This window comes from Botryllus schlosseri, chromosome 1, assembly GCF_051294905.1.
Source record: "Botryllus schlosseri isolate E-star chromosome 1, Bs_hap1, whole genome shotgun sequence".
NCBI classification, from domain to species: Eukaryota; Metazoa; Chordata; class Ascidiacea; order Stolidobranchia; family Styelidae; genus Botryllus; species Botryllus schlosseri.
Genome location: NC_137236.1, coordinates 36,606,803 through 36,710,223, shown reverse-complemented (window position 1 = coordinate 36,710,223; position 103,421 = coordinate 36,606,803). Strand labels below are relative to the sequence as shown.

At 40.1% G+C, this 103,421-nt stretch overlaps 5 protein-coding genes and 2 long non-coding RNA genes across 8 annotated transcripts; 5 read left to right on the top strand and 2 right to left on the bottom strand.

Moving 5' to 3' along the window:
* Positions 1-5,161: 5,161 nt before the first annotated feature.
* LOC145448689 (uncharacterized) lies at positions 5,162-24,041 on the top strand. Its single transcript, XM_080327158.1, has 2 exons — positions 5,162-5,310; positions 5,401-24,041. Exon 2 carries the CDS (start codon positions 7,540-7,542, stop codon positions 10,054-10,056), a length of 2,517 nt encoding a protein of 838 aa, XP_080183284.1. The 5' UTR covers positions 5,162-5,310; positions 5,401-7,539; the 3' UTR covers positions 10,057-24,041.
* LOC145448700 (uncharacterized) lies at positions 19,139-31,243 on the top strand. The gene has a single exon (XM_080327169.1). The coding sequence runs from the start codon at positions 29,469-29,471 to the stop codon at positions 30,507-30,509; it is 1,041 nt and encodes a 346-aa protein (XP_080183295.1). The 5' UTR covers positions 19,139-29,468; the 3' UTR covers positions 30,510-31,243.
* Positions 31,244-31,280: 37 nt separating this feature from the next.
* On the top strand, positions 31,281-39,339 carry LOC145448680 (putative inhibitor of apoptosis). Its single transcript, XM_080327153.1, has one exon. The coding sequence runs from the start codon at positions 33,278-33,280 to the stop codon at positions 34,970-34,972; it is 1,695 nt and encodes a 564-aa protein (XP_080183279.1). The 5' UTR covers positions 31,281-33,277; the 3' UTR covers positions 34,973-39,339.
* Positions 39,340-56,268: 16,929 nt separating this feature from the next.
* Positions 56,269-61,367, top strand: LOC145448666 (uncharacterized). Of its 2 annotated transcripts, none has more exons than XM_080327142.1 (4): positions 56,269-56,646; positions 56,836-56,913; positions 57,989-58,122; positions 58,347-61,367. In XM_080327142.1, the coding sequence occupies exons 1-4, from the start codon at positions 56,440-56,442 to the stop codon at positions 58,555-58,557; spliced, it is 630 nt and encodes a 209-aa protein (XP_080183268.1). In that variant the 5' UTR covers positions 56,269-56,439; the 3' UTR covers positions 58,558-61,367. The 2 variants fall into 2 exon arrangements, with proteins under 2 accessions (XP_080183268.1, XP_080183261.1); XM_080327135.1 differs by having other exon boundaries at positions 56,272-56,646; positions 56,836-56,988.
* Positions 61,368-65,922: 4,555 nt separating this feature from the next.
* LOC145448665 (uncharacterized) lies at positions 65,923-78,229 on the top strand. The gene is made up of 3 exons (XM_080327121.1): positions 65,923-66,429; positions 72,364-72,497; positions 73,501-78,229. Exons 1-3 carry the CDS (start codon positions 66,346-66,348, stop codon positions 73,709-73,711), a joined length of 429 nt encoding a protein of 142 aa, XP_080183247.1. The 5' UTR covers positions 65,923-66,345; the 3' UTR covers positions 73,712-78,229.
* A 7,752-nt stretch (positions 78,230-85,981) lies between these two features.
* On the bottom strand, positions 85,982-87,384 carry LOC145436322 (uncharacterized). The gene is made up of 3 exons (XR_013914267.1): positions 87,250-87,384; positions 86,692-86,794; positions 85,982-86,069 (listed from the first exon to the last, which is right to left on the bottom strand). It is a non-coding gene; the product is annotated as an uncharacterized LOC145436322 (long non-coding RNA).
* A 2,840-nt stretch (positions 87,385-90,224) lies between these two features.
* LOC145436336 (uncharacterized) lies at positions 90,225-93,753 on the bottom strand. Its single transcript, XR_013914271.1, has 3 exons — positions 93,000-93,753; positions 91,040-92,924; positions 90,225-91,007 (listed from the first exon to the last, which is right to left on the bottom strand). It is a non-coding gene; the product is annotated as an uncharacterized LOC145436336 (long non-coding RNA).
* Between the last annotated feature and the right edge of the window lie 9,668 nt (positions 93,754-103,421).

Genomic DNA, 103,421 nt, shown 5'->3' with positions numbered 1-103,421 from the left:
TTTTACTTGAGGAGCAACTTTAAAGTGGATGAAGGTTGGGAACCTATCTTAAAATTTGACAATGCCTTTGTTTCATGTATTTCTGTAGATGAGGTTACTGCTAGCAGTACGTTACCACATTAGACTTACATGTCGTGAGATTCTGTTGTGATTTCCAAATAATTCCGTCTGAAAAGGCCTATATTAGACGTTCCTACATCGCTGACGACATATGAGATAAATAAATTTGGGATATCATTGGTGCATCGGGGCTGTCTAAATGGATAATATCATTCAAAATAATTAGAATATAAACGCAGAAGATTTCCACACATCAAAAATACAATATCACTTGAATGGTTCGTCAAGTTGGGAAAGTATGGTAAAAGTATTAAATATGGTATGGAAGAATGTTGCTATGGTATGGAAAGTTGTCAAGTATGGTATGGAACGATTGGGCGGGTATGGAGTATGGAAGATTCCCATTCCATTCCATACCATACCATACCATACCCTGGTAGTCAGACGATTGACACTACCCCCGACTAGCTAACTTCATGATCTCCACACTGAGTTGAAGTTGGACATACAAATCGTGTTGCTTATTTCTTAATGGTCTGTTGCACCACGGTCAAAGATTGCATACAAATGAAGTTGCATGAAATAAAGATTGTGTTAACAAAGCACGGTCAAGGCTAAAATTTCATACATAGCTATTACAGGATAACCGTGATATAGAATCCTATAAATTAGGCTACAAATCTCACCGCAGTCCTCGCCTACAACGACAACGCAGTCTATCTCTGACAATAGCTATATTTTAGACGAAATCCATACTGTAATCAAGCTGATAAAGCCTAAACTTCATCTGAATATATATCTACTGCCTGATATTCGATCTCAAATTTCGCGTTGATATAGTAAAATACATGTACAATTTAATTAAATAGCATATTCATATTGAAATGAACCCGAATATTTTCGGCTGACACTCGTCAGGGGTAATCGTCAGCAACTAGTAGAGAATTGGAAAGAACATTGTATATCAACAATCGTATCACAAAATATGACGTCACCAGCATGAAATTTCGAATGAGAGAGCGTTCAATGTACTATTTTTAGGTGATACACGAACTCCTATTGTTGACAGAGTTTTGGTTGGTGTATTTTGATAAAAGTTGATTCCAAGGCACACAAATGGAATTGTGAACGGCCTCGACCTACGATTCGAAATCGGTCGTCTCGATAATTATTCGCACAAATCGGATTATCTAACAGATGTTTGCCGATGGCAGAATTAATGGCCTTTGATCGATCAGCATCAATCTTAAGTGGATGAGTTAAGGGTGAGCTTTTCACATCGCGTGACGCACGTGTTCTAATAAATCTGGGGACATGTTGGTTTATGCGGTCCTGCAGACGTCTTGACGTTCTTCCCACGTAGCCACAATCACAGTGGCACCTATATTCGTACACTACATTACTTTGTTGAAGTGCAGGAAGCACGTCTTTGCGTGTTGAAGGGAGTAGTTGTGTTGTTGTAAAAATCACATTGGTTTTGACTGTATCGTAACATTTACCGACAGCAGAAATCAATTGTTTTTCAAAGCGGGTGGAAATGGGAAATGGAAATGTACAATTTAGGGTTATGAATTGAAAAAAAAATTTGTGTCTCCTGTAGTCACAAAGAATGAACTTTTGTGTCCTGATTTAAAAATTCAGAAAAATAATTAGTTTATCTTTGACCTGTGCAGACCATGCCGCTCTTTCAATGAAAATAGTAGATTGCCACTGATCAAATGGTATACACTTACATTTCTACGCAATGCGAGATGGAGCTCACTGTCCATGATTGCGTATACTTCCTAATCCCCAGATAGAGAGTAACTCTGAAGATATCATGCTTATTCATCGCAAATGCGCGCCAGGAAGTCTGATTTTCTAACCAGAGGTATCAAGGTGGAATATACCAAAGATTATATAACGCGATAAAGTGCCTTAAATATTTTGGAATTCGGAAAGTACGTTATAGATGTCCTGGCACTAACATAATTGCAGAAAAGTAAGTCAAATTGATCGAAGAACCTTACCAGAACAGAAAAAGGATGAATATTTGAAGAATAAATTTGTAGCAAAGAATATCTCATGAATTGTATTTTTTTTACATTTGTACCAATGTCGTAAATTGAAGTTAGTTTGTGCGGGACATTTTCTACGATTCGAACAAAATATTTCTCGCCATCTCATCCGCGTAAGCGGTGTCTTATTCAAAAAGCCTAGAAGTGGGCCGTGCTACAAGTCGGCAGATACGGAATCATAAAATAACAAGAAATATCGGCCTGGTGTTAATGACCATAGTAGCTGCCAAACACCACGAATACCACAAACAACCACTACAACAACAAGAACTGAGAGAGAGAGAGAGAGAGAGAGAGAGAGACAGAGAGAGTCTTTATTTTTATCCAACCAAAATACATAACACACAGCAGTGATTGTGGTACAGAAAATATGCATGCACAGTATTCGGTATTAGATTGGAATGATCGATAAGACCGTGAAGGTCATCTAGTCTGATCACACCAGCATCAAACAGGTACACTTGACTCTAAACAGCCTGGCTGTAAAAAATGTTGGTTAAAAAAGAAAAACAGAAGAAAAATTAAACGATGGTAGCAAATGATCAATGAAGCAATGTCTGGGCGAGGTAGTGGCAACAGCGAGGTAGAGGCAACAGTGTTTGTGCAACGTCGAGAGGTGATCAAGTAGGGCTTTGTTGAATCTATTATAAGGCAATTCACGGATATGTGGTGGTAATGCATTCCAGATGATAGGCCCCGAGTAGCCGATAGATCTCTTAGTTAGGTTGCTATTGGGTGGGGGTAAGTAGATATTTCCTTTAGACGAGGATCTCGTGTAGTGGGAGTGGACATTTTTAACAGGCATAAAAAGTCATCATACACAGGAGGCAAACTATTTGAAAAATATTCGTGAATGACTTTTGATACTTCGAAGCGATATAGTTTGTCAACTTGCAAAATTCGGTGCTTACGGTAGTAAGGCGATAGTTTGGTACGTAAAGGTACATATGAGATCAGCCGTATCGCACGGTTTTGCGGGGTTCGAATTCTGCCCAAAAATGTTGTGCATGCATACGATCCCATATTGCAGGTGAGAGTAGAAAAGAGAGAAAGAGATGGTTCGTAGTTTTAATCTGGAAACCAAAGATTGCAGAAGGGTCATTATTCCGACACACCGAGCTAGTTTTGATATTGTGCATTCAATATGCTGCTTCCAAGACACCTTGGCATCAATGGTGACGCCGAGATATTTTGCTGAGTCACATATGGAGATTTGTTTATGATTGATGTTCACAGTGAAACTATGATATGATAGTTGACGACGTCGACGCGTGTGTGTTGTAGCCTACGTATGCACTTTATACAGAGGTGATTTAGTATTGTTTGTATTGGTCAGTCACGTGTCGTGTTGCGTCGATCGAAACAGATTTGTAACTTAATCTGCGAATTTGAAGTGACGAGTTCTCGTAATCACATGGCCTGGTTTGCTTCCACAAGTACTTACCCGCTTCACTAGCGTTATTAGCTTCCGTCAATTTGCTGCGTACCCCACCGAATATAACGATTCATGTCACCGGGCGAAATAGCCAATTTATGCGACATTGAATTTCCACAGCGAACACACCGATAACTACTTCTATATCTTTTTAAAAGTATCTTCGTTCGAGCCAAGGTTAAACAAGTAGTAGCCTAGTCATTCCAATACTCAACTCAGAGTAGAGCATTGGTTGAAAGAATTCTATAGTTCAGTAGTGATTGCTGGTTTATTACGTTCTTCTGATTATTCCCATCAATTCCTTTGTAACGAAAATCGATGTCTAGAAAGAGTCTTGTAGTTCTTGGGAGTGCTTATTCGCCGCAGCAGGATCGTGACTGTGTCCATGACATGTTGCATCATGTTCATCAGATTAGTTGGATATATGTGTTGTGTATCTTCAGAGATGGTACTCAAGTAGAAGTAACGCCATAATTTGTACTTGTTTTGAGGTATTCTATGGTCATTTACACCAGGCCAATTTTCGTCATTTTTATTCCGTCGACTTGTAGCACGGCCCACTTCTAGGCTTTTATAAGACACCGCTTTCACGGAGGAGACGGCGAGTCAGGTGGGCATTCCGGAATCGACCTCTGCCGGACTCGAACGCACAACTCATTGGTGTTGCAGCTGTGGATTATACCACTACGCTATCTCGCCACGCTTGTCCTATCGTGTGCACATGCGGCAGTTAAACTGGTGAAGCATTATATACTGTTACGAAGATAACATGGACCGTTACGTTACTAAACAATCCATCAACGTTACTATTGCCCGCAGTCGGTACGCAGTGTCTAACGAAACGATATTAATCAGCTGACCGGACAGGTCATCCGGAAATATATGAACACGTATATCTGTGGCAGAAGCTAATAAAATCGATGCGGTAATCGCTACCAAGTCGATGAAAATATATGAATAGATTTGCTGATAAATAGCTACCGCACACAAACGATATAAATTGATTGAATGGAATGTGCGCCGAGTAGTTAGAAAGTCTGCTTAAGGGCTCTGTTAGCCGTGACCACACGAAGTCGATATATGCGATTGTGGTGATCAGTAATCCAGAAATAATTTTCCATTTGATTAGCTCTCCGTTCCTACAGCAAGTGCCAGAATGAGTCATATTAGTCTTCAATCACTTGCATAGCAACAGATTTATTATGGCAGTTCTGCAACGTTCCGACTTCATGCGCGCGGCTATTAACGAAGGAAGACGTGATGCGTACATGTTCCGGGAGCTTGCGAGAAATAGCGGTGAAAAAGTGAAGAAACTCATTGCAGAAGTCTACACCGAATGCGAACCCATAGCTTCGTGTCTTGAGTATACTTTCAACGATGTGAGAGCGGCTAAGTCGAGAAGCTTGGAGGTAATTCCGATGCATATTGCACATAGAATACACAATAAATCCCGTTGTTCATTACATAACACATCAACGCATGTATGCCCATACAGAAAACATCTCGATTGCAAGCCTTGTACGTTAAAAATCCACGTTATTACAGTACAAACGAAAATGATATACCGGAGTGTTGTGTTTAATATCTTGACGTATTCTGTTTTAGGAAGCTCTCCAAAACACGATCAGCGTAGGTGCTTATTCCCGCGATGGCAATCAACTAGTGGCAGCGCTGCTGGGTCATGTGAAAGTGAACGACCCCAGACAGCTCAACTATGCAGACAAAATTCTTCCCCTGAATGTGAAGCAGGTGAACAAGGTATATCGATTGCAAACGCATCTTATATGAATATACTCGGTTTTATGATAATTTAAAGGGGGAAATGCACATTTAACTTCATGTCTTTAGTTGGTGGACACCATATTGCCACCCGAACGCATCAGTGAATTCATCGATGAGAGAGGAGAATATGTTTTACTTGGGGGATTGTCCTGTCGAAGGGATCACAGGAATAACGGACTGGCGTCGCAGCTGTTGAACAGGTAGGCCCCAGTGTTGGGATGACTCGAGTCATGACTTGACTCGAGTCAGACTCGAGTCAACTTTTTCGTATGATTTGACTTGACTCGAGTCACTTTGGAAAAATGACTTGACTTGACTTGACTCGGAGCTTCAGAAATGTGCATTGACTCGTGACTCGGAGCAAATTTTACGAGTCAATTTCAAGTCATCAAGTAAACGGTGTCGATCTAATCACTGTATCTTGTATATGTTCGGATTGTTCGAGATGCGCCTGTGTCACTAGTGAGAGCAACCGATCTTTCACTGATTGTACGTTACACTGATACTACATTGTTACATCACATAGAAATTGACCGCAAACGAAACCATTACAGTTTACGTTGTCGCAGTAATAGTAGATTAATCTGATAGCAATGTGTCTCTGTTTCTTAGACGGCTCAATGCTTACATTGCGCAGGGCTCACCTTTACCAACAGTCTTGTTTGATTCAAATCGACCAAATATAGTTTGTGCGTTTATATTCTCACAGATGTGTAGATGGGTGGTGCAGACTGTAAACCAGACTGCGGCCCGCCAGAGCATATTGTGCGACCCGCGACGACATTTTAGATTTTTAATAATTTGACAATGTATAAGTGTCACATATATCATTTCAGGGGTACTTGTGAAATAAGTGCCCGGAGGTCTAGGCGGCAATAGTTGTTGCACCATAAAATGGGTGTGTAGTAGGATAGTAAGTGTTTTGCATGTACATTGAAATGAGGGTGAAAAAATCATTAGGTCTGGTAAGGAACAAGTGAAAAAAATAACCCTGTCATAGGAATAACACGGGATTAAAATAGGAGAGAGTCAGTACACATGAAACGCCAAGAAAAAGGGGGGTTTGATCCGCTAAAGACGATGGGGAGTTGATCGACGCCACATGTCGTATTATTTACTTGCGCAGATACGCGGAAAAGAACATACAATGTGTTGAGTTTGGTCGAATCGGGTGCATTGCTAAACACACGGGATTGTGTGATATTTCTGAGAAATCACGGGTTGTTGGTGCGAAGGATGAAATGCAAGCGATGTAAAAAAATAATCAAAGAGGAAATTACGTCAACAGGCGATGATGGATTTAGGTGGCGATGCAACCCCTGTGACACTACGGCGACTATACGGAAACACTCGATATTCGCGGGAAGCAAGGTAGAACTTCCCAAATTATTAATATTGTTCTACTTTTGGTCCCATGACGCGTTGCAAACCCAAATTTCGCATGAAGCCGAGATTAGCCAACGTTCAACGGTCACCTGGTGTGGCCGATTGCGAAAGCTTTGTACGGCCGAATTTCACAGGAATAAGCGACGTTTGGGAAATGAAGGCGGTTGTGTGGTTATTGATGAAACGCATCTGGCTAAGCGTCGGGTTACCTCAGATAAAGGACCAGCCGTTAAAGCCATTTGGGCGTTCGGGGGAATAGACAAAGCCACCGGAGAAATGTTCATCGAAATAACTTCTGACAGGACTGCTCAAGTATTTCGAAAGTTCATAGTAGAAAATGTGGCAGAGGGGTCCACAATTTTAACCGATGCCTACCCTTCCTACAGGGGCATAGAAAGCTGGGGGAAGGGTTATATACACGGTGTAGTGGACCACTCCCGGTGGTTTAAGGACCCTCGGACAGCTTTTTGTACTAATGAAATCGAGGGGGCCTGGGGACAGCTTAAATATCATTTATATAGGTCTCGTGGTTTAGCACGTCACCTTTTGGCCGATTACGTAGGGGAGTTTTTGTGGAAACGTCAACATCAAAAGACTGACCGATTCTTGGCACTCCTGCGCACCATACACAATGATCCACGGTATAATTTTGACAAATTTGATGGGTCTCCTGTATTACCACAATTGTGAACCCCGCTATAAGGTTCCAGGACGAAAATGACGACATCTGTTATTTTGTGTTTTTACAGACGGTAGTCTAGGTCTAGTGCGCGATTATATTTAGTTTATGACGTGGCGAGAACCACCACTAGATGTACCATGGACCTCCTTCCTTATTCTCTGTCTATCCTTGTTGGTATCATTTGTACGTCTGATTTGGTGCTGCATACGGCGGCGAAAAGCATGCACGGACTCGCAGATCCTGTAACAAGTAGGGCACGGTCCTTCACTCAGGGGACGCTAGGCGAACTACGGGGACCCCTGCCTGAAGAATGGATCACTTTAAATGATACGCAATGGGAGGAATATCACTTGATGAGCATCTTCAATAAAACGGCGGAGCAACATGTATATAGACGGCCAGAGTTGTTTTACAGTAAGTCATTTGGTTACGTAGTGGCTGAGCGATTGTCATTACAACAAATGGCGTTTCCACATGGAAGATATTGGACAAGCGTACAAGAATTTGAACGCACCTGTCTCTGTCAGCGGCGCCTGGGCCAAATCACGCCCAATATTTCCTATGATGTCCTTAAACAAACGAACATGTTCGTGCGTCCAATAGGGTATTATAGGATTCGTTGGTTCTGGAGTGGGGACCAATACATGTCGTTTCATGACCGTGGCAAGAATTACTCTATGTTTGCTCTGACCAAATTTAAATTAATTATGATGAGGCTATTCGAAAGTTATTCAGCTATTGAAGCATCATGCCGTCAAGAGCCTATGGGAGACCGGGACAGAGCCGAAATAAATGAATTGAATAAGTATAATGCCAGTAGCAATAGTTTTACACAATGCTGGCATCTAATACAAAAAAGAGCCTACCGGGGCGACTATTGGCAACAGTTGTACTCCTATAGGGAGAAAGGGGTCATATTGGGAATCTGTACAAGGTGTGATTTTAGAGGAGTTATCTCTGCCCTGGAACCAAATAAGGCAGATATAATCATCCAAGAAATAGTAATGACTAAAGTAAGTAACGTGCCGTATGTGCGCACTCCATTGATACCATGCCGGGCTCAGGGGGGATGGATTAATCAGGACTGGTTTGAGCACTTATGGCCAAGGGGTCGTGTAATAGCCCATTCGTGCAACTTCTGGCCAGGAATGAATACCACTCTATGGGGTGATCTACCAACGACAAATTTTCCTCCCAGAGTAAAATGGATACAACCGTCTTTTCCAAATCTGGATCACAGTGTGTATGCTAATCGTGGCAATCAGGGCATGAGGTGGAATAACCTTTTTGATGGTGTGCCGACTAGGTTTAAGGCATCTACATCAACATGGGTACCTTTTCCCAGGCCTATGTGGAAATTCTTCCCCTCTCTTACTGCATCGGATGAAGCATGTAAAAATAGAATATCACATAACCAGGATTTGTGCCGCGACCCTGTAGGAGGACCCATTTTGAAGGCAGCCTTTTGGGACCATGTTCATTTTGATCCGGAGCTAAACCGACCACGCTTTCCAGGGGGTCCAATAGAAATTAAAGGTGAATTGGCATCAAGTAATACCGCACATCGGGGTACGCGTAGAAGGCGTAAAAGGTTCCTGGCAGAACTGATATGTCTGGTATTCGCTATAATATCCACGATCGCCGTCGTTGCGACAGTTTCATCCCGGTTACACGAAGAGACGATGGATCTTAGCAGACAAATAAATAATAGAATGATACAGGCCACGCAGAGGTCCACTGCACTAGGAAGAAAGATTAACGAGCTCTCGCTACTACAAACAGCGCAACAACAAAAACTGGATCAAACGATTGCTGCCATGGAAGTAAGGACATCACTGACAAATAAACGACTTGTACTAATGGAAAAGTACATAGAAAGGAACCGACAAATGATAGTACGACAAGCCACAGCTTCTTTGACCTCTTTTCAAAACTATAAGGAAATGAGCGAAGCTGAACTGGCCCTTGATCGGTTGGTCTTGGATGAACTAGCAAACCTAACTGGTAAGCTGATATTTGATTCCAGCAAGATATATCTTACAAAAATCCGACAAGGAACGTTGCGGATAAAAGAACACGCTCAACAATTAACAGCCTATAGGGACGCTTACATCAATGAGACGAATGACATCGGAGTGGAACTACGTGCTAATCGTATCAGTCTAGATCAAGCCCAACAGAATGTGGAGTTGGGTTTCCAAGTTTGGAGAGAAGATCTGAATAAGAGTGTGTACATGAACATTTCTGATTGGCGATATGAGAATATTACAATTAAGCCTTTCGAATTTGTTGGAGGAGAAGAATTTATGAATAACTTGGACCAAACGATAGAAGACATGGCACACGGTGCAGGAAGCTTGATAAAATCAGTAGGAGATAGCACAGGAGATCTACTACAAGATGGATTAGGTGCGGTCGGAGGAATATTCAGTAAGGGAGTGAACGGAATTTTTTCTGGCCTGGGGTCCGTTCTAATTCCAGTAATTTTGATATTGGGGGCCGGGATCATCTTGTTTTGTTTCTGTCGTTATAGCAGTCTTTGCTGTCCTAAGTTAAAACCTAAGGTACAACGGCGGAACACGAATACTCAGTTGACAATGTACATATCATCGGTATCGACCCCCGTTAAAACAGCCAAATCGACAAGAATGTAGTGCACGCATATGTACTCAAAGGATTTTACTTTTATTAATTTAAATTTTTTCATAAGTCCACAGATATACAAACTAATTTATAATAATATGAATCGTTACCTTAAATTATGGATTGTGCTGGCAGTAGCCTTAACACTACACCGAGGATATCTTCAAACTCATGGCCAATTATTGCCCCTATCTGCTATGAGTGTGAGGTTAGCATTTAATCTTACAGGATGGACAACGTTCCGGTATCAAGGTCTCAGATACATCCGCCTTAATCGTCTATTCAAATTAAACGAGAGTTGGCCAATAGGTGAAACGGAAAATAATTTTCCAATATACGAAGAGACGTCCAAATTTGATCCAACACGAGCTAGCCAAGATCAATTGTACAAGTTATTTGCACCCTCGGGGTCGGACAAGAGGTATTGGAACAATGTTAGACAATACGAAAGAGAATGCGGGTGCAATCGGAAACTATCAAGAATATCTCCCGATATCACGTTGGCAGCCTTCACCAGAACCACAACATATCGTCGAAAGAATAACTTTGGTTCAGTACATACATGGAAGTATGTGGTAGGAAGGGAAGCACACGGCACTATGGCTATGCCTAGGACGATTCTTCGGATGATCTCTCCTAATGCTACTCCACAAGTTACTATACACCAGCTGTTGACGGTGTACAAGTTATCAGTGATGAATATCTTGGCACAATATGCAACAGTGACAGCAAGGTGTCAGCAGCGTTTAGAAGGAATCGCGGGATGGAGAGTCAATAAAGGCGGATTTAACGTATGTGTGCACGGAGAAGCCAACCAGATGCAATGCCTAGGATGCTCATTTTTCACAGATGATCTGGCAGTAAATATACTGTCCAGAGACTTTGTGGTAATGGAAATAGATAATAGCATCAGAGCATCAGGGACGGGAATGCAAGAAACTTATTCCTACAGTCAATGGCCAGCGGGAGTCAAATTACCCAAATTACATCACGACATCGTGTGGTTGAAGGCTCGAAATGAGACAGGCCCCAGGGAGAGGCCAGCAAACTTTGATGGTCATACTTGGTTTAGATTGAGGATTTACGCCCTTCGAGAACATCTAAATAATGATACTCAACGGATAATGGGGAAGAGAAATTTTCCGACTATGTTGCAAGGCAGCATAGAATGTGAACGCAAGAAAAATAAGAAAGTTTGTCGTAATTCAATAGGAAGTTTGAAGACGGCCTTGGCCTTTAAGGAAGTGTTATATGATCCATATACAAATCAACCCGTGTATGCAGATCATAGCAATGGTCGTTTACAAATTGCATCTCCAAGACCTACAGGTCAGGAATCTCCACTCAAAGCATGGCCTAAGAGTCTACCCAATTGTAAACAACCCGGTAGGTTAGGCGACTTTATCCTGACTGCATCATTTAAAAACAATGGGCAAAATACAAGGAATATGGACTATTATCTAGCTCGCCTAGGAATGTATTATGTAGAGGCAACAAAACGGCGGTTACGCCAGTTATCCCTGCCCATATATAAAATGCGAAGAAAACTGGGGAGATTGGACAGGTCCATAACTGGTAAAGAGATGGAGTCTCTAAGTCAGGCGCTACGGTCAGCCTTGACACCTCAGAAACTGATTAGGATAAATGAACAGTTAATGAACTATATGTCAACACGCAAGCTCATAGAGGCGCAATTTCATGATATCCGGATATTCCGACCAAGTGTGGCCTACACAGCCACAATATGCGCTGGAATATTGGTGTATACGCCTTATGCCTATAAGGACAATAACAAAATCAGAACTAACTCTGAAATGCCATTAAGTACCGCGGAATTAATAACGACAAAGGCTGTAAGTTACGAAAGAACCACTCGGGAAGTGTCTCCTAGCTCCGTAATGCCACGAAGTAACGCGGAAGCAATAACGACAAGGACTGAAAATTACGAAGGAACCACTCGAGGAGTGTCTCCTAGTAGCGAGACTGATATATGGTTTAATTTCACTCCTGTTGTAACGACTCCAGAAACCACTATGACAGGGGTGAAAACCATAACAATTGCAGAGGGAAATGTAAGAATGACGAATCAATACGATATTAACCACTATAACTACGATTATATAGAAGGCTATGACGAAGGATTTAGCTATGCCGGTTATGACGATAATACTAGTTTTCAAGACGCTGGAAATTACTACTACGATTATTATGACAAAGACGGAGAATATGATGTTTTATTAAAACATAGGCCCATACCGGTAGATTATACTACGGATTCTACAAATGTTATTGAAACTACAATGGCGTTACCAATGATTGAAACTCCAACATCAATTAAAAATACTCAATATACGACTGAGTTAACAACAGATACGACAATTTCCACGCCAAAAACGTCTGCACATACGTCAGATAGTATTACGACCACATTATCCACTGCTGCAATCACACCATATACTGGAGGGTTGACATCGGCCATTGTTATTTCCGGAACGACTTCATCGACACCACTCCCAGCCATATTGACTACTGTACATTCCTCACGCGAAGATAACACCGGCCCAAGACCAACTGCATCTATTACTACATTCCTAACTACAGTGAAAACTGTTAGTGAGCAAGAAAGACACAGGACGAGTCCCACAAATATTTTCACAACTGTGGAACCGTCTACGGCTATATCAACACAGATGGACGCTCAGAAAAGCATTGGTATTGCTACGACAGGAGTCACCTTTTCCGAAAGCGAGTTAATAACGCGTGTACCAATGGAGAGAGGTGTAAATGCAAGGTTACAATGGAATACCATGACCTATCAAATATCCACAAAAAATGGTGAAATGTTAGGCTCTTTATCCGTGCCAATAAAGAAAACACCTCAGATTACTCAGATACCTGAGTCTTATATTCAATTAAGTCATCACACAAATCAACTCAAGGACACGACACCGCCAAGAGCGCATTTCAATATGTTGTTTGATACAACACACGTAGCAACGACAGTTGAAACGCACCAATACTTCGTCACCAGCAAGTCCCGCTCTAATACAGAACCAGATAATTTAAACAAAGAGCAAGACCTACAGGTAAGAACTAAATCAACGTCAATGCTTTCATCAGGGGACTATCAGAGCGATCCCACATCAGTAAGTAAAAATGATGTGATCAGAAGTTGGAAGAGTACTTCCAATAGTGCACTTTCTTCAATTACACCCTCTATCGAAGAAGAAGGAAAAACTACACTCAGTATACCGCATACCTTACCTACGGCCAGATATGACAGATTGGACCGAATTACATTTGACTTCTATGGACGACTGCACAAACTACACGAAATAGAACAAGGATATGCATCAGGTAAAATTAATGTTGATATTAACAATAGAAAGGATTTAGAAGAATCACTTAACAATCATGCCTTGATTTTTGCGGTTTGCGTAACAGTAATGGTAGGAGGTATGTATTTATGTTATGCGAAATGCAGGAGAGTCGCAGCAAAAACCTATCTTAGGGAGGTTATTCGGCGGAATAATCGAAAGACGTATATTACAGCAGTATCATTGCACGAAAAACTGAGATAGGTATTGTGGAATAATCACTGAATTTTTGTAAAGATATAAGTGAGTGTTGTTGTGTGGTGTGTTCGGTCCATTTGCGCGGTTTAGAGTTCATGTGAAATTATCCGAAAACCTAAATTTAATTTCGTTGAAATAACATAGTTTAAAAAATCATGCTGTATTTGCTTATGGAAGCCTAAAATTGTACGGGATTTAAGAATGTACGAGGCAAATTCGCGGTGTTAACGATGCTTATGCAACGACTATTATTGCGAAATACATAATTGCGAAATTTTCGGATGGTATTGCTAAGCCAAATCAGGATTAAGTAATGCAATAGTAAGTAAATATGGAAGCATTAAAAATGAAAGGATTAAGTAATGCAATAGTAAGTAAATATGGAAGCAGGATGGCGTAATTTTGGTACATGTTGCAATGGCATATTGACGAACAGGAAAATTTAATTTAGCAGAAACGGCAAAATACGACCCCAATTGAGGGGTTGATCACGCCATTGCAAAACTCTTGCACAATAAGGCCACAACTAATGGTGGGAAAGGAAGCGCTACAGTGGGTAATTGACGAACAGGAAATATTTAACTGCAGCAAAATGGTGAAATTTGTCTGTAATGGGGGGCTTAATCATGCCGGAGTACAAAGGATAGCGACAAAAATTTGCTTGATGAATGTTCGGAAGGACGCCAACCCCTACTTTACGAAAATAGCAAATTGCTCGTGGTGATGGGGGGGTGCATGCGCGTTAACGATCTTCCGCTCAAAACTGGATAAAACGCGGAGCGCAGGAATGGAAAAGTCAGTTGACTCCACACCAAATTGTAAGGTGTTAAGGGAGTTGAGTGCTGGTAGCAGTTGGAAAGAAAAATTTTTTTCGAATTAACAGCAATAGGACATGCCATAATGATTGAAATATGGGTAAATATAATACGCAATGACAGAGACTTAGACTGTCCAGTTACGGACATCTAATCTCCGTGTGATAGTTAGCTTATCCATATATAGGTTGACACCAGTATTGAGGTGACTCGGGTCGACTTCTTCGAGTGGTTTGACCTGGAGCGGTTCGCTTACAGGGAACGAGTGACTTGGCTTGACTCGGGTCGCATTGAGAGTCGATTGACTTGGACTTGACTCGAGTCAGAATGTGCGTTAACTGGAAGTGACTGGTGTATCGAAGGTCGTGTTTTTATCCCAGCTTTGGTTGCCACTCCACAAGTTTTGGTATGTCAAGATAACAGACCTGAATAATACTTGGGTCATCACGGTACAGACTGCCAATCTAATATTGTCGCGTGGAAACTGTATCAGTTATACCAAATGTTACTAAAAGTGGAAAGCTATTATTACAATGTGGGGACTATTACTTTTCATGGCACCTAGGAAAATTTCGATAATATAAAATGAAACTAATGCTCACCTTTCTATAAAGGGGAGAGAGAAAATCAACGTGGTACTTATAGCTATGATATGAGACTTATATTATAACCACTCGCTACACTGATATCCTAATTATACAAAATAAATTCTAAACACTCGGTACTAATTCAGTATAAACGCTTGTGTTTCACGGTTAAGATGATTAGGATTGCATTGGATAGCATGACATACGGATATAAGCGTAAAATATACCACGAAATAGAATCACTACACGCCAAACACTCGCTCACTCATAATGTTGCCTGTGTCTAAAAAAAGTATGGATAATCCCTGCTAAAGACGTTTGCAAATACAATCATTGGAGGCAAATAATGATAGTGGATCTGGAATTTTAAGGTTTATAGTATCAGCCTGCTGTCGACGCATTTTGCTACTGGAGCTGTTCTTTACATAACTTAAATATAACAGTATTGGGTAGCATAGGCGCCAACTTACGAGATTACAAGGTGGCTGCCACCCCGTACAAAATGCTCAAACGCTGAAGTGATTTGTAATTAGTAATTAGTAATCAGGCGAATCGATGCAACCTCGTTAGAGACGTCTTCGATTTCGATACGCGCGTGTGCCAGGCGCGTAACCACGCGCGTAACCACGGGGATTTCGGGGGTCGAACTTGCCTATTTTGAAACGCGAAACCCCGTCATTTTGAAATGATCATTGGAAATCCAATATTCAGCTGCAATTCAATAATTATGTAATCAGTGTTCCGCGCGGCGGGTTTGCGAGAATCGTGTTGCCAATTAGCTATAGGAATCTGTGATTATCTCCCGCTGAGATGGTCGCGAAATTAGGTCATTCATTCCTGTGCGCGTCGCGTCTAGATAAAGCCTGGTTTCGCAGGCCTAACAATCACATCTGCAATAGGCCCAGTTCACACTATATCATCGTTTGACTGCGCAATCACATATGCATTGGCGGCTTCGGCCTGGTGTGCACGATTTCATCGCTGACTCACACAATAACATCTGCAATAGGACTGGAGTGAAAGAGATCATTGCCGGCCTATGGCCTGACTGTAGCGTCTCGAGCCTAGCATGCTTCGGCTCCTATCTCTCGCGGGTCTGACGACAATGCGGTCGGGTGTACGCTAATTGGTGATGGTCTTATCTCATATTGCTTAAAAGGCGACATCGCGAAACTGAATAACATCGAATGATTCGAATGGAAGCAAACATTAAAGTGAGAAATTGATTCCCGCTAAAACTTGAACGTAATGATCAAAAGATGTGTGTCAATACCATGTCTCGAGTTCTGGAATACGGCAAAGGTTTGAAACCGGTGCCATCAAGTTAGGACATTCCCCGAATTTTTCTACTGACTACGCACCAAGCGTGTGCTGAGAAGCACCATCCTAGATCTCCTCTCCCGACCAGGAGCACTAATATACGTTCTGCTATTCTGAAATCTAAATTATGTGCTCCCATATTCGTTTACAAAACTATTCATGAGGTAGCTAGCTTCGTGATAGGTAATCGGAGCGCGAAATTGGAAGCTGTGTTGGTGTTTGCCTGCAAATTGGAATTCATTTCTGCGCAGATTCGTTTCTATAACAAGGCTTTGCCTGTTATGTGGCAATAATCGGGAGATGCAGCAATACAGCTTAAACACCGATGTAATGAGAAAACAATTATCGCCACGAAAGCTACTCAAGACGGTGTAACACTCAAACCGATTCGTGGCGATACTGATTAGAATACACACTTTCTCACTTGCTGTCATCCTTATTCCTTGTTATCTACTAGATACATTCGTGCTCCGAAATTGTCGCACAAAGTCATTTTTGAGTGTTCCTTTCATTATTAACGTGATGCAGCACAAGATTATTGGTTACAGTAGCACAAATTCTGATATTATTCGATTCGTTCGAACAGGGAACCTTCTACATTTCGATAAACTTGATTGCTGGATGTACTCGTTTCCAGAAAACATTATCGAATATTTACCCATTAGAAATTAAATAGACAGTGGATTTCTATTGGTAAGATCGCGACATGCGGCTGGAAGTGGAATCAATCCTAGCCCAGGGGTGGCCAACCCGCGACCGTAGAAGGAGATTTGTGCGGCCGTCAACACGTAGTTCAATTAGTATGCGTTGGCGGCCAACCCGGCCATCGACACGCAGATTGAATTTGCGAATTGACCGATGTACTCCCGAAATGCTTCGTGAACCTAAATTGGGAAATGCACCAATGTGTTAATCATCAAACAATTGCCGCGATGCGAGTTGGTCAAAACGATGCAGAGACAATGACTGATTGCATGGCTGCGCGATTTCGCGTTTGTAATCATCATTATTGTCAGCTGGAAGTATGATAGCGTTGTCGTGTGTTACCTGCAAAGCCCGTGCGTAGTGTATTTCGTTACTCACACGGGGCATTGTGCGTGAACAACGTTGATGTAACTGGAGATTCGTTGGACGGACTGGTAGCGCAGGCCGCAGTTACACTTCAAATGATCGTACCGTTTTAAGATTCCATTTAATAACTCGACTGCATGGTTTGATATTAATGAGTGCAGAGCCGATATTAAAACGTCACGCGAATGGTTCAACTCTGCACGTACACCAGCGGTATGCAGTAAATTGCGATTTCATGCGACGATTACAGCAATTATGACGTCACAAGAATTCGTTGCCTCGTAAAAAAATAAAAGTCGGAGCCTATGTTGGGTAGTATGAGTAACTGCTGTAAAAAGTGGTAATTTCAATCAACAATAGCACAATCACCAACCTATTAAGTATCAGAGCTGCCTCACATTGTGTACTGTGCACTGCACAGGGTTGACAGTAGCATTTAGACTACAAGAAATGCCGATTATCTTTGTATTGGGTGCTGCTGTCCATGGTCTCTCGAGTCATTGGCCTCGAGCAACTGGGTAATATCTGAATTGATTCGGTATACCTGTTTATGAATTGAATTTAATTCGGAGTAAAATTAGTGAGCCAATTTCAAGTCATCAAATAATTAAATGCAGACAAAGATTGTGGTATATAGCATATGTTTGGATTTTTCACGCAAAGTTTATGGGATCCATAAAAAGCGACCAATTCTTCAATGATAGTGCATTTTATTGGGCATCCATCCGACATGTCACAAACATACTGATCGCGGGTTAAGAAGTCGAAGTTTGCAGCCAACGCCATCATAAGCTATAAGTGTTTTATTCAATTCCCTATTTTTGGCGGATATGATAAACTAAGAACGGTGCGTTTGCTTAAATGAATTTATTAAGTTACTTGTATGCAAGCAATACAGTGCATTATTTGTGGACTTATTTAACTCAATATATCTTCGTCGGTTAGATACCGATGACCGCCCGATATGTATTGCAGAAAGCTAGTAAAGTACAATGATATAATCACATCTTGTGACTGATAAAATCAATTCAATTCTAACCTTAGCTTGATTTGAGTCACTTTCACTAATCAGTTGACTTGACTTGGCTCGATCGAAGGATGCGGTGACTCGAAGTGACTCATGACTCGAATGTTGCAGTTTTGGGATCGAGACGCGACCGATCGGTATTTTGAATCAAAAAGTTTTTTTTGATTTCAAATATGGAAAGTGTCTCGACCCTGGCCGGCTGCGTCGCTCCAATTGTTGCATTCACTACATTATGGCATTTATTTACGTCAAGCAGGGAATACCGCTTCAGGAAATCTGATCTATCGCATAAATGGCTAACTTAAAACATGTCTTCCAACTGTAGATACTTTATAACAACTAACTAGACCAGTAAGTTGAGTTTACGACGAAAATAAATAACTCGTGATATTGTGACTAGGCGGAGTACAGTATTATATATGAGACAACATTATACATATACCTACCTCGGTGATAGCGGATTGTAAGCTTAGGGTAATCCCATTCTGGTACATCCATATGTATATTCCATGGGAAAGGTACGCGCTTTGCAACCTCTGGTATATCCCAAGAATTACATATATCCCGGTTGAGAAACACTAACCTACAAGTTCCAGAAATTAACTGTACCTATACACACAACTGGCCTCGCCGATCCAAACTTAAACCATGTGGCAAAGTAATCCAACAAGCGTTTGCCGCAACGAAGACGAGTAGCATAGACAGCTTCCTGTACAGAACCGTTTTCGAAGCTTTCTTAGGAAAAACATTACTAATATGGACGTGGTATCTAAATTTGTGTGGCGGGAACCACCCCAACTAATGGGTCCTTCTAGAATGCCTGACAAGATGGAACGCTATTTGGGGTAATTCTAGTCATGCGCATTCGTATATATGAATAATAAAGGAATATAATAAAATCAAGGGTAGCTCAAGTCATAGTATATTCTAAATTGACACAATGATGACCTATATACTGAACATTACCTGATGTTTTTTGTAACTGGGGCTAGCACAAAAGCTGATGATAAGAGAGGCGACTGGATATGGAATTTTAAAAGACCAATATTATTGTTGCTATTTACAAAATAACCCATCCGCACATGCTCGTCAACACTATTCGTACTTAACAATTCTGACAATCAGATTTACATTGCAAAGCGAGCAAGTTCATCTTGGTGTATAAGCTTCAAGAATGATCAAGAACCTTAAATCGTAGGTCGCCGTGCACATTCTATTGTCATCTCAAATGCATAGTTGAGACTGGATTAAGAAATAGCTAGTCTGAATAAAACCGATCAATTTCGATATGAAAGCTAGTTTAATCTTCCGCGCACCCCTTTTTGTACTGCGGTTCTAATTTACTATGACTGATACATTGCGTATTACTAATGTAGGGAAAGAAACAGTGTCGGGAGGACTCGAGTCGATTGGGAAATATGTATTGACTCGTGTCTCGAAGAGGAATTTATAAGTCAATATCAAGTCACAAAATAAACGGTGTCAAATAAATCACTGTAGCTTGCGTATACTCGAATTGTTGTGTTAAGTCATAAATAAATTAACCGCAAATGAAACGATCATGGCTGACGCTGCCGTGGTAATTATAGAGGACTATTGTGAATAACAACATTTTTCTGTCTCATTAGACGACTCAATATTTACGTTGTGCAGTGCGTATCTTTCTATATTTTGGTCGACAAGGCCTGACGGTAGTATTTAGCTTTACAATTGCTCACGTATTTTACTTGCGTGTGATTGATACAGCATCTGGGTGCATGTATAGCTATCTGCATATTTGTCAGCTAATTCAATATAGATGCTGAAATCCGGTTTGACTCAAAATTGTGATTTTTCTCGTAACTTGACTTGGCCTTGGTCTGCCAGGACTCGGAATGACTCGTGACTCGAAGGGAATTGAACCCAACACGGGTGCAAGGTATGGTCTCAAAAGGCCTGTGCTGAAACGGTATGCCCCTCAAAAATTAATTATATTTTTGAAAACCAAACAAAACTGTTGGTTTATCGCCGACGAGTAAATAAGCAGGTGAAATATCTCTTTCGATCAAAGGGTATAAAGTATCACACTAAAATAACATAATACCACATTGCTCGCTCGCCTATGTTCTAGCTCAGGTTGAACCATAAACCTACATTTGCGAAAGCTGGTCTTCAGTTCATTGTATTACGGATTTGGTATATCCCTGTAAATACCGTTCGAAGGTTACACTATATTGTAAGTTTTGATATATCTCATATTAAGCAGTAACTCCGTTTGAAGAACTCTGATCTATAATTTCAAAACTAAATTGTGCTTTTGCGGACAACTCAGGTCGTCTTAGCAAAAACCTGATGTAACAATACGACGCCAAGCATGCAGTGGAGCAATGCCTAGCCGCATAGAATGATTTCCTGAAATGGACTAACTCCCATTGCAGTGCGAGGCGAATATTATTGATTACTAACAATTGTGTACGTCATAACACATAAGGGCTATAAAATTGTAAATCTACTGTGAGCCATGACAAACCTCGGCTTTGATAGATCGCACTGTTTTCAAAACCTTCTTGCGTACTGGATTACTAAACAGGAAAAAATGTGCTTGCTCGTGCCCTATTGGGGACGTCCATTTCAAAACTAGTGCGTTGGAGATCTCTACAATATCTCTTCTACTACAAGTGTGTTCTAATTGTCTGGACATGATTAAAATTCACTAGACATCGTCGTGCGGGTATGGTAATTTGTGTAATGATAGCTGCCTCCGTCAGCCGGTCTCTCCAAAATATTTGAAACGATGGAACAATCGCTTGAGGCAGTTATAGGATTTTTTGCGCTATTCACCTTGTGATTAAATTAATCTGGGAGCACTAAGCTGAAATAGATGAGAATGTTATTTTCTCATATCACGCCTCAAATGTCAGGTAGTTACAAGTAAGTGAAATTAAGAGCAAGGTATCGGGTTTGTGCCAGTAATAGTGGTGGTCAAACTAATCAGGTAGTCTTAAAAATAAATGTAAATTTGGCCAGATTTAAAAATACCCAAGTGAGTAGGTAGATTACAAAACATTACTAAGTGAAACTTGGGTAGTGATAGATGTTTGTTTTCGATAATAGCCATTAGCATGTATGCAGCACAGGTATTTTATTTAAAAGTAACTATTGTTGCAAGTCTGCATTTACAAAAGTAAGTTTTGCGTATTGGAGACGGCGCATGAATTGTAGATAATTCAGCAGCTTAAACGCTGGTTTATTAGTGTTGAGCAATAGTGCGAAGTTTGTAGTATCAAAGAACAAACAAAAGATATGATAATTAAGGAAAGTCATTGATTTCTGAGGGTAGCAAGATTTGCATTTTGGGATTATAGTGTGCAGAAGTAATTATTTGGGACAGATTGGGTGCGAAAAGATAGTTTATTGATAATGTATCAACAATAGTGACCTAGTAATCTAGAGTACAATTACATAACAATGCACAGTGGTGTAGTATGAAGCAGCGCGTGTTGGTTTTTGCATTTTCTGAAAAGGGCCAGTATGAATAAGACAGAATGGTCGGCGGGACCTTGCTAATTTGAGTGACTACAGGATAATTTGAATTGTTGCATTTGGTAGCAAAGCTATGCGAATTGGGAAATAAGTTTACAAATTAAAATAAGTAAAGGCGTGATATTGAATCAGTGGGTTGTAGGCGCCACCACGCGGCTGGTTTGAGCCAAGCAAGAATGTATGTAATCAAAATGGCGTAAAATCGTGCTTGGAAAATGGCGCATGACCTGCTACCACTTAATTTATGTCGCTTTTAGCCTCGATATCAAGGTTGGTAAATGAATGAGCACTTAAGGTAATATCCAAGTTAGATTGAATCAGTAAGCGTGGGAGAAATTGTAGTACAGCCCGCAGCTTTTTACGCAGTGCTCATGTTGGCAATGGACCAAGAACAAGAATTATTGATGTATGAATGACGTAGCTTATTAATTAAAAGATTCAGACAGCTAAATATCTAGAATTATACAGTAACTAATTAGCTAAGTAGTAAGCGCATATCTAGTCAGTACTTTCTTAATTTGCGTGCCACACAGAGGGTCACGAACCAAAAATTAGGCCTGATTTTTAGAATTTTTCGCGTTAACAATGATCAAACATGTCCATCCGAATCTGATTGTGATTTATTACGCAAATTCGGAATTGATAACAAAAAAAGAATGGCATGCGCCATGCACTGAGGCTATATCTCATATACCGGCGGTTCATGATCATAAGGAAGTAAACCGAGTTTAGAATGTAGGTTGGTGACTTGGTATCTGAAGGAGGCATGAGTAATAGTTTCATTAAGGGTGTATTAGAGATGGAATACAGGCCATACGACAGTTAAAATAACATAGCCATACTTCATGTATGTATTTAAAAAAAAAAAAATTAGAGTTGGGGTAAGATAGCACGAACTTGGTGATGAAGTGTTGGACATAGTAATAACGGTACTGAATGGGGGCTATGAATTGATCAATAAAGGCATAGATCCCTATAATTTGATATTAAACCCGAAAGATAGGTGCGTTAGGTAAGCGATGACCCGTCACAAAGATCTGGTATTTAATGGCCAATTGGTACAATTGTTTGACAATAAAAGAACTTGTAATAGATCAGAAGGTCGCAGCTTGGTATTTCGCTAACCAAGCAAGTATGGTTATGGAAACCATTGGCATTCTGTTAGTTACATCTTTGGTCGCTAAATCATGTTATTAGGGCCACTTAAAGGTACCGAGTACCGTAGTGATACGCTCCAACGATGTAACAGAAATAGGACGTTCGGCGTTCCGACATTTCAATCACTAGGACACATTCATTAATATATTTATATTATATTTATATTTTTTTCTGCTCCTATATTTGAAGATATTTGGCCATGAGATTGATAGTCTACTTCTCAGGAGTATACCCGAATCGTGATTGGAATTACAATGATCAGATCAGACTCTATTATCGGTCTGTTGGATTCAAAATATTCATAGTAGCTGAAAATTATAATGTGATAGCTTTTATGATGGCATCATACATTTGTCCATCCATATGGTGTCTATATCTTATAGTTAATTTATATCAAGTACAACAACAATTCTATTCAAATAGTTATAAATATGATGATTCTTTTCGTGCCAGGCCTAAATTTATACAAACCTAAATCATATTTTGGCGATGTGTGGTTACTGTCAGTCTGCTGGATCGACTCACTCTCAATAGAAAAATTCATTCCCGCCAAATAAGGCCTACTTGGAAAGACATGGAATACCCCTATAAATGCTGCGGCCCGCGGCGTCGTCCCAACTAGAAAAATGGCCCGCAAGCACGTTTGAGTTTGAGACCTCTGTACTAGATGAAGAAACAGGACACAAAATTAGTACGATCACCTACAATTTTAAGTCACCTAATTATAATTAATAGAAAGTCTTCGCTTTGAGCGTGGTCTCATGGCGCAAATACGGATAATGTAGCAATAAAGATGAACATCGAGATTGAGTTTAGGATGATGGGTATCATGGTTATATCCTAGTGAAACATATGTAAAAAAGAGTGATGAATCAAAATAAGACGAGTATCATGATCACTGCGTACTGTGGTGCTAACTCACGAAGAAAAATAAAAACTTCCTGTGGTATACTTGGAAAATTTATGACATATAGACCTATTACATTTCCACAGACTTGGTATATATAGGGTCAAGAAACAGCAATACATCTCTTTGCTGGTATAACTGTAGCCATGACAAGTGCTGATGCCATGGGGGCCTCTGTTCTGGATGAACAAATCTGGACCGGAAGGTGGATTGTGGTATTAAAAAATATAGATGAAATTCTCAAATCATGCCAAACATCGCCTGAAGCAGATGAAAATGAGGAAAATGAACAAGAAATTGACGAGGCCACTTTGGAAAGCTATTTTGAAAGAAACCCTTCGATTTGGGGAGATAGCACCGATTCGGAATTAGATCTAACCGACTCGGATGAAATTTTGAGTATCTCGTCGTATGCTGATTCTGGACATGATGATATAGAATCCTATTTTTACTCAGATCAAGAGTTGGGACTTTATTCGAATTCTGAGTCTAGTGATTTGACAGACTCGAATGAGAGTCTGAATACTCTACCCGATACTGACTCTGGGGTTAGTAGTAGCGATTCCGATCTATCCTCAGATCATGAACAGTTACGACCTCTTGACGAGGCAACTCTCAGGCGCCTTGATAGAATGTTTTGGCGCCCCTGGAATAACGAGTAAAATTGGAAAACTATGTGATCAAAAAGTAAAAATTGATGTGATTAGCAAAATCGTAAATGTACATTAATTACGTTGCGACTGTTACAAGATATGTTATGTTTTCTGTGTCTCATAGTGAAACAATTAAATACTGTGGACGACTGTGTTGTCGTTTGAAAAAAGGGAATTCTTGTGTAACCATGGAATAATGACAGGTTATTTAGCAGATTTTAAGAGAGAGAGAACAATTAGGATGGTATGTGATACAAAATAAAAGTTTGAATTAGTCAAGGCTGGCCAATCTTTTCCAGCCCGAAGGTCACATTCGATTGACGAAATACTGTGCATACTACTACCGCGCGAAGCGCGAAAAGCTTTTGAAGTTCATAGACCAATGATATTATAACTTGGCATTGTTGCGAGCTTACCGTATATCGCTAGGCTGAGTTTACGCGGATCAGGCTATGTGGCGCATGGTCATATTAATAACAAAAGCCAACATGCGTCAATCTTTCCGTACCAAGGTTTCATAGTCAGCGATATTACCGCAAACGCAAACGCAAGGTCACACATGTTCAACGACACCTTGTTCCGAAATCGCCAGTATAGTTAGGCTCAGTCTGAATAAATTGGCCGTTTTTCCATGGTCATAAAATGGGCAGCAGTATTAAAAACAAGGAATCGTATGGCAAAATATTGTGTTTAGCTTGTGAAAATTTTGTTTGTGATGAATCTGGTGCAAAGTATTCTGCTCTATGGTAGTGTATACAAATATACCATTATGTGACTGGCTGATGGATCTGCCAATACGTCGGAATAGATATTTTAGTCATCACATCCAGACAAATATAATTTTTGCTTGACCTTGCAAGTTCACAATCAGTGAAATCCATTCTTGATATTGGCAATTTCGGACTGGCCCTGAGTTAAGAAAATCAAGAATTGTTAGGCTGACAAGTGGCCAAAGATAACACTTTTCTTCACCCGGTAAAGGAATAATTAACCCCAAACAAGATTAATAAAGAGTTAGCACGATTCAGTGTTTTGAATATCATTAACGATATCTTACAATAATCTCGGCTTAAAGAAACATTATTATTTTTAAGGTGTAAAAATAACACGGTGTCGTAAATTAAAGAATGTCTGCCTCAATAACTAAAGAACAATTATGGGAGCTATCTATTGAAAATATCGAACTATGGTATGAGGAACTTCGAGGGGTGAAAAAGACAGAGAGATTACAAAGATGGAATGATTTTTTCGAGGACATTAAGAATCAAACTAGACATTATGCGGAGTCCTTCTTCGAAGGGATGGGAGCAAGTAATGAAAAAGTTAAAGAGTGGCCATGGCGAAATGACTATCGTAGAAAACACGTAAAAAATCGAGAGGTAGCAAAAGTAAAACCATATTCACAAAGAAAATCTGCCTCAAACAAACAGAATAGAAGGGAAGAAATAGAGACCAGCTCCTCAACATCAACAAGTAGTCCTTTCTTGACGTCATTACTGACGCCACCTTCAACGAGCCACGACTTGCCGCATAATAGCAATGTTATGTCAGATGGGACGTATACATCTTTTGGCAGTATCATGTTTCGGCAACAGCCACCTATCGCTCAAATTCAACCTACAACATCATATCATGATGATGGTTAGATAAATTCTAGCATATTGTTTGACTCACATGATTGGTAAGGTTGCATGATTAAAAATTTAACCAATGTATTTTCTCGGTTTCACATTGATTTACAATATGAACCAATTTACTGAGAGTTGTATGAATAAAAGAAGAAACATTCTGTATTCTAGAGTTATAAATAGTGAACTAATTGAAGAAAGAAATGTGCTACGGGCTATTGTGCGACCCTAATACGGATCACAAGGTTGTCTACGAGTGGGCAATGCAGTTCGATCTTACGCAAAGGCAGCAGATAGTAATGGAAACCATAAAAACTGCGCCGGTTCGGGATCGTTTGATGAGCCTCTTGTTCGGCACTTGTGAGCGGGACAATCCAAGGGTACAATATTGCCAACAATGTATGTACACCAAGGAGGACTGGACAAAAATAGGAAAGCCTTTTCACCCGGTAGGGGTCGGTGAATGTAAACAATGTTACCTTATGAGGCACGTAAAACCGTATTTCAAGAATACTGGGCAGATTTTGGAACTTATGACATTATGCCATGACTATTTAAAAGAAGCTTGTAGTATGCACAAAGGACTAGATCAAAACACTGAAAGAGATAAAGGACATATAGTGCTTTATGTGTTATATCCAGAAGCGATAATAACCGCCATAGCTCTCCTGTTACAACAATATCGGGGGGCAAAAAACATGCGAACATTTTGTTTTACGAGATGTCGGATGGACGCAGAATTTGAGTTCCTATTTGGGGGGAATCTAGAACAATGGAGATTTACATATGGGTCCACGAGCACGTTTGGTTATTTGGGAGGCGTTTTTATTCTACCGATTGACCAAGTGTCGGAATCAACCTTTAAAAGCTCGTTAAAAAAAGAGGGAGACAAACAATTAGTTAAAGACACCAATTCGGAAACTACATTGATGTTTGATATTGAATCTTCAACCAGTAGAGACAGTAGGTTTCCAAACAGACCAGAGGCTCCGACCCGAATGGTAGCTTTACGGAGACCCAGTGTAGATGGATCACATGCTGCCTCTAGTGGTAATATGGGCTGATTTTAAAATAAGCTACTATTAGTTTGATCTAGAAATTGTCTTGATTGATCTGGACTTTTAGGGCTAGCCTATTAGATAAGCCATGATAACTGAATTATTTAGGGCTGACCGGTGGTGGTTTAGGACAACTTATCAATTCGGCACCACTACCAAAGGTCAAACTTAACGGAAAAAGTATAGAAGCCGGGTATAGTGAAACTTGAGATTAGCAAAAGTGGAAACTATATACCTGTATTTTACGATATATATTTACTCAGAGTTATTAATACAGTTTCCCTTTTTATTAAAAGATTCCGATACATTGATCAATCGCTGGGATTGTTCCCGCTATCACCTCCCCTAGAATGACATCCCGGGGACTATGAGAACTTGAGTACTTGAATGCAAGATCGACCTATCTTTATTGCAAAAACTTTTTTAAATTCGAGAGGAACTTGTTATTGTAAATTATGAAGAACTGTACGGTGTTTGTTTCCCATAATATTGAATGTTATGTATGTATTTTCGGCTGCAATTTTCGTGTTGAAATTTAGTCTGTAACGGCCCCAGACCACCTATACTATAACAAATCACCTCGTGCTCATACTTAAATGTTATGCTAATCGAATTATATTTTATAAAGACTGACGTGAGCGTAATTTTTTCCGTTTTACCCAAAATTGTCGCTCTGCCAAATCTTCTTGTATGAGCCTCATACCAATTTGCTGCTATTTAAGTTATTGCTGATTATTATAATATTTTTCAGATTATGAAAATTCTTTATTGCACTGTACATAACATGCGTAATAATGGACTCAACCTCTAGTATTTTATCCAAGACTTGATTATGTAATAGTTTTGTAAAATAACATTTTGAAAATTACTCACATCCCTGTCTCATGGCACCCTTCCTCTGATGGTCTCTATGAGACGTAGTTGTGTAATAACTTGTTATCAACAACTCTGTATAAATGACCCTTGAATTGAGTAGTTTGTCATTCAGAGATACTTGTGTCTAAATATTTTTCATGGAAGGGAAGGCAGGGATGATGAGTAATATTACTTTTTAATAATGTTTCAATTGACATGTTGTGTAACTTTCCCCACTAAAAAAATCTTCAAAAAAAATAAAATGTCGGATTATGTTTATAGATCATAAAAATTGATAAAATTATTGCCAATACCGAATGATAAAAGCTATATACGAGATAAAATCTTAATGAGAAAAAAAATTATATAAATAAAAACCAGAAAATAGAAAATTACAAAATAATTAAATCCCTTGTGGGGGGGAGAGATTTATTGCCTAATAAGTATTGGGTGATTAATGAATTGATAAATGGAGTATACTTAATAAGTTATGAGTGAAAAGTAAAAGTAATTATATGAGTCTTGAGAATTGTCATATCCTGAAAATGGTAAATTGTGCGAAATTGCTATTTTGTTTGAAAAAAGAATGCTAGATTTTGATTATATTGAAGGTTACGATCCAACAAATTGGTGTCATTTGTACGATGTATATGACGAGTTGGATCTATTGAATCTTAAAGAATATAACAGCGAGTATGAGAGATACCAGTTTAAAGAAAGAGTATGGGAATTGCTTACGGACCGAGCCGATTGGGTTAAACAAACAGACAATGGCCTGGAAGAGGCAGCCCTAGATGAGGAATTAACCGAAGAAATTCTTGATAAATTCAATCATGTGGTAGACGAGATATTTGAAATAAGAGCAAAAGAATACACCTCTTTGGGAAGGAGAGTCATGTTGTATGAATTGATTAGAGGGCTTGTGATGAAACTTACAAACACTAATATAACAAAGGACGTGTACCAGGAGAGAGAAATTTGTAAAGATCCGCCACATATGGAACAATGGAGCTGTCAGAATAATTTGGGCATAAAAGGCTATTCAAGTTCAATACATTGGCGAACAAAAAGGATAAGACGTATAGAAATACATCCGTACCCCTACGGAGGGGAAAGTGTGAACATGGACTCTATACTACCAGAACAATTATGAGTAATGACAACGAATGTAAATAAGATTTTGATTTATAAAAGACCTTTTTCAAAGGAGTAAAATAATAAAGTGGATTATTTAATTCATAAGTAAAATGAACCGAGTGGAACTACTAGTATTATGGCTGGGCATGTGTTATGCTATTTACCCGGAAACAATAGAACAAAAGAAATGTACAATGAATGAAAGACGAACCATGTTATACCCGGAATGCATGCAAGGAAGCAATTTAGTACTTTGGTGTGACCATTCGAGTTATACAAGGATTCCGGATCCTGACAAGATATACCTGGCAAAATCTTGTCGGAACACAGTAAAGATATTCATCAACGACAGCTGTCTACGGGAAATAACCAAAGAACAATTGGAAAAATATAAAGACGTAGAGGTGTTGCATTGTGGTTGGAATAAAATCCAAACAATATCAAGAGGAGCCTTCTGCAAAAATGAAAAACTCAGGGAGATAAACTTGATGCGAAACTACATCACACGAATTGAAAAGGAAAGCTTTTTAGGATTACATCAACTAGAAAGTTTGTACTTAAGCAGTAATTTGCTGGCAGAGATAGAAGAATCGATATTTGCCAGTCTGGAGAACCTGCAAAAGCTATATCTGGACAATATTGAGATAAAAAGATTGAAGAATGGAACATTTGTTCACTTGCGCCGTCTCAGGATACTGGATTTATCAAGGAACGCTATAAAAGTTATAGAAGATGGGGCCTTCAGAGGATTGAGAAAATTAGAAACATTACACATGGACGAAAATAGACTAATTGCATTTGAAATGACAGTGCTTAAATCACTATGTAATTTAGAGAGATTAACATTGTATAGTAACAACTTGAAGTTTTTCTCTCTTTCTTCCAATATATCGTTCAAACATCTGCATACTATTGATCTTAGTTATAATCACGTCCAATTTCTTAGTGATGATCTACTAAAAAAATTACCGAGGCTGGAAGTTTTGAAATTGAAAAGAAATAATAATGGAACGTTTACCAAAAAAACCCATGTGCGCAAACAATCGAGATTATATTATGATGAGATGAAAAGTTTATCCCATTATGTAACTATACATTCAAAAGGTACATTTGCCGTTATTGTGTGGCTAGTCACTATTGAACTAATGTAAATTTAAAGAAAATGTGGAATCTTGAGGTATTGATTCAGTATTTTCCTGTTCAATTAATAATAAGATGTTTAATATATTAGAATACGGTAAAAATATTACTAAAAGTATCAAAATGTGTTTGGGATTGCGTTGTGAGGATCCGGAGATACAACATTTGATATGGATACCCCAAAAAGAAACACTAATAGATAAAGGATTAAAGTCGCTGAAGTTTCTGTTGACAACATATACATTAACGGATCACTTATGTGACATAATGTACGACGAATTAAATCCACGGCTGCAATATTGGAAGCAAAAGTATGGTTTTACTACGGGTAATAATCATTGGCCTGGGAAACATCTGGTTGAAAATGAGTGGGAAGAAACTTATACAGGAAGCATTCACCCTGAAAAACCTATACAGATGGCTTTTGCAGAAATCTGCATAAATTGGGTAACAATTTTAAAAAGAGTAAATCCGGAAATGAGGGAATTTCTAAAAAAGGGAGATTCTGAAAGAGATTTCATAATGTGGATAATCTTTCCGGAAGTTCAGATCTACGCATGGGCAAAGACGCAGGGAATATCATTAAAAGAAGCCGATTGTCAATTTATGACTTTGAAAGTGCCTGCATGAAATTTAACTTTCCAATGTTTGTATATACAGAAACTACTTTTTAAAAGACAATAAAGTTTTAAATAAATATGAAGACTAAAGAACCCAGAAAAAGAAAAAATCTATTCAATCTTGCTCGATGTGGTATAATATCAAGTTTCTGCGATCACGGCAACTCCTTGTTCAAAAGGCAACATGTTTTAATTGTGGACAACAGATGAATGAAGAAAAATGCAAAAGAACTATGGATGGATATAGATGGAGGTGTCCGGTTTCAAAGTGTCGAACTACCACGTCCATAAGGAAAAGATCGCTATTTGAGGGAAGTAAAATAAGACTCACCCAACTTGTAATGATGATTTATCTTTGGACCATAGATGTATCTCAACGACAAATAGCTTTTGAAGCACACGTCAGCAAGAGAACAATGGTGAATTGGACCAAGAAACTTCGTAAGATATGCTCTGGGGAGATGGAAAGAAGAGGTACACTAATAGGGGGAATATCACAAGGTAAATCACATGTAATTCAAATTGATGAGACGTTTGTGGCCAAAAGAAAATTTAATCGTGGAAGAATAATACGCCAGCGCTGGGTTTTGGCTGGAATAGATATGAAAACGCGAGAAATGTTTGCAGAATTGGTACCTGAAGAAGGGAGAAAAACCTCTGTATTATCAGAAATAATTATGAAACACGTAAAAGAGGGATCCACTATATGGACTGATTCATTTGCCAGTTACCGCAAGTTGGAAAGCCTGGGAATGAATTATAAACATTCAATAGTTAATCATGATCGCGAATTTGTCACCACTGAAGGCATAAATACACAATTGATCGAGGTGTCTTGGAATTTTTTTAAAGCTGCTATTAGAAGGCTGAATGGGGTATCAAGATCACTTATTCCTCATTACTTACAGGAGTGGCTCTGGAAAAGAAGGGTGGCCTTGGAGGAAAGGTTTCAACTATTTTTAGAGATAATTGCTCTTGATCCTAACTTTAGGACATTGGAACATTGAAAACAATGTTGGTCACTATGTGCAATATCATCAGAGATGAGTGATTTGAATCTTTAGGGAAGCAATAGAGGCATGTATGATAATCTACATGTTTAGAAAACCTATGAAATGTTTCTATTATTGTTGTATCATAGTGAGTGAATGTATTACATGTATGTTATATGATATCTAATATCGAGATTTGATGCATTGAAATCTTGAATCAGGATCTTTTATTGTTATGGCACATTATTGTTATATTCGCAGGGATAAAATGTATCTATCTGAAGTACAGGATCATAATACTGCTATTTTTTGTAAATTAATAAATCAACTAGATAAAATCGACGTGCGAAAAAATACTGGATGTCTAAAGTTGCTGATGGATATGTTGAAAAATTTTTTTGAACAAGAACATAATTGGTACAAAAGACAACTTCCATGTGGCGACAGGAAACCCCATGGAGAAACGCCGGAGGACGAAATTTCTAGTAATACGGACTCTGACGATTCCCAAGATTCTGCCATTGTGAAAGATTCCTCACGACAACGACTCATAGTATGGAGTAAACAGACAATACGACCCGATGACGATACATGGACTATAATTACGGAAACCTTGATGGGAGTTGTCCGAAGAATACCTCCCCTATGTATGAGACGAGTAATATATGAAGTGATACGAGGAGTAGTAATGGGCCATACAAGATTGTTAGTATGTGCAAATAGTCTGGCTTATGTTACAGATGCGAATTGCAAATGGACTTGGCACAGCCAAACCAATCTAGGAGTAAAAGGTTATATGTTGTTGAGTTCTGATACCTCCGTTATGGATGCATATATATACATATACTCGAAGAAAGTAGATAAGGAAGCCCAGTCAATGAATCAATATCTGGAAAATTCCTATATTTTGGACATACATCTCCATTAACTGTTGTCACATATTGACGATTAAATAATGACTTTACACCCAATCCATGGAATTTATCGAACCAATGCTAATTTGGAACCTCGAGAAATCTTATATAATGATATTTTTTTTAACAGAATGTTTATGTATTATTACTAGAATGTTGGATTGGTATGGTTATATTTAGACATTTTGATCTGTATTATTGAACGCCTGTTCCATCGAAAGCGATTACACCGAGAAATGACCGAATTGAAACTATGGGCATTCTGATGAAAAGAGATCGTGATCCTCCTGGACATAATTGCGTTTATATTCCACCTGGAGATCACCGGGTTGAGCATTACAGACTTGCAACGTTCAAACATTTTTCGAAAGAAACTCCTGTGATACCAAGCTATCTAGCCGCTGCTGGTTTCTATTGGACAGGATTTCAAGATAGAGTAAGATGTTACTGCTGTGGCGTATCTGTGGAAAAATGGGTCACTGGAGATGATCCTTTTGATGACAAGTGGCATAAATCTACTTGTGACATGGTGACCATACAACATGGATATAACTTGCCTATTTCAAATTGCTCAAGGAGGCTCCTTTTTGAACAAATGAGGTGCCACCTTAACCTTACTACAAGAAGTCAACAAACTAATCGGAATGTGCAAAGACCGACTATCAAAGAGGAAAAATGTCCCTTACCGCAAACCGTGTTTGCGAACATTTGTGACCAAGAACATGAGACTTCATTGCGATCAGCAAATTTGAGAAGTGAACTAGAGAGAAGAAGAACCTTTGACAAATGGCCTTCCTATCCTACTCCATACTTGGTAGGGGAATTGGCAAAACAGGGATTTTTTTACCTAGGAAACCTTGACAGAACGCAATGTTTTTCATGCTCAGGAGTACTGAGAAATTGGGCACCCACTGATAATGTCCTTGAACAACATAAAAGACATTTTAAAAAATGCAAAATGGCAAGTAACGAGTATGCAGGAAATATGCCCTTGACAGACTCCGAGAGAAATCAGGCAGATAATGAACTTAAAATAAAAATTGAAAGGTTAACTACTAATAGGGGAGAACCTCCGGATCCATCGCCAGAAGAACAACTCCAGTTGGTGGAAAGATTCCCTTGCCTTTACCCGATAAATTTGCATATGACATCGTTACAGCAAAGAATATCTTCGTTTAATGAAAAATGGCCCAGGATCCTCGCAACAGTGGAACAACTGGCTAAAGCGGGTATGTATTATCTAGGGGATTCGGACAGGGCGAAATGCTTTTATTGCAATGGAGGATTACAAAACTGGAACTACAATGATGAGCCGTGGACAGAGCATGCAAAGTGGTTTCCTGGTTGTGAGTATGTTTTGCAAATGAAAGGTATTGATTTCGTTTTACGACTAAGAGATGAACATCCCAATCTCAATCGACCACCGATAAGGAATGCAATATGTCTTGATGCACCACGAGAGGAGATACGAAGGAACCATAATCGACCAAGGTTATCTAGACAATACATAAACAGGATGCAACTGGAAGACATGGGATTTACGAGAGATCAAATAGAAGGAACTATAAATAGACAGACTAATGATCATTTCTCTACTGGTGATATAATTCAGGATTTACTGGAGACAGTAAATACAATTACCGCCAGTCCAACGAAAACAACACAACAACAAGGCGATAGCATATCTGAAAATAATCACGAAGTGAACAACAACAAAGAAACGAAAGAAGCAGCAGTTGCAGAAACAATGTCGGTGGATGAAATCGCGCAAAGTTTGAAAGAAATACAAGAGGGTGTGCTTTGCAAAAATTGCAAGAGAAACAAAAGTGAAATTACTTTTATACCTTGCGGACATTTATGTAGTTGTGAAAGATGTGCAACAAACTCTGAAAGATGCAACATTTGTGGTGAAACAATACTGGAAAAGATAAAGGTGTATAGAGCTTGATGGAGCAGGCAGGACTATTATTTTGTGGCATGAATGCTCTTGATGCATATGTATAATGCATAACGTTACTAGTTACTTTTGCGCGTATGAATCCATTATTCGTAAAATTGAACATATGATTTTAAAGTATTTTATTCTGTATTAAGATGACTAGAGTATTAGAGAATTGGGAAATTACGCTAGCCAAGAAACAAATTAATGAATACTATGATGAGTTTGAACAGGAATACCATCATCAAAATTTTGAGATATGGAAAAATACCCCAAAGGAAAAATTCAAAAAATTAATAAAGAAATACCTTCATCATTGTTTTGCGAATGTGACAGAAAAGCTTTTTGATAAGCTTTATGACGCACATAGTGATATTGCTCGCGTTTTTGTTACAAAAGATTTTGATCTGGCCCAATATACATGGTTTGGACTTGTTCTAAAATTACATCCGGCTCATAAATATCTACCAGAAGAATTTCTGGATGAAAGATTACCACAAATGGAATTAAAAGATTCTGCAACATTACTTCTGAATGCTCGAGAATTTGAAACTGTTGCTGTTCCAATTTTAGAAGACGCTTTTTCGAAAATCGTTATATTACGCGATTAAGAGGAATGTCTCGAAGAACCATAAGTAACCAGGAATTATTGCAAACGGGATATGAATCTGCAGTGTGCGACTTGAAATATTATTTTGACATGTTCTGTAAATATTATGAAGAAGATGTGGAAATTTCCGACAGATGGCAAAGATGGGCTATGACAAGACCCAATGACATTGTTGGAATGCTGACGCTGTATGTTGACAAAGTTTATGGGAGTGCATTATCTCCGCAAGGCAAGGCTCTGGGGTATCATGCTGCTATCAAAGAACATAATAGGATTGCAATTATTACACTGGGAAACTATAAGGAAGCCAAATTTCTTTGGTACCAACATATTGTTCGTATGCATCCCCTGAAGGAGAGCTTTTCAGAACAATGGATAAAAGGATGTTTGAAAGATGATTAACTGAAATGATACATATACTGCATCAGATTTTCCACTATATCAATTGGATATATAAAAAAAAAAAAAAAAAAAAAAAGGAATTTTGTGATTTAAAAAAAAAAAAAAAAAAAAAAAACATGTACTATATTTAATATAACAACTAGAATTAAAAACTTTTATGTGTGTAATTGAGTTGGTTTGCTGATTGAGATTCGTTGAATGTTTAATAATGTTTGGGTTTTTTTGTGTAAGGAATTTTAAGACATTAATAATTTATTTGATCTTTGATTGTGGCATGTTGGAAGTTAATCATGAAAAGTATGAGTATGTGCCTAAAGATCCACAGAAGAAGGAATTGAATCGGAACAAGTTCAGACCGTGTCTATACCCTACGATACCTGACAGCAGAGTTGCTTGGCTAAAGATGGGAGTTGTACATGAACGAATAAAAGAAAGAATAGAAAACTTTCCGAAGTTGACAGCCAATGACATGGAGTATGTATTGAAAGATTTTCTTGTCTGGCTATACCGGGACCATGAGGTGGCGGAACAATTGGAATGCGCCAAAAGAGTACTGGAGCAAATTGTGGAAGAAAACTTTGGAGAGAGCCCTGCATACTACTTGTATGTATTTCTACGATATGTGTTGGCTATAGCTAATGTTGATGAAGATTGGAACATTACTAGCAAAACTATTGCCGGTTTTTCACGGGCTATGTATACTATGGATAAACGACTGAATTAGTAATATTTTCTTTTCTTTCTGTGTGTATCAAGTTTTGTTGGATAATATTAATCTACACCGAATGGCAAGACATAGGTTACATGTTGAACGGCGAAAGATCGATCAAGAAATTCAAACAAATCCTGTCATTTTGCAAGCAGGGCCGATGGACGAGTCAGATATCTATATTTGGCAAGCACTTTTGCGCGGACCCTCAAAAACACCATATGAAAAAGGGACATTTCTCCTTAGAATCGAATTTCCAACGGAATATCCATTCAAGCCTCCGAAGATCAAATTTGAAACCAAAATTTTCCATCCGAATATAAGCCGTAAGGGTACCATATGTATTGACATTCTTGCACATGAATGGTCACCTGCTTTAACGTTGGGCAAAGTATTGGTCTCGATTTCGTCATTGTTGGCTTCCCCTAACCCAGAAGATCCAATGGATGTTGAAAGCGCCAGACTGTATCGGGATGATTATGATAGTTATCAGAAGACGGCACGAAAATGGACTGATATGTATGCACAGTAAATTGTTATGTATATAGTATGCTTATCACAATTATTGAATACTCTAGAAGTGTTGTTATACTCATATGAATGTAGGAAATGTTATTAAGGAAAGTTCCGGTCTAATAATCAATATAAAATTCTCTATATTAAGAAAATATGGGGGATAAAATTGCTAGAGTAAAGCATGAACTTGACGTTTTCTTTGATTCCTTTGAAAAGAAATATGAACACAAAGACTTTGGCAAGTGGGCTGCAACAACACGGGATGAACTGGAGATATTTATGACACCTTACTTGAGGATTTGCAACCTGAGAGTATCCGACAAACTGTTTGATGCGCTATACAAAAAGCATTTAGCCATCGCTCGCATGATATTGTTTGAAAATTATGAACATGCTAAATTTTGTTGGTTCGTCTTCTGTGTTGGATTACATCCTGCCTCAGATGTGATACCCGAAGGATGGGTGTTGGAAAGAATGCCTGATTCTGATAGAACTGGATTTTGTATTTACACCACGGATAAACTCTTTTATGATACTTTTCCCTCTGATGTGAGAGCTGCTATACTTATACATAAAATGAAATGTAATGGATGTGATAATTATGAACAATGAATGCATAAATTGTACATTTTATTGTTTGCTGAATTAAATGTCTATTAATTATGTATGACATGTATGCCAATTTAATTAAGTATTACATTGAGTTAATTCATTTCCGTCTGCATGACTAAATAGACCCTTACCTGGATGATTAATTTCTTTCAGAAAATTCAGTATGAATAACGCGGTGATAAATGATAATGGTGATGTTGATGTCACCAGAATAGTTGGATCTAATGTAGCGGAACAAGATTTGATATTTTATTTTTGGCTATTCAAAGAGCGATATGAAGCGAGAATACTCCCCTCTCATAGATGGTACGAGTGGTCAAAGACTCCACCCAAATATATCAAACTTGGATTGAAATGTTTTTGCAAACGGGTTAACGAAACTCTTTCCGATGAAAAGCCCTTTGTTATTGACTACCCAGGAATATTAGAAAACCACAAAATGATAAAAGAAATGGCCTATGGAAATTATGAAAGGGCTAAACTTTTGTGGTTCAACTATATGGCTCGAATGCATCCTATGGAAAATTTGATAACGGATGAATGGGTGAAGGAACAAGCCGAATCTACGGAACCCTTTTACCCTGAGGATACTATAGATGTCCTAGTTCAATGAGAAATATTAAGTCCATGAATGCTATTGTTTTCATGTATGTATATAAAGTGTTATAACTGGCCTACGGAATATAGAATGGTCAAGAATCTCTATTGCGTCTTGCGTAGAGTAATTTTATTGTATTTTGTCGCACGGTGAATTGATTTCGTAACGATCACAGTTTATTAAAAGGTTTTGGTCAACCTACATTCAGAAATATTTCACAGTTTGTACTGATTATTGCTAATTTGTTGACTGCGAATGATGTTTAATACTGTGGGGCCTCGTCATCCCTACAGTATGTATATAAGGCGTTATAGACTGCTACGCCCTTATTTTTAAGCAGGACCCTAGGGATCGAAGCCCTAGTTTTAGGGAAACAAAATCCGAAGTTTACGGTGCGAACCCTTATTATAGGCTAAATAAATAATTAATGAAAAACAATATAAAATCTTATAAAATCTTAAACAACAATACCATTAAATTAACTAAATAATGAACACTAAAAACTGTTTGAACAATCTGCAATGCCTGTATTAAGTGGCATCTTAGTTAAGGGTAGTATCATGCGGTCTGATTAGTAGGATCATAGTGATTTTGATTGCACTGAAGACATGACGTCCTTAATGTTGATATGTTACTTTGAAATATTATGATCACGATAATATTGATGATTATAATGCTGAATGGAGTTACAAAATATTTGAAATGTAATTGATATTTACGGCAGGACAGGCCGTCGCATGAATTATACGCGTAAACAAACCTTGGAGTATTGAAAATGTTTATTAATCATGTATGATGATGTATAGGTTAAACCATGCCTTGTGTTATAATTGATGAATGATGTGTATGCCAATTTAACCAAGTTTTGCATAGAGTTACTTCATTTCCGTCTACATGATTAATTGATTGGAGTATTTGGTTGTATTAAGCTTCTAGATTATCAGTAGATAAAGGTAGATTAAAATTCTGGACCCCAGGGTCATTGTCAACTTGAGAAGAAACAATCCTACAACTGTTGTTGCTCCAATCACCATTTACAGACGTCGTCAGGATACTAAAGCAAACGAAAGGCAACGCTTTACTAGGAAGTAACCCGAACAAGTGTGGACTACTCGCACAACAATCGTTGTGGAGCTGCACTATAAAAACAAAATTGGTGGCCAGTACGGGGATACTTCCGGTGCTCAGACGTTGACCAATCGATGCTTTCCAAGACGACCATCGTAAAACTTGTACTTGTCGTATCCTTGCTTTCATCTTCTATATCTCTCCTGATTATATTGGCAGCAATCTATCTGCACGTATCGCCTGGAGCGCTTTCTAATCTATTGAACGTATTTTTGGGATCCAACAGCAGCGCATCTACTGCTTACGTTCCACCCACGAATACGCCGCAAGGATCTACAATCCATTTTAACATATCTTCACCTGATCTAATAACTTCTGTCAACAGTACTTTCTCCAGTCAATAGGAAGGACTATGCGAAGGATGTTGAAAGCATTCAAAAGGAAAAAGCCGTCAGAAGCAACAGACGAACTCAAACAAGGGATTACCTTGCTTAAAGCTACACAAAAACGCCATGAAGATGTCCGGCGACAAGAAAGACAACTGGCTAAGGACGTGGCTGAACAAACAGAGCTATTGAAAGAGGTAAAGACAGCTCTGCCAGAAACCATGAAAGGGTTAGAAAAGGCAAAGAAAGAGGTTCGAAAAGCTCAAGCAGACCTCAAAGCTGTTTGTGATGCCACAACAAAAGTTAGCGGGAAGGTCTCTACCGACGTGCTGAATGACATCCTTACGTCAGAGTTCGAGCTCGGAAGGTCGCATGCTCAGGCTACGCGAGATAGCGTCCAATCTCCCGTTTTGACAGTAACTCCAAATGCACCAGAACATGATCCTCCGGCTTACGTCCCGCTCGCTGAGCAGCCGTCGGATAACGTACAACCAGGACCAACAATGACGGTCCGTAAGGGTCTGGATTGTCATACTGTGACGGCTGTCTATCCTAAACTACCACGTTCTGAGTCGTCCTCGTTGTCAGACTCTCGAATAGGGACGACACCATGCTTCCATATTGGCAGTGGTGCGCGCCGCAAACAAAAAGATGGTAACCCAACAACAATGGGAACAAGGGCGAAACCTGCAAAAAGTTCCTTGAGTAACTATAGGGGATATCAAGGTTGGCCAGAACGCCGCAATTCGGAGACAGAATCTCGTATAAAAGCGGATGGCGCTTCACAACGTGTAACCTTTCGTAGTCCAGGCGAGGAACAATCTGCCGCAGAAGACAGTGAGGTCGACTTTCAGACTCGATTAAAGCATCTTTCCAAGGAATTAAGAGATAATATAAGGTCTCTACGGGGCGGTGCCAGCTCTCAGGATTCTGCGGATGAATCTAGCGATGAGGAACCTGCCGATATCTCTCGTTCTCCTGATACACCTCGCGCTACCTCCACTCCAAAAGAGTATGGGGGAAGGACTAGGCGACAACGGCAGCAACAGCTACATAAGAATTCTGGTGTTTTAGCCCCAATACTTAATGTATCTACTAAAATCCAATCAGAGAAAGAAATGCTTCAGCTTATGATGGATCCTGGAGACATGCCATTGCTAAAATGGATGGAGAATTCAATGCGACGAATACGCCATGGTACTGGAAATACGGATGTGGATGTTATTTTGGCTAATGCGCTGCAGAAGAAATTGAGGGCTGCTGGCCGACACAAGCAGGCTACCCAACTGGGAAATTTTTTTAATACCAATTCGGGGGAAGCAGATTGGGAATCGGTGATGCGATCTCTTTCCTTATCCAATCCCCAGGGATTGGTAAATGATGAAAAAATCATTGGGGATTTCCGCAGGAATTATCGCTGGGAGGATGAGCCGCTACCTCTGCTGAATAGCGCTTTGAAACAACTAGAAATAGACATGGATAGTTTTATTGAGGATAATCCGGATGGATTGCGTCTTTTCCGAAATCTAAGACAACGACTTCCCGAAGCGCTCAGATTGATGTTACGAGGCTGGGAAGAAGAGAAAAGATGGCGTGAAGTTGCGGAGGAACTACAACTTGTTTGGAACTCCGAGTTTCTGGACGAGCAAGAGACGCGCCCCAGGTATCAGGAAACAAAGGAAGTACGTGATACAAAACCGTCCTTGCCGCCAGTACACATTTATAATGTTCAACCTGCAGGACAAATAGTGCACAGTTATCCCACTCATGGAAGAGAGGACAGTCAGCTCAACACTCCTCCTCCACCTGGTGACACCCCACCGCCGGTGGTACAATCACCCTCGCCCCTACAACCACTGAATAACTTTGGGGGGGCAACACCTCCTGGATCACCTAGGGGAATCTCACCGCGTCAGCTTGCCAATGCAGACCAGGTACCGTTACAACGTCGGAATCCTCAACGTAAGGCACGCAACAATCGATTTCCCACCCGCATCATGAATGGTAATGGATTTGGTAGGCGTGGACAAGGCCCGAGGGCCAGGCCAGTACACCAACAGGATGGGCGTAACGCATCATCGAGACCTAACGGACAGCCAACGAGAACAACAAGATCTTCACGCGCTAGTCCAGGACCGGAAACCTCAAACCGAAGTCCGCGAGTGGCGAATACGCAGGATTCCGGGATGGGTGCAGACAACTCACAGATTACGCCGTCCAGCAGCCAGGAAGCCCGCAACATTGCGGATAGTCAAGGTGAGAGATACAATTTTCTTGGAAACCCGAATATTTTCGCTCCTCTAGGATTGTATCTGAATCCCACTCAGGGACAATCCCTGTCCGTCTGTTACTACTGTAAGGCACCGGGACACCAATCCCGAAATTGCGTGGCTAAATTCATACTGTGGCTAAACGATAAGGTTCTTGCTAGAGATGAGGAATTAGGATGGGTAATTCGTGGGCGAGCACGACCTGTACCCCCTCATGTTAAAGAATCTGCAGAACGAAACTGGAAACCGTTCCTTGCGAGAAATAACATACTAACAATTGAAGGACTTGATCGATATCTGGCTGCTCAAGGTTCACCCTCGTTTACCCAGAGAACCGCTCTGTGCGAAGCCTATTATGATACCAGGCCAAAAAACCGAGATAGAACCCACTGGCATGATAGGGATCAATGGGGTCCTCATGGACCACCTGCACGTCCATCTGGGGGAAATACCCAAGTGGCCTGGACGAAACCTCAATATCATGATCGGCCGCGTCAATATGATGCTTCATATTGGACGGACGAGGAACTGAATCAAGGTTTACGACTTTCAAAAAACGCCTTGGGGCGCTGATTGATCCGGTGAATCAGCTCCCAGACAATTTAATAATTCAACATACAAAAACTGTACATAACTCATCATTACCCTTATTTACATTTCTTGATATGCCGGATGACCCCCTACAGCCCGATTTTACGGAATTGTTTGGAGGCCAGTTGTTGTATTTAATTGATACAGCAACTGGTACAAAATTCCTAGCTGACACGGGGAGCATCCCCAATTTGATAATGAAAAAGGTCGTTATAACTAAATATCCACGAAGCTGGGAAAAACGTCAACCAATAGACATGGAATTGACTGGAATAGGTGGCTCGTCCCAAGTGGACTCCTTTGTAGTGATTGATATTGGTGGACTGTCCGTTCCATTTGTGACCGGATCAGGAGTCCCACTTAATATCATAGGGCTGAAATGGATTGAGGAAGTCCAACAATTACCAGGCGTAACTACGGAATTCAAAACCCCGTCTAACGCAAATGAGGAGCTGTCTTTAGCATCATTACTCGAAGAGAATCATTATGACCAAGGTAACGGAACCGAAGTTGGAAGCAGTACTAGCTACACTGTAACCAACGATGGGTTGATGGATGCTGCAAACCAATTTAGCGTGGAGCGGAAAATGGCCGCTGGCGCGAGTACCGAGATGGAAATAACCACTGGTGCGAGCGACGAGTTGAAATTAGCAACTAACGTCACACAGAACCCATGGGAAACTATAGGTGTTAAGACAGGAATGCCTGCTGACACCGTTAATGAAGACGTCGAGCGTGGAATTCCCGCTGGCGTAAAGATGGACCTGCACGAGAAAACTGGTCCAGAACACTCTCGCGGATGCACTTGTCCGGATGACGATAGGAATCCGGCCCATAGTTGCATGGCGACTATTACAACTGACATCCAGAGCGAAATGTCTCCTGGCGAAAATAAAGACCTGCACGAGAAAACTGGTCCTAAGTGCCTTCGTGGATGCACTTGTCCGAATAACCTTAATGATTCGGCCCATAGTTGCATGACGACAGCCACAGTAATGAGTACTTTCCCAAAAGGTTCAATCGAAGCAGCAATTGCCGGTCAACCGGATGCACATCCGGACATGTCCGACAAGGAGTCTGGGGATTTTATGATGCACGTCTCCCCAGAAAAAGGGTCCCCGGCGGAAAAGGAATCCGTCGGCGTGACGGTAGGTGCGGGCACGCGCCGAGATCAGAGGCATACATCGAAGAACCTCGCCCTCTCTCCGCCAACACCGAAAACCCGGTCATCACGAATCTCAAACCAGCCAATGGCTGGTCCAGTCACTACGTATGTTTTACAGAAAGACACTCACCCACGTGTCAAGACGGAGCTCGAAAATCTCTGCGCACAATCCGTAGCGCTGGCCAAACTCCCATACAAACCTCCTGATCTGACGACTCCAGAAAACACCATTATTGCTGATGATGTTTGGAAAGCCGTCTACACGCCGTTCGCATCCGAACTCGAGGACCTGCGAGGCCATCTTGGGGGCCCGCAAACCATGAAATACAAATGTGACATCGAGCTTAAAGATCCCTCGACGAAACCATTTGTGTCTGGGCCTTATAATTTAAAGGGGGAGGGCCAGGCAAAGGCATTGAAAGAAGCGGTAGATAACTTCCTGGACTTGGGCGTCATTGAGCGAGGTTTTGCCGAATGGAAGTTGGCTATCTTTGTGGTCCCTCAGAAAATGAATGAGAGACAAAAACAGGAGGACGGATGGAAGCAAGCCTGGAGAGTAGTACAGAATCTCCAACCCCTTAATGCGGCCATAAAATCAATAGAAGTACCACCACCTCTTGTACCGGACGTAAAGCAGCTCGCCCAAGGCAGAGGAGTGCTTTCTCTCCTTGATTTGAAGAAGGCCTATTTCCACATGGATGTCACGGAAAGATCTAAACAATATGTGGGTATAGCCATCAAAGGGATGCATGTAAGATGGCGTAAAATGCCGATGGGGCTTAAAACAGCTGTAGCTCTTTGGAGCGCGAATATGCAGGAATGCGTGGTGAAACCTATCACGGAAAAATACCAACAACACATGAAACAAGTTGGCAGGACAGACGAGGAGAATGCAACGCCTATGGAGGCCTACATAGACGATATTTTCCTCAGCACAAGAACTGTAGAAGACCATTTACTGCTGCTACGCATGGTATTTGAACAGCTCGCCAAGATGAAACTGACGGTTAGCATCAATAAGTGTTTCATTGGAAAGCGAAGGGTAAACCTTTTGGGGGCAACCTTGACGGGGAAAGAAATTGAGGTTCAGCCCGAAAGAATAAGGGCTTTACGCGAACTCTCACCACCCCACAATGTATACGAGTTAAGGGGGTGGATTGGCGCACTTCGCTATATCTCGGAACATATTCCTGAGTTAAGTTTGAAGCTGGCCAAATTCGATGCGCTGACGGGCAAGGTCCCTGCGACACAAGGACGAGTGACGCCTGTGCTATGGACCAACGAATTACTGCAGGACTTCAAAACGGCACAAGCAGCCCTCGATGATGCTAAGGTTCTGTATCATCTGGATCCAAATCTTCCCATTTTTGTGGAAACGGACGCTTCAGATATTGGGTTTGGATCAATCATTTTCCAGACGGAAAAAGGGTGTAAACCACCGTTCGAAAAGGTTTACCCAATTGCTTACTACAGCCAAAAGTGGGCGACTCCAACGGCAAAGGCTTATGATCCATGTACAAAGGAATTGAAAGCCTTAAAAGATTCGGTGGAAAAATGGCAATCAATGTTGAGAGCCTTACCCTTTACAATAATCACTGATAATACTGGGGTTTTTGGGCTCCTCAAAAGAATGACGGACAAAGCGAAAAATCCAAGCCCAAAACCCCTAATTCAGAGGTGGCTCAATCATCTAGCAGGATTCCAAATAAAAGAGGTAGTTCATCTAAGTACGATGCAGGTATTTACGTCAGATGGATTGTCTCGTTCTTATTGGATGGAGATGGCTGCGGGAGAAGATGATCCACATGTTTGGGCGACGATTCCCAAGAAAAAGGGCGTTTCGAACCGACAGAAAAGACCCCGACCGGAAAAAATACAGCAGATGCTGATGTATCACTGTCGACATGAACTTTGCGACAACTCGGTGAACGGGTTCCATCCTTGGGAAGATATTTGCAGTATCTTTCAAAAGAAAACTGGGGAACAAATGAAAATGGACGAAATACAGAGTGTCATGCAAAGATGCGACAGAGCAATAACCACGGAATATGGTGTGGCGGCCGCCCATGGACATACAAAAGGGACGCCTCCTCCGTACTGTAAATATGAAGGTAATGAGGTACTGTACCACATGACGACCGAAAACAATGCGAGACAGATAATGTCCGTGGGCATTGAACGGATGAACAGGAGATTCATTCATTTGAGCAAAACGCTAACAAAGAAAAGCAAAAGGCGGAATGTGGTAATTTGCATGAAAGCAGCAAATCTAAGGAATGAGGGACTCGAATTGCTGCAATCAAACGTACAAGACGTGGTATTGTGTGAAGGTCCTATACCACCAACAATCATACAAAACATGTAAATACGTATTGGCAGAGTGTGAATATTATAAGAAGGGTAAATGGACAAAAACACTATAATGAGGGCCAACGAAAAAAACTGAAACCTCGTAACTGGAGAAAATGCTGAGTCAGCATTTTTAGCTCGTGTGGAAAAACGAGAGAATAAAAAGAAAAAAGGTTTAAGTAATAGAAGAAGGCAATTGAATTAAAGGATCATGGGGAATCATGATGAATGACGTCAAGTAGACACACGAGTAAAGCGGGCATATACTGCACTAGTTCCCATTTCAGGTTATAAAGTTAAAATTCCTTCTTATATTGCTCCGAAAGCCTTAAACTATTCATCAAACTTTACCATCACATCAATTGCAAACGCTATATCATGCAGTGGAAGATTCATTATTTCGCCATATTTCCAATTCATGATGACAAAATCTGACCCTTGGACGATTCGTGACTGAAATTTCAGAGTTGGACTTAGACGCGACCTCGAATTACTCAGACTCGGGCTAACTCGATGGCAAAATTCGAGTGGACTTGGAGTGACTCGGAATGCCGTGAATTTGTTAGCTTAGAACCATGGACGCAACAAACTAATCGCGTATCAGGGGAATAGTAATAGATCAGAAGGTCGCTAACGAAGCAAGTTGTTATGGCAACCATTGGCAATCTGTTAGTTACTTCTTTGGTCGCTAAACCATGTTATTAAGGCCACTTAAAGGTACCGAGTACCGTAGTGGTACGCTCCAACGATGTAACAGCAATGGGCCGTTCGGCGTCCCGACATTTCAATCATAGGACACATTCAATAATATATTTATATTATATTTATATTTTTTCTGCCCCTATATTTGAAGATATCTGACCATCAGATTAATAGCGTAGGCCATGAGATTAATAGCCTATTTATCAGTAGTATACCCGAATCCAGGATTGGAATTACAATGTTCAACTTAAAAATGTTTTGATATCCGATCAGTCTCTATTATCAATCTGTTAACTTCAAAATATTCATAGTAGCTGAAAAATAATAGCCCGATTTCTTTTATGATGGCATCATACATTTGTCCGCCCATATGGCGTCTATATCTTATAATTAATATATATCAAGTACAACAACAATTCTATTCAAATAGTTATAAATGTGATGATTATTTTCGTGCCAGGTCTAAATTGATACAAGAGTAAACCACATTTTGACGATGTGTGTTTACTGTCAGTCTGCTGGATCGGCTCACTTTCAATAGGACAATTCATACCCGCAAAATAGAGCCTACTTGGAAAGACATAGAATACCCCTATAAATGCTGCGGCCTGCGGCGTCGTCAAAACTGGCAAACTGACCCGCGAGCACATTTGAGTTTGAGACCTCTGCTGTAAACTATTGTGCCACATCAATTTGTTTCAACTTCTCGAGGCTTTGTATTCGGTTCTATATTTTGGCTGATAATAATTGACTGTAGCACGTACCTGTGCAACAGTGTACACTACTGTACAGTTACTCACGTATTTTATTAGCAGCTCTACGTGTGCGAGAGTGATGCAGCGTCTTTTTGCGTGTATATTTAACTTTATATTCGTGATTTGATTCAATATAAATGACCAATTAATCTGTCATTCACACAGCTAGAAAAATGTAATGACTTTGCTTCATCACTCATACTTCGAAAATTAGATTTGACTTGAATTGTGACTTGACTCGTGACTTGACTTGACTTGACTCGACTTGACTCGACTTGACTCGACTTGACTCGAGTCACCTCCAAAAAACGAGTGACTTGACTTGACTCGAGTCACCTTCGAAAATCGATTGACTTGACTTGACTCGAGTCAAAATGTGCAATGACTCGAGATGACTCGTGACTCGAAGGTAGTGACTTGATCCCAACACTGGTAGGCCCTATCAGTTATATGCTAATGCTGTTGTCAAGAGTGTCGTTCGCAGATAAACATGTACTAAACAGTGCGGCTAAAAATGTGATGTGGTGTCAACCTTTTTCACTCAACGGACTGGTAATATTTTAAACGATATTTGGCGGACCGGTAGACCTTAAAAAATTGAAATCAACCCAAATTGTAAAGTTTAAAGCCGTTTTCCCGCAACTATGATACTAGAGAGTGACATTTCGAGGGTTTTGTTTGTAATGTTATATGTTCATGCTATGGTATTCATGTGATTTTCCGGCTGTGTCTGCTGAGTGCTGAGTCGAGATAAAATTGCCTTGCCCAGATAACCATACTTTCGCGCCGAATGGCGTGGATTACCTGATCACGCTAACTCGAATAATGCCAATCTCCGCGACAATATCCAGAGAATAAGCGTTTTGGGGTAGGACCAAGCACCTTGTCGAGCTATCTTGCTCATATCCCACTACTAACACATGTACCACAAGTGTTGTGCGCTGCACGAAAACACCTGACAACAGCGATACCCGGCTATTCACAAAATTAATGAATCGTAAACGAATGATCGTGCAAACTGCGCGGTTTAGCGAGTCAACTCGAACTTAGTAAGTCAGTCGCATGTCGTCACCGGAGACAACTTGAACGTAAAGTCAAATCGAGCATGTTTTCGAGCCTAATCCCACCTCACGAAGTTCTGAATGAGTTTAAAATTATATGTTTAATTTACTTTACCAACGGGCAAGCCTTCAAGTTCTTGCATCTTAAAATTAATTAATTATTAAAATTTTAATATACCGGACCGGCGCAAAATTCGCCGTGGACTGACTGTTGAGAACAACTATTGTAAAAAACTAAGAGAGAGAGAGAGAGAGAGAGAGAGGGCGCTGTGCTCCTTTCTGCTGTGTAGGCCTAGGGCCTACTTCATAAAGTAACACTGGGATTATCAATTACGAACTCAGTGTTATGATATCTTATAGGATAGCTTATTAAAATATGGTATCCTTTATTGCTATTCGAATAGGGTGTTTTGAACATTCATACATTGTAACTAACACCGTGAATTGTACTTACTATTTCGAAAAATGCCTTTCATACTGGAAATGTCTCCCGGTAAAATACAAGTTACATAATCAGGCATTTTTTATCTGCAGGATAGAAAGCAGTACCCGAAGAAGGGGTTACAGAGCAATTCTATTTGTAACGGCTAGTTGCTACGTTCATCGGATGGCTGTCAAACAAGGATACACAGGGATAACCAGCATACGATGTGACGAATACGTGGACCAACTCACGGGAAAGAAAATATTTGCGGATATGCCGGCACCGCATGATACTATCTCTGTGTTCGCCAAACATTTATGACTGGGGCTTCGATCCGAATTGTTCTGAATTTGAACACAATACATTTACTGATTATTGAATATTAACCAAACCCGGATAACAAAATCGCATAGAAACGAGAATGTAGACGCTCTTGACCTCGTTTACGCTAGCTCCACATTAGCTCTACACCTCAAGTACTTATATATTATACGCTTTCGCCCTCATTTTCTATTATCAATCTTGGATTTCGAAACCCTCTGTATCTACCTCACTTTCTACAACATTGAGTATGCCTATGCTTTTTTATGAACCTTTTCTACAATGTGCCCTTGAATTTATATGTATATATAATAGTTATTCATTTTGTTACCAGCCACGTAAACATGTGATCTTTCCAGGACCAGACTGTATGGTTTTTGAACACTCAGAAACAGCCTTGTATATCCTTTCATCTCCCTTCCACGCCGTCTCCATATTTCGCGTTGTGTCAAGGGGGTGTCATATGTCGTTTTAGAATTTGTCCGCTTATATTAAGAGATGGTGGGGATCATATTATGATTTATGAAACAATCTCATCTTTACATGATTTTAACATAAATCGAAGAGGAAACGTTTCACGATTTCGTCCTACTCGTTAAAACGGCTCTCGAAAGCAAACTTGGTCGACTAGATATTTATAGTTCTACAATTGAATAGTATACTCATATTAAAAAGAAACCTGAATATTTGCGGCTGACAAGCGTCAGGCGAAATGGTCAGCAACTAGTAGAGAATCGGAAAAAACATTGTACATCAATTATTTTACAAAATATGACGCCACCGGTATGAAATTTCAAGTAATCGGGGCGGAGACAGCGATTAAGCTCCATGTACTATTTTTAGATGGTACACAAACTCCTTCTGTAGAAACATACTATGGTGGGCCTATTTTGATGAAAATCGACTCCACGGCTCATAAATAAAGGTGTGGATGGCAGGGGCGGCTCGTGACAATATCGGGTGGCGGGCAAGGGCCGCAGGTGACTTTTTATTAATATGATGTCACAGTGGCAGTGGTTACAGACCAACACCGAATTTTGCATAAAATTTACTGAGGAATAGGCTGATCAAGTAATCGGCTGTTAGCCGCCAACGAAAACGAAATAGCTATCGCGCTTGACAGGGGATCGTAAGCAAATGGCTTGAAGGCCACAATTTCACGGTGAAATTGACATTGGAAAATATAAAATAAAAGTAAAAATTTGAATGCAAACTGAGAATGTTGATAAACTGTTTCATGATATCATAATATCATCACCTATCTCACTATGGAACACAGTTAACGTTAACACAGATACACCGGCTTTTGCGTGAAATCCGCAATGCGTTAGGTAGGCTAAGTGTCAGAACGGCGCACATCTCTACCATACTCGACCTTGATAACGAAATTGCTGCCCTAATCATTGAGTGCCAACCTTAAGACTTGGCAAAGCGTTCGATACTAAAATCAAGACATACCGTGCAGAAGCTCATGACGGATCTAGGTAAGGAGCATCGTTAAAATCAATAGAGACCAATACCGGCTTTTTTGATTAAAATCTGTTTGCGATACATGACGGATCAGCACACACTCAACTTCGGAAACGGAATTACTACCCTAAACTTCCAGTAGAAACTTTGAAACTTGGGGCAGTGTTAAATATCACTATCACGACATGACAGACCAAGTTTCAAGAATTATCATCGTGTGAAACACCATCAAAATCGACATATACCAGCAACGGTCGACCAAACGCATATGACGGTAACCGAGTTCAGATATAGATACGATTGTTACGTCACAACTTAGGGGCACTGACCTATTTTACCCCACTTGCTTGGTAATTTTATAAATAGGAGAGAGTAAATCGCAGTTTCTTTATTGTGCGCGGCTTTGAGAGAATAGACAGTGAAAGCTTGTTATGAGCGCTACCGGGGCATGCCCAGGCTAGACATTCGCAAAGCGAAAACACAAGAGAATTCGATTTTCGCAGAAACTTCGCTATATATGTGAGTTTACAAGCGGAAGGACAAGAAGAATACGATTTTCGCTGTGATTTCGGTATATATAGATTGTTGTGCGTCTATAAATGGTGAATAATTGTTATTGAACAGAATTTTAGGTGGGGCAATGCCCCAGTTGCCCTATAGGAGGGAGCCGCCACTGGTGAATGGCCTGTCCATACAACACTGAATCTGTCGTTTAGATTTTCTTTACTATTCAATTGAATATTGGAGTAATGTACCTCTCAGAAGCTACCTCAAGTTGTCTAGCCAGAGATTAATCAGATCGAAACGTCGGTAATCTAATTATATTCCTTAAATTTATCGCTCCTTTAAGCGGAACCAACCCGACAGTATCTGAAGCCGAATTCGATACAGAGCTAGCCGACTCTGATGTCGAAGACCTCGATCCTGTTTGCGGACGCGTGGATGACCAGAATCCGAACATTCTGAAATTCGAATGTTGTGCGCACGGGCCATACCGCTACATGTGCGAATATTGCGAACTCAACCGGACAAGAGAATGCGAATGCGCTCCAGATGTTTATTTATCTAAACCAGAGGTCTCAAACACGCGGCCCGCCAGGGCATTTTGTGCGGCCCGCGACGACATTTTAGATTTTTATTACTTTGACAATGTATAATTGTCACATATATCTTTTCAGGTTATAAAGTGAAAATTCCCTCTTAAATTGCTCCGAAAGCCTGAAACTATTCGTCAACTTCAGTATCACATCAATTGCAAACGCTACCACGCAGTGGACGATTCACTATTTATCGACATTTCCACGCCATGATGACAAAACCTGACCCTTAGACGATTCGTGTCAGATATTTGTGAGATGGACTTGGACGCGACCTTTCTTAGAATTACTCAGACTCGACCCAACTCGATGGCAAAATGAAAATGACTCGAGTCAGTCGAGTGGACTAGTAGTGACTCGGAATACTGTGAATTTGTTAGAACCATGAACGCAACAAACTAAACGCGTATCAGGGGAATAGTAATAGATCAGAAAGTCGCAGCTTGGTATTTCGCTAACTAAGCAAGTAGTTATGACAACCATTGGCAATATTTTAGTTATATCTTTGGTCGCTAAGCCATGTTATTAAAACCACTTAAAGGTACCGAGTACCGTAGTGGTACGCTCCCACGATGTAACAACGATCGACCGTTCGGCGTTTCGACATTTCAATCCCTAGGACACATTCATTAATATATATATAAGCATACCCGAATCCTGGATTGGAATTACAATGCTCAACCTAAAAATGTTTTGATATCAGATCAGTCTCTATAATCAATGTGTTAAATTCAAAATATTCATAGTAGCTGAAAAATTATACTCCGATAGCTTTTATGATGGCATCATACATTTGTCCGCCCATATGGTGTCTATGTCTTATAATTAATATATATCAAGTACAAAAACAATCTATTCAAATAGTTTTAAATGCGATGATTATTTTCGTGCCAGGCCTAAATTGATACAAGAGTAAATCAAATTTCGACGATGTGTGTTTACTGTCAGTCTGCTGGATCGGCTCACTTTCAATAGGACAATTCACTCCCGCCAAATAAGGCCTACTTGGAAAGACATAGAATACCCCTATAAATGCTGCGGCCCGCGGCGTCGTCAAAACTGGAAAAATGGCCCGCGAGCACATTTGAGTTTAAGACCTCTGATCTAAACCCAAATCCGGTTATCAGCCCCGCGAATTATGCTTGAACATTATATTGCAATTCGTGTAGGGTATGGGTTAATGATAAATGCCAAAAAAGCACTGATATCAACTTTACGCCCGTGGTGTTGAAGGCAAGTTAATGGGTGTTGCACCGTGTTGCGGAACACGTAATTATTTACAAGAAACGCCAGTTGTTCTCAATTTGTTTTTGATTTCGTACCACTTATTTGTGTTCACTACATATACCTACCACTTGGTTGCCGTGCTGGCGAGATAGCACAGTGGTATAATCCGCCGCTGCAACACCAATGGGTTGCTGGTTCGAGTCCGACCGAGGTCGACTTCAAAATTCCTATACTCATGTGTTGGAGGTTTATCTATGCTCCGCCTCGCCACCTCATCCGCGTAGGCGGTGTCTTACAAAAAGCCTAGAAGTGAGCCGTGCTATAAGTCGGCAGTAACGGCAAAAATGAAGAATATCGGCCTGGTGGAAATGACCATAGTAGTCGACAAACACCATGAATACCACAAAACAACAACATATCGCTTGGACGCCTTAATTCGATCAAAGGCATTTTGCCATTCTAAACGTCGCCACCGCCGATTAACTGTTGAAGTACACGAGCCAATATTGTTTTATACAGTGCTTTTCAACGTTTTTGAGCTCCATTCGCACTTTTTTTGAAATATAAATTTCATTCGCACAAACCAACTGAAAATTGTTTTACAAAAAGATGAAGATACTTTGTTCAGATAGGCAACAAATTTGCTACTATAGCTTAGGCCTGTGCTTTTCAACCTTTTTGAGCTCCATTCGAGTGTTTTATTTTAATTTCATTCGCAACCGTCAGCCGGAATTTATTAGACGAAAAGAAAATGAAGAAACTGATCATTTTGTGGTCGAAGAGCTTCTTGGAGGCACAGAGCTTCAATATTTTACATTCGGCGTATCGTAATATTAATTAATCAAGTATACTAAAATCACAGCAGTAGAAGGTAAAATGAATAAAGATAAAGATTCATCGGACGTAAGACACAATTGTGTTTATTCTAATTTTATTTTTTTAACAGCCTCTAATAATTGGTTAGGTACACGAGTAAACAACACTTCTTACAGATTTAATGTGCTAATTGTTATTGTTGAAGAAAGTCGAAAGTGCCAACGTGATAAACGCAAAATTCTGGTGCCAGTCAAAATGAATATGTGCTCAAATTCCAATACTATGCATTCAAATATGCCTAATGTCAACACTGGCACCGGCTGCTATTGCCTACAAGGTCCCTACACGGCGGATTTTTCCGAGCAACTTATACCAATTCCGCAACTTCTTTTTTTTGTAGGCAGTGACGTAATCCTCTTGCACGGGAAAATCATCTCAAACTTTGCAATACAAACGCATCGGGAGCGTTCCTAACTTGTGAACTAGAAAAGCACCGCTACCAACCAGTTTTTAGAATTGCGTCCAAACTACAAAAGTTACGGACACACTGTACTTAATAACCTATTAGGTTTATTTGAATTATTCCACGTCAGAAAAAGCGGGAAATAAGGACAATTTTCATTTACACTCTGCCGGATTTTCATTCGCGCTATTCGCACCACGCTGGCCATTTGCCCAGATTTTTTTTTCATTTGCGCAAGTGCGAGCCGCTACACAGGTTGAAATGCACTGTTTTATACTACTGAATTCCGTGTACGAATCAAATCAAGTTACCACAGACTCGATACATTTTATGAGTACAACGTCAATATGAAATATAGGGATATGAGTAAAGGCAAAATGATTCTTCTGATTATATATGTCCGTAATATTTGAATAGTGCGGCATTTCGCTAGTTTCCCATTTGTGCATTGAACTCTCCCGGTCTCGTTATTTTCATTCTGAAACATGATATAATACATAACACGTTAGAAGTAGGCCTACATATTTAGCTTTAGATATATGCGGTCATACATTCTAAATACATAAAATCGACTTCTGGTCCGCTGTCAAATGTATGAAATCGCCCATTCAATTAGAATGCCTATACAACGAGTTGTTATATACGTTTTCGTTGAGCTATACGCAAGCTATCATCTATAGGTGAATTTCCATTTAAATCACAGTCACATGCTAAAATATTGCGTAGGCCTAGCATGTTCTCTGCCTGGTACAAAATATCAGAAACAGCGGTATAGATAGCCTTAGTACCACACTAATAACTCTCCCTTAATAATGCAAGTAAAATACATTCTTGTCTCTCAGTGATTGCCAAATTTTGTACACATGATAGCACAGGGGTCGGGAACCTATGGCTGTTTTGAAGATATGATATGGCTCAATGATAATTTCCAATTTAGCATATTATTAACATCATCAATACATTTGTCTTTCACACATCTAGCAAAATGTAATGACTTTGAATCATCAAACATACTTCGAAAATTCAATTTGACTTGAATTGTGACTTAGACTCCTGACGTGACTTGACTTGACTTGACTCGACTTGACTCGAGTCACCTCCAAAAAACGAGTGACTTGACTTGACTCCAGTCACCTTCGAAAATCGATTGACTTGACTTGACTCGAGTCAAAATGTGCGATGACTCGAAATGACTCGTGACTCGAAGGTAGTGACTTGATTCCAACACTGCTATAAACATACTCGACATGTGCTATCATAAAGGACTATTTATTGAAAGTATTTCTTACTAAAAATCTCAATATTTGTTGGAAATGTGCTGAATAATACACGCATTTTTTTAATCTACTGAGAATTGCTTCGCGGGCCGGATGAAATCACCTGGCGGGTCGCATGCGGCCCGCAGCCCGTATGTTTGACGCCCCTGGTGAACATGGTTTATTATGTTTGTGTTACTAACTTCGCAAGCTTGACGCATCACGCACTGCATTTTTATGTTATACACGTTCCGATGAGGTGATGATGGATGGATGTGTCCGTCAGATTATTACTGGTAGTCAGAGGTCGTGTAACATAAAGTTTGGGCTAGGCGAACGTTTGATCTGAAGTCGTTCTATGCGTGACGCCTATGACTTGATGAGTCACGAAAATGAACGTGGCAGTCGTTGAACTTCCTTGAAAGTGCATGTTTTGTGAACGATGCTCCACGCACAGATGCAAAAGCCTCAAACAACGTGCTTGATATAATCAATTTTATCTACAGAGAATAAAGGTGTAGTAGGCAGGTATCGCGGTGTGCCTGTTGCCGTTGCACACTTTACTACCATTCTTTCAGCCCAAGTCTTTCGCTTCAAGTTTATCTATTATGGCATTTCGGCGGTGTTACAACTTCTTGCGCAGGGCAATTAGCGGAAGCAATCGTGATGCATATACGTTCCGACAGCTTACGCGAAATAATAAAGAAGAAGTAGAGAAACTTATCGAAGACGTCTATACAGAATTCGAGCCAGTATCTTCGTGTCTTGGGCATAATTCCGACGATGTAGGCGTGTTGAAATCAGAATGCTTGAAGGTAATTTCTATGCTCCTACTCATGCACAAGAACAGCACCATCGATTCCGCTCATCAGTATGCCAATAGAACATAATACCGCATATATGCCCGTAAAACATGCATGTAAAAAACCCACGTAATTACAGTACAAACGACAAAAGATATACCGCATCGCTCTGTTCAATATCTTGGACTTGTTATGTTTCAGGATGCTCTTCACAATACCATCGGCATAGGGGCATATTCCCGCGACGGCAATCAATTAGTCGCAGCGATACTGGGCCAGGTAAAAGGGAGCAATCCCAAACAGCTCAGCCGTTCAGACAAAATTCTTCCATTGAATGTCAGGCAGAACAATAAGGTATAGGCTATTACATACACTACTTGTAGGGGTATAGTCAGTATGAAAATGTTAGGAGGCAAACTTCATTCGAAAAATGCGTGACGTCGCAATGTACAAGGTTGAATGTGTAGCAGTGCAGTGTTTCTTGACCTTTATTAGCGCTCGTACCCCTTGAACTGTCATGAAATATTTCTCTTCACCCTATGACCAGAATCGAAATGGCACTTTGTCATGTCGCCTCCAAACGATGATATTAGGGTTTTCAGGGGCATGAAATATTTCAATGAGTGAAGATATCAATATCGAAGAGTCCGCTGACGCCGTCCGCTGTTTTTTATTAGCAAAGGGTTGATCGCCGCTGACCTCTTTGCCAATGCAGTTTACTTGGTCGCTGGCGCGCCGAAACGTTATAGGTCTTGGTGTGTTCTGGGGTATAATTTACGGCCGACGCCAAAATGCCGGTATCTGATCCCCCACCAGCAGTTTTACACCCTTGGACTAAGGCACCTCAACGGCCTCAAGCAACCATTTTCTCATAATTTTGATGAAGGCTAGACCCACGCATTTCCATAACTCATGTTTTACTTTTTTAATAGCCTCCTATTGTTTTGTCGATGGGGATGGTGCCCGAATTGAAAATAAACATTCTCTTCAAACGAAATCGCAATAATCGCGCAGAACATTTTCGAGTTGAAGAAATTCGCCCAATAATGTTTTACTGTAGCCTATGTTGATTTTCGACAAAAACTTGTTCCTGAAAGGGCGTACAATTGCAGACTGCATCTCGCAACCACTATTTGATGCTTTGTACTCGCAAGGGTCAATGGACCCCCGGTTAATAACTACTGCTATAGTGGCCGAGGCAATGTATGTGACGATACAACAATAGTTTAATATGATGTAGTTCAGGTCTAGGTCATGACTATTCAATATAATCAAGTATTGTAAGAGTAAACTTATTGAGTTATCTGAATCAAAGAATGCCTCTCACGTGAATTTCAAAATATCACGTCTTCAGTTGGTTGATTCCTTGTTGTCATCCGAACGAATCAGTAAATTCACCGATGAGAGAGGAGAATATGTTTTACTTGGAGGCTTGTCCTGTCGACTGGATCACAGGAATAAAGGATTGGCGTCGCAGCTACTTAACAGGTATCAGTTATAATTCTACTATGAAACTAGATCGTGACGATCGATTGTTAGCCTGAACTATCTTTTGTCGCACACACGGATAGGTCCTTAGGATATTGAACATTGTAAATGACACCGTAAATGCGTACAATATTGGAAACGTGGTATCATGAGTAATATAATTCGTACTGTGACGGTATCATGGTGAAATACGCACTAATTATTCTGGTATTTCGCATCTTCAGGATAGAAAGTACCACGCGACGAAAGGGTTACAAGGCGATTCTATATGTAACTGCTAGCTGTTACGTTCATCGGATGGCTGCCAAACATGAATATGGAGAAATAACTAGTATACGCTGTGACGAATACGTGGACCCATTCACCGGAAAGAGAATATTTGCGAATATGCGGAAACCGCATAATACCATCTCTGTGTTCGCCAAACATTTGTGATACGCAACGGTGCTGCGGTCAAAATTTTTCACAATTCCGATCCAAGACATTTACTGATGACTAGGGCAAGTTTTGTTGCACTATAATCACGAGAGTCGCATTTGATTTTAACAAAAGTTGCAGTAAAAAGCTGCATTTATAATTTTTGTTGAATTATTAGGGTATGGGATACTAGAAAGTTCCGTTGTATAACCTAATTCCTGCAGAGCTGTCACATTTGTTACTTCGCCTTTTACCGGTCTGACGAAACCGCCAAAAACTACATTTTTACCGACACACAGCAACTAAATTACGCAATGCGGAATGATATTCCAAAAAAAACGAAAAACATAGCGATAACCCCTTCCCCCGAAAACAAGTCGAATAACACATCCCAAACCCATAGATTTGCAAACTTGACCCATGGCATTACAGAAAAACTTACTCTTTTCGACTTTAACAAAATCATTAGCCTGAAAAAGGTGACCCTGTGAATATGTATTTTTCGGCGGTCTTGCCTGGGCGTTCGTGAAATGGTAAACCATTTCAATTTCAAATTTAAACGACAGAATTAATAACGCGATCAACTTACATATTGCTCGGGCCCGGTCGTGCTTGGAAGGGGTAATTGAGCTTCTTGCTTACAAGCCATTGTGCCATAGATAACAGTAAGATGCATCTAAAAATCATATAGCTAATTGTTATGCAAATCAAAGAGAACAGAACCATACTAGAAATAGGTTATATCAGGTTTTTAAATCACACTTTCACATTTTTACGCAATATTTGATAAAAGTTGCAGTAAAACTTAGCATGAACAATAGCGAAAAGTTGCAAAAATTACATAGATTCCGAGTATCAAGAAAGATGTCGGAAGCTGTAAAAAATGTTGCCAAAGTTGCAAAAACTTGCCCGACTGATGATCGATAACTGGACCTCAGTTTTGTTATTCTCGTCTGAAGGAATCTCAACCCAGCCTCTCCATATGTTACAACCGCAGATGTAACAACTTTACTCAGTCAAATGCTACACCGATGAACGCATAAATAGTGATAATGTAACGTACTGCGGTAATTGGGAATTGCATGTTGAACGTATAAAAACACCTTTGCATTTTTCCAAACCCCTTGTATTTACTTCACTTTCTACTACATTCCATATGTACCTTATTATTTTGTTCATGAATTTATATATTTCTCTCGTTTAGTCAGCAGCCACCATGAGATTAATTCTCTCCAGGAACTGGCTGTAAGGGTTTCAATATCCAACAACAGTCTCTAATTGCGTTCTGAATTTGATGATAAAATTATCTCTCTTCGGCACCGTCCCCATATGGTGCGTTGTGTCAGGTAGGGTGTTATATGCGGTTTTAGATGCAGAATGTTTTGGCTTGTATAGCCAGCGGTCGTGCAACATAAAGTTTAGGATAGGTAAACGTTTGATCTGAATTCGTTTTGAGCGTGATGAAAGTCACGAAAGTAAACTTACGACGGTCGCGAACTTTGCTGAAAATGCATGTCGTGCGAACTCTGCACCACGCATAGATGCGAAGGCCTACAACAGCGTGGTACTCAACACAATCGATTTCTTCTACAGAGAATAAAGATATCGTAGGCAGTTATCGCGTTTTGCCTCTTGGCGTTGCACTCTTCGCTACCATTCTTTGCGCCGAAGTCTCGAAAGGAAAGTCTGATTATCGAATTATTATAGATAATTATGAACTACTTTCACTTCAAGTTCAAAGAGGGTACTCACCAGAGTTGGATCAATTACATTATTTCAGTTCAATTACAATTACAATTACAAATACTTTCATGAATGTTTCAATTACATTACAATTACAATTACTCCATGCTAAAAATATCAAATTACAATTACAATTACTCCTTGAATGCTTCAATTACATTACAATTACAATTACAATTGCTGCTGTTGAAAATTTAATTGAATAATCATAAATTCAACCGTGCTCCTTGACAACCGTAGCGTCGTATTTAACAACAATTCAAATCTAGTTCAGATTGTGTAGTAATAAATGCGTTTATGTGCGTACATAGTATGCTATGTAAGTTGTCATTGTAACGTAATATAAGCGTGTTTTGTATGCTCGGTAATTATGGCTCACGTAATTGGAAATGTAAAATGTTATTTACCTAATTTCCCATGGGTTAGGATTAAGGATAGGGTGCAGTATGTCGTTGAAAAAGTACTATAATAAATGCATGTGTTGGATATGCGTAAATAGTATATAATTAAAGAAATAATATTATTTTTATCGAGGAACATAGGAATTAGGATGAGGAGAGAGAGAGAGAGATATGATATTCTTTCTCGCCTGCACCATCGAGATGCTTTGGCGACGGAGTTGCGATACGGCCCCATGAGGTCATCGCCCCCGTTTTGTTTTTCTCCTCCATGCTATCCGTGATTGCTGAGCGCCTAGCAGGATAGCTGCGAATGACCCGGCCGGGGAGCGAACCCACGACCTACCGCTCGAAAGCCGGACGCATAACCATTACACTATCTCGCTCGGTAAAAACAAAACCGTGCTTTGTCAGATAAGACGTTATATAATATCAAGTGGTCTGGTTAATTAGCCAGACGAAATAACGATGCAGCAGCGTGATCTGAAATCGTATTGTAGATTGCCAACCCCACGGATAGATGCGCAAGATGTGAGTCACGGATGAATGCAGTCGCAGGCGCAGTCAAGGGCTTCCGCGAATGGATCCACCAAATTCGACATTTAAAGAGAATGCATTATAAGTCAATTATTTTATGTTGTGCTTGTCAGGTCTCAACAGCAATTTAATGTAATTGAAATTGTAATTGAGCAAAATTTTTGTCAAATTACAATTACAATTACACAAAAGAAAAATGCTTCAATTACAATTACATTACAATTACATTGAAAAATGTAATTAATTACATTCAATTACAATTGCAAATTACAATTGATCCAACTCTGGTACTCACACGTTGCCAGTGCGAAACTATTTTCCGCATCCCGTTTATACTGTGATCGACTAATATAGGTCTATCTGCGCTATGCTGGACTGCGAAATATTCACAGCTGTACAGGTATACTGGTTTCCTATACACAAGCTAGACGATCGCTCTGGACTAATTATGGTATTAAGAGCACAAAATCAATTCAATCAGTAGATTAGCAGTAAATCAGCCTCTGTGAACTGTGATGCGACGACTTTTCTGCGATCCACCAGGTATTTTAAAATACTTAACTTTCAAGACGAAAGATGTTGAAGGCTTGTTCATAGACAAAATGAATAAAACATCACATTTTGAACTGATTCAGAACTTGATGAGGTAAGATTGGGCCAGGAAACAAGTTCGATTTGACTTAAAGTTGAAGCTGTCTCCGGTGACGACATGCGAGCGACAAGTAGGCCTACGAGCTGAATCGCAAAGATGGTAGTGTGGAATGAAAAAGACAGCTCGACATGGTGCTTATAGTCCGGCTACAGAACGTATTATTCCAGTTGGCGCGGTAAGTTACTCCACGGGCTCCGGATCATCGATACCATTCATGAGTATGTAGTTGTGTGTTGTAACCAGGACCGAAGCAGGTATTCAATGCAACGACTACTTCACCTTGGAATCAAAAGCTCACAACTACATCACACGTGCGTCTTTAAAGAACAATCTCCCTATGATCAGGACTGAATACAAGAAGACGTACCGCTCTATCAAATATGCCATTATGATGATGGTGAACTTCTGGGGGGCTTACTATATGCATCTGGTTGTTAAATTTTGTGAATGAAATATGTCAATAATATTGGTTCTTCCGTATACTACTATAAAATTTTGACCCGCTCTTCGACCACATGAACATGGTTATGGTAGAGCAGATGGAGGATGCAGGGAACGTGATTGTACATGGTAAAGTCGTATTCGCGTCAAACGGATAAGACTATTCATGAGGCTAAATGCCAGTCTGCACCAGCACGTTGTACATCCGGTGGTTTTCAACCTTATATGGTCGCGACTCAATTTCCAATATGAAAATGTTTCTTGTCCCGCCAACACCTTTGCCCAGATATACTCACCGCCTATTTTTGAAGCCGATTGCGTTCAACATCTTCGCGAACCCCATAATAAAGGCAAACGACCGCCAGAAAAAGTCTGAAATATCAGCATTGTTCGAACAATCGGAGAGTCTCAACGGGTCATGGTTGTGGTCATTGTGTTGCGGTTACCCGATTGTTCTAAACAATGCCGATATTTCAGACTTAGAGGACAGATTCTGGGTGGATCAGTGCCCGATCAATATTTTAATTTATATTTCCGGAATCGGCGCAACAGTAGCTTTCGATCGAGACCAGATTCAATAATTTCCGCGCTCGGGAAGATAGCTTTTGGATTGCCAGAAATCCTACAGTCGCTTACGCAAAACAATTCTCCACTCCATCCCCGGCGAAGCGGAACGAAGCTGCAAAATCGGTCGTTGCCGTTCCATGTTTAATTTCTATAGTGGCAATAAATCGCGCGCAGCACCATGAAATATTTCAAGTGCAATAAAACTGCCCAGAAACAAAACCTTTAATGTTGATTTACGAAATAATTTTGATCCTATTTTAAGGCTTCAAAATTTCAGACATCTAGGCGTATTATAGAATTTCCTCCCGGGTACAGTTTGAACAGTGCAATTTCAGACATGTCTGGGAAATTACGGACATATGGCAACTATAGGGATGGTGTGAACGTGAGGTTCACGTTCGCGTTCTGTGTGTGAACCCCAGAAATTTAGAGGTTCACATTCACAAACGAACCTTGGTAGGTTCTGCACTGTAAACCTTTTTCATGTATTACAATTTTCATTTCAATATAACATCTTTGGTTGATATTTATTGCGTTTCAACTGCAGGTCACTTTATGCATGGCGCTGGCAGCATAAAAATTAATCACTAAGCGAGCATGCCCCTGGACAATCTCAAAAATTTCACTTGATTTGTTACAAAAGTTTGCTCGAATATTTAGCGACTCTCTGCTGTGAGCTAGACCAACATTGACACAACATCAAGAGCGAAATACACTACGTGTAGAAAGTGAATGATGCTTATTCAACCAATCAATGGAATTGATATCGTTGTCTTATGTAAATAATCTAGCCTGTGTACGGGATGAATCTTGACTTCATATGTTTATTGTATAATAAAAACAAAATCTGTGCATTTGGGTAATATCGGTAGCAAGTATAGAAACCCGTTTACACTCTGCTCAATATCAATGTCGCATTACTGAGACGCCGAACACATTGTCCGTCTGGTCTAGACCGTTAGGGCGTAAGCTTGTATTCCCTTGCAAGTTGCACGTCCTCGTCGAAATTGTTGGCGAAGCGACTGAAGATATTGATTTTATAGGATTATTATATCCTTTGATTGCCCCCGTTGATACATTTGGCGATGTTTAAAACGTCAATATGTACTTCAGCATTGCGGCATTGTGGCCCGAGTCGTTGCTAGGTATCGTGAACAATAATATAGGGCAGGCTATCACTTCTCTGAAATGTAGGGTTGTAATCAGCAATATGACGTCACGTGACGTAAGGAGGTTCACGTTCGCGTTCACACAGAACCTTTCAAAAAGGTTCGCGTTCAGACGAACCTGAACCTTTTAGAGGTTCGCACCATCCCTAATGGCAACCCAAGCTTATCTGGACAACACAATCATGTCTCAACTCAGCAGACACTATCTTAAAACCACATGTATACAACCCTGAACACCATTTAATTTATACGAGCAAAACCGTCAAAATGTCACTATCTAGTACGGTGGTTCCCAAACTGCCACCCTTCACTCCTTGGGAGGCGTGAAAGAATCTGAAAGAGCGGCGCGAGTATGGCCTGAGAGAAAGAGAAGGGATTAAACAGCCAAATTGCGCGTTATTATTATACTTGACAAAATATTCAATAGAAAGAATATTTATTGCTCTATGTAGACTCTATGTAGACTAGTACAGATTTTCCATTCGCGAGGTTGATAACCTTTTATGCCATTAAGCTATGTGATGAGATTGCAAACATTCTGGTTGCTTTTTTAATATTTTGTGATTTAACGGTAGGCTACGGGGGCGCGAAATGTTTCACTATCATCAAAGTGGGCGAGTCAAAAAAGTTTGGAACCACCGTTCTAGTACCATGCTTGCAGAAAAACTGCTGCATGGTGTACATTTTGGGATGATTTAAATTTTTTAAGTTCCACTGGTCCGCCAAGTATCATTTGAAATTGTACTGGTCCGCGAGATCAAAAAGGTTGAGAATCACTGGTATAATCCACGATTGCAACACCAATGGGTTGCGGGTTCGAGTCCAGCCGAGGTCGACTCCAGAATTCCTATACCTAAGTGTTGGAGGTTCAACTAGGTTCCTCTTCGCCATCTCATCCGCGTTAGCGGTGTCTTACAAAAAGCCAATAATTATGCCGTGCTACAGGTCGGCAGATGCGAAATCGTAAATGCAAAAAATCGGCCTGGTGTAAATGACCATTGTAGTCGACAAACGTCGTAAATCCCCCAAACCAAAAACTAAGTGCTGGTATCGCACCGCTCCCCTGTTACGGCATATAATGTGGTCTCCGTCTTGGTATGACGAAAGCCACTATAGCGCAGCTATCGTAGTTGGTCCACCTCCATCCGAAGTGTGCATGTTTCGAAGTGTCGTAGTCTCGGAGTTTGTCTGCGCTTTTACTCCCGTGCACCTCTGTCCCAATGTGCCCTTACAAATGTGCCCTGACAAAGATCCAGCGGAGTTAGAGTACAGTAAAGCTCATGAGAATAAAGAAATCCTCTGAAAAAGAAAGACAGTACAAAGGTCAAGGGCATCAAGCGACGGGGATTTAAGATTGAGAGGCCGTAAGTGCTCGTTTGGACAAAGTTGGAACACCTTGTGTTTTAAGAAGTGTGACACCATGCAGGTTGTACTCGAATACTCACAGCTAATTGTCGTCTCGTATATAGTATATACTCGATTTGTTCAGAACTAATGTAGCATTATGAATTGATTCAGAGGAAACGAGTGCTGTAGCTTGATCAATCTTATTGTCACGGGTAATCCGAACAAGTCGTCTAAAGCAAAGTTATCAATAAGAAATTCTGACACGTCACCGGAAACGCGTGAAACATATATCCGTGCCTATACTATCACAGCGGCAAATAGAGTTCGAGTATAGTGGTGGTTGCTATGTCTACGAAATCATTCAAATAGAGTTTGGGGTATATAAATATCGCTGGCTCAAGATATTTCTGAAACCGATAAGAATTGATTGTACTACGCTACCTAGTTCGAAAGTGTACTGACTGCGGTGTCTTAATGCGGTCACACGTAGCAGATATCATGCGACGATTTAAGATACTCCAATAATGAATATGCAGGGTGAATCCGTTTCGTTGTTACTCACTCTGCATTGCTACAGATATAGTATGGCATTTCTGCGGCGTTTCAAATTCTTACGCATGGCAATTAAAGGAGGAGATTGTGATGCATATCAGTTCCGTGTACTGACTAGACGAAGTGGAGACGAAGTGATGAGAATTATTGAAGATGCCTATACAGAATGCGAACCCTTTACGTCGTGCCTTGAGCATAATGCCAACGATATTAGGGTGGCGAAATCGAAAACCGTGGAGGTAGTTTTGATTTGCTTACGCGTGCGTGAGTGTATTTTCTGCAATTACAGTACTATACAAACGGCCGTTTGAATACCTCGTGGAATCTGTTTTAGGAAGCCATTCGAAACAACATCAGCATTGGGGCGTATTCCCGCGATAGGAATCAATTAGTGGCAGCTATGCTGGGTCTAATCAAAGGGAACGCGCCCATTCCGCGCAAAGACGACAAAAAGCTTCCATTTAAAGTCAAGCAGATGTACAAGGTAGGCCTATATATAATAAGTAGGGCGATGTTTTGACAGGTCGAAATAAGTAAAAATGGTAGTGTTAGGTCAAAAATTGTCAAAATTTTTTGAAAAATAAAAAAAAGTTGCCACCTGCATTTTGTTTGTATCATAAATGTTTGCAAAGTCGGTGAACTTTTCATTTGCCATTTTAGAGCTTGTAACCTACTTTATAGGCCTACTGTTGTAAGAGGCCCATTATTGACTCATTGTGAATTGAAGAGCTTCTTCGAGGTACAGAACTTTAATATACAATTGAATAGTATATTCATATTGAAATGAGCCCGAATATTTTCGGCTGACACTCGTCAGGGGTAATCGTCAGCAATTAGTAGAGAATTGAAAAGAACATTGTATATCAACAACCGTATCACAAAATATGACGTCACCAGCATGAAATTACGTGAATGAGAGAGCTTTGCTTTATTTGGTTGATTTAAACGGATATTTCTTCTGCGGGGCAGATAAAGTGCTAGTTTCAGGGTCCAAATGTACGCTAATAACTCATAATTCTGTGGGTTGTCTCGCTTGATACTCGAGCAATAGTCAGCTAGCATGTAAGCTCTAATCTACTCTGGCTTTCTCCTTGCTCATCGGCGACCATGCCAAGGTTTTCCGGGAAATTATTTAGATATTTCAGCTTATTTGTATATCTGCTATCCAGGGTTATAATGACTCGAGTCATGACTCGACTCGAGTCACGTTTTTCAGATGACTCGACTTGACTCGAGTCATTTTCTCAAATTACGGAAATGACTCGACTCGACTCGAGTCAATTTGTGTATTGACTCGACTTGGACTCGAGTCATTGCGCATGACTCGAACCAAGTCATATGTCTCGAGACTCAGACGGCCAAGACCGACGTTTCATTGTAATTTCGAGGAATAGTAGAGTAATCACTAGGGCCATTTTTATATGACCTTAAAAAATCCATAATATGACTTTATTTTTCGGAAAATATGACTTTATATGACTTTATTTGAAAATAGTGTATTTTTACATGCGAACAACGTCACTCACGGAACTAAAGAGTAAAACATACGCAACATAACACATCCATTTTTATTTGAAGCCACTGTTGTAGTACAGTTTCGTGTAGTGCGGAATGTTATAGAGTCTTTGAAGTTACGATTTGGACGTAAAATGACTTTAGTAAGGAAAATGAGCGCTCCACAGACGCTGATGTGGGTTGACACTTCTGCAGTTTTGCATAAAGCGATGGTGAAATGTCTCGTCTTTGTAGCTCCATAATTTTTTTTCACATCGTTTTTGTCCAATTGCTTCCTAATGTAATTTTTGAGCTCAAGCGGATCTTTTCCGAAATCAAGGGCATTTAGATCAGCATGGACGTGTACGTAGGCTTTAACTTTCCATTACAACATCACATCAGGTTGACGGTGTACGTAGGCTATAATTTTCCATTTTTAGTATTAAGTTTGAAATATTCTTGCAGTGGAGGCAAATTGACTGAATAGTCAACTTTGGATCGTTGACTGAATTTTTGATGCTATTTACAATAACTTCACCTTCTTACGTCTCGGCATAATACAGAGCAGCATTCGACCAGCTACCCCAACGAGTAACTGCCTTCGTTTCTTAGTGCTTGATTGCTTCACCGCTTAAATTGGTACTTTTTATTTGAACTATACTAAAAATATGACTTCATAACTTTTTATGACCTAACCAGCAAAATATGACTTTATATGACTTTATAACTTTCTTAATATACCCCATAGGCATGCGGTTTTCGCGTTAAAATTGATTTCATGACTTACTGATGCATAGAAAAAAATATGACTTTAATGACTTTAAATGGCCCTAGTAATCACACTAATGGGATTTCGTCTATTGGTACTGGTACTAGAAAATGCGCCCAGAAACTGCTAAAATGACGAAAACTAGTATATTATAAATGCGAACCATTCGATATCACCAAACAGAGTTACAAAATGTGAATTTAACAAGCTTTTAACTGGTACCTGGGCAGTCAACACAATGACTTTGACTCGACTCGAGTCATAATACCATGACTCGGACTCGACCCTCTGCTCGGTGACTTGGATTTGGACTTGACTCGGTGGTGAATTGAAAATGATTCGACTTGACTCGAGTCAAAACTATAAAACTGAGATTGACTTGTGACTCGGAGCATTGGGACTTGGTTACAACCCTGCCGACATGAAAATATGGCGGTGGCACATATATGTCACGGTTGCATATGCATTCTTATTGTCTGGCCACCAGGAAAACAGAATATTTCAAAGCTGACACATATGATCTAATCGCAATAGTGCTTGCGATATTGCAACAATTCAATGTTTCTGTACTATTCACGAAGACTGACTGAGTGTGCTATTGTTGCCATTTTTGATAATGTCACACTTCAGAATCCTTTTTGAGCTACCAGTAGACTTGTACCATTCACTCGAGTTGTAAATTGTGATTTCCATATCCTCCAGCAACAGCAACCCATGATAACAGTATCATGCCAATGCCGGTATCACGGCAATACATAAATCTACCGAAAGTAGCCCTACTATGAAAACGCCGTTTCTCGTGACCGAAAGTGAGATATCTTCGCTCTCTTGCCAAGTAATCTTTTCTCAATTCGAAAGGATGCAAAAAGTTCCAAATATTTCTCTTCCAAGTCGCAAAACCTGTGTCAGATCATTTAACTTGTGTTGATAGACAATACGTTATAAATCATTTCGATTTCAAAATCTTCATCATTAGGCCTGCTATCTTTAAGATCTTCATCTTGATCCATATTATCGAGCTTATAGGAGTTTCATGTTACACTGGGTAAGCTGAATGGGGCCTTGGACCTATAGCTGATAGTAAATGTAATGTTTATTTTTCTTGCTATATCCTGCAGTTTGCATCAAATATGTGTCTGAAATATCCTCGGATGATTGCATCCTCTAACCAAAAATCGGTGTAGGCATCGGCCTAGATCAGTGGTTCCCAACGTGGGCGATTTGGTGGTCTAGGGGGGTGAAAATGACGAATGGGGCGATAGGAGGGTGAAAATGGACAAAGGGGCAACATGGGGGCGAACATAGCGAAGGGGCGATAGGGAGGCGATGACGCGTTAAAACGGTTATTTTGGAGTCAAGTCGGAGAAATGATCTTTTTTTTTAGTCAACCCACGAAAATTCAGTTGCAAAAGTGTAAAATTCGACATCGAGGCGTAAAGTTTACCTTTTTTTAGTCAACCCGCCGGTGATTACAGTACAGTTTGTAGACCGATTTTTCGGTTCACAAAATTTGAGGAGCGATGATCGGCGTTGAGCTTGAAAAGAGGGCGATGAGTCGAAAAAGGTTGGGAGCCACTGGCCTAGATCGATACCAGTATCTTCTCCCCAAATAATTCAATTGACCCCTTGGCTATATAACTTAATGATGTGATATGATAAGTGATATGATAGGAAGTGTGGATTTCTATAAGGAATGGAAAGGTAATATGGCCAAATTCGTGAAAATTGGCATATTTTGGGCATATGTCGTAGAGCCAAAACTTGACGTAATAGAAGAAAACCAGCGGCATTTTGGGAATCAGAATACCAAAACTAGCCTGAAGCAAGTGCAAAATAGAAGTCAACGAATTTTTCGGCCAAAATTGTTGCCCAGTGTTATCAATTATTAATTTCCTGTGGACGATGCGGCAACATCGCAGTGAATCGTAGCGCAGATCATTAATCTTTGCAGGCTGTCTAAAATGTGGGGCTTTGAAGTCGTTGGACAAAATGTTAGAATTGCATGAATTGAATGTATAATTGGATTGAATGTTCTGACATTGCACCTTCGGTGCGTTCAAGATATACGCGCAGCTTTCAGGATAGAATTCTTTCTCCATCGCACTTATCTTTAGTATCCCATTAACCGAAATCACGTTACGAATTATTTGAGCTGACCCAAAATCGTTTCACTATCGCATCTCCACCATAGTGCAACAAAAAACAATCACACAAACTAAGCTCGTGGATTCGGAGATTAGATCATTGTGATTTGCGACGTACGTGGAACCACACACAGCCATAATACATAGACTACTTACAAGAGCTATACGGGCATCCAGAACCATAACTGCCGCACTCTAAACTCCCCGATGGGGGAGCTCTAAGGGGCTTAAAATTAGTTCGTTAGTTGTTTTTAGATGTATTTGTTCTACTTTAAAATTTTATTCGCGCTTCGTGCGATTTCAGATCTTTACATCTTATTGTACACAGTAATATGAAATGCCCATATTTTACCGAAATAGGCATATTGGCGCACGCGATTACGACACATTGAGCAGGACTGGGTGGACTGAGGCGGGCTACAGATCATTTTCAAACCAGAAAATGGGCATCGGCCAAACAAGGGTTGAGAACCTATTAGGGGTTACCATACGTCCTCTTTTTTACTTTTTTGAAAGTGTCCTCGGCGGACAAACGAATGTTTTCTATTTTGAGAATTTGTCCTCTTTTTTAAAACTTTTGATTGAATGTATGTGAAAATTGGACTGAGGTATAGCAAATCAGCACTAAAGTAACGGTCTGGCTGGTCTTTCGGGAGAAGAGCCAGAAAGACATCCTTTTTTTAGTCAATCAACTACAAACTCGAAATAAATTTACCAATTGTGCCGGATTTTACTCTGGTCTTGTGAGTCTGAAAATTTTGAAAAAGTGTCCCCATTTCATATTCCCAAAATGTGTTTACCCTTTATAGTATACTATAGATCAGAGGACTCAAACGCAAAGGTGCTCGCGGGCCAATTTCCTGGTTTTTGATGACGCCGCGGGCCGCTACATCAATAATAGGGGCATTCAATGTATTTTCAAGTATGCCTTATCTGACGCAACTTTGTAGACTGCTGGCATTCCCCACATATCGTGAAAATGTAATGCACTATCGTAATATTTACGAATGACACGAAAAAAGATCACAATTTTAAATATTTGAATAAAATTGTTGTTGTACGTGGCATAAACTTGTCACAATATTGAGATACAGACACAGTGCAAGGGGCCAAATGCATCATGAAATCGTGAAAGCTGTCGCATTACAATTTTGAAGCTGGCGGGTAGCAGATAAATAACAACATAAAATTATTGTATCATAGTAAAGAATTGTCCAATCGCGCCTAACAATCCATTGGTGTTACAGCCGTCGAACGAACTACTTTGTTTATCGCCAGATTTAATTGGCGATAATAACATGGATAGAGATCCAAGATTTAGCCAACTATATTTCGAGGATGAAACATAATGCCACTGATTGCCATACCGACTTGCTTAGATATCGAGATCCGCTACGCTACGCAACGCCAGCTACGACCTTCTTATATATTAGTATTCATCATGACAATTTGATAGTTCGTTACGTTTATGGCTTTAGTAACCCACGGCGTTCCAAGTCACAAGTCCTTCTCTAATTTTAACGTTTGAACCGACTCAACTCAAGTCATTTTCCTCATATATAATCCATAGTCAGCCCGAGTACAAGTATTTCTACGGAAGATCACGGATATGTAGAAATCACAATTTTCAGTCGCAAATCATTTCAACGGGTCATGTTTTATCATCGTTAACAGGTAATGTGACATAATAACTATAGTCTGCCGCTGCACGGCAGCCTTTCAAAGTGGTGCAATGTTTAAGTTTGACGAGTTGTGTAGGGTTTTGGGGCAGTTTTGGAGTGAATTACAAGCTTTCAAATCTACAAAAAGATATGTGGCAGGTAAATAATGTCGATACTTCAAAATCCAAAATGCCGACGTGTGCTTGATACCTCTGCTATAGATCAATGAATAGCACCGTTAACGGGTTACTGATTTTGCAATAGGTAAGGCATCGCTCCCGTATATTCTATCACCAGTACAGACATGTAAACCTACTATTTTCGTGAATTGCACAACTTAATGCCTTTAGTTAGTTGACTCTATGCTACTACCCGAACGTATCAGTCAATTCATCGATGAGAGAGAAGAGTATGTCTTACTAGCAGCGCTGTCCTGCCGACGGGACCACAGGATTAAAGGACTTGCGTCGCTGCTATTTAGCAGGTATCCGTTATATCCATTTTGTCGCTTGCCTTTTATATTCTCTGCTTTACTTTTCATTCAGTGTGCATGCTCCTTCTCTACTTCGCCTAGGCCAAGGTTGGTGTCTGATCTTGGAGACTATTCCAAAGTCGTTTCGACACCTTCCTATCTTTTCATTGTTTTGCAGTTTTGTGGTGTTTGGAAATGATGTAAATATTAATAAACTGATACTGATACTGTCCCACATTGGGGATTCTCCGAAGCAGGTCAATGTTCAGTGATCAATATCGGAAATCGTCATGTGGTTACATTTACGCCATCTTGCCGCTACCCTACACATTTCCCGGGCTTGGAGCAGTCACTTATTGTACTGGTCTGACGCTGTTATTAGGGTATAGTCACGTGTATTTGAGCCTGAGAGGCCACAGGTGTATCCACTGACCTACACTAGGTATAGTATAGAGAAAGAATCAGGAGATATCTTATTAACATGCAGTGTCTCGTGTTGTACATGTGATCGGGAATGGGATTCTTACCCAATGTTCCATGGAGCTCTTTGTGATAGGCTACATCGGCAGACTGGTTCTAATTACTCCGTGAAAGACCAAATTGAAAGTACAACTTTGAAACTACATTGTTCCTTAACATATGTTCTTTAAGGCCCTATGTTTTTTCTTCATATTTTCAGTACTCTTCGTTGGCCACAAGCAGTCGCGATGACCACGTAATGGCTAGCTTCTTAGACGAAAACTAGAACAAGATATAAGGATATGCTTTGGGCGACTCGGTGGGAGTGGAAACCTGTTTTTAGTCATCGTCTCCCTAAATTTCCAGGTTTTGGGGTTTACGCAACCATCCCTGTAAATGAAATAGTTGGATAAGGTTTTAGGATGTTTGAATAGTTGAACTGATGTCCACGATTCGTGCATTTTTTAAAACGTAATATCGTGATGACCACCGTTGATGCAGATGCAGATATCATTTTGGAATACGAACTAAATTAATTGCTGTACCGTATCTACAGAATTGAAAGTACTACTCAAGCAAAGGGTTACAAGTCGATTCTATTTGTATCGGCAAGCGCCTACGTTCATCAGATTGCTGCCAAACAAGGATACAGAGCGATAACAAATATTCCCTGTGACGAGTACGTGGACCCACTCACTGGAATAAGAGTATTTGCCAATATGCCGACACCGCATAATACCATCTCTCTGTTCGCCAAACATCTATAATAGGTCTACCTGTCTGTGCTTCATCTCTAAATTGTTCCAAAACATCAATCCAATACATTTACTAATCAATAGTATAACTAATCACACATAGGAAGATGGCATTCACGTGAGAATGGAGACACTCTTCATCTTATTCTCTTCTGATAAAGAACCTCAATCCCGCGATTGAATGCTACTAACACAATGTCCATGGCAACGGAACTATACCTCACTTACTCATGGTCGATATTGATATGCAATTATTGGCGTAGAATGGCATGCGATGGTGGGAACTGAAAATTGCAAGTTGGACGTTGAAAAACAACATTCTAGATCTACAAGTTAATATTGTGGAAGGTACATATTAGGAAAGCGAGAATCAGTGCTGCTCCTGTTACCCGCAATCGTGAAAGGGCAATAAATATTGCAAGACCACTGGAAGGATGCATGGCCAATGCGAAGTGTCGAAACTATTTCAAAACGTCTGCCTGCCTTAATTTTGAATACAACTGCAGTTGCAAGAGCATTCGAATTATATGGTAGAAAGAAAATGTATTTTGCAGGCTAATAAATAGAAGCGGTGAACATGATTGATGGTCAGACCTGCTATTTCTCCTTGATTTCGCTTCGCTTACCACAGCTCCTATATACCATCAGTTAATAAACGTTTGTAAATGGCGGTGCACTTATAAATATGAATATATATCTATTTTATACGGACTTGTTAATAATTCCACTTCACGTGCGCTTTTTCCAATAGTGCGTGCCTTAAATTTATCCTAGTCAGGGTCGGATCCTGCATCTTCAAACTCGAATCTGGCTTCGATCCGAATCCGGCGGCAAAGGAATATTATTCCTTCAGATATCCAACTCGGACCTGGCAAAATCCGGCACACTATACTCCCTCGTATCCCGGTTGTATCAGAAAAACTGGGAATCCGTCTCCGGCAAAAAATAAATCGGGGGTATTTCCAGTATACATGGATTATCCACGCCACGCACGTATCTTTCCAACGACTAATTATTGATATAGGATCTACGCTCCCATCTTTTGAAGCAAATTTACCTTCTTCGACATCTCGCTGTCGCTCGTTGTGTTAAGTGCGATGTCGTAAGTAATTTAAGTGCAGCATTTAGGTCCGCTGATATTGTCATATGGTAGCTGGGCGGTAGCCACGTGCTATGATGTACCTCATGTCACAAATTGATTAAAAAGTCGAAGAACAAAAAGGAGTAACGCCGACAATAAGGATATATCCTATAAATAAAGGCGTCGCAACTTTCAGATGCATGGTCCTTAGGAAGAAGGAGAAATTTCAGATATAACTGCGGCGTGACAACCCTGATTATAAAAGCATAAAGAATCAGGTCAACTACTGCGCAGGGCACGTTGGTTGCATGTATTATTGACAAATGAAATTCCAAAGGGTGTTCCAAAAATATATAATTATAAATGGCTGAAACTAAAGTCAAATACCGTCGACAGAGGAAGCACTGAATACCTCGTGTCGAAAGCATATTAGTATTGGCAACGAAGAACTCTTCTCGTGTTCATACTTCATAGTCTGGCGCTGAAGTGTATAAATCTATCCATATCTGGACAGTGGACACTACGCCACTATTTTAATGTTAAATTTATCCATGTCCGTCATGTGTAACTGGAAATCTTGTATTAGAATCCTGCAAGATATTATAATAGTCACTGTGTAGTAGGGTACTATACCGACGTGTGGTCTCATGTATGGCAATTAGTATCCCTCGTACGTCGTTGGCATTATTGACGATTGAATTACATTACCAAACAATCTCAAAAAAACATTTTTTTCATATTGGCAGTTTAGTTTTGGCATATTGGGGGAATGGCTGCTCATATTTATGCAATATACACACTTTACAATAGGCAGTCCCGTTTTTGTCGTGGTTTTTTCCGTCGTGACTTGTCAGACAATATGTCCCACATTTTTCTGCCGTGCGTCACGCTTTCGCTTTGAATTTTTATAATGACTGTCCCAACTCTTTATTTCCGTAGAAATCCACCACATCATGTCTCTATTTCCTATCGACTAGCGTCACTCTGTTACTTTTGTCCGTTTCTGTGAATTTATTGGCTGTGTAGAAGCATGCAGCTCTGAGCCTTTATTGGTATAGACTGCGTTATCGATATTCGAAGAATATTTGCGCACCGGAACCCAATGCACTGTAACGTTTACGTCGTTAACCTCCAACGTTTTTGAGCGATTATATTATTATTTCCTATACCTCTCCTTTGTTTGAACCATGAATAGCTTTTCCATTCACAAATTGCTTTCTAAGGTTTCGAATATTTCCCACTTTACTACCAGTCAATGCAATATTTGATTTTCATCTAGACATCTTTGCATCCAGTTCGGGATATATACTAGAAAACGCAAACCCTTGTATGTATGTATATAAGGTTTTTTTCATGGTGCTCGACTACTAAGGTCTTGAGCACCAGACCTGTGGGAGCTATAGTTAAATCAGATACGTCTACACAATACAACAAATTCTACGACCAGAACAACCATACGCGGATCAGTCTACAGACAGTCCAAGTTTAAGCTCACACTGCTATGTTCAGCTACATTTTTTTAAATATTGTCTCTGGTGATCGTATCGAGGACACGTCAGTAGGAAATGAGCGACAGTGTCTGGTACGCTTCAAGGCGTTTGTAAAGAGCCTTTGCGTTTTGACGTCTTACAATTGCGTAGCTGCGGCTATGTCTTATAGGCCTAATCACAGTAATTAGGTACATTCAAGGAAATTGTGAGAATCGCTCGATATTCATATTCTCAAAGCAGCTGCGAAATTTAAACGCTCAAAATCACATTTTTGAGTAATTAATTCGTGATGATGCATTCATCCAAGTGCTATCACAGTCTGCGCTGACATACACAGTTTCTCTGAAACGTGCGCATGAATATTATTAAGTCGCATTCGCGGAAGGTAGTTGAGAATCGGTATTCATATTCTCACAACAGCTCAGCATATGAACTCTGCGCCAGTGTTGGGATCAAGTCACTACTTTCGAGTCACGAGTCATTTCGAGTCATTGCACATTTTGACTCGAGTCAAGTCAAGTCAATCGATTTTCGAAGGTGACTCGAGTCAAGTCAAGTCACTCGATTTTTGGAGGCCACTCGAGTCAAGTCGAGTCAAGTCAAGTCAAGTCACGAGTCAAGTCACAATTCAAGTCAAGTTTATATTTCGAAGTATGAGGCATATCTACGTCATTGCATTCTGCTGGCTGTCTGAAATACAGATTGAGTGGTCATTGATTCTGAACCGATGAACGAATATAGACTTAAATATACACGCAAGAAGGCTCTTTATCGCTCACATATAGCCCCAGCCTAGCCATAGCTTCAGTTTATAGTTACCAGCCAAAATAGAGAATAGAGACACAAATTGATTAGATGCAATACATTACCAATTCACTAATTGATATGATACAATTCGAGCTTGCGCCAAATATTTAGGAATATATATACTAACTGTATTCGAATAGAATTTCAATAAAACAAGAGATTTGGTTAAGGTATAAGAACAGAGAACATAAATAGAACTATATTATACTAGTTTACGACAACGTAAGCTGAAAGCTTCGATCACTTCATTTGCGGTCAATTAATTTGTGAGAGAACAATGAAGGCTCAATGAAATGCACGATCATTGAATGATTGGTCGCTCTCACGGGTTACACCAGCGTTTCGCGAACCATCCGACCATATGCGGGCCGCGGGTCGTATGTGGCCCGCCCCTGATGTAAGCTGTGATCGGTCAATTTATTTGTGATCTAAAATGGAGGATCAGTGTAACGTAGAATCAGTGAATGACTGGTTGCTCTCACAAAGTGACACCGGCGTATCTCGAACAATACGAGCATTCGCAAAATACAGATTCGATACCGTTTACTTGATGACTTGAAATTGACTCGTAAATTTTGCTCCGAGTCACGAGTCAATGCACATTTTTGAAGAACCGAGTCAAGTCAAACCATTTGCCCAAAGTGACTCGAGTCAAGTCAAGTCATATGAAAAATTTGAGTGGAGTATGACTCGAGTCAAGTCATTACTCGAGTCATTCCAACACTGTTGTGGGGTCGGGTCGATACATTGTTTACGATTATCAGATCTCGTACACGGAATAAATAGGCTTTCATGTTTTCCAATTAATTTAATCCAGTGACATCTCAGCGGTAACTCAACAGACGAAGATTCAACTTTCACAAGGATTTGTCGAGTTGGCCTCATTTCTGTTTGGAGTAAGCTCATCGGGTAATGACTGACTGGTACGGAAAGTAATTTCACTTGCTGTCTTTAGAGGGAGATACAGTCGCTGAAACATGTCCGACGAAGACGAATAATAACTAGTAGAGTAGGATTACTATATTTTGGGATCCGAAAAAGAGGACGCTTCTTGAAAGTTCTATAAGTTGTAATACCGGAAAAGAAAATCGGGAATCTTAAAAGTTTTGGACCAATAGTACCTCCGTTGAATAAAAAAAGGTCATTACTCTGGCTCGACGTCCGTTATATTCGTTTATTTACGAAAGTCTGAAGTTAGCTGCGTCTGGGTCGAGATTTTGATGGCATTTTAACACTGTTTCTAGAGAAAGAGAACAAATTCCCAATAAAGAGGACAGTTAGTCGACCTCCGAGGACACTTTCAAATAATAGACGATGTATGACAGCCTTCATTGGAGGCGCAAATTTGAAAATACGGCCTTCGGCCTATGATCGAATTTCCAAAATTTCAATTCACTGTCGGAGCGAATCCGGTGTATATTAGGGTTACCATACATCCCCAATTTGTCCTCCTTCTTCAGGTTTTTGAAAATGTCCTCCGAGGATGCCTAAATGTCCTCCATGCTGGCAATTCGTCCACCTTTACAGCTTTTAGAGCTAAGATAGTGGATAGAATCGAGTGAAAATGGGCATAACTGACGCTAAATAGGAAATTCGTGGTTCGAACGAAAGTGACGAACTATATTTTTAGTCAACCAACGTAAAGTAGGAAAGAAAAAGCGATCAAGAAGTGTGAAAAATTCACCTTTTTTGCGGATTTTTCTCCTGTATTGCGAGTCTGATAATTCTTAAAAAAGTGACCTCTTTTCCCGATTCCAAAATATGATAATCCTAGTATATATGAGCTCACATATTCAATTGTAGACACACATTCCTCGTATCCCTTGCATTGGGCAGAATTTGCGGTGTTCACAATGCATTTCGCTGAAACAGTCATAGGGAGTTTGGCAACCAGAAAAGCATAGGTTTGATGTTATACAATAACGCCACGAAACACGCGCAGAACATATTGCTGGAGAGATCAGTGGATTTGGATTAGTTGAGGATTTCGGGCAAATTTGGATCCAATTTCAATTTTGGCTTTGGAATAGTTCTTCAAATAGGCACTATATCATTGAAAACGTATCTTAGACATGGACGAGCGAATTTAAGGTAATGGAGTAATGCAACATGCGTGTATGCGACGCCCCAATCGTGCTACAATTATACACGTAGCGAAACAACAGTCCTTGGTAATGATAATGATCATGATATGTAGCCATAAACTGGGCTGCAATCGCAGATGAAATTCTCGATCTAAATATTTTCCTATCAACATAAGTGATAAACAGAATCACTGGGTTGAATTTTGTAACAGATCTGCCCGAATGATCCGCTTCCAAAACACGATAAAAGCATAGGTATCGATACAGACCACGCCTACAGTTGTATATTGCTTGTCAACAAGATAGATACTAGGGATGGTGTGAACCTCTGGAAGGTTCAGGTTCGTGTGAACGCGAACATTTTTGAAAGGTTTTGTGTGAACGCGAACGTGAACCTCACGACGTCACGTGACGTCGTATTGGTAATACCAACCCTACATTTCAGTGACGTGATAGGCGATATTAATATACACGATGCCTCGCGACGACTCGGGCCGCATAATGCCTCAATGCTGAAGTACATAGTGACGTTTTAAGCGTCGCCAAATGTATCAACTGGGGCAAACAAATATTATATAATAATTAATCCCATAAAATCAATATCTTCCGTCGCTTTGACAACAATTTCGACGAGGACTTACAAGAGAATAAAAGCTTACGCCTTAACGGTCTCAGCCAGACCGGACAATGTGTTCGGCGTCTGAGTATTGCTATTTTTTACGTTGATATTGGGCAGAGTGTAAAACGGGTTTCTCTACTTGTTACCGATATTACTCCGTTAACAAGTTATACAGCAGTAGCCAACACCCCAATCGCGCGGATTTGGTTTTATGATACGAAGCGAAACGAAATCAAGATTAACTCCGTTCGCCTGCTAGATTCTTCTAGATCAGACAACGCTATCAATCTCATTGATTGGTTGAATAAGCATCATTCTCTGAATACCCACATGTCCACTTGTCAGGGATATCTAGATATCCCTGCTACATGTCGAGTATTTCGCTCTTAATGTTGTGTGATTGCGAATCAAGCTCACAGCAGAGAGTCACGTAATATTCGAGCAAACTTTTGTAACAAGCAAGTAAAATTTTTGAGATTGTCAAGGTGCATGCTCGTTTAGTGCTACCAGCGTCATGCATAGAGTGAATCGCAGTTTAAATGCAATAAATTTTAACCAAAGATGCTATAACGAAGTGAAAATTGTAATATATGAAAAAGGATGCAGAACCTACCAAGGTTCGTTTGTGAACGTGAACCTCTAAATTTCTGAGGTTCACACACAGAACGCGAACGTGAACCTAACGTTCACACCATCCCTAATGATTCCTAGAAAAATTGCCACCCTAAAAGTCTCACAGTATTGGGCGTTGGCGACTGCCGCCATTGCTAGCATAGCTCCCATTTTCAGTAAAGTATTCATCTCAGATAGTAAATCAGATATTGCTTTATCGGTGCCTGTGAAAATATCAACTCTTAGTGTCGGTAAAACACCGTAAACGAAGTACTCCAGTCAAGTAGCCTACAAGGTAAGATATGAACTAAAAGATAAGATGAGATACAAATATCAGAATACTTCAATTTACTTGGACAATGTCGCGACCACATGTATTTACTCGACTGATTTCACGCTTTTTTGTGATATAATCTTTTCCTGTTGCTGTGGCAACGTCTCACACATGCTGAGATTCATCATAGCAAACCGTACTGCGACACAAGCACTAACATTTCAGCACTGTTTAAAATTGTTTATATGAAGCAGAAATCCCCATGACCTGATGTTGTTATCGCCTCAAGGGTCCGATATTTCAAAACATTCGTAATGAAGAGAAATGCGGGATATATCTGCACAGTTTCCGCTTGTGTACTTTATAGTGTTCCTGTCTAGCCCTTCATACTAGTACACCAGTAATTGGATTTCTCATATTATCTGGTAGACAAATATATCATTATCTATAACATTATGCACCATAATATAGAACTTCAGATTTTGAAATGGCGTGGTGCAAAAAATACATTCCAAACTATTCGCACCATTTTCAACTATATATACATTCATACATTTTTTTCTCTGGACTTTATCAGTACTGCATTAAAACTAATTGTATACCCCGTGAAAACACCCGCAAAAGTTGCAAATTGAATGATATTGCAAATAGCAACATGCTAGCACTTAAGATCCTATTTTTCACACCAAGGAAGGGATCAATAAACCATATCCTTCAGAGTTACTTCCGCTCGTTTAATGCATCATCATCCATGTGCTGAGCGTTGATAAAATAATGAAAAGTAACGATGGTCGCTATAGGGATGTACACCATGCTTTCACAATCGCTAGTTGTAGCGAAAATATGTGGTTTACCCGAGTGAAAATATTATTAACATAATATTTGAATTTAATAATTTATTTGAGCAGAGCATGCTCCGTTGTATCAATTGAACTTTAAAAATTTCATGAATTGTCATGATATCAAACCGTGAGAATCACGAACAGTACAATTCAAGTTCAGTAAAACTCCGAAAGTTTACGCTGACTTGCGAAATATTTTTTATTCTACGTGATTTCCCCATCCACACATCAGGGATTTTGGTACGGCAGTTACCAATTTGTGTAAATGAGCCAACATACCATCCCAGATAATGGCATATTCGCTGCTACGCCACGTGCTACTTGGAGAATATACGAGGGCGATGCCATATTTAACAAGCAAAAAGAACTGTAACTGCGATGAGATAAGTTAATGCTAGATCTGGGACAATAATATATTACAAAAATAACAGACTACCCGTATCAAATTGTGCATATTGTAAAATATATAAATAGTATACATAACAACAGTATAGACTGCCTTCCCAACCGACCTAATGATATTCAGTTACATATTGCGAATTTGCGATATTGTTGTGAATCGCGAAGCATCTACTATGTATATTAGGGTGTTCTTTAAAAAAAGAATTTTGGAAAGTTGTGTTTCTCACCCTGCAAAAATCTTCCTTTTGGTTACAAGACACACTGTGCAAAATTTTATTGATATTCATTAATGTTTAGAGGTGGCCTAATGGATCCGAACTTTTACCTTTATCAGCTAGGAGCATATTTATTTTTGCTATCGAGTCAACGCTGAAAAGCCTGGATTATCTCGTCTGGTTATTAGCTGATCAGTGGTGGGGCCACCATGATGACCAATATCATTTTACGTTGCCCAAGATCTGTTTGAGGGTGTTGGGGCACTTTTTGTGGAGTTCCGCACCAACCCGAAATGCAAGCTGCAGGTGAACCTCGTTTTTCTGTGAGATGGGCATAACATCTTGAAGCATTGCGTTGGACGTTCTGTGTGCTCGCTGGAGACAAACAATGTGAGTGTGAGTGCGAATATTGTCCACATATCTCAAGCTACAGTGGGGTGGATTGTAGGGAAACTGGGGTTTCCGTCTGCGGGGTTGATCGGCGTGGCGATGTTTGATGACGATCTGCACAAGGGCCCCGACCATAATATAGTTGTTGCTATAAAAGAGACGGACTATTAGAGTATGTATTTATTAACTTCAAACACGTTCCACAGAAGGTTTAAATCGACAACGAATACAACACTTATTTTGAGAAAACTTGGGACTTGCCGATGGTGTCTTGAATATCCGGCAGGTAAGTGGAAGGGAAAATCCGGTTTTATTGCTGAATAAGCTTACCATTCACATTGTTTGTCCTCAACGACCACACAGAACGTCCAACGCAATGCTTCAGAATGTTTCGGTCCATCTCTCAAAAAACGAGGAGCAACTGTAGTTTGCATTTGGGGTTGTCGCTCACCTCCTAAAAATGTGCCCCAACACCCTCAGACAGAGCGTACTTGGCAAAATAAAATGATATTGGACATCATGGTACCCCCACCAATGATCAGCTATTAACCTGACGAGGTAATCCAGGCTTTCTAGCGTTGACCCAATAGCAATTATGAATTTGCTATATATGCTCCATAGCTGATATAGGTAAAATTTCGGATCCATTGAGCTACCTCTAAACATCATCGAATATCAATAAAATTTTACATATTGTGTTTTTGAACCAAACAGAACATTTTGGCAGGGTCAGACCAACAACTTTCCAAAATTCGTTTTTTATTGATAGTTATATTTTTCGCTTCTTCATCGCGTCATAAGCACTTTCTTTGATTATGGTATTTTTTTGCAATTATTCACAACAGGAATCAACTTGCTTTACCTCCGTAAAACATCCGTAATAATTACAAATTGAATGGAAATTTTGCAGATAGCAACATTTTCCGTTTGAGCAGTGAAGATCTTAAGCTTCACGCCAAGGAAGATATCATACTGTTATATCCTTCACAGTATCCGCTCCTAGAATATGACATCACTCATGTAGGGTTGCATTTGAAACAAAAATCAATTTAAAACAAACATGTTTCAGACATGGTCCTCGTTAAAGCATGTTTTTATTACCTTTTTTGTTATTTTTAAGAAATGACATCACTAATATTTAATTTTGACGTAATAGTGATTTGACTTTGACAATTGAAAATATGGGATAAATATAGCTACTTTGACGAAATAGGCTTCCAACCCCTGACATACGGACCAAAAATATCTTTAATCAGGACTACATCGACATGCAGCATTTTTACGTTCGGCGTTCATCGTCATCGTCATTTATTCTGTACCATATCGTATACGTCGGCTATATATCGGGTGGTATTCGTCCGTAGGCTCTAACAACATGTTTTTTGGAAAGTATTTACCGAATTATGGCATAATTATACCTCACCTGAAAAAGCCACAATTTTTGTTAAAGACCTCTGTCTGAAACAAAGTGTTTTAAGTGCAATCTTACCTGTACAACTATGCGACTAACTGGACTAATCGGATGGAAATCCCAGTATTCTCATTTTATAATTCTGATCTAATTTGTGAGACGTGTGTATGCTCTAATGTTAATTTTAATCTGATCTCTGGCTTTCCTGACAATTCTAGTAGAGGACCGCCAAGCTTGGTTTACAAACATTCAATAATTCAAACTCTGATCTAATTGAGAACATATTCATATTTCTTGGCTGTCCAACTTTGGATTTCGGGTCATCGAATGGCTTGAATCAGTGTCGTTCGATTTAACGTGTGGATTCATATGTATACGTCATACATATATTGGGTAGATGTCACCAAACTTGTCCTAACTTAGAGTTACGATATGTTGCGGATCAAATTCTGGACATTCTTTAGCGCCCACTGTCGGATTTAAAAATGTGGTCTTTCAATATGACGTCACAGTAGCAAAGTTAGGCCTATCGACAATAGGTGGTCACGATCCGGATCAGGAGCCGTTATAATGTTAGGCCGGTTCATTTATGTGACTGTGTGTTGTAACCAGGATCGAAGCAACATATGTCAGCCCACTCCTGTCCAAATAAACACTGATATCGAGCACACCACAGGGTAATCGATGCGACTTTTGGGGCCTTACTATATCCATCTAGTTTTTGTATGCATCTGGTCGTTAAATTTTGTGAATGAAATCTGCCTGTATTATTGCTTCTTCCATGAATTACTATAAAAATTTTAATTCTTTCCCCGCCCACATGATAATAGTTAGCGGAGCTGGTGGAGGACGATGACTTCGAAAATACAGGGAACGGAATTATGCATCGTAAAATCATGTCATGTTACACGGTTAATATCATTTATTCGCCTAAATGCAGAGCCGCACCAGCAGGCTGCACATCGGGTGGTTTTCAGCCTTTCGTGGTCGCGTCTCCGTTTCTAATTTGAAAATGTTTTGTGGCCCAGGTCAGAATTTGATAACCTATTTACTGAAAAACTCTCAGCGCCTTTGCCCGGACTTACTCAAGGACTATTCTGGAAGCCGATTACGTCCAACATCTTCGCGAACTCCAGAATAAAGAAAAACGACCCCCAGGTTTAGAGCCAATATCTCGGAGCGCGACAAAAATTCCAAGTTGAATAAATCTGCCCCAAAATAATAACTTTTCTGTTGATTTACGAAAACATTTTGATCCTATTTCAAACCGTCAAAATTCCGGACATTTGGGCATATTTTAGAAATTTCTCTAGGACGCAGACTCTCTCTCTCTCTCTCTTGAAACTTGCACGTACAGGATCCACGTTTTTCTAAGTTATATATAACTTGTTAATCAACAACAACATTAAACTGAATGTTGAATATTTTTGCAACTAGGAGTGTATGTACTCCTGTCTCCAGATTTTATGCAGGCCTTCGCGATGACTCTCCCAACGACAGACTTATTGGTGCTTGTGAGTTGGGGAGGAATTCCAAGTAATTTCTAGTCAGCCAAAGTCAAGACAAGCCAAGTCAACGAAATAGTTCTGGCATGCACGTAACCGGGACTGTGGAGTAGTCAGAGTTGGTACGTTTAAAAACTCAGGAATCGTAGTAAGAGTTGCAGTCGGTGGTAAAATCTACAGACTCCACAGCCCTACATGTAACAGCAGTAAACTAACGACTTTGACTTTCATTTTAATTGCATTATACAACCTGCATGCATGCAGTATCGTCTGCATATAGCAGCTGACCCTACGCGCAATTGAAAATTTGTCCGTTTCACATGTCGGAATCCAGCTCGTTTACTGAACATTGAGCTATCTGGCATGTTGGTGTTGCTTCAACCGGTCACATTCGTATCTACTTCGTTTTCCGCAGTGGGTGGAAGACATTTTGAAATCCTACGTACTGTCGATCTGATATGCTAAACTCTAACGTGTAAGTGCGTTGACATGATATCTTTCACCATTCTTACGTTATGACCCTACCCACTCCATTGACATTGACAATTAGTTTCGTAAGTTTGATATATTTCTCACTTTATTCTCGAACAATGCTATGGTTTATTTCCATAGTTATCTTTCCATTCACATCGGGATACCTGTAACAAAAATATACGCCTATATAAAAACCATTATAATTCTCATGCATCGTTCTTTATGGATGGGTGTGATCTTACTCGAATATGCAATGCACAATATATTTCAAACAGTAACTAATGCGGAAATGATATTATGAACAACACCAACGCACTTCGTGACATTACAACACTATAATCCGACTCCACTGCAATGAAGAATTGCAGTGGTAGGTTACTTGCAGAATCTATTGTGATGTTATTGGTAATTTTCTACATATTTGAGGTCTCTGTGGTTTATAGCATATTTCCGATTTTCCGACTACAATCACGGCTCAATTTCGCCAGCTTCGATATTAAATCCAGTATCTTTCAAGCGACCACTTTAAAAGTAACAAACTAATTTGTTTTATGGTTATTATGTATGCCTTAAGCATTCGCGTCTTGGATCACGTAAACCGAAATTAACTTTATTCATTGGATTTGGAGAGAGATACACCGGGTGAAACATATCCGGCACAGATGAACCACATATATCTAGATTAGGTAATACTATTATAGTAGCAAATTTGAAAAAACGTACGATCGCATTTTTAATAATATTATTCAGCGCTGGAGCGAATCTTCAGAGGTTTTAGCAACTCACATGATCAATTAGTAGCTACACATTCCTCGACCTGCTCCAAATAGGCAGGGTAGGCGGATATCACAATGCATTTTGCTGGGACAGTTCCAGGGACCACTGCAACCTGAAAATTATATTTGGTGTAAAACTATAACGTCTTACAGCTCTCGCACAACATAGTTGTGAGAAGCTACATGAAATCATATTACGATTTGAATATCCTGGGCAGTTTCGATTTGATTTCTATTTACGAATTCCATGGATACGATCTCTCATGCACACCAAAATAATGACAATTGATACAAAAATGTAATGACAATTATAATAATATGTAATCATAAACTGCGGTAAGCTCACGGCTAAAATTGACGAAGTAAATATATTCTCACACTCGACGCATGCAGAAGGGATCTACAAACAGGACCCTGACACTAACTCTTGGAACAGATCTGCACGAGCCGACTACTTCGAAAACATGATAAAAGGGAGTATCGCTACATACACATGTTCCGTTTTACTATTAGGCCTGTCTGCCAACGCTATAAATACCCCAGATAACGTAAAAAGGTATATTCGTACAGATTTGGGCATTGGTCATTGCTGCCATGGCAAGCAAAGCTCCGATTTCCAGTAAAACATACATTTCTTTTCGTGATGCTGATAACGTCGTAGTGGTATAGCTGTGAGAATATCAACATTGCACACATCAGTGAAAAGCAGCGGAACAGGTGGTAGTCTATAATTACTAAGTCAACAGCATAGTAAGGAAGATATAATATGAGATTCAAGTATGCTGACCGTAGGCCATCTGTATACTTCGATTTGACTTGGGCAATGGCGTGACAATATGTATATTTAGTCTATACCACTGATTCCCAACGTGTGCGATGGGGGTTGAATGTTGGACCGTCCAATAAGATATATTTAATTACCGTGGTAAATAAAATGCACATGAAGGCGGCTTACTCTGCATATGAAGCGATGAAAAAGGTCAACTAAACTGAGAGTGGACGCGAAAACCGGTTTTAAGAGCACCTACCACCTCGGAAAAATGGTCCCTTTTTAGTAAATTCACCAGCGATCAGAATTAAGTGACTAAATTTACCGATCATATTTCGTTTTTTTTCGAATCCGTAAACATGGCTGAAATACCTAAAATTTGTGTCGAGATTGATAATGAGGAACCATTGCTCTAGTCTATACTATAAACTGTATGTAATGCATATCGTCAGTAAAATCGATGCAACTTGGTTTGAAATGATTTCTGACTAAATGCTATATATTCACTCCACGCACGGATATCGGCCTCCATTCAGCATAGCAAGCCGTAAATATGCGAATAGGCGACGCAAGTACCAACACTTCACCACAGTTTAAGATTGGTTTTGTCATGACACAATGGCATCATCATTACGCTATAATATTAATTATGGCCACCGGGTCACAAATAAATAACGCAGTGAATTTTTTTTATAACTATTTATGTGCGGAATCAACAGGCGCATATTTTAGTGTATTTTAAGCCTTCTCTTGTACCACACTGATATATAACACGAATGTATGAGGCCACGATAACTTACAGACATCCTTTTGGCAGACCTTACAATAACATATAATATTCGGACTACGCCCGTTGCCTATTCCTGCTTTAAAATTCACCAGGTGTCTATGCTCTGACATTAACCGATAAACGAGGCCACATCACGCAAACTACTTTCCACCCGCGTATGTGTGATCGACACCGAGGTCTAGCATTTCAAAATCTGTGTAACGTAACGAAATGCGGGATGCATATAGCAGCACAGTTTCCGCTGGTGCGTTTTTTCGTGTTACGACACTATGCGATGTCTCCTTTATATCCGGTATTTTCATCCGAATAGAATAAACGTTGATGTGATTAGCCAACGTCGATCTGTATATAATTGCCTCATTGCAATGCGGTTAAAACATCCATTTAGCCCATTGGAGTGAAAAATAGGGAACGCGGGTCGCAGCCGGTCGCAAGACGATTTCATTCGCCTGAGAAGCAATTCTGAGTAGATGGAGAAAATGCTTGTATTATCCAGCATGTTTCAAACAAATGTTTCGACTTTTAGTAAGTAAGAAATATTTCAAATAAATAATTAAATAACAAACGTCGAATTTTGTTCATAGGCCGCTTTAGTACCACCCACAGCGGTGCGATGGTTCCACTCTAGCCGCCATTAAGAACCAAGTCGCTGACATTAGCACCCAATTCCAGAAAGGCAAAAGTGCACTCTAAGTTCAGAGGTTTATGAAAAATGGCCCGGAAAGTAATTATTCACAGAAGCGAAAACGTATATGCGAAACCGTTATGATCAGTCAACATCGGAGATTAGTAATATTGTAACATTACCGTACCGTGTTAAATTTGATTTCAGATGGATTTGGTTAAGCTACTTTTACGATTTGCGAGTTCTTCAAAAATAATCCGAATCTGGTCAAAAGAAGTCAAAATGATTCAGACAACGACCATCCAATATCAGCAATGTATGGTGATGGCAGAGAATTGGGAAATATTCAGTTCAGCCATGAGTATGAGTATAATGAAAGTTTATGACGTAGAGGTTGGTAACTGCAAAATTACCTGAAAGATTGGGGAAGCGTTGGAATTGAGTTCGAATACCACTTGACGCAAGTGGGTCGGAGGCATATCTGGACTCCCCACTGCTTACCTAACTACATGAGCAGCGTCATGTAATCAAGCCCAGACGGCTAAGTAAAGCCGATGAGGCTCGAAAATCGGCACCACTGACGAGGACGTATGGAAACAAGCAAGAGAAGAACGATGGTGAACGAATGGGTGACAGGAACTCAGAAAAAGCTTATCAAAAAGCAAAGAGACCCTTGAACTTTAAAGCATTTATGTTGTGGTGCAAACAGACGATCATCATCATCATCATTGGTTTATTAGCAATTTTATCAGTTCAATACACCACAAAATGCGATACAATGAAAAGACAGGAAGATGTCGAAGCGACTTGGAGTAGTCTATGGAATCAGACACCCATCTTGACCTAGGCGATGTAAAGAGGAGGCATGCACACTGAATGAAAGTAAAGAAGATAGTATTTCTACCTTTTCAGAGTACTATGTAATATTGCATACTTGCCGGAGTGTTATATTTTTTAAAGTAGTTTTAGGACATGTTTGCGGCACTTTTGTGATGTGTGTAATAATAGATATCAAGTGTCCCTATTCTAGCAAATCAAGATCATTAATAGACTTGAGCGTTAGAAGAAAGTCTTCATTTTGAAATGAGTCGGTGATAGTATAGTACTTGCCCAGCATCACAAGTAGCCTACTTTGACAAGTGCAGGGCAGCTTGTGCATTGCATACTCAAAACTTATGCCATTTATTCGTTTTGGACCCGACGATTCCCTCAAGATTCTGAATAGAAGAACTACCTAATTCTGATATAATAATATTTCAACAACAATACTTTCTTAATCTTGCATAATCTCGCTTGATTTTACAAAATTCCAAGAGTGCTGACGAAATCAATAACTGCATGGCCAATAAATTCGACAAATTCACAACTTGAGAATGTATTTCCTTTGTACCGAGAATGAAACAAATAGAATGTAGGTATTGGTCACAGATTAGGTATTCCTGATTAATGTTGCCAACTTGCCATAAACGGATGCAGTTTTGACTTAAGCTATACACTGCTACTGTGGAGGTAGTCTTAAACTGACGACTCACTTAAATACACAGAGTTGGCTTGAAAATGGGCAGCCATAAGCAATACAATTGATAGGACTGTGTTGGTATATCGAAATTGACGAGAATAACAGCAAGCAGTGTAACTGTGAGTACTCCATGGCAATCTGTAGTTACTGCGTTTCTGCATCGCGTCAACGTAAGTATCTTCCATTGACAAGCCAAGATCCTGAACGGCGTTTGTGTAAATTTAGGGTGCTCTGGCCCTGAGAACGACGGTAAGGGATACCAGTGTTGTCGGGTCCGTATGGTTACGAGGCTGGTCTCACACAAATGACCTACTGGTGGCATTGATGTACCATATGTCGACAACAATGTCAGTTCCTTCCCAGCGTTTTGGGTGGATTTCTACCAAGTTCAGGAAGGATATGTGGTCCCGACTTTTAAGGCCGGTAGCGTCTTTAAGTGTTCGCTCCACCTCCCTACGGTGATGTCATTCCATAGACAGTTGAGCTGCATTTTCTCACAGTTCAAGGGGTAAATAGCGTGCGTGTGCTTCTCGTTCTTGCGATAAAGGAGATGGTGTCTTCTGGAGAGCAGTTTTTGGCAGAGATACCAATCGCATCATACAAGATGCCGGGATCAGAGATGCCTCGGATATGGTTTACATATAGCGCACAGTGCAACTTCACTAGCACAGCAATCAGGTACAGATTAGTGAGGCTAGCATCAATGTTTGCATTGATTTGTTAAACATCTAAAAGTATCTATAAAGAGAATAAAATGGTTATGAATTAGCCTACCCTCTGATTTTTGTTCAAGAAATTAGTGTAAATTTTGTATAGGGCAATGCAAAAGCTACTGAATGTAGAAAATTTTTAAATTTGGCTAAACTAGGCCAATTTGCTATACATTTTTTTTTGAAAACTCAACCATTTCATGGCATAGCCAGTATAATTTTATAAAACTATTTTATTTTTTCAATAAATTCATTTTTTTTGAAGAATCTGATAGCTTCACTTCTGCAAGTTGGAATTGAGCCAAATCTAGTGTGCAACCTTTTTTCAAGCCAACCTAACAATTTGGTTCACGAGACAGTGAAATTTGGAAAAAAAGTTGTTTTTGAACAACACTGATGTATAGAAACTTGACCAAAATTTAGAAAAAACATTGGCAACAGTGCCAGTACTAAATTATACGAAGTAGTGTCATGAGTAACAGCAAGACCTGGTCTTCCATTAAAAGAATATTTACATTCCAGTTAGAATGATACCAAATTGTAAATCGCTGCATCATCACAAAAACCAAATCGAAAGTACGGTACTCTTGTCCGCAGTCTTCTCAGCACTATCCTTGAAACAATCAATAACTTCCTTCTGATTGGCATGGTTAAACTTAAATTTGGCTGACCGAAATTCTTGATCATCTTTTTCGATAAATGGCACAGATATCTTAATAGCTAACCGATGCCTGCAGTTGATGCATCTATTCTTAGGCCAATTTTACTATATGAACACTTTAATAAAAATCTAATAATTGTGGGTTATCTTAAATCATTTGTTATTGAAGCTGACTCGATTACGCTGTCTTGGGGCACACAAAATACCGGTGTGACATTTGACACCACCAAACAAACAAGTCAACATAGATCAAATGTTAATTATATTTATCATTCCCACTATAGTTTTATTAATTTCAGTCACTTTCCTGTCGTTTTCTGGCAATTCAGAAGTCGATGGAAAGACTACGAATTGTTTTCTCATCCATTATAACAAATTGGCACGTTATACCCTGGCATTTTGCGCGGCTGCAAAACAACATAAACCTACCTAGTTAGTGTCTAAAAGTCCTGAAACTAGCTAATAAGTCATAGAAGATAACATAAAACCCAGAACTGTACTTCAAACAACCTCACTGAGACAGAAAATACGATTTGAAAACAGACCAATATCGCAAATTAGCACAGGGAGCGGCTATCTAATATAGTTGTTTGGCCCCAGCGAACCACAAGTCACGTGACTTTCGAGCCCAATAGCAATAGCATATTCAGTACCTTTTTCTGTTGGAGTTCTCTTGCGTCCTTCTTGGACGTCTGCTTCAGACACTTCCTGGTTACTTGTTCCCGCTAATTCACTAGACTGACTAGAGGGAATTGCATCTTCAGGTTCCTGACGGGCAGGAGCCTCTGTAATTGGATCATCACTATCAAGCATTTTGATTCCTTCCTTACGACTCAATAATGATGTCTTGAATATTTACAGTATAACTCCACCTTCCTTCGGAGTGCAAAACCTTCACCAAGCTTGGGCTGACTTGAAAATGTCCTCTATTGTTGTGAATTGTTCACTAACAATATCTTGTTCACTATAGATTGTTCAGTAAATTGTTCCCTAAATTGTTCACTATTACGGCTTTTCAAGATCAACTCGAATTACATAGCAAGGCTCCCGGTAGTCAACGCGTACCACAACCAAATCCACACTTGTATATCATTCAATATATTCGTTGACTAAAGCCAAGGCGCATGAATCTTCTTTTTGCAGTGGAAATACGGAAGTGATACGGTGAACTAAAAGTTACACAAAAACAGAATCAATACTAGCCTACTGCGTCCTATCTAACAATGCAAATCTTCAAATCTTACCAATTTATTCCGGCAACAATCCTACACTAACATCATTGATCTTAATTACTAATTATGCCTGTAGAAAGGTAAACAATTACTAAATATGACAATTAAATATGAACAACAGGAGACCAAGAGCACGGCTTACATCAGGATCACACGCATGGCTTGGTACTTCTAAACAAAGATGGTACGCTATCGTTACAATTACATACATATTACCAGATAACTCAGGCACCGTGAGATTAAAATTAAAGCCTTTGCGGTCCATGCTTTAATAACCCTTGGAGGGGTGAAAATTTGCGTTACAGTAACTTCCAAATACGAGTCTGTAATGATGGTATTTACTACTATCCGCGTGCCTCGCACTAATCGAACAGTTATTACCAAAGTGTGATGATTGTTTAGCGAAAAAGAGCAGATAGTCAATTTGACGTCATTTTTTCAGCCACGATAAGACGGGCTGATATGCTGTATGTCTGCCACTACACAAGCTTCCAAACCGGGCTTTTGGTTACGTAATAAATATAGTGCGAAAATATTAATTCACTGCGGTTTGTGAGAGCTACGATTAGTGGTGCGTCGTAAGTTATACAAGTTTTTACAATTGCGTCGCAACAACAAAAGTTACACTGCTCATGGATTTCCCATCAGGTTTATTTGAATCATTCCAGGTCAGAAAAATTAACAATTTATTTATTCACGATTTTCATTCGCACTCATCCAGGATTTTCATTCGCACCACCTTCGTCATTCGCACTGCAATCATTTTCATTCGCACAAGTGAGACCGTCACACAGATGGAAAAGCACTGCACTAGCAGATTTTCAATGTATGTATGCTCATTACTAGGGCGATTTTTTTAACCTAAAAAACGGAAGATTTTGACCTGAAAAATCCAAATTTCGACTTTTTTTTACCTAAAAAAACTGAATTTTGACCAAATTTTGACCTCACGTATGCAAATTAGGTGTTTTCGCACATAATGTTAAAATTATACTACTAATATTCATTTCTGGTTGAAACTGTCTGTCCTTACGAAGTAGTTTGGCCTGAAAAAACGTTTTTGGCTCAAAAACCGACAAAATTTTACATGAAAAAACTAATATTTTACCGAAATCTGGCCCGATGAAGAATTCCAGTAGTTACATCACGTACTATGACAGAAATAATTAAATCAAATTGTAGTACAACGGAAGATACTTTCCTACATTCTCGGGTAGAAAGTGTCTGTCCTTACTAAGTAGCTTGCCAAGAATGGAGAAAGAACGTTCAACAGAAGGTGTTGTTGGCTGGCAACATTGAAGTTGTGCGTACACTGCTGGTGACGAACCGTGTTGCTTCATTCTGACAACGTCGTCTATATAACAATTTGTCATCGTGCGCTTCTTGATATAAGAACCATGCAATGCCCACGCAGTCTTGCCTCAGTTGGGATATTGCGGTACGTTGAGCATAGCACCATTTGCTTCATTTGAATTTTTTAATATGATTCACGATGAGCAGACAATGGACCCATCTACAACGGTAGGCCTATAAAGTAGGCTATAAACTGTAAAATGCTAAATGATAAGTGCACCGAAAGTGAAAAATCTACGGTACAAACGAAATGCAGGTTGCAAAAAAGTTTTAATTTCGTAAACAATTTTGACATTTTTTGACCTAACGCTACAATTTTGACCTAATTTTGACTTTTTTTGACATGTCAAAAAAAAATCGCCCTACTCATTAGGTATTGTATCTTTTGACACAGCTTGATTCTCTTACACTCGACGTAGTTTAGTAGCATGTTTCTAACTTTCTGTAATTGTTACTGCTGTCCGGCTCAACGAAATCAGTTGGGGGTTGAAATTGTAACTCAAATGACCTCCACCTCATAGCCCACCTGGCTGCACCAAACTTTTCGTTCCTTATTTGTTTGTTTGTGGTATTCGGGGCGTTTGTCGACTACTATGGTCATTTACACCGGGCCCATATTGTTCATTATTTTCCGTAACTGCCGACTTATAGCACGGCCCACCTCTAGGCTTTTCGTAAGACACCGCTTACGCGGATGAGGTGGCGAGGAGGAGCCTAGGTAAACCTCCAACACTTAGGTATCGGAATTTTGAAGTCGAGCGTTCCTTGTTGACACGGAGAAGTACAGTGGTGCATGCGCAGCAGCTAAGAAGGTTGCAAGCATGTTTGGTACAACTTGTTGTGAATAATTCTTTTCTGACATGCACTTCATCAAAAACAATAACAGAACACGCCTCACTGATGCACATCTGGAAGACTCGCTGACAGTTGCAGTGTCAAGTTACATATCGTAGCACAGCGTACTAGTTGATAGCATGCAATGCCACGCTTCCCCAGTGGCGTAACAGCCACTAGGCGGTTATGGCTCTGCGCCGGGGGCGGCAAATGTGGCTGCACAGTGCAAAGTGCAGGGCTGTAACCAAGTCACAAGGCTCCTAGTCACAAGTTAATCTCACTTTTTATCGTTCTGACTCGAGTCAAGTCGAGTCATTTTCAATTCACCACCGAGTCAAGTCCGAGTCCAAGTCATTGTGCTGACTGCTCAATTTCCAGTGAAAATCTTGTTAAACCCACTTTTTATAACTCTGTTTGGTGATATCGAATGGTTCGCATTTATATTATCCTAATTTTCCTCAATTTTAGCAGTTCCCGGTCGCATTTTCAAGTACCAGTACCAATATACGGAATCTCAATAGTGTGGTTTCTTTACTGTTCTTCGAAATTACAATGGAACGGCGGTCTTGGCCGCCTGAGTCTCGAGTCATATGACTTGGTTCGAGTCATGTGCAATGCCTCGAGTCAAAGTCGAGTCAATACACTGATTGACTGGAGTCGATTCGAGTCATTTTCGCATTTTGAGAGAATGACTAGAGTCAAGTCGAGTCATCAGAAAATCATGACTCGAGTCCTTACAACCCTGGCATAGTGTACACAACCGGTTAAAAGCAGCGTATAATTGGTAGTCCTATCGCTGGCAACCCGAGAGTTCAAATTTAATCAATTGGTCTCTATCGAAAGCTAGTGTCGCAGTGATTCCGAAAACACGAATTAAAATGTGAGCATGGCAATGGAAGCACTCCGAAATAGCCGTCAAGACCGATTGTTCCAAACAATCGGAGCGCCGGAACAAGATGACCAATTGACAATGATAATGGAAATTGTATCGAGTGGTTATTCGGAACAATGCCGACTTTCAGACTTTGACGGCTATTTCGGGGTGGTTCGGCTGTCCTGACCAGCTTTTAAATTGTGTTTCCGGAATCAGGGCGCCAAAAATAGCTTTCGATTAAGATCAGTATTATTAAATTGGAGTTAGCTGCGGAATTGACAGATTTGCGAGGCTGGTGCGGAGCAGTGATACCACGTTTGATCTTAATGCAACAGCGTTTGATGTTTCACAGTGGTTGGTTAAATCACATCTACTTCATTCGACACCATATTTATGCTCGCGTCTGAAACTTAGTCTGAACATTGGTGTTTCAATTGCGAGCTGTGAGAGGAGCTTCTCAAAGCTCAAACTGATAAAGTCTTATTTACGTTCTACCATGAATGATGATCGACTATCAGCTCCATCCCTTCTTTCTATAGAAAGGGACTATTCGCTCAAAAACTTCATTTTGAGGATATTGTCGCTGATTTCGCTTCGGCGAAAGCCCGAAAGGTTCAGTTATAAAGGCAGCTACTGATTTTATACGCCTGATACAGGCGGCCAACCTTTTCGGCTAAAGGACCACATGAGATTTGCGAATCATTGCGCGGGCGACTTGGATGTTGAATGTTGATGACCTTTCTTCAGTCGAGCGAGCTGGATTATACGTAACGATGAAAACAAGACTGATACTACTATGCATCAAAATGGATAACTATGTCATGAAAAGGTAGCGTGTATATATTTCACTCATGAACTAACCGCGCAATGCGCTAACATTTTTCAAAGTTAATTAATGAGTTCTGCCAATGCCACTCGCATATATTGCGGGTCGTCTCTGTATGCCGCTGGGCTCATTCGACAACGACAGGGTTATTCGGCGCTTATAGACATATAAATATTGAAGATTCCGGAGTGGATGCGTCTATCATTTTGTGCAAAGGTTTCATCGCCTATACCATCTTTCTGCAGGTACAGATGCGAAGTCGGATGTTGGACGACACGTTTTCTCGTAATTGATAGTATTGCCAGACTCAGTTCGGTAAATTTTCAGGAGGGGGTACTTAAAGCGAGAAATTGAGACTCAATAAATCGCGCTAAGTGCTGAAAAAATATCAACCCAAATAAATCTACCACGAGATATTCTATTTCATGGTCATATACGAATATCTACGAAAAATGTTGCAGGACTCTGGCTACGCCAATGCGTCGGAACTGATGAATAAGTCACCAACAACCCAAATTTCCCGGTCAAGCTAATCAAATTGTAGGTTGGCCTTGCAAATTCACAATAAAGTACATATTTTGTTGCGTCGATATTAAACGATATATCTAAACGTAGTATATTACATGGAATATTTATTTTTTGATATTACAGCTAATTTCGGGAACTATCTCGCGAGCCACTCAAAATCTTCTCGCGGGCGATGGGTTGGCCGCCCCTGGCCTAATAATACATTCGTTCGCTATTTCTTGTCTTTATTATTTTTGGCATTATAAACGCTGAGACGGTGAGGCTTCTTTGTCAAGCAATATGGAACTTATGAAACGCGGCATATTATTTGTAATTATTTTTATTGAAATGATTGCTTGGACATGAAACTATGTGTCGAAATTTGCTGCGATCTATTTAAGGGGGCGTCATTTTCAACGTAAGCCATGGGCGGCAGCACATGCTGCTACGTCACTGGGCTTCCCACGGACTGATATAGATAATAATATAATAATAGATAATATCGTTGGGTTATATTTTTCATCTGAACAAGTCACACACAACGTACAATGCGATAAGACACAATGCGATGTCATGAACAGATAGGAGGATGTCGAACGACACGCATCGGTAGCGATCCTTTACTCTAACATCCAGGCCTAGAGTGCCCGATGTCACAGTTCTTTTCGATGTTGATCTTTTTTGAAGCCGCGGCCCTATCTACTAGTTCTTTCCATTCGTTGTGAGTGCATTCTTTCGTCGGGTCATTTACTGGGCTTTTTTGTCGCCGTAAGAACGGCAACGGCGGGGGAAGAGGAGCCCAAATAAACCTCCGACGGGAATCGAATCCGGTCCGTCAGATTGGTGGGCGCTTATCGTGACCACTACACTTTCTCCCCCGCTTAACATGATGGCCAGTCATTTACTCATCATTTTAGTAGTTTTTCTCTGTTTTTCGGACCCATATCTTCGTGAATTTGATCGACGTCTTTTGTGGTTCGTTTGGTTTTCCATCGTTTTCCACAGTTAATATGGCCATCAATCAATCAGTCCAAAGTGTGACATGATTTACATGTATTTAAAAATTTGAGTTGACCATTGTTGCATAATTTATACAAACATGGTGCGAAGTAATTCATTATTTCTTGAAAAATAATTGTGGCTGGCTAGTTGAATTAAGATGCTTTGATTTTACAAGAAAGTCTTAGAAGTCTTCCCACAATGCGATTCCTGCTCAGTGCTATGAATATAAAAGTGGAAATTTAGTCTCATACGGGCAGACGACTGGAGTGAAAGGTAGCCCGCCGCTTCAACCAGTACCTAAGAAGTAGATCTTGGTTGTAAAAAGGTTGGTGACCCCTGCACTAAACAGTACATCAAATGTAGCTGATAGATAGCGGCAAATAGCGTATACAGGCTGAGGGGAGTATTTGGGGGTGAAGCTCCCTCATAAGTTAGGTTTATCACCATATGGGGCCTAAGACCAACGTTCTGGGGGGACCTGACGATGTGCTGTTACGGTCCCGAGTACACGTTTGGGCGAAGGTGCTTACCTTGTTTTTAGTTATCAGCTCGCCAAATTAAGAGGTGGGGTCGCGACCATAAAAAATATTGGAGCCTCTGATCTGGAAAATAGAGTTCAGTGAACCATCGGAATTTGGCGACGCGTTTGTTTTAAACCAGATCCGTTTTAATAGTAAGAGCGTTTTATGAAATATTTCACAAATCTGTGAACTATAGTGTTACCAAACAATTTCTTCACCAATATGTCTGTCAAGGTCTCTTATAACATGTGTTAAAATGTTGAAGTTCAACTCTTGTGGGAAACCCAGAAAAAAAGCTGTTCAATTTGACAATTTTGAAAAAATAAAATAAAATAAAAAATTGAAAAAAAATCTTTATCGGCTATAGGTAACTAAGGATGGGTTTATTATTGGTTTTTCATGATTCTCAATTGATTGGTACTACAGAGTGTTTTGTGGAAATTTATGTAAAAGTAATGGCACTGATGGCATAGTTATACCGTCATAAGTACACTGTTCCGTAATTCGATACCGAACGATTCAACAAATTCTGTATAGGGTAATACTGGATAAAACACACATATATAGGCTTAAAACCAGTACAGTAATTCCTCAAATACAGTACTAAGCCATGCAGCAAGGTAAGGTGGACGCAATTGTACCGAAGTAAAAAAGCTAATATGAACCTAGAACCTTGCCTTGTGTGAGTTCATCGTCGATTGTTAATGAATGCATCGTCGCTGTTTCACCATAATTTCTGATCTTTGGCTCATGGATCAGATTGGATCAGCCTCTCGTCTATCCAGGCGAGCGGCGGTCTGGGTTATTAAAGCCAACGATCCCGAGGTTGAACATTCCAACTGGAATAGCTGTATGAAGAGAATCAATGCTAATGATGCAAAACAGTGCACCCAGATCGAGCTCCTTCCAGTTGTTGAAGGATACCCGGATGACCTCAAAACCTTCTTCACCACTCTTAAAGAGTGCACACAGCGCGTTGGGGTCGCTGTAGTGACTGTCGATCTTCCGATTCGGCTGAAGGCTATATATATAATGAAGTAGACAAATTTACCAGTCATTCCAAGGTTGGGTGGTTTTCACCTATTGAAATCTTATCTGGGATCAATTGGTAACAACATGGAATGTTCTCGGCTACTACTATATGGGATACAGTTGGTCTATGCTGGAAGCACAATAGGTGCCACATCATGGATGGAGGATGTTTTGACAGGGAAATCCGCGCTCACCTCCTCATCGATGCAGCTATCTATCAACATATGATAGAAATTGGCCTAACTGAGGATTAGCGTGGTGACATGAAGTCATTCATGGAAAAGGTGGCTGATGGAGAAATGGGAGCCAGACACTGTGACCCAGTTGTGCGAGTATTTTGGCGAATGTTTCAAGAAACGTTCAATCGATTCGCAAAAAGATGAAGAACACCTGCACTCTGGGTAGAGTACCACTACATGGTAGATGTGCCTAAGTTTTTTATCGGAACCGAGTGACTCGCTGACCATAATGGGAGTCTGTCCGGCATTGTTACCAAGATGCTTCACACCTGCAGGCCAACATCATTAGTTCTCAAAGTCTTTTCGACACGCCCCTTGATGATAGTAAAAAAATTCGCCCCTCCCCCCTCTTATCGTCATATGAAAAAATATGAAAAAGAGCAACCAGTATGTTTCCAATCCCAACGCATTGTTTGGTGGCATGGAAGGTATTATGGCTGTTGAGACACTTTTCAAATATGGAGTTCCAGTTTAATACTTTAAATAATTTATTTGTTTGTTTTCGTGGTATTCGTGGTGTTTGTTGACTACTATGATCATTTACAACGTTCTTCATTGGTCATTTACAACGTTCTTCATTTTTATTCCGTAACTGTCGACTTATAGCACGGCCCACTTCTAGGCTTTCTGTAAGACACCGCTTACGCCAGTGGTTCCCAACGGGGGAGGAATTCCCCCCTTGGGGGGAATTTTGCAATTTTTAGGGAGGAATTCCACTTTAGAATTGTAACGGATTTCCCAAATTGTTCATGTCCGAACTGTCATGTAGTCAACCAGTTATGTTCGAACGTATGCTCCTTATGCCTGTTTTTCGTTTGCTGAAAGTATGTTCAAATGCTATTTGAAATCTCTTTTTCACATACAAATCCCCCCCCCCCTTTTTAAACTAGTTCAGATTTTCTGCAATTTTGTAGGCCAGCGACGGCCTCTCAATCAAATGTATCCTAAAGCGAGCAAATGTCGTGCCGAATCTATCACAACAAGGCCTCTAGTGAAAATATATATTTTATATTTTCAAGTCAACATTTTCAGACAGTGACAAAATATTCCAACGTCATCGATTCAAGTCAAAGAGATCGCTAGCCTAGCTTTATTTTTAGTGAACAGCAACCTGATCGAAAAAAGACATGTTAAACTCTGTGCAATGTTGCCGAAACGTAATGGATGTCCTAAATTTCAATCAGCTCCAGCAGGGAATCTGATCACGTGTACGTTAAGTATCAATGCTGTAACCAAGTCCCGAGGCTCCGAGTCACAAATCAATCTCACTTTCATAATTTTGACTCGAGTCAATTCGAATCACTTTCAATTCACCATTGAGTCAAGTCCGAGTCCAAGTCACCGAGCACAGGGTAGAGTCTGAGTCATGGTAATATGACTCGAGTCCGAGTCCAAGTCACACTCAAGTCAACACTGTTTGGTGATATTGAATGATTTGGATTTGTGATATACTAATTTTCCTCACTTTGAGCAGTTTCTTGTCGCATTGTCAAGTACCAAGATCACTAGACGAAATTCCGATAGGGTGGTCACTTTACTGTTCTTCGAAATTACAATGAAATGTCGGTCTTGGCTGTTTTATAGTCTCGAGTCATATGGCTTGGTTCGAGTCATGCACAATGACTCGAGTCCAAGTCGAGTCAATACCCAGATTGTCTCGAGTCGAGTCAAGTCGAGTCATCAGAAAATGGTGACTCGAGTCAGACTCGAGTCTGGTCAACGCTGCCGTATGTGAAAGTACCAATCTTATTGGCCAAATGCATACGCAAGCTTGAGCAAAAAAATCGCGAGACCAGTAAACTTATGAATACTGATTTTCACAGCAGTTGCATTAGCGATTGGTGCATGGTAAGCCGAAACACACAAATGGAAGTGTGGGGGTCTGTCGAGTCAAGCCTTCCAGAATTTGTTTGATTGGGACCAAGACCATTGTTTCTGGAGGTCTGCGAAGTGTTATTACAGCACTGCTAGAAACAAACACTCGGTAGAGCCCGTCTTATTCTCTCAGTCAACAGTTGTTTGCGCGGTAAAAATGATCTTTTTTAATCATTGGGCAGATTTATCCTAAGGGGGGAATTTTGGCTTAAATTTCGGCCAAGGGAGGCACGAGATGAAAAAGGTTGGGAACCACTGGCTTACGCGGATGAGGTGGCGAGTAGGAGCTTAGATAACCTCCAACACTTAGGTATACGAATTCTGAAGATGACCTCGAACCCGCAACCCATTGGTGTTGCAGCCGCGGATTATACCACTGCGCTATCCCGCCACCAAATAATTGACTAAACATTACCATGTGTTTGTGCAATGATAACATGTAGCACATATATATTTTAGCGATTTTTGTGCCTAAACCCTTCTATTGCACTTGAGCTTATCTCGAACGGACTTGACCACAACTTAAATCAAAAACCAATGGCAGCTACACGCGTTTACCAGCTACACGCATTTACCAGCTACACTTCATTCAGGGACAATGGGACATCTTCTTATTAGTGCAAGGTTTGGTATCACTCAAGATCTAGCATCAGTGTTTGGATCAGTGGCGGCTCGTGACAATATCGGGTGGTGGGGCAAAAGGACTGCAAGCGACTTTTTATTAAGATGACGTCACAATGGAGTTTTCCAACGTAAACAAGTAACTTAGTGGTACGAACTACGGTAACACGAACTTCCCGGCAACAGTGATTTAACGTATGTGCCGCGAGAGGTCTGCCGGTGAGCTGTGACTTGAAGTGTGGTAACTGCGTAAACGGCGTACGGAACAAAGATTTCACACGGCTCATGTTCGCACTATACCTGACTTGACTAATTATCTGCAGAAATGGAAATGACTATAACTCGAGAGATTGCGTAAGCCTAGCTGGAAAGGTCAACGAGTTCGGACACATACGCAATTGTTATCTCATAGATTGGACAATGTCATATTGAATCCAAAACATAATTCTGAAGAACTACGGATAGCAGCCTCGGAAATTCGGTCCCGATACAGCATAGGAGATGTTTTGGCCTTGGTGCTGGAGACTGTCACACGACACATACGGCTTACGGTCTATATGTCTGCTGCAAAATCGCCTTTAGAAAATATATTACCGAATAAATACGTGGATGAAAGCCGAAAACTTGGTACACTGTTACATGAAATCAACGAGAAGTAGCCTCATGACCGTTTTCGGTATGGTACACTGTCAAAATTAATACAAACAGACCAACACCGAATTTTGCGTAAAATTTACTGAGGAATAGGCT

Bases quoted from the DNA above. Each gene is read 5' to 3' on its own strand.
- LOC145448689 (XM_080327158.1), top strand. From the start codon at position 7,540: ATGGACCTCCTTCCTTATTCTCTGTCTATCCTTGTTGGTATCATTTGT.
- LOC145448700 (XM_080327169.1), top strand. From the start codon at position 29,469: ATGAACCGAGTGGAACTACTAGTATTATGGCTGGGCATGTGTTATGCT.
- LOC145448680 (XM_080327153.1), top strand. From the start codon at position 33,278: ATGGGCATTCTGATGAAAAGAGATCGTGATCCTCCTGGACATAATTGC.
- LOC145448666 (XM_080327135.1), top strand. From the start codon at position 56,440: ATGGCATTTCGGCGGTGTTACAACTTCTTGCGCAGGGCAATTAGCGGA. The intron at 56,647-56,835 runs GTAATTTCTATG...GTTATGTTTCAG, and splicing joins TGAAATCAGAATGCTTGAAG to GATGCTCTTCACAATACCAT. The intron at 58,123-58,346 runs GTATCAGTTATA...TCGCATCTTCAG, and splicing joins GCGTCGCAGCTACTTAACAG to GATAGAAAGTACCACGCGAC.
- LOC145448665 (XM_080327121.1), top strand. From the start codon at position 66,346: ATGCTGGGTCTAATCAAAGGGAACGCGCCCATTCCGCGCAAAGACGAC. The intron at 66,430-72,363 runs GTAGGCCTATAT...TAATGCCTTTAG, and splicing joins AAGTCAAGCAGATGTACAAG to TTAGTTGACTCTATGCTACT. The intron at 72,498-73,500 runs GTATCCGTTATA...CCGTATCTACAG, and splicing joins GCGTCGCTGCTATTTAGCAG to AATTGAAAGTACTACTCAAG.